The following is a 144179-nucleotide window of genomic DNA, read 5'->3' on the forward strand; positions in this document are numbered from 1 at the left end:
AAAATGAGTCACACTAACTTCCTTCCCTAAACATTATGACAGGAATGGATTAAATAAATGTAGAAGCAGAGTTTTCTCACTTCAGCACCTACTAAAAAATGTTTGAACCCCGGGGTTAGGACACTGGGAGGGTGAGGAAACGCATGGCATTTTGGAAAGAATTCCTTCTCTAGGCCCAAGAGGGAAAATGTGAGAGTGTGAGATGTTCCTGAGTGAATCCAGATGCAAAATATTGAAACCCGACTACAAACTGGCTGAAACCAGACACTGTACATACACGGAGGGTGCGTGAATGTCAACATCCTGCTCACTATCCTACCCACAATGTCTTCAACTGTTTCTGGGATGCCCAGAGCTGAGGAGCCGCGCAACTGCAGCACTCTAGACACTCACCACAGTGTGTGTGTGTGTGTGTGTGCATAAAATGAGTTGAAAAAGCAACTCATGACATATACAAGCAATGTTTTATTTTGAGAGAAACCAAATAAATCCCTGTGAAAATGCGACACTGAACACTTTCATACATAAAAATATAATCGACACTAAAATACAGGTTGATTTTACCTCCTATTTAAATCGATATACAAAACAGATTATACATACACAAGATGCATATATTTACACACTTGGCCATATGAGAGAGCGGCCTGTGAGAGCAGACTGCTCCTGTTAGGTTTGCTTGAAATGCAAAGTATCTCCTTGATGTTGAGTTTGTTGAATCGAAAAAGCACTCCATTTTCATTTTTGAATTATTCATTCCTCCTAAGTGGGTTATCATCCATTTAAGGAGCCCCCCCTGTGCATGTGTTTTGTATATGTTAAAGCAAAGGAAACTCAGAGGGGAGAACAACCTTCTGTTTAAGCTTTACTTAGAATAAGAAAGTCATGTGGTTCGACTGTAGGCTGACCAATCTCCTCCACATACCAGTTCATGAACAGGTGGGGTTGTGGTTTTCATTCTGCCAAACACAACTGAGTTTGAGGGCATGTGGTTTCACTGGTCCAGATGACAAAATTTGACAAACTTCCACCAACAGCCTCCACAGAAGTCTGGTCCGTGATTTTCAGTAATATCACTACATTTTTCTCTGGTGCTACGGTCAAATGGCATCACTCAAGTAATCAAAATGGCATTAAATTCATAAAGTGGTGTTGTATCATAAGTACACCCTTATCTACAGTATTTGTTACAGTATTTTTATGTTAGCTTGTGAATGAATATCATGTGCTAGGGTGTAAAGGTGATGTTGTTACTGACGAACATGCACATGTCAATAACTACTCCCTAGCTGATGAAAATAAACATGTATCAGAAAAATGTAACGACAGTATAGCCATGATTTGCTCTGCTGACAGTTTAGATATAACCAAATCCCAATAACCAACCCATCTTGAGCACATGCGCGAGGGAGAGAGCCTTTAAGAGTACTTGCAGCTGATGACTTGAGAAATGGGAACATTGGAAGCTGGAAGTGCAAACATGTCCACAAAGAAATGTCTGCACTCAATAAAAATGACAATGGTGTGGATCCAAGCGTGCAGATCATTTCCTTTGATCTACCAACCAGCTGTGATATAATCTCCACAGGTTGTTGAAAACTGTCATTATGTATCACACACCCACTTCTTCCAGTGCACACAAGCCTTTCTTCTGCCTCACAGCAGCCAGCTACAGGCCAAATAAAGTCTCAGTTTCAGTCTCTTCTTAAAATTATCTGCTTGACCATACAATGTACCTTTTAATATCACAAGGAAGATAACCTTCAAAGACAACTTTAATGTGCATTAGAAGACATGAACAGATGACACATCAAAGCATACAGAGTGAGTCGGCTCTAAAATAAAGACTTAAGAAAGAGTATGCAAACTATAGCAACAACCTATAGACATGTCTGTACCTAGAAACATACAGTATCTCTCAGACTAGTCATTCCCAACATCAAATCATTGGTTTTGAAAATTACAATGCTTTTGTGCAAACTGTACTTTTGTCTTCCTGAAAGGCATCAGAACTCAAATGAATTTCAAGAGAATGCGATGAAACAATACATTGCAAGATCAGATCACTGTTGTGATGAGGAGATTCATTGTCCTGGAGTAAAGAAGATATAGACCCCCAGTTTTCCCCGTTGAGCTACTGTAGTCTTGTGCAGAAGGAAAGTGGGTGTTTCCCTTAGTCTTGCAGCTGTAGAATCTATTGGTGTTTGCCACAAATGGCTCACGTCAGCTTTTGTTTCCACTGGCTCCAAATTGGGCTTGCAGGGTTTGCTGAAGGTTGTTTATCGGCTCTTCTTGGAAACTGAGAAGCTTTTCCCCCGTCTGTGTCCAAATTAAATTGTCTTTGTGTGAACTAGCTGCTCGCTTCCTTCCCCTTCATGTCCTTAAAATCGTAGGTTTATTTTTTCACCAGGTTTATTTGACAGTCTTCTCCTTTAAGATGCATGAGGGGGGGCATGGTGGAGAGAAGACCTGAGTGAGACAATACACTCCAGTCTGTAGATGGTCAAGTCCGAATGTAGTGAGAGGTGGAGGCTTATAAAAGAAAAACAAAACAAAAAAACCCTTGGTGCTGTTTTTAGACAGGAGCTCCCATTTTTATATAATAGCAGTGTAATTAGCCAATAATTACACTAATTACACTGAAATTACAGAAACTGGGGGGCAGTTATTTTAAACTGTTACTCAATTACTTTTTTTCTTTTTTAGAAGACAGAGATGAGTGCAAAGACCCCATATAGGAGAGCGCAGGGGTAAGCAACCAACATCTGCTGCCCATCCATAGCCAACGCAGAGATGAAGATCTTTGAGGCTGACAAACTGCACCAGCCAATGATTGCTGCCGTTAGTATAATTCCCATCATGCCCCTAAAAAGAACAAGAAAGACGCTGGAAGTTAGCGTTGATTATTATCATACAGTTACCTGTATGAAAGCAGCGTTTATGCAGTTTTATTGAATGTATAGCTGTTTGTGAAACTTCTTTGTGAAACAAACATTGCATAGTTCTACACATAATTATCACACTTTAGGTGAGCTTATTAAGCAACCAGTGATTTATACTAATACTAATACAAAACCCTTTCTGGGAAGTTTAAACTACTACAAAAGCCTTTGCTTGATCTACAGGTTATATTAACATTCATAATGTTTACTATTTTCCTGTGTACTCACTGTAAAGACAAGAGGACTCCAAAGCTGGAGAGGAGGATCATGGGGAGGAGGCAGTATCCCAGCACGCTGGCCACACAGCCGAAGGAGACGCCCGTCATACTCATTAGGTTGAGTAGGCAGTACATGCCGAGGCAGCCGATTGCACTGATACCGTATACATAGCCAAATTGGATCTTACCTGACTGTGAACGGAAAGGGAAGAAAAAAAGATGCATCCACACAGTTAGATATAGACATGCACACCCCTACGTGATGACAGTACAGATATGTATGTATATATATATATATATATATATATATATATATATATGTGTGTATGTGTATGTGTATGTGTGTGTGTTTGTACCATAAGGGGATAGAAGGATGTTCTTAAGAATTATTCTTCAACGTTAACCAAATGATTTACCAGGAGAAGCGTCGCTCCGAAGGCCAAACAGAAGACCATGGGGCCAGCCAGGTCTGTCTCATTCATGATGCTGCCGTCTGCGACCTTCATTGGATGGAGCACCGTCAGAGTCTTCTGCCAGATGTGGTCAAAGTTGATTCCTAATTCTGAGACAGAGAAAACACACAGACACGTTGGATAGTAGAACTAGGATCAAACAAGGTTGGTAGGAAAACATGACAAAATAAATCACACGAGTTGTTTTGGAACTTTAAAAAAGGATAGCGACGACAGAATAAAGCATGGAAGAGAAGCAATGGCATACAGTATACGTGACTGGTTTGCTACATAAACACTAAGCCTTTGCAGTTACAAACAAAGAAACGTCTCTCTTGAAGGAATACTCAAGTCTTTTCAGTCAGTGCTTTGCATGAGGATGTAGACAGGGACAAGGGCTCTTCCTGTGATTTCTTAGCAATAGCCTTGAAGGTGTATCTTCACCTTTCTAGTTTGCACTCATTTTAGTTTAAAGGGTGTGAATTAGGTTAGGTTTCACGGTCTCAGCGCATTTACCACGGCTCAGCTGTCAGTCTGACATGGAGACAGCTGTGTAGTGCCACACATCTATACACAAGCACAGGAATAGACCAAGTGAAGTGAAAGCAACAGAGATTGACGTCTAGGGCCAGAGTGGTCTCAGCTGGATCAAAGTGATTCAGTATCTAGTTTAATAAAAAAATCTGACATCACTTTCTCAAAGTGCCAGAGGCAGGAGGTTGAACTATTGTACATGGAACCCTAGATGGCTTGGTCCAAAGATTAAGGCCACAACACAATGTAATTAACAGCTCAGTTTATCTACAGCAGAATTTGAGTATCTCCAAAATATTACTGTCCATCACAGTGCAAAACTTCTCTAAGAAGAAAAAGCAATAACAGTTTCCATATTTAGAACACGTATCTCCATTGATTATTTCAACTAAACATTGCTTCTGCAGCAAAGAGTAGTGACCAGACAGAGAGGAGTGGCAGTTGGTTGGTGCTTGAGGAGCAGTCTGTTAGATGTGTGACGGCACCAACACACAGAAAATACACTGCAGGGTGCAGAGCTTAGGCAAGGGCAACAGCAATCACCAGTCTCTTTGTTTGACAGAAGTCAATATGATCATCGATCTGCACAAGCCTTGTGAGAATGATAAAGGGTTGTATATAAAATAACCAAGTGTATACAGGAATGCCAATCATTTTTTCATTATCATTTTCCTTATCAATTCATCTGTTGACTCGTTATGATTTGTTTTTTCAGACCAACAGTTTAACACACAAAAATATTCTGTTTATAATGATGTTTACAACAGAGAAACTTATCATACTACAAACATATGACAAGCTGGAAACACCTACAGTAATTCTTGGTATTTCTATTTGGAAAAAAGGCTTAATCAATCATTAAAATAGCTGATTAATTTTCTGTCAATCAACTTATAATTTCAGCACTAATCGTATGCAACTTGATCATGGAGTCCTATACATTCGAGAGGCTCAAAGTACCTTGGAAAGCTGTTGATAACCAGCAACGTTGCCCTCCACAAGTGGCTACTTAGATGTAATATCACAGTTACAGGTATTCACTCTTAGTATCACTCTCTCTATAAAAATCCCACTTGTAAGCACTTTCCTCTAAATGAGCATGTGGCAAAATCTTATAAGAGAGCAAAAAAATCTAAAAGTGACGGACCCCTCAACATCACTCACAGGTGAAGCTCCACTACTTTGGAACTGAGGGTTAAATAACTAAGAGGCAGACATACTTTAGCGTCACACAGCAGAAAACACTTTCACATAATACATCTTTTCGAGAATCCACCAAACACTGCAACGCACACTTCACATGTCAAGTCTCCATTGAAGCATCTACTCCATCTGCTCCATTATTTTTAAGGGTTTCAGGAATAAAACCACTCAGCGATTCTGAGCATCAGGTTTGTATTTAATAAGAGTGCAGAACATGGATACAGTGGCTCAAGATAGGATGAATAAAAGGCAATTTGTTGAATCCAAAGATAATCTGCAAAGTATGATTATAAACTCGGCTACAACCATAAAATTGTATGGTCAAAATAAGAACATAAGTATAGCCCAGACGATAAAAATTACTACCGCAATGCAATGATATGCTTGAGGAGCATTAGTGTGTCAAATTCTGGTGCAGTCACACAACAGATCCTTTTTAATTAACATAGCAGTGTCTTTTCATGAGCTCCCAACTTTAAGTATAATGTACTGTAAGCTGAAGTTTATTTATTCTATTGTAATGGTAAAATTGCCCTTATTGTTCAGCATTTTGTTTTTTGTTTTTACAGTAAAAGTGGAAAACAGCTTTATATAATTAAATTGCTGCCATCATCTCTTCAACTTCAAAAAAGTATAATTTCCTCAGTGCTGGTTTATGTGCAACTGCACGGCATGTATGCCAATTAAAAAAACTTTCTCATGTGTGTAAGTAGAGGGAAAATTGTGCTTAAGTTTGGAGAAGTCAGGTCTGCCACTGTCACTTTGTCAAGTAGCCTCTGATCCGTCAGTCCTTTCTATTCTATCAAAACTTTCTGGCAGCTATGAGATTCTCTGGCTCTGCTGTTGCGACTGCAACAGGCGAATGAAACTTTAATTTCACGCCCTAACAACAAACTAATAACTTTGCACAGCTAACAATACACATGGTGAAATGTGCCATGTGTATTGTTGACTGTGCTAAACTATGCTGTACTAGTCAGTTTCCTTGCAATATTCCTGCACTATTATAAGAGAAGTGAGAGGAGCTGTATAACAACAAAATAAGGACGTAGAAGAACAAGCCTCCACGTTGGGGTTCACATACCTTCTAGCAGTGGTGGCTCATCATCGAAGCTGCTACCATACATGGACTGTGACGGGGATGGGGTGTAGGTCTGCGTGGGCTGGAAGATTTGTCCTGTGTATGGCTGCTGGGGTTGCATCATCCCAGGGGAAGAGTAGTCCATGGGCTGGGAGTAGTCATACTGACCGTATGGCCTGGGAAACACATAATAATGTTCAACAGTTCTCTTTGACATTAAAGGACTTCTCAAACTGCCCATTTCTACTTAAAATTGCAAGTTGCTTCCCAATGGTGATGTTTCAATTAGGTAGTATTATGACTTTTAAAAGCATTACAAACTGTGCAAACTTGCCCTTCAACATATCCTGTTCTTGATTAAACAAAACAATCTCTCTTCCTCATTTTATATGCCAAATTGGATATCATTTAAAACTCACTTAAAACAAATACATTAAAAAAATGTCAAGTAAGGTGTTCAGTCAGGCAACAAACTGTTAGGTTGGTTAGTCTTAAGCAGCTGAAATGGCACATAAAACAATAATGGAGTTAATGGAGGGAGTATCAGGTAAGAAGGGCTTTGTGCACTTACTTGTTGTAGGGGTTTTCAGTATTGCTGTAGCCATAGCCGCCCTGGCTTTGGTCATCTACACTGTAGCTGGACTGGTAAAAGTCTGTGTTGAAATTGTCAAACCCTGACATCTCTCACTCTGTTAGAAACACAGGGGCAGAAACAGGACACAACTTTTCAGCTAGGGTGATTCTTTTGCTCTACAGTGGGAGATAACGTTACAGTGGGTGTCAATATGAAAATGATGTTCTTCAGTGCTGTTATATTGAACTACTATATGTAGTTCAATTGACCATCAACAAGTGAAACACGTCATACACAATGAGTCGCTCATAAACACATTACGTGGTTAGCTAACCTACATCTCGTAAACTTATGGGCCGTGGCAAAAATATTAGCTTAACTATCGTTAACTAGCTACGTGATAGAAGTCGTTGACTCTTAAACACCGTTTGAACATGTAACGCTACATATTTAAACAATAAATCAACGCTTAGAAGAGCGGTAACGTTAATGTTAGTATTGACTACACCGTTAACATGGTTAGGGCAACGTTAAAGGTAACGTTACCTCCGTATGATTTTACAACAACTATGAGCTAAGGTAGCTAGCTCGTAGTCAGCTTCATACACAAACGGAAGATACAAATGTATATTGTTGTTAGTCTATTATGAGTCTATTATAACCCGTATCAAATATCAAATGACTCAACAATCACAACCACCTAAAAGGATAAGGATAAGTTAACTAACCTTGTCAAAATACAACAAAAGCTACTTTGGGTGGCTAACGTACCGTTAATTCTGCTGCTAGTAGGTTCGCTAATGCTAGCTACCTCTAACAGTTGTGGAGACCTGGCTTGCACATCCTGCGCATAATGTCAGCGGTGGCTTTAATATTACATTTAACTTTTCTTACAAAATCATTATTCTTACGCTATAAAAGCATCGCAAAAGCTAATACGTACCTGTGATGTTTGACAAATCTACTCAGAGCCCTGCCAACCTGGTTTCAGTTGCTACGTGTCAGGAGAAAGGTAAATTTTCCGGGGTGATACGTAGCCGACGGGAAGCCGTTAGGGACAGAACCAACTTCTCCTTTGCAGAAAATGTGGCGCTGTCCACTGCCGACTGGTAGTATTACATAATTATCTTCTTCTTCTTCTTCTTCTTCTTCTTCTTCTTCTTCTTCCCTGATTTAATGGCTGATCGTAAATCAATGTGTATAGGTGCATATCGCCACCTACTGTACCGGAGTGTGTAGCATCAGGATTTTCCCTACTTTACGTCACATCAAAGAAATGAAGAGAAACGAAAAGACAACAAAAAACAAACAAACAGACAAACAAAAGGCTATATTTGTTTCCATCAATACATCATCTCTTAATGTTTCTTTTGAACTATTAAGAGCTGCAGTAGAGTCTGAACAAATGACAACTATCTCAGGCCTTACCTCCTCTATCCATTGTAATCCTAAAATTATAGCCGCTATTTCTGCTGTAAATACAGATAATCTATCATTAATTCTTTTGCACAAAACAACATCAAACTCAGGTATGTACACTCCTGTTCCAACATGTCCACTCCTTGGATCTTTAGATTCATCAGTAAATATTGGCATATAGTTATAATAATTCCTCTTCACATAATCTTGGACCAAATATCCAAAGTTATCTTTATTCCTTTATATCCTTTTAACTTAACCCAGTATACTAATGACTTACATGATTGTCACCAGCAGCATGAACTTACAAGCCGGGCTACTGTATGAATATATGTGTTGTAATACAGTTTCCTGGTTTAAATAATTGCATTGCTGAATGTTACAAGACTGTGCTAAAAAAAAGTCCTTATGCAGTCCTCTTGCCCGATTTGGAAATGTTTTTTTTTTTTAGAGTTTGGGGAGACATTATGAAAGCAAAAATGTCCTAATTCTAAAGGTCAGAAAAACTTGAAGTGATTGCACTTTCTAGTGTTATGGATTACCCTCATCAACAGCATTAGTGCATTTTACAAGATCATGGATGCTGTGCAAATACCACAGGAATTGGCTATGAAGTGATAGTACATACATACACAATGGAATTAAAGTACCAATAAAACACTAACAGGTCACTCGATACTGTGTACAGAAACATAATAAGTCCTTATTAGAAATATTCAGTTCTTCTTATGATAACTAAACAAATACAAGACTTGAAAAAAAGAATCACAAAGAGATACGGTTAGACAACTAAAACTACTGCCTGTTTCGCCCACCGCAGGTAGGCATGAGACCCTATTGGGTTTTGACCCATACTTTGAGAAAACCAGGGTCTAATGGTAACAAATAGAGACAGAGAGTAGAGGATGATTTAACAGGACAAGCGCTGGGCTCCCGGCAAGAACAAAGGTAGTCTCTTTCATTAGGAGGCAGAGGAGCAAATCAATCACTGCCTGTTCAGGAGAACTGCACCGCCGCAACCAAATACTGCAGGTGGATCCATCCTCTTTGATGATGACAGATAATGCAGAATAATAGGCTGATGACCTCTGACGAGAGGAAATAGGGAGGGAATGAGAGGCAGAGAGAGCATCACAAATGTGAGTTTGACCTGTAATGAATGGAAGAGAACAAATGAGGTAAAAGTAAGAAAAAAAAATATTGTTGATCTCATCTACGACATATGGAAAATATTGGACGATCAAATTGACTTTTTGTTCCTTCATATTCATTCATTCATGTCCCTCTGTCACATTCTGCCTCAGTGCTGAAACAAAAACACTGTTGGCTTCTGTAACAATGAAAGGTGCAGAGTGAAAGGGAGCTAAATTATAAAGACTTGGCTCTGCTCCTAGCCTGGAGTTACAGAATTCTTTATGGAATGAGGCATGGGGAAAATAACACAGTGGAAAAGGGCATGGAGGAAAACTTTGTCATTATTCAGAAGAGACATATTAAGTGTCTACCGTCTTTGACAGAAAAACTCTGATTGAGTTATGGCTCTCAGGGCAAAAATACAAAGAGAAACTGTTTGGTCAGTGATGCACATAGCAGTTGCCACAGCAAGGTTGCATGAGTTAGGAAGACATTTTCTTGCCAGGAAACTTTGTGACCATCTGTCACATTTTGTTTCCTCTTGAAGGCAATGCCGGCAGCTAAATTCCAGCCTTTATGTTAAATCACTTGTTCGTCATAGCTCCAAGACAGTTCTATTACAGGCGTCTTTATATGCTGAAGGACAGGCAAATGCAACTCATAACACATGAAAAGTTGGGTTGGGGTGAGAAAAAGGACAAAAAAACAAAACAAAAACCCAATAAACAAGAAATGTCATTAACAAATCTTTCAGCTGTGCAGGCCCGACATGGATCATTTCTCTGCCTCATGATGAACAAAATCAATTTGATGCACGAAACATGAATTCCTACAGCAAACACCCATGACTAATCATAAGCAGAAATGAGTCGCCTCCCCTCCATTGCCTCTCATCTTCCTTTAGACTTTTAATCATTTCTGAACTTGAAGAACATGGCTCTCTTCTTAATCCACTTAATGAAAGAAAATTGAAAAGTGCCAGAGAGGGTAATTGAATTTAGGGCAGTGTATTGCCATATGCTGTCATAATTGCCTTCTTTTATAAAGTCTCTGCTGTAATCCTGCTGTCACTGCCTGGGTGGATGAGTGGATTAAAAGGACTGAATTTCCTCTACTGCTCGTCTCCAACCACCTACTGTAGCCTCAATAAAGATCTCTCTCTCCACCTCTCAGGCTCAAGGAGAGGAGACAGCAATGGCTCAAGCCATCTAATTTCTTGTTCTTCTTGTCAACAAAATGTTGAGATATTTTTCTCCTTTTGCACATAACGTATTGTGTAAATGAACACAAAACACACGCACAGCTTTATTTATTTATTTATTTTTAGCAGAAATGGATGCGCACATTTCCCCAGAACATTTACAAGATTAAATAAATGCCTTTAATTCATCTAATTCAATCTCCTGCCACCCCATTGATATGACACGCTGCTCAGATCATAAATTAGTAGGCATCTGGTACTTGCAGGCTCCTTTCTCTGGAGCAGCTTTCTTCACTCTGAGAGGGAGCTACATGAGCACTAAAATAACAATCAGCAGCTGAAGAGTTTTTTGAAGTTTGTTTGTTCCAAAATGAGATTTCCACCCACTTGATATTTAACAAATTCTGACAAAAAATGATAGTCAACATGAAAATACATCTCATTCTGGAATATAGTGATGATACTGGTAATACCAGAGCATTTAAACAGGACAAAAAGTACAACATTAGCTTGCCATTGCTCTTACGTAAAACTATTTTGGACTGAAATCAGGTAACAGTTGTTCTTCAAAGTGAACATGTTTTTTTTTTTCAGGAGTCAAATTATTTTGAGCAATTTGTTCTGGAATAGAGGCATTTTTAAAAAAAATGTTTTTAATTAAATTTAATTGTGCATCTGAGTGTGGGAGTATTTTCTGTGTTCTCTTATCTCCCATTTCCACTTGATTTGAACTGTTCTACTTCAATTTGTATCTTTTGTATCACTTACTTATATTTTTGCACTTTTTAAATAGCAAATCTTTTATTTTTGCTGTTTCTTTTTTATTACCCTGTAAATCACATTTAATTGCCCTGGTGTATGAAATGTGCTATACAAATACAGTTGCCAAAACATGTATACAAATACACAATAAAGTGCATAATATAAAGGATAAAAACGTGTTTCACTGAGATCCCCGTGCTTAATTTCTTAGTCAAAATGAACACATGCACCATTAAATAAGTCATTTCATTTCAACCTTTGATTCTGAAGTGGTAGGTAAACAGGGCTGATGCTTTATGACGGAGTGTACTGTGGAGTTTTGCCATCCTTGTCTTATCTGCCTCTGGTTGGCATCAGGGACAGCACCAGTCAACCCACGAGTGTTCTACCTGTCAAAACAGATTTAGAGGCTTCTAAAATAAGTCTCATATTATAAACAGCAGCATGGCCTTGGCTCTCCTTCTTCTTCCACCCTACCCTAAGAGCCACCCTGCCAAGTTTCACTTCCCAGTCCCTTAACTTTTGTTACAGGGTTTGCTTGTATCCACTGCAAGATATGTCCTGCTGGACATAAATTAGTTTTGGCCCAGTGGGTTAATCAGTCAAACGAAGGAAAGTCAATATTTATTCCACATGGCAGCATCTTGGGGGATGCTGTTTGTAGCATTTCCAGAGTGCAGAATCAACATCTTACAAATAAAATCCCATATTATTCAAGTTCGTAAGTTCTTGATGCAAGGATCAATTGAGATTGATTTAAGCATCAAGGTTGATGCCAAGATCGATTTGTTTGGAAAGAGAACTGCTAATGAGCAATATTTTGTGCCAAATTCTATATATTTTTATGGTTTCAGTGTTTTATATACTGTATATATATACACATAAGGGAAGAAAACACAGCTGAAAAAATATATTTTGTCTTTAATTATGGAAAATCCACAAATACGTCAACAGTGCTTTTATTGTTTTTAATGATAATAGGAAGATCAATATCATATTTCATGCACACTCAGTTACATAAAGTCATATTCAATCAGTCTGAACAGGCTAATAAAAGGCCAAAATCATCAGTCTTATTGTAAAGCTCACCATCTGAAATGTTCCTCTCTTCTTCGAGTGTATCTTTCCATCTAACTGAAACTAATGTTGACAGAGAAAAGAGTGGGTCCAAGACTAAGAGGCAGAGATTTCTTTTGGGACTCCAGTGGATCTGCCAACCTACATGATCTGATCATCGGTCTGGCCACTCAGTGCCAGAAAATCCTCCCTCAGATGCTCTCGCATGGTTTTATATCATCAGTTTATGATGTTTAAAGCATTTCAGAAGTTTCAGAAGTTATGATGAAGTGTTGCAATTTCTTTTTGTGTTTTTGCAGGCCTACACACTTTCCCCCAAACTGCGTCCTTTATTTCTACCTTATCCTGTATTTCCCAGAATGCCTTGTGACAGTCCTTTGAGAGGATGCATGATCTTGTTGCCCTCAGCTGTTTTTTCTTCCCTCAACTGGGCGTCAGATGAGACAGCCATGTGCCTCTTTCACTGGATGAACAGCGTCTCCAAGCTCCATTGCCTTGTTGCATTATTGAAGCTGCTGTCAATAGATATCTGCGCTTTAATGATGGATTTCTCCCAGTATGAGATGTGTTTGGACTCAAGAAGACCTTGCTCTGACTCTGTGGGACCGACACAAAACCTAATGTCTATCAACGAGAATTAGATAATACAAGGAAATAAACCCACAAATAAAATAAAAAATAACTGGTTATCACAATATTAACAAGCACAGCAACTCCTGATGTGCACAGTGAGTGAGGTGTATTTCAAGCAAATGTAGCCAAGACCTTCTCGTTATTTGTTTGGGGTGACTCCCCACTGGACCTTCTGCTTTCCTGATGAGATTGCTGATGGCAGGAGTGAAGAGAGACCCCCCACGTGTTCAATTATACATCTCTTCTCACTATCTGTCGCCTTCACTTTGTCATACTGACAGAAATTATTCATTTCCACTGTGTGTGCAGAGAGCTTCATACGGTCCTTGATTGCTGACTTCATTCATCTTACTTCACACTGTATTGTATCTCAGTTTGACAATGCTGAAGTAGATAGAAGGGCGCTCTGGAAAGTTGTTAATATAAATTCTATGAAATAAAAATTAGAAAAAAAACTCAGCATTAATCATACAGTATACTGAACATCCTTTAAAGTATTTATGGTAAAATGCTGATGGTATTAGCTGAAGAGTAAAATTGGATCCTACACCTTTAAAGGAGTTTTACAGTTCTAAAGACTTTTGGAGATTTGGCCCCATCAAGAGATTTGTCACACATTGAGGACCTGTGGAAGCCACCCTTTAATCCCAAGAGCCAGGGAGCAAAACACAGAAAATACTAGATAGAGGGAGAGAGAGAGAGCGAGAGAGAGAGAGAGAGAGAGATGTTGTGCTGTGACACACATGCACTCTCCTCCACGCACACACACGACGCAGCAGAGCTGACTGTGGCAGTAAACTAGCACAGCTATCTACCCCTCCACAGTGGTCCCACATGGCCTTTATGCTGGCAGAGGGAGAGCGGGCGCTTAGCAACATCTCATCTGCATGGTTTGCCAAATCAACAGGGTCAAGATCCCTTTAGGCTTGGAGAACTCCACTGTGCTGTGCACCGCCAGCCGGGGTGGCCTCAGAGATGGAGAGAATGGAACAGATATGGGCTGACTCTCTCCTTGGCAAACATCCCTTCTTAAGTTGCTTATTCTCAGTCTTTAGCCTCCAGGATGTATTCTTCTTAAAACAGGAAACAGACTGCCAATGTGAAGTGATCTCTACATGTGTTCCAAGTGCAGTTTCAGGAAAAGACAATTGAAACAAATTGTATTCAAAGCAGGTTGACTTATTAACCTAAATTATAGAAATGTTTATTTGTTTTAAGAAAATAAGACTCAATAAGAATGACTGGCTAAGATGTTTTACTTTAAGTACATTTTCCGGATTATACCTACATACTTTTACTTACATTTTGAAGGACTTTTACTTGTAACAAAAAGATTTTTACGCTGTGGTTGTAGTACTTTTAGTTAATTAAAGGATCTGAATACGTATTTTAGAAATGGGTTCAAGTATAACACATTACAGTTTTTATGGACTGTCATCGTCACATTTGCTCAACACAAACTTCGTCATCCTCCATCAGCTGATATGGTGGTTAGCAAAACAGACATAACACAATTGGATAACAAGGGTTATTTTAAATGCAACTAACAGAGCAGCAAGTTCAATATTAATGTGTTTTCATAATATTAAATTAATGAAAAAGCATTCCATTTTAATTGGGTTATGTGACATGTTACAGAACCGGAAACCACAAAATGCTACAGATGTAATTTTGCCTTTTGGCCACAGTGTCATGTCCATTGAATGTATATAATTTGACATGGATCTAACAGTTACTTTGTAACGGCTCATCTGCGTCTGTTGCAATCCAGATAGAAAGATGAGTCAGTATACACTTACACACACTGACTCAATGGATGTTTTTCTTTTTTAAACAAAGAGAGAAGCTTTTTCCTCCGCCGTGGAGCTGTCAGATCCTCCGCCCCCTCTCATCCTTTCACTACACCCACAACTTGATCCTGGCCAACTGCTTTCTGAGTCCCACATGGTGCAAATTGAATCAAACGCCAGCTACTGTAAGATACACACAAAACACTGCGCACAAGTTTGATTATCTCTGTGAGTGTAAATGGGCTATTTCCCTTTTAACTAAGTAGAAAAGAACATTAGGAGAAAGGCCTGGCTGTTACTATCACTTCTCAGCAACATTACTGTTTGTCTCCATGTGGAAATAAAGACTTATTTTGCTGATTAATCTGTTCTGTTATTTCTAAAACCCACAGTTATCTTTTCACTTAAAACACAAGTTGCAGAGAGGAAGAGTAAATCTGTCAGATACTTTAATAGATATTGTAATATTTGGCTGATTGGTGACATTTTAAACCCTTGGAAGCCAAAGCTCTGGGCCTCAAAGGCAAAATCATAGTCAAGTCAATTGAGGTTACATTACAATCCATCGCCCATGGGCATTGCAATCATTTCACATAATGACATTCCTGTTTTATATACCCAGTCATTAAAAGTCCCAGATCGTTTTTAATCTTCAGCTTTAAATTTTAACTATGAATTCATAAACATACATGCGGTTTGTCATGAAATGATTTGTGAAGAAGATAATGATTTTACTTGTGTCTTCCTCATCATGACTCAAATCCCGTGTGCCCACACACAAGACTGATATCACAACTATGTGTCTGAAAAATAAAAAGCCTGTAGTAAGGGGAATTACAGTGGACCATTTCCTTTCCAGCCCCCTGCAACCTTTGACAGGATAAAAGGATTAGACAACTGATGGATGGACAGATTACGAGTAGCTTTTTGGGTAACCTGTAGTTTGTTTGTCTATGAGTAAACGAGTCTAACAAGTTATGTCATGCAAGTTCAGAATCAGAATCTGATGTTTGGATCAGCATTTTGGCATATCTTGACTTCTTCATGTTAAAAACCATATTAAATGAGACAGGTGATTTGGATCAATGATCTGAGTCCATAGAGAGGACTTTCATAGCCGAGAAAGGCCTCCAGCATAAAGTCAATATGTCCACACTACACGAGCAAATACAAAACTGAGAAGTTTAAAAAAAACATCTGGTTGCTTACATTCCTTTATATATAAACAGAAAAGACGAGTCTCCAAGAAAGCACATGAATACATTCTTGTCAAAAGAACATTTGCTACTACTGTCCTCCAAGCCCTTAAAATCATAGAGGATAAGTGATCCATTGGGTCTGAACCCACAAACAAACATTGTAGAAATGGTCTGAGCTTAATTTAGCATCATCCACAGCTCCACAAATTAGAAGTAATGCATAAACATGAGAGTAATGCCTGGCTCAGCTAGCTGCATCCAAAATATCTTTGGATCCACATTTCCCTGCTCTGTTTGGCTCCAAGGATACACCCTCTTTCTTGATGCCTTCACCAGTACACAGTACAACACACACACAGAGACACCTGCCGAGTCTGTGTTAGTGAGTGGGATGACAGCTCTGCTGCTGTGTTGCTGGCCAGAAGACAAGCTGAGGCGCAACTTCTCCAGCTCTCTGTGGTATCTTGCCGGCTTGTACTTATCCTGGCTCCAGGAGTCGCTTGTCTGTCCCTCACCACCCTGCTCTGCTCCGGCTGCCAAAGCCCTTAATGTTTAGTGGGCTTCCTGTTAAATGGCCTTGTCTCCGGGGAGAGCAGTGGACCTAGTTTAGCAGGGAAAGCTGCCTCGGCCTGTGCAGAGAGTGGATGAGGATGGGATTGAGGGGTAGAGTGGCAAAGCGGCACAAAGCAAGGCGGAACTCATTTTTTGACCTGCTGAAATAGGCAGAAATCCAGAGCTTTAGTAATTTTATTTCTCAGTACTCAAGAGAATATCACACTGTAACATTCATGAGAAATATGCCCCCAATTTGTCAGTTTGCTGGCATTTAGCCTGTGTTTTGAACCGAGGAGGACATCACTTTCAAGTAGAAACTGTTTGTAATCATGATATGGATGTCATCATTTGAGATGTGATTACAGTGAAGCAACTGAATCTACTTCCTCAATTCAACTGACTCCTGTAGCAGATCTGAGTGAAAGCGGTAAGAGAATCTACGTTTGCCGGAATCAGCTAAAAATATCTTGTTTTGATACCAAATCTGGGGCATTGGGACTTGTTGCTGATTCCCACAAGGACTTCACAGAGTTTATGTTTGAAGATCAATATTGCAGAGACCAGAAGCCTCTTAATGATTGTGAGTTCATCAGCAGACTTCTATAATAAGCTGAAAACCTTGCCGAGCGGTCTTTGAAGACGCATTTGAGACTGATGACTCATTGCATAACCAGCCGGAGGTGTTGGAGTGTACCTGCTCAGTAGGACAGGAGGAGTTTAGTCCGGTCACCAGCTAGCCAAGATGATCTCATGGGGACTGAGCATCAGCAGGCTATTTTTGTATTCACACAAAAACTGAACAAACAAATAAATAATAATAAATATTGAAAAATGTATGTATTTTTACAAGAGAGGTTCATTCACGGACTTCCTAAAAAATAACCCCTTAGAAGATTCCCTGACACAAGAACTGTCTGCTTTAAAATACAAAGCACTGACTTGTGTAGTAAGTAGCTGTGCACCATTAGGGATTATTTTATGTATTTATTCATATTGTTAATTCATATTGTTTATTCGTATTGCAGGAACCCCCTGATCACACTCTGTGTGCACTATATACTGTAAATGCATGCTGTTGTTTTCAAGTGTGTGATTTTCTCAGAATGGCCAATTGGCCCATTCTGAGAAAATCATAATTTCGATATGTAGGGGAAATAATAAAGAAGTATGATTGGCCGAGAGAAATTTACAGCAAAAACAGCATGATATAACTGATGACTGCTGTGAATGACGTCATGGTGCTCATTATAAGCCAGTACTCTCTTTCTCTGTTCTCCTCTCAAAACCTTTATGCAAACCACACACACACACACACACACACACACACACACACACACACACACACACACACCCACCCTTCCAGACCATCTAATCACACAGTGACTCACTATACTTGATGGCTCCCCATTGGCAGCACTGATGAGTTAAAAATAAATAGGCATAATGCCATCAGCAATGTCTTTTCCATGACATCTATAATCACTTTCCCCAAATGTCACATTCCACCTGACAAACACTTCCTTCTGCCTGAGTCCTCTCCTCCGACTGGTTTTGTGTTGCGTCTTTTGGTTTCTCTCATTTTCAACAGAATTTTCAAAATTCAAGGCTGCTGTTTTCAAAGTTGCTGCCTGTTGAAACTTTTCCACATTGAACAAGTTTGAGTTTGAAATAATAAACGTCCAAGTTTGAGGGATATCTGAGACTTACCTAGAAACTCATTCAGGTAAATACTCTCTGAGTCAACTGAATTTATGCATTGAATGTCTGCCCGCTGTACTAGATTTCCCATCTAAGGTCTGGCATCATTCAGTGTGGCTGTAATGAGGGATGGAAGTGGAGGTAGTATGCTGTTTATTTCAACCATCTGTGACTGGCCTGAAAATTCCCTTTAATAGTTTTCTCTGCACTCCACAGGAAGAAAATGACTGCTCTGCGAGTTGATCTGCGTCAAGGAAGTGAAGTGCTCATTATTTTACTTGGAGTGTACGAAGTGGATTTCTGTTGCGAGTGAAAAAATTAAAAATCTCTCTGATATCATGTCTCTCTTGGAAAAACGATAAATTATGAATATTGCTGCTGTGCTTGTGGGGTAAATATTTCATCATATATTTTGTATTGACTAATATGAAACTGAGATGAGTTTTCAAAGATATAAAACAGCAAAGAAACCAAGAAAATTGAATAGCTGTCGCAGCCTGTTTGATGTAAATATACTGTAACTGTCCTTTTTGATCTGGGACTGAATAAATTCTGAAAACTTGATCTCCAAAATGTCTTTCCCAGAATTGTTCTGTTAAATAACCATGAACTAAGATGTGCTTCAGTCTTAGTTGATATATTTTGAAATGCATGTAGAGAATAAAAACCATGGAGTAATGTATCTTCTGCTTTGACCGTGGTCCTACTGTTTGTTTTGCAAGCTTTTATGCCATTAAACCAAATGCTCTATGGGGACAGGGAAAGCTGAGTTGAAATGAATTGTGTCAGCCCAAGCAGGTTTAACTCCTTACAGGTGGTCAATCATTTGGTCTTTAAATAGCAGCGCAGCAGGGAGCGGTGTCACGGCTACATGTATTTATGATGAAGCTACCAGCGTGTCCTACTTCTGGGTGACTGCTCAGGTCCCAGCAAGGCACACCTCCTCGCTCTCTCTGTATCTTTTATTCACTTTGTTTTAAATCACTCATTCTCTTGCCCCATTTCTCTCCTGTAGTGTCAACTCTGTCGGACTGGATTGCAGGACTTACTGTGAATAGTCAGGGATTGATTTTGGAGACGTTAAGAGCTTAAGTGAATAATCTCAAATGTCCTTTATGTCTTTGAAATATGTCCAGTGTGACCATACACATGTTTAAAATATGATCCGAAATAATATTACAACGAGTACAGAGTTGGGACAGAGGGAAAGAGTTTAGGCTACATACAGGCAGTGCTGCTTCAGACACTACACCGGAGTTGAGGTCTTGGTTGTTGATTTCCCACTACAAGTGATGCCCAATATTGCTGAAGTGCCTCTGAGTAAGAACAACTAATTCCTGACGATTCCTTTATGTATATGACGCAAGTGACTGCCTCCATGGCTCTGTGTCTGTGAACTACAGATAATACTTGCAAAACAGACTAAAATCTAATTCTAAGTTGTAAAGAGAAAAGCAGTGGCCTCAAGTCCTCAGAGGTAGAACATTGTTTTGCTCGAGGCAAGGTTGGTTAAAAGTGCACGGATGAAGGCCAAAGGAAAATAAAAGCAGCATTCGGGCAGAAGGCTGTAGTAAGAGCACTATTTAGCATGAAGTAGACTTTTTGAGATACAGCAAACTTTGTATATTTTATACTTGTTTCCCCACAATATTTGTATTTAACATAAGCCCTGATTTGGCCCTGCAGCCGCAGTGTGTGTTTGTGAGCGCACACTATTTCTGCACTGTCTTGTTTTTGATTGATCACAAACTGAACTCTGTAGAAGTCTAATGCATATTGTCATGTACCTGATAAGTCAAGATCATCTGATCACTTCTGTCTCATGACCTCAATGAGTGTTTTCATTGTTTCTTTATTTCTCATGTGGAAGTGAAGTGTGACGTAGCAGGAAAAGGTCAATCTTAGTCAAATTTTCCTGGAAAATGAAATTGAATGTTTTAAAAGCTGTCGTACATGCATTCATACACACTGACTATATGAGAGGTAAAACAGCTCTCGAGCACTAATTCGTTTCTGTGAGGATCTGTCCGTGGTGCTGAAAGAAGAAGTCTGGGCATGTTGAGATACAAACAGAGGGAGGCGCCGTTGCTCATCTAACAAAGCCCAACACAAAAATCTCACATAATGTTCCAACTCCCTGGCAGTCACTGCCATTTATCTGGGTCTTGAAGATAGCATTTTCGTTTAAGAGATTTTAATTAGTAAAAGGGTCCCAGAATAAAAACTACAAACATGTTAGAGTTGGAATGTAAAACTGGGAATAAAACACACAGTTTGTACGATGGAAACCAGAAACATGTCTTGTATTCATGTATTCAAACTAAATGTCATGCAAATTGATTCAAGCTGGGGGTCAAATTGCAGCAATGTGAGCGTTTAGATTATTATAATAATGGCACAAAGATGGATGCAACAATCGCTGTGAAAGCCTTAAACTTAGTTATTTAACCTTTGACAATGCCACATTTGCATGTAGTGTGGGGCAATATTTTATCATCATATACACTGATATACCAAACTGATATGTGGTGTTTATGAATAAAGGGATTTTCTGACAGTAGGACAGATTTCTGTTCAATGATTCCTGAGACTTTTGTTTTTTCCCACTCAGCACCGCTTGCAGCCTGGAATCGCCCCAGAAGCCTTTAGCAGCCTGAGTGTGTGTGTGTGTGTGTGTGTGTGTGTGTAAGAGAGGGGGGAGCAGCCATGAAGACACCACCCAGCTCTGTAGGGGAGGGGGAGGCTGTGCGAGTGTGTGGAAGGGAGGGTGAGGAGAGGAGGAGGGGGGTGGGTGAGATGCTCGTTTCAGCACCGCGGACAGCTCCCGGTAAAAGCAGCCAGCAGCAGCGGGTCGGTCCTCTCCGCTGCTCTGAAAAAAAGAGAAAAATCTAAACAGAGATTTTTTTTTTCTTTTTCACACCTCTCGAAGACCGCAATTAAGATCCGTTTTTTTTCGAGGAGGGGATTTAGTTTCGTTCAGTCCGGAGCAGGCGACATATTTGTAGTGACAGGCTACAGACAAAACCATTACAGGACTCCCGAGGTTTGCGTGTGCAATCTCTGCGAAGTTTCTCGCCACTGAAAGGCATTGTGCCTCCACCTCCAGCTGGTCTGCACCGCCCGGAAAACCCGCTGGCATTCAAGGGAAGTTGAGGAGAAAACAAAAGTGACAACACCACATCAGCACCTTCTTCTGTTTGGACTATATCCTAAAAGAAGTTGTTGGACTTTTTTTTTCACTTGCCCAGTTCTACTGCATAATTTCCTGGTTGTGTGTGTGCAGAAGGATTTCTATTTGTTGGATATTACTCCTAGCAGCAAAGGGACAAGCAAGACAAGTTTTCTTTTTCTATTCGGTGCAATAGGCTTCTCTCAGCCTCCATCGGTCCCCCTACAGATGCAAGCCTTTGATGCGCCCGGATCCGTCTCTCCTCTCCCGCAGCACTGATTCTTTCCTCCTCATCAAGTCACCCATCTCATCTGTAATTTAACATTCACAGAGGAGCGCCCCGGACTGCCACCCCCACCCACCCCCACCTCCCCCCATCTTTGACAGCTGCTTAAGACTGGTAGGTGATAATGGCCATGGATCGGTGAACAATGCTTTTTCAGATTGTAGCGAGGTGAAGTTGGAGGCCCTGCGTCTACACAGAATAGTGGAGAGCACAGCTTAGCAACTTTTGACACTGATCCATCGTTTTTTCTTTCCTTTTTAGAGACTTGCTGTAGAAATCGGTGTGTGGCCCGTTTGTAGCTGTTCATGACGGAAACGATGGCGCTGAGTGGAAACTGTAGGACTAACCCCAAAGAGCAAGCATCAGTTCAGAACAGTTTCCCAGATGTTGTTGAATTAAACGTAGGGGGGCAGGTTTATTACACGCGTCACTCAACTTTGGTGGGCACCCCGAATTCATTACTCGGTAAGCTGTTCTCTTCCAAAAAAGACGCGTCTAATGACTTTGCGAGAGATCCCAAAGGCCGTTTTTTCATCGACAGAGACGGGTTTTTATTTCGGTATGTGTTGGACTACCTCCGAGACAAGCAAGTCGTCCTCCCGGACCACTTCCCGGAGAAAGGGAGGCTCAGGAAAGAGGCGGAGTACTTTCAGCTGCCCGACTTAGTGAAGCTCCTGACCCCCGAGGACATCAAGCACAGCCCGGACGACTACTTCCACAGCGACTATGAAGACGGGTCCCAGGGCAGCGACCACCGGCAGTGTCCGCCGCCCTCTCTCGTCCCCGCGGACAGAAAGAGCGGCTTCATCACGGTGGGGTACCGGGGCTCGTGCACCATGGGCCGAGAGAGTCAGACCGACGCCAAGTTCAGGAGGGTACCTCGGATACTGATATGCGGGCGGGTGGCCCTCGCCAAAGAAGTTTTCGGGGAGACCCTGAACGAGAGCCGGGACCCGGACAGGACCCCGGATCGGTACACCTCCCGGTTTTACCTCAAGTTCAAGCACCTGGAGAGGGCTTTTGACATGCTGTCGGAGTGTGGTTTCCAAATGGTGGCCTGCAACTCGTCAGTCACCGCCTCGTTTGTCAACCAGCACACAGAGGACAAGGTCTGGTCCAGCTACACGGAATACGTTTTCTACCGTAAGTGACACCTTTGCTTTTGTTACAGCAGATCAACACACACACACACACACACACACACACACACACACACACACACACACAAAGTTGGAGTCACCGCTAGAAGGCGCACTTGGTTTACTCGTCCTGTGTGTGAGAGAGGCGTCTGTGGATGGGTCCTCCTGGCAAAGGACCACCCCTCTGTTGAGTGATGTGAGTGTACTGAACATTACAGACAGTGTGATCAGAGCTGCCTCCACCTGTTTGACCTTTAGTTCCTGACATTTTGTCACTGTTTTTTTTTCACTTGGACAGGGTCAAAAAGGCTTTTAAAAACTGCATTAACTTTTCCATAGCGAGATTATAAAACTGCCTTGCACAAGTGTTCCACTTGTCTATGACCTGTGGGCTGTCTGCATTGCCTTGGTTAGAATGCAAAACGCAGAGTCAAACTTTCACGCTCCGTGAGTGTCTGAAGTTTTGTCTGAGCTCTGTGGAACAAAACCAATTAGAGATCACTCCTGGTAATTGGGGTTGAGCTAAGGTGTTGTTATCTCTCCCTGGAAGCGACGAAAACCTTAGCAGCAAACACATAACTGAAAGGCTAGTTCGTGTTTTGATCTTAGTGTGTTCAAACCTATTACAGCATGTTGCAGCATTCAGTACGCCCTTGCAGACTAGTTTATATTTCATAAGATTTAACCAGATTCTAATAATTTCACTCCCATCTGAGCCATAGCAATCGTCAGAGCAATGATTTGTCAATGCTTGCCATTTCTCATCTTGGTGCAATTTTCTACTCCACCTCCTCTCCGCTTTCATCCACTCCATCCTTTCAACTTCATGCATTTGCTATTGCTTTCTCCACCTTTGCTGCTCACTGGTTGGTGGGAATCTGGCAAGCGCGGAAGTGAAGAAGAGATCATCACGACTTTTATACCAGCTTCTGTGAGACATCATAAGGCAAGGAAATAATCCATATTCTCTGATCTGACAGTGTAGAATTTATCCCAAACTATTTGATAGCTGCATACAATGAAGCTGCCATAAAAGAGACAGAGTGTAAGTGATACTGCGAATGTGCTTAAGTTCTTAGTACCTGTAGAAACTACTTGGGTGTTATAAGACAAAGCTTTCACCTGGAATAACCCGTGAATCAGTAGCAATGGCCACATTTGAGCTGCCATGAAAGATTCTGAAAAAAAACAAAGGTCAAGGTAAACTTTACTATCCCAGATTGGGAAATTCGGTTGGTCAAGGGGCAGAAGTACACAAAACAGTAAAACAGCCCCCCCTTCTATCCCCCTAACACACACACACACACACACACACACACACACACACACACACACACGTATGCACACACTCACATACACTGACACACACACACTAACATAGAAACAAATAAATACTTCAATATGCAGTGGGCTACAACATTATAATTACATTATAATCAACTAATAAATATGTTGCACCATACAAGTATAGCATAAGGATTACCATTGTACATAGACCTGACCAAAATACCATCAAATCCTCTGCTTTTGTCCCTCTCATTTAACAGTCTAATTGCTGAAGAACAAAATACTTGCTAAACCTGACACATATTATTCTGGATTGTGAATCACAAAGAGATGAATTTATCTGGCACTTACTAAACTGTGCAGATGTACTGTAATAGACCATCCCCCTTTGGCTCTCCAAGATAGTTTCAGCTGTCTTTAAATATGTCCTTTTGCCCACACAACTCCTTTGAAATGTATTTATTGCAGCAAGTACGCCATGGATTTATGAATATTTGAAAATATTACTGGACCCTTGCTTAGTCATAAACATAGTTCCCATAACTACCACAGAGAAAGCATTTGAATACATATGTGGAAATCTGTCAGTGGTTTTATGTGTTAAAATTCCCAAAAGATTAAATCAAGTCTTGTTACATAAGTGAGATGCAGTACAACAATGCACAATGTGCTGACTATTGCTGCAAATAATACTGGAGAAGCTGCCAACAGTACTGAGACGAATGTGTTGAGGCAGCTATCATGATATCCACTAATAACACACAGAAAGAGTTTCTACTCCCATAGGAACAGTGGTTTTAAAAATATGGTTTATTTTCCCTTAAAAAGCTTACAATTCAAGAAAGAGTTTTGACAGTGACTAATCTCTCTGGTAACACTTGTATTACTGAAATCTTTACAAGTGTTCAGTACTGAGTAGGTGTGGGTTTCATTGATACTGTATGTAGACTTTATATATAACATCCCTTGTGGTCCCAAAACCTCTTATCAAACACAGCAGCAGTCATGTTAGTTCTAAAATCCTCTTCCATCCTCATTTCGAAGTAATTTGTGATTACAGAACAGACAATTTTGGTACTTTTGGCAATTGTAATGAAGCAGTGGACTGTTTCATATTCATAGGATACATTTTTCAGTTCAAGAAGAGGGACATCTAACCCAGTTCTTTTCACTACTGGCTTTGCTGTCTTGTTTCAGTGCCCAGGCGTCCAGATGTTTGGCAAGCAAAAACAGTTATGGGCCGATATGAAAACATCCTTAAAAGGCAAATTTTTGGTTTGTCATGTGACACAAAGAAGGCTCAAGTTGTTTTTTAAGACATTCTAACATTACCTGTACAATTCTTCACATCCCAAAAATATCTCTTATTCATCTTGTTCCAAAGATTTCCTTGTAATGACTGGGATGGAGACTAGGACTGCTGGTTAGAAACCACTGAGATGTGCTTTCACCACCGCCTAAGGGAATACAACTACCAGCCCCATAAATCACATGAGTCAAATGGCCACATGGTCACAGAGCTAACAGGAGTAGTAAAAAAAAAAAACCACACACACAAGAGCGATTCGCTGGGCTGGTTCCAGGCTAAATGAGCTCTGCATTAATGGCCTGCATGAAGCAGCTACAATGACTGGATGGCTCTTGGCTCTTATAACCCCCAGAAGTAGCGCTAACAAGCCAAATCAAGTGGTGGTGGGGGCTGCTGACACACACACACACACACACACACACACCTTGCTTATGCCATATCTGGCAGTGTGTCTGTGGGCTGCCTCTGCAGGCCTCTTCTTGCTTACTGACAAACAACAACTGCTTCCTGGCTTTGTTGACACTCAAAGGCCAGGGCACAGACGGTGGCAGATGTGTCGGGCCTATACGGCAACACACACAGTCGCACTAAATGCCTACATGTAGCCGAGCAAACAAATAGACACTCGTGCAGGGGCAAATCCTGGTAACCATGCATAATCACAGAGACAGACACACATGCACACAGGTAAGCATGCATACACACACACAATCAAGCAGGGAGTTTGTTAAATGCTGCAGTCATCCAGTGGATTAAATGTGGTCACTGACAGTCTCTTGTTTATCTGCCTGTGACATTTTTGGCACGCTCGTCTTTCCCCTCTCCCTCCCCATGCTCCTTCTTGCTCGCCTTCCTTGTCTTTTCTCTCTCCCTCTTCTCCTTTCATGTCTTCTCATTTTGCTCTAGTCAATCATACTCGGCTTTTCTCTCTTGTCTCGGTTCCCGCCCTCCCTCTTTCCAGCTTCATTTTGCTCTGCGCGCCGCAGGGCCAAGGAGCAGCGCGGCGGCACCAGTTGCCTTTACATGCCTCACTGCACCGTCACGCCTCCTGTCTCACTCCTTATTCATATCTCTGTCTGTCTGCCTGTCCATCTCCATGATTGTTTATTTACCTTCATCTTCGGCTGTCTCATTCAAAGTTTTATCCATTTTGTCTGTCTCTTTCTGTTTGTCCCTGTCCTTATTATACATATGCCAGTGAGTCTGTCTTTCTTATTTGTTGGCCCCCTATTGAAGGTCTTAAGGTCTTGGGCGACAGTAGCAACTGATTGTGCCTTTCACATTGTGCCTGGATCTTGTCAACATCTTGACAAGCTAAATGCAGTATATAGCTAAAAATATGTCCACATACGTTTGTGTACTTTTGGTCTGCATCTGTTTTCATGTTCTGAGCATGTTTAGACTTTTAACATTGCGCTGACAGTTTAGGGAATGTTCCTGTTCCAACTTGATAATGCCCTTGTGTAAAAAGAAAGAGGTCCATAAAGAAATTATTTTCCCAGCTTGCTGTGCAAAAACGTGACTGGCCTGCATAGAGCCCGGACCTTAACCTCACGGAACATCTTTAGGATTAATTGGAATAGAGCTGCGAGCCAGGCCTTATCCCAACATCAATGGCCAACTTCACTAATGCTCTTGTGGCTGAATGGGAGCAAATCTCTGCTGCCAGATTCAAAAATCCTGTGGAAAGAAGAGTGGAGGCTGTTTCGGCTTCATATTAACGCCAATTGTTTTGTAATGAGACGTGAAACAACCACATATGGGTGTACTGTCCATCTGTCCATCTGTCCACATGTTTTTGGCCACGTTGTGAATCTGCCTTTTTGGACACATTGGATTAGTTGTTAATGGCAAACATTATCTACAAGAAGCTTAGAAGAACATCAGCATTAGGGGTGGCAAGTCATCTGCTATTAACGCTAACACTGGTTGCTTTGCTAAAGTAGCCTCCAGGACAGTTACCTAGCTAATATGACCAGAAATTAATTAATTTATTTAGGTCAACTGAGCATCTTTTAAGAGTCCAAGCTAAACGTTACAGATAAAAGAGAGGTCACTGTATCACAGAAAGCTAAATTTGGGGACAAATTGACCTGATAGGATTATTAATGCCATGTTTTAAGACAATCCTCTGCCTCCCCACCACATCAATATTTTTTCAGGTATCTCATTCTTATATATTTAGCACACATCCATTTCTCCATGCGGCCTCCATAATGGAGCCATATAGTGCTTTGCTTAAGGGCACAAGTTCACTTTCCATTCCCAATTTGACTGATACAACTTTGCCGACTTCCACTTACAAGCTTCATGTTTTTCTTGCCAGAAGCCTAAACCTCCTTCATCTCTTTCTATCCTCTTTTTTGCTTGTTATCTATTGCCCTGGATTCTACACTCGTCTGATTGCACCTATCAATCTCCTTTCTGTTTGTGGCTATTCAAATTCGAGATGGCCTCTGAAACCCCAGAAGGCAAATGTATTTACCAATTTGTTGCATGGCTGGAGTGACTGATAATTAATCATCACTGTTGACAGTTGGTTCTGTGGTATTCACCGCAGGGCCTGACTGAGCCTACTGCAACAGAACCACCGAACAACATAACATCCTCTGTGTGGCAAAAAAGTCTGCTGAGAGGATGGGAACATCATATTTTTTGGCTCAGGATGTACTTCCCCAGGCTTTATTTTTACCTCAGCTGAACATGTCAGAGTGAAATGTGTGTCATTACAAATGGCCATTTTCATTTGACCATGCGTGCTGGTGTGTGACACACGGTGCCATTAGCTTGTTACACACGGATGAGTAACTCCTTGCAACAAATGCGTTTTGGCAGGTGGGAAGAAAGGGGTTATGGTAATGGTTATGGTGTTTGTGTGTGTGTGTGTTTGTGTGTTAATGCGTGACCCATGTTGCACTACCTGAGGCATTTGCACACCCGTTGAGCCACTGGCTAAACACACCTGCACTCCACCAGCCCCACACACACAGACACCGACACCCACTTGCAGACACACACTCACTCATGACCATATGAAACATCACACTCGTCTCGGCCCAGCCGGTGACGACATTAGCAGCGGCGGTCTCATGCTGCAGGCCTGTAGGAAGTGATTAGCCGAGGAGCAGACAGGCCGTGACAGCTCTGAGGAGAGTCTTGATAGGGACAGCTGCTACCCTGGCCTCAGCTCCACAGGGGAGTTCACCACCACACACCTCAACTCTGCATTATTCAAACTGAGACAAAAAGGAGGGAGAGAGGAAGCAGGTGGAAAACACTGTTTGATGTGTGTAAGAGGAGAAAACTGCTGCTATTCTTCTTACTCATGCTTTTACTTACTGTTACTATAACTACTGGTGACGCTACTGCTTTGACCACTACTATTGTGATGTGTCACTATAATTGCTGATTGCAACTACAACCAGGAGAACTTTGTCAATCCAAGTACTGCTATATTTAATACTAACTTAGATTGCCACTGTTATAGCACCATTAACATTACTACTGGTATTACAACTACTTATCTTTTTTAAAGGGTTCAAAAAACAAAAAGCCACATGAAATCAACAGCAAATGTAACAACTTCAAGGTTAAGAGTATAAAGGCCAGCACCATAAAAGCGACACCATTTAGAATTCACTTCAAGTTGTTTACATTGTAGGAAGGCTTCACAAAAATGAGAATTTGACAAGATGACACATATTTAACCATTTAGTGTATGCTGACCCTGAAAGCAACCTGGATGATGATTTGCTATTAAAGGTTCCAGTTTCAGTTATGTAGTCTATGTAGTAGTCTCAAGGAAAAACATTCAGGATCTGCATACAGTATACTGTATTTATATATACTTTTGCTTCTTGTTGCTGCCTTACATAGTGATATGTTGCCTTGAAGAGTCAATATAGCTAAATAAAACTGCCATGAGCTTGCCTTTTTTCTTGGAGCTGCTGCATTGTGTACAAGCTGTGGGCGAGGAAGAGACTTTTGACTGAGTCAAGAATACAGAGACTTGTAAAGAAATGAAAGCAGACATGACCCTTTCCCATAGTCACTGAAACAATAAAAAAACTGCTTTACACTCGGTATATTCTTCAGTTGGAAGAAGCAAAATTTCAAAAAGTAACGTTAAATTCTGTTTGTCAAAAAAGGAGCATAGAGTGGAAAGAGATATGATCTGTGGGTGAGAGCGATGGGAGGAGTGAGTGATTGAAAGTGAAACCCTCAATCCAGTTGAGGGTAAACAGAAAATTAAGTTTCACTTTTGAAATAGGGTTTACTCACCTTTTCAAGATGATAGAAAATAAGTTACAGCAAGTGAATTAGATGATGATGAGTCTTTTCGAGGAAGTAAATATAGAGTGACCCTATCCTGAAACAACATATTTGTTTGCATTTATATTGCTATTGATTTTGCGTAAGAGCTCACAGTGGGAGCTGCAGGTGGGGTTGTATGAAAGTAAGGGGAGGACGGTATAGAAGAGAGAATGGATAAAGGGCAAGTGGGTCGTATGGAAAGAAGATAGACTTTCTTGTTTGTCTAGCCTCCCCTTGACCTTCTCCCCTGGAAGCTTAGTGTAGCTACGTAGTGTAGATTCCCATAATCCCCGGTCTCTGGAGGATATGGGGAACTACAGAGCTCTAGAGAGGGAAAGAGAGAGAGAGAGAGGGGGAGAAAGAACAGAGAGTGAACACCGGAGCGTCAACAACAAGCTCCCCTAAGCCCTCTGCGACTCCCTCCTCTCCTCGCCGTCTATCAACCATTTTTCTCCTCCTCTGTGACTCTTGACACTCTATTCTCTCTGCGGCGGTAGGCACGGTTGATATAATGCTGATGCTCTTCCCCTGTTGTGTTGGAGTAAGTGCTCTGCGGTGCGACGAGGTGTGGAGCGTTGCCATAATGACAGAAACTGCAGCTGGAGAGCCTCTTCACTCGCTCAACCCACCGGCTGGCTGCTGCAATGCATCAATGCTTTAATAGTCCCGCTGTGTGCAAGTCCAGATTGGCTGGAAACACAATGCAAAGGATGCACAGATTTCCTATCACATCAGTAATTGCGCCGCCTAATCATACCAACGGCTGTTTCCACTGTGGGAGTGCATGCCACAGTTCAGATTGATGCCTGCTGCCATTTGTTGAAGTTTCCTACATCATATTTGAGAAATTCAGAGAATTATAGAGTTCCAGTACCTAATGTGATTTTCTGAAATATTGTGTGCTGTCTGTCTGATTCAAACATACTCACGATTATTCATAAGAGCAGGCCACCTACAATTTGTTGTAGTTTTGCCTAATTTCCAAATGAAGTAAGAGCATGTTTCTAAACATTTTAAGTCAGTTTGGCCCAAATTACTACTTCTCTTGCGCCAATATTACTCATTTGTCATTTTAGCACATACTAGAAGGGCTACATGTGGCCTGGGTTCTATTGCAGAAAGTAGCCTGCTGCTGTTACATTGCATTTTCGATACATGAATATCTTTTGGATTTTGTCCCTTTTCTCACAGGGTTCAAAGAGCAGGCTCACATCTGCTGTTTGCAGGGCACACTTTTACAGGCTTAAACCCAGGTTTCCCGGTTGCGCCGTTGTGTCTGTTCTTGCAACGCCAAACCACCGCTAAGTCTCTTGACGGCAGAGACAACAGAGTTTGTAAAACTATCATGACAGACCAACAAAGATGCAAAATACACATCTACACAAGTGTTTTGGGAGTGAATTTTTATGCGTGTGCTTTGGGCAAGTCTCTGCTTTTCTGGTGTGTGTTTTTGTCTTGCTCTCTCCTCAGTTAGCTCAGCTCCTCATTTACCTCTACCATCCCCTCCATTCAATTTCTTCAGTCTGAAGTTGGTCAGTATTCAGACTAATAGTACTTAAACCTCATGATGAAACTTCACAGTTTGATCGTGTTTTGTATCATTCCTTATTCCTCTGTGCCTCGTTAGAATCACACGTTGTCGCTCAGGCAGCAGTGGTCCGCAGCTTGATCGAGCATATGGTCATACCGCTGTAATTTCATTCCACGATGCTTTATAGCTTCCTAGGGCAGAATGTCAGTGGCATTTCATTTGTAAGTGGCAATGAAGTCTTTATGTCCATTAAGAAAGCTAGAGGCACTAATGTAGCAACTCCAGAGGAAATTAACTCCAGAGGAAATTACTGAAACCACCAATGGTAACTTGTGATAAAAGCTTAATGTGTCTTGATGTTTCATAAAAATATAATGTCACAGTTCTTTTTTCTCGCTTGTAGTCAAGGAAAGAGGGCAAGTTTGCTTCAAATTTATTTGCTTTCATTATTGACAAAGACATAAAACTCTGGCAGGATTTGATGTTTTACTTATTCTTAACATTTCTGCCCGTATTTAATAGACACGGAGGAAAGATAATGGATGCATAGGAGGCAGAGTTGGGATGGATTTGTCAAATAATTGATCTCTGTTACAGTCACATTGCATGCATCTTAACCAACTGAGACTTGAGATTGATTATCAGTCATTATAGAGTCTAAGCATTTTATAACAAATTTTGAAAATCACAAAAGACCATATAATGTGTTAAAATAGTTTAATAGTCTTTAGCATGATATGAAACAGTACCTGAAGTTATGCCACTGCAGAGGATTATTGCAAACTCCAATACTGTGTCTCATTAGTAATCCCTTGGTGTCATTTCAGAATACTCAGCTGCTTGCTAGAGCATACTGTCATCACCATTTCATTCCTAAGTGGCTGTGAAGCTCCCTGTCCATTAAAACACATATATACTGTAGGTTTAAGCATGCAATGGCACACACATGCCCCCCTGCTCACACACACTTGGAGGTGAACTTAAACAAACAGCTAACCGATGAAAAATGATTCTCATTAGAAGGAAGATGATATATCAGAACGCTCACACTAACTGTGTCTATAGATTTCTGCAAAATCTCTCACTGTTGTGTTGAATCCCTTCTACCTCTTAAAGCAGGAAGAGGAGGGAGAGAGTGACAGCTTTAACCCCTACCACCCATTTTACCGTGATGGATAAGACGGATTTTGTTTAAATCTGCAGGTTTCATGGCAAAGTGATACAAACCAAGCACACAAAATATTAGGAACACCGTGCTTTTACTGAGCTGCACCTCAAGCCACCTCATGGCCTAAAATTTCTACTTTAATCTGTTTCCTTTGCTTTCATCTGTAGCTCCCTTTAAGACTGAAGGGGATTTACCGGGCAAATATATCAGAGCGAAATCAGAGTTCAGCCCCCCCCCATTCCCTAGAAAGTGCAGCTACTGTTGTACTTTATAACGTACTACCTAAGAGATGCTTTACTGATCGGTCATGGGTGACACTTAGAAACAGCCTTATGGCGTTTTTCGAAAACCCAGCTTGAGTACCCAGAGTACTCAGCTGATTTTGCGCTGCACTTCTATAACATCGTCAGACTCATGACAGACTATTTTAGAAGAAAAGTCGCACAGCAGTTTCAAACTATTCCATGCGTTCTTCTCACTTGTCAAAACCTTGTGATACATTTCATTGCCCAAATGCAACTGGGGATTCAGGGGTGTTATGCTAGTAGCGGTTAATGTAGCCTTGAGCCACTAGCCTCAGGCAGAGATGAAGCGAGGGCTACAGAGGTCTGGTAAACTCATAAGACTGATGTAGGCTGTAGCCTGGTTGCCCCATGTGTGCAGGAGACTGTTTTGGTCGGATTCATTATTTAAATTTGGTAGGTGGATTTGGGGAAATTGGGAGCGTCCTGTATCTGATCATGCTGACTGTAGGAATACTTACAGTCAGTAAAAAACTAGTTAGAACAAATGAAAACCAACATGTAATTTGTTAAACTCAATTTGAATGCAACCCACATCTGCTGGATTTTTTACTCGACGCAAGGATTTTTCCATCCACGCATGACTTCCCAGATGGTTTGGTGGCGCAGGATTTTCCATTCAGCACGGCTCACCAGTTTACTTCATTTGGCGTTAGCAAAGAAAACAATAGCCTAGTTTACTGATGGGCAACAGGCCATGCAGTGATTCAGACAAACTGCACTTCGGGAATCCCCCCTGCTGGAGTACAAGGCATAGCCTGTTGTTCTTGCACACCACGAATTAGAACAGATAATAACGGATTTGATATTTATTATTCTCTTCACATCCGAACAGCAGTTAGAATTTCACGTCTTCCAAATGTGAGGAACTTAGAAGAGATGCTTTGCAATGACATGCAAGCTATGCCAGCACTCAAGGGGAGTTGGCTGGACTAAAACTTGAATAGTTTTGGAAATTAATTAAATCATTATCATTCAGACCTGGAGACATTGCATAACAGCCTACACCATGACAATATAAAATAAAGGAATTTAACGCGCTCTGAATACAATTCAGATAAACAGAAGAACAACTCTGATTACGACATGAGTTGGGATTGTGACGAATAAAGAAGGAAACATCAGTATCAGATCGGTTGGTGTCCTCTGGCTGTGCTTCACCAAACATCCAGTGGATTTGAAGAGTTTGTGGATAATGATGTTTTCTGTCTCATAGAGATAGAAAATGAGAGTGTCCACTATCATCCCATCAAGCCTGCACTCCTGTTTACTATTCACGGTGTTATGAATTATTGAGTGCCGTTCACAGAGGACTGCACAGTCTGTGGCAACCACACAGAGGGCCCGGCTGTTTGTTTGCAAAAGTAATGGGTTGCTACCTGGGGTCCTATGTACACATGCTACCTGTATAATGGTCTCCTAACCAGACAAGCCTGTATTAGCTGTGTGTAGATGATCATTTTGCTGGCTGTTAACCTGTATGATTATGGTCTGCAGACAGGAGGTCTGTTGGTAAATTGGTTTTGCAGGACAACAGCACACGCATCAGGGCATAAGCACTCCACAGTAAACACACACACACACACACACACACACACGTACACATTCACACACATTATGCAGATAAAATCAGACAGCACAATCTAGCCAAGACACACATTGTTTACTGAAAGATTAACCTGGCTAAAGCTTTAGAGGGATTAGTAAGCAGGATGTGTCTCTCTACGGCAACACAAACCATCAGTTTTCCAATTTTTAGACCTATGTTTGTGTCTGCATGCACGCCCCGGCCATACCACACACTGAAGATCTAGATCACATCTCTGGAGCGCGGCAGGCCTCATTTGCAGACGTATGCGCTCGCGTGTTGGGATGAGAAACAAGCAAATGGAGCAAGACAATTATCAACATCCATCACCTCAGAAACTCATTTAGCCAATTAAAGCCGTTACAGGCTGACATTTAGGTGCAACGATCCTCTTTAATCATGGAGGTTCTCACTTTCATACACATACATACAAGCACACACATACACACACACTACACACACGCTGTTAAAATGGTCGGATCAGAGCAATAATGTAGTTGTCTCATAATATAATGACATGTCCTTGTTGAAGAGCAAATCTCATTCATCTTGATTAGGACTTTGTGTGTGTTGCATGTATGTTCTTGAGTGTGTGTGTGTGTGTGAGGTGGAATAGAGGACACAGGCCTTTTCAGATCTCACTCTCCTGTTTTCATGCAACACCCGATAACAAATGTCACTTTGCCTTTCACCCCTCAGACATCACTCACCCTTTGGAGAAGCCCTTCTCCTCTCTCCTTCTCTACTTCACCAAACTTAACTTCTCTTTCACGCATGTCCCTCCAGTTTAAATTCCCCTCATGAATACACTATTAGCTACGCTTTGCTTTGTTCCAGAGCAAAAGATTGAACGGTCGGAGAGATGTGCCAGATTGTGCAGGCAAACAAACCAAAAATCGGCTGAAAAACAGACAAAGTCAAAGAAAAATATGCATATTGAGTAAGTCAACTAATGAGCCAAAACTGAAGATTCAGAATAAGTAATCAGGGTGTGTTTGTCATAGAGAGTTTGCTTTGGAACTCAAAGTTATTTCAAAGATCTGTTAATACCTAAACTCCTCAAGGGCATTGGAGGGCTTTGCCTTGTTTGGGTTTTGATTCCTGGCTTGTTTTACTGATCAGCTGATTTGTGTTCTTGCTGTAACACTTCTGTGTTGTGCTGTTAGATACACCACATGGGCCCTCTGGGTATTCTTTAATAAAGTGTCCAGCATACAGCATGCAATATATTAAATGACACCAAATGGCACATTACGTGCGATCAGAAAGAAAATATTTAAAAGAGCAGAGAGAGAGGTAAAGAACATTTCACACACACACCAGTTACACACAGGATATCCAGTATAGGCACAGCTTAATCCCTAGTGATGGTATCAGTGTATCTCCGTGCCTGTTGGCGTTGGAAAGTTATCAGTTCTTACCATTTTAAAGGCTATGGGCAGCGGAGACAGACAGAGTGTGAACAACTCCTTCATGGAAAACAGGTTTGCACGCAGAAATACAAATAGATGCTTAGATTTGGCTCACTGGCAACAGAGAAATATGTTTTGGATTGAAATCTACAAGTGGGCGTCAAGTATGTATGCCACGAGCATGTTTTATTCTGATTTTTTTTGTTTTTCTTCTTGGGTCTCACCTTCCTGTTCTAAATCTGATGCAGCTTTCAGCACTTGATTCTCTGCCAGTTGCGCAGATCAGATATTTTTCCGGTTTTCTCTGGAGCATTTAAAGCATCAAGGTGTTGTGCCGAGAGCTCAGCCTTCTGTCTTCCGTAAACAATCTCTGGCTGGTGTTTTGCTGATTTCAAACATCTCTCCTGGAGTGCACGGAGTAGTATAGCTGCCAGTGCTGAAGCTGCCGGCAGCTGCTGTTGCTTTTGCTGCTCTTACTGCTCTGAGCTTCTGTTTCACTCTATAGTCCTTCTCTTATTAACCCTCTTCTATGCCTTTCTTTCTTTCCCTGTATGTCCCCCTCTGACAGCTGGAGTAGAGTGTTTGGTTAGTGCTGTTTTCACTGCTCCAGGCCTTTGTGTCTTTCTGCCTGTCCTTCTTTCTGTGTCTGTTTTTGATTTTGCTCTCATTTTCTGTAACGGTTGTTACCATTGCTTTCAATGTTCTGTCTTTATCTTCCTGTTTCTCTTTATTTGGTTGGTGTCTCTATCTCTTTCTCTCTCTAAGCGCCTGAGGAGTAAATTCAACAGCAGCCAAAACAACAGCGCTACTGGTCCTTTTCATTCTGTTGCATTTTGTTTTCTGCTCCTCTCTCACTTTACACTATTGGCTCATTTTTTTCTGTTGTTTCAAGACTAAATCCTCATATCTTCTCCTTTTTAGTACCAAGGAGAAATAAGGAGAGACTCACAGCAAGTAAGAGCAATGGAAATTGAGTTACCCTCAGCACAGTGGATGGCCACTTCTTGGCCGTTTGCTGCTCTTATATTAAACCTATATAAAATAAATACTCGGCCTAACCGACCGTACATTTCGGTTGTCCACAAGACCGTAAAATAAACCTCTAAAGGTCAGCACAAGAAGGATGAGTGGGACTGGGAGTCATTTGTATGTGAGCCTGGGTGCCTTGTTAGGTGTATTCTATACTCAATTAGGAGGCACCATTGCCCATGTGTGAAAAGAGAAAAGTTGTGGGAAAAAAGGTCACATTTTGAACAATTTCTCAGGTCCCTTTGGCGACTATTGAAGTTTATCTTATTGTATTTAAGCTTATTTGCACCCTAGGGCGCCTTACACTGCAAAACGACTTCATCAGCTTTGCTTTCTGCTACATGAATCTATTGTTTTGGTTGAGTTGGTATTATCCAATAGCTGGTGTTCACACAGGAAAAGAATAACTAAAAGAATCATCATCTCCCAGTGGGGTTCATGCTACAGAAAGCAATACTTTACAGGCCATCTGACCCTGTAGGAAAGTGACCCCTGCCTGCCTTTTGACCTTCAGACTTTGACACGGCAGAGGTAATGGTGACCTAAGGGACGCTGCGTCCCTGGTGGCCTTGGTGTTTGCAGTGTTTCCTTCCACATACAAGCATAGATGCACATCTATACTCTGTCACATATACACACACACAGCTGGCAAAATTGATAAAGGACAAGAAGACCTAGCATGCATCTCAATATATCCATCCATCCAGTGCAGCTGAAGCAAACTATGCATGTAGGCCATAAGCCCTTTTCCCCACACACGTCCTCCAGCCCTTCCTGGGGGATCATGAGGTCTTTCCAGGCCAGATGGGTTATGTAATCCCTCCAGCATATTCTGGTTCTGCCCCGGGGTCTCCTATCAGTTGGATGTGCCCAGAATTTCTCCACATGGAGGCGTCGTACTGGCATCCCAATCAGATGCTCAGCCACTTTAACTGGTTCCTTTTAATGCGAAGGTGCAGAGGCTATACTCTGAGCTCCTTTCAGATATCTGAGCTCTTGTTCTGAAGGGTAACCCCCGACATCCTGTGATGTAAAATAAATTACGGTGTACGGCGGTCCAACCATATGTACCTCCGGTGTAGCTGAACGAGTTTGTGGCCTTGCTAGAAAACAAAATATGTCTGGTGTTACTGAAAAGGTGACCAATCACAGTTCTTGCCGTCTACACATGGTATCTCTGTAGACACATTTTTGAGGAGGTACACTTTACCTATGGAGTAGTCCTAGCTATCGTATCCACAGGTCTTGGAGAGTACTACTGCAAATATAAAAAACAAAAGACTTGAAGCAAGTTACTTGCATACAACTTTGAAAATGGATCTTCATCTCATTCTATTGGTCAATACCCAAAGCTTGTGATCATTAATGCGGCCGGGAACGTGAATTGATTGATCAAGACCTTTGCCTGTTCTGACTGCTTTACACCTCCACAGCCTTGGTGGACCCCATTACCTGTTGAGAATGCTGAATATCCTGCCATCTCTTTCTCCTGGTGAACATATAGATTTATTTTAGTTTGCTTTGTGGATTTTGTTCTTTTGTTGCTCCTAAGATTTCTGAATGCAAGTCTAGGATTTTGCATTATTTCACTTTGTGTGTCTGTTTCTGTTTCCACTCTGTCTCTGTGGCTGTGATATATTCCTGTCTTCCCGCTAACACAGATAGAAATGCCTCCTACTGTAACCCTCAATCTTAGGATGAAATTGTCAGCCTGTGTATTTGCGTGCGTCCGTCTGTAGCATACACTAAATAACTGACCGGAGATTGTGTCAGTCATGTTTCAGGCCTGTCTGTTTGTATTTGCTATACCTCTAGTTTAAATTTGTGTTTGCATCTGAGCTTGCATGTAGTGATGTGTGTGTTCATGTGAGTCAGGCACTGAATGACCACAGGAGGAGTCATACTGGCATCCAGATATTGAATTCAAAACACTTTACACTGCCATCCAAACATCCAGGAAATGAGGTAGGACATTTGGCAACACATTGCTTTACTGGGCACACACACACACACACACACTCTAATGCTTACGGTAAGACAGAAATCCATTATCAATATGGAGTAGCCCAGAGAGAGTGTGAGTGATGTGGTATGAGTGGGTGGGATGCTAATGTGAATGGATGCCTCTCATATACTGCACGCAGCTACCAGCCAACTGAAGTGATGACTTTGTGCATTCACGCTGAGCGCAGGACTTCCTGTGATCAACTTGGTTACGGTGTGATGAATGCGAGTCAGTACATCTTCATTTTGGGGAGGCGATGTGCTGGAAGCCTCTGTGGCAGGATACGTTGACTTTGTTTTTGAATTTAGTGGAGAACAACTTTGAAACTGGCAGACTGGCTGCAGGTTCTCATTTTGTTTCACCTGTGTGGATATATACTTTATTATGTCATGGCTGGAATATTAAAGAGACACTTTATCTATTAATATCTTTCATCAGTACAATGGTTCAGGTAAAAGCTTAGACACAGCTCAGATGCTGCATGTCTCTGGTGCCTGTTCATTTGTGTCAGATTATTTTTTGTGTCACATTATTTCAAGTTTTTAGTATTTCAAGTTAATTTTATCAGGGCAAAGATGCTGTCCTGCAGTATTGTCCACAGCGCCTTTTACTCACTTACTCACCCACTAATCAGTTACTGTAAGGCCTTCACACACCAGGAAATCAATTAATTCCAATGGAATCGCTGCAATAAGAGGATCCGCTCAAGTAGATGAAATTAATCTGTGCAAATGTTCCATGTAGAGTTCTTTGGTGAACTTTGACACACAAATTTGTACCGCTGACCATCTTAACAGTGCTGATCTTTTAGGGGACGGAGAGTCCAAAACAGAGCTAAAGTTATTGTAGTTTATTAGCTGTGTTGCACCACTCATGTTTATATAACCTCCACTGTCGGAGTAAAAACTGACCACTAACTAACACAAAACAGCAAAGCTTTGCAGACAGTTATGAGACAGGAGTCGATTGTACAAACACGTCGTTTGAATAAACCTGAATGTGAACTTTTTGTCCAATTTAATCTAATGTTGTAGTTTTATAACTGACCATTAGCAAGCTTGTTCAATAATGTTTTATTTTAAATAGTGTCCAAAGCTGAACTAAAATAGCTTAATGCAGCTAACAAGTAAGTCTACAGTTGACAAAATGCTAATCTTTTTGAGAAATCACATCAGGTAGTTTTAAGTGACAGTTATTGTCCAAATTAAATTTCAGTCATATCAGGTTTCTGAAATGGATATTTTACATTTTGCAAGTGGTTGTAATTGCTTAGTTAGTCCTTTTGACCTGTCCTTTGTCTTTCTGTGAATCAAGTGACCACCGGACGCACTGTCAGCCTCTTGGCCAATAACGTGCTGCTCAAAATGCATGATGGGATGTTGCTGTACAGCTAGAGGTGCTTGGGACTTTTGAATGATTAAGTCTCAAGAACAAGATGTTCTGTGTGTGTTGCTTTTAGCACATTTACCAAAAAAACGTTTTAGCCTTATGTACTGAGAAAAACTATTTCTGCTGCTGCTGGGTGCGAAGACACTCCACTCGGGCAGTTATAAGTTACAAGCATTTCTCAAAGGCACCTCAGCAGTGGGGGAGAGAATTACTCATTCACTTCCACCCCTTTGATTCTTTTTTTTTTCCAGTTCACACAAACATCTGTGCAAGCCAACCTATATCATTTTTGTCTCACCTGGAAGTTTCCCCCATGCATCGCCAGCATTATATAAACCATAAATTGCAAGGTCATGTGTTATGAAAGAGGGGATCTGATCTGGTATTATCAAGTGATATTTCCACTCCATGGACCGACTTTCACTGCTGCCTCATGTGCTCATGGATCATCAGATAAGGCAGCACTCTGACAAGGAAGCTATTGGCTGGCAGTGCCTCTGGAGATTCCGCCACTCCGCAGCTCACACTGGCAGCAGAAATGGCACACGTACTTTATGCACGCACACACACACACACACACACACACACACACACACACACACAGATGCATAATACACATGGACAATGCAGAGAAGCAGACATAAATGCAGAGACACGAACACACACAATGTTATGGAATAATCATATTACAACACTCTAGACTATTTTTGAAATTGTCAATATAGTGTACATTGAAGTGGGGCAGCTGAGGCTCAGGAGGTAGAGCGGGTCGCACATTAATCACATGTTTTGTGGATCGATCCCCGGCTCCTTTCCACATGTCGAAGTGTCCTTGAGCCAGACACTGAACCTCAAATTGCTTCCAATGGTTTTGGCCAGGACCTTGCACGGTAGCTCGCTGCCATCAGTGTGTGTGTGTGTGTGTGTGTGTGGATTAATGAATATTTAACAGGATGTACACAAAATACTGCTACTTTCCCAAATATTACACTCATATTTCATTTATTAATATGTTTTAGTTACTGAGTCATACCTTAGAAATGTGACCGTCGAAACATAGGTGTCTCTAAATCTTTTTATACACTACATTTCACAGCAAGAAGAACAGCAAGAAATTGTATGTAACCCAGAGAGTTGTTGGCAAATGGCAACTGTCAGGTAGCCAGAGACATGACCTTTACACCTGTGACATCTCATCTGAAACTCTTAGATTCACAGTTGAGAGAGTCACCAAGTTTGAAACAGACAACTTCATCATTGCACAGCCCTCAAAGGCTGCTGCAGACTTCTTATTGTCAGCGTGTATACCACGTGACCAGGGATCCAGCAGGACATTGTGAAGAGAAGAGAAGATGAAAAGAGCAAATGATGACTCTTGTTTTCACCAGTGTTCATTTTAAGGCAGGCTGAAAGAATCCAAAAGAAACTCTTCAGCATAGAGAGACATGACCTTGAGGTTTGCCTGAAAAATGATTTTTCACAGTTGCTTTCAGGGTGGGGGCCTTTGAAGTCATGATTGTTCTGGCTGAAACGTACTGGGTGTCTTTTGAACATTATGATGCCAGTGCTGATGGCTCCAGGAAATGTCTGGTCCCAAATGGAATTCTCTATTGAATTCAATTTATGTGTGTCTCAGTGTGCTCTGGGGACCTCCAGCTCCATAGCATACACTGAAAGAGATATATGGTACGGATGTTTCATCCTGATTTTGAAGCACCCAGCTTGGGGCCCAGAATTGAAAAAGGAAAATAAAGGAGATCGCCTGGTGCGCAAGTAGGCACACTATTGCTGAAAGAGAATTTCAGTTTTTGCATATTTTTGTGTTTTTAATCCCCTAAATGTTAATTGGGATGATTTTTACATGAATGCGTCATGATTAATGATATACATCAGTTTTGTGTTCACTCTGTCGTTACACAATTACAGCTTAAAATTGTCCCCCCTTGATATGAGCAGAGCCTCATAATATTTAGCTTGAGTATATTAAAAACTGAATTAAAATAGACAACGTCTGATAATGTCACAAAAGCACTAGAAAGTAAAGGAATGCAGGAAATGAGCTCCAGAAACACACATTCCTGAGCCCAATGTGAACATCTGCTACAGGAGGAATTCTTGCTGAGAGTTGATAAATCAAGTGTCAGGAAAGCTACAGATGCCTCTGAAACACCGAAACAACTGAAACAACTGCCTTTATTGTGTTGAAACACTCTAAATACCAGTAAAGCACGTTCACGTTCATCTTAGCAGTCATATTTCAAACCTCGAGCTGATTCACTCAGCTCACACTTAATCTAACAAAAAAGTCAAGAGCTTTTAAAAGTTTTTATTTCATAATAAAGACTTTTGAAAACGCAAATGTAGTATATCTGCCATCCTAATAGTGAGAGGTCCTTCATTATTTATTTGAATAGGAAAGGCTGTTCGGCTCTCATTAATTCAGTGTACCGTTTTGACCTGCGGTTTTTGTGTAATCGATTGCAAGGTGCTCTGTAAGGAAAGAGAGATTCAGGGAAAGAGAGTGATATTGGATTGAGAGTGGATATTTGATTGGATAGTCCTGCCGAAATAGCTCAATACTTCATCCTAAAACATACAGCTGTAATCAGTAAATTGTTATGGTAAAATGAAAAGCTATTATGCACTCTGACTGCTCTCATATATTTCAGTTTTTCTACACATTTTTTCACATGGAATTTGCAACTGATTAAGTAGGCCATTAAATTCACTGCTTGTCTCATGAATTAAAGAGTTGGTCCCACAGTGAACCTAATGTACTGTATGCTGTTAGCCTATTGCCTCTGTCATTCTATGCCATCAAGAAAAAATGTAATTACTGCACGTGTCCTCACCTCTGTATTTGGTGATTGTCTGATGTCTGCTGAACTAAGAGGTTGGTTCAACTTATGAATTTCGTGTGAACTTGATTTGCATAAAAGCACACAATTACAGAAGCCAAACAAATTTGCATGTAAGTACATGATTGGATATGCACTGACACAGTCGATGAAAGTTGTACAGTGTAAGTCTATGGTGCTAGGAAAAAACGATTGAGACGCTTTCTGCCATTAGCTGACCATCTTGTCCAGAGTGCTCTCTTAAGAGAGAGTCTACCTTTTAGCAACACTTGATGAAGGGAAGTTAGACAGAACGTGAGGCTCTTCTTCTCTTAAAGTGCAGTCACCCTCTCAGCAGCATCACAAAGCAGCTCAAGCTCAGTCAAAGCTGCATTCTGTCAGACTTTGCATGGAATTTGCAGGTTTGTGTTTCATGTCTTCTGCATTTTACTTTGTTGTATGATGTTTATTGCAGCTCAATGTAAATACATACTGTACCTAACTGAGGAATGCACTTTATGCTCTTTTCTGTCGTCTTCCTTTCCTTTCTGTGGCTTTTAATAAATCATGGGAAGTGTTACCAGATTGTCATGCATCGTCAGTTTGAAAAAAGACAGTGGCCCCTTGAGGCTGTCAGTCCTGTTACATAAATCAATGATCATATAAATATTGATCAGGCTTTATTCAATTTAAAAAGATGTGCTTAAAGATGTGCATTAAACTGCAAACCAGCAGTCATTTAAGCAACAGCAATTAGTAGTACATCAGACCATACTATAAAATATGTATGTATATGTATTTCTTAGTATGACACCATTCAATGTGATACCATAATTTCTTTATTATCCCCTGACATAACCACCCACACATGAAAGACAATCATTGCCTAAGAAGGTAAGAAACACCAGTACCAGATTTGGCTACAACTAACTTAACCTGCTAACATCAAATATTTATCAGCACAAGATATCATCGATTAGAAAATGGAGTCTGGTGCCCTTATAGCTATGCATTTCCACCAGACCATCACAAAGGACATATACAATTGCAGTGTCATTAAGATGAAACAGTCACTATGATATTGTACCACAGAGATTTCTAAGAGAAGCCCCAGCTGTTTTTACAGATGTTCCAGCGAAATACTTTTTACACAGTAAGTGTTTAGTATTTAATTAAAACAATGTCAAATTACTGTGTCATTTGAAGGTGTCTCTCAAAGTGAAGAACCCAGGAAAAAATCATCTGACTCTGCAGTTCCCCTCAGATATAAAGAGCCTTTAAGTGTCTTCTGCTCATTAATTTTGTTTTACGACACCCAACTTTAGTGTTTTGATTCACTCTCATGGCTCTCATCAGTCAGCAAGAAAAAGCTGTGATTAACGCACTGTAAGTTAGCGACTAGCTGGTAAACGAAGTAGAACATTTTTCAGCTGACAAGCTGATGTTCACCATATCAACTTCATAGTGTAATAATAAGTCAATGATATGTTGCTTGATGCATTGACCCCACATGGCCAAAAATCTATTATTGGAGGTTTAAATGTACCTTCACTACACAAACTCACATTCACATATACACATGCACACATACACACACACACACACACACACACACACACACACACACACACACACACACACAGGCATTTAGCATAATACACAATATGAAAGCTCTGAAGATGAATTAGAATTCACAGAGAGTAGTTAATGTAATAACTATGTAGCTAATGCTCAATCATTTCTCTGACAATACCACAGAAAATATAATTGCTGCAGAGACTTGGCATTACACACAATAGAGAACTCTGGGTGGAAGCAATTCTACAGTTGCATGCTATTAATTAATTAGAGACTGCTCTCAACAAGAAGTAGAGAAAGACACACACAGAGAGAGAGTGTGTATTAAAATTTATTTCAAGCAAAATGCCACTGATAGCCTTTGTGACTGGAGGGTGAATCCTCTCTCTAGAACAGTGAAGAGTGAGCGAAGCTGTTGTCCCTTTATAATCAGCAACCTTCATTTATCCAGGAAATTAATCTTAATTTTCCTCCCCAAGCATGCTATTTACAGCAACACACTTTATATTCATATCATCACCTCAGGGAGTTTTCCAGAACAACAACTCGTTACTGAGCAGCTTCACTGGAGCAATAGGATGCTATGTGCCTTGCTCAAGGGCACCTTGAGTGTAACCACCCATCTAATGTACCTAAGGCTACACCTCCAGGTAAAACAAACTATAAGTGCCAACTGGGTGGGTGTTATTCCATCAAGGAAAAGGTTAAATAGAACATGGAACTTAAGGACCACAGTGCAAATCTGAAATTTCATATAAAATGTGTTCCTTATGCTTTTCATTGACCCCACATGCTTACGATTATGTCCTGCAGTCCAAGACCAGTCACCTCCACTTTTACTTAGACTACTGTAAAGCTGTTTTGTTTCAATTCCTATTTGTAAAACTTCAAAGACTTGGACTTGAAAGACAGTTTGAGGCTTTGAGGCTTAATTTGATATATAGCATGTCTTAATGCACAGAGGGAACTTTTGAAAGCGTTTGCTTTATTAGAATGTCGATGAATGAGCTTATATATCCTTTCCTTGCTGTGCTTTGCGAGAATTTGCTTGAGTCAACAGACCTGTGGTGACAACACATTTGCTAATGAGCCATGTCTTAAAAAAGTGCACATATATAAAACAATCAGACAGACTGGCTGATGTCCCTCTTATCTTGCCGTGTTGACCAACAGTATCTGTTTCAATCAGTGGTGGAAGAAATACTGGAAATATTATCTACAAGCAGCATTACCACAGTTACCACAGTATATTTTTACTGAAACAAAGGAACACATAGAGATTTTCTGTTATGCTGTTAATGTAATGTTTATGGATCTCAGGTCACTGTGATGCCCGTGGACTTCAATCCTTTTTAGGCCACAGTTCGTTTCTAGGGTAAGTTGGCATGGTGAGTTGCCAAGGTGAGTTACCAGGGGTGTGTTGCAAGGGCCCAAAGTCCCATTTGATCGACAGGGATGCAGATTATGCAGAGCATTCTTCAGCGACAGTTCAGTGCTCCCTGGGATGCTGCCTCCAAGCATATATCCAGGAAGGCAAAGGGGACAGGATGATGACATAGAAAACACTAAGCTGACTCAAACAGGAAGAGAGTGCACTCACTCCCCAGAGGGACAAGCACCTTAACTTGTTCCCTGCGCAGGATGATGGCGTAATGAACTTAGACATATGCGACCTGGCAAAAGATGAAAGTTGAAGTTACCACTGGCTCATGTGTAAATTCACTGCAAAGAAAAGAAATTGACAACCAGCCAAGTAGAGAGGACACATCCAGAGAGAGAGTGACCCTTACTATCTTCCTTGTTTATTTATTTCTGAGTCATAAAACATGAGGCACAAGCTTTCATAAAGACCACAATGCTACATTGCTTCATTAGATGAATGAATAACATTTTATTGGTTTATATTGTTTTGATAGACTTTTACATTTAGATATGGCCATTGTTAATAATAATAACACACTTCTGAGAGTACAGACGTTTCTAATGCTGTGTTTTTTGTCAATGACATTTCATGAAAGACTATGTTCTTGTTTGGATAGTGACACATTTTTATTTGTGTCGGCTTTGTACTCCAGACCAGTTGATTTGAAACGAGACAATGATAAAGGAGTATAAGAATAATATCCTCTTTTTATACGTGTCACAGTCCAAATACTAACGGACGACACTGGATGTAAGAACAGGAGCGCTAGTTTACATGAACACTGAGATTTCAGTTGCTTTTTTTGGAGGTTCTGATGCCTAATGGCTACTAGCCTTTTAGCGAGCTTGATATTATTCTACTGTGTAATTATTTTTTTTCCATCTTTTTGTTTATTTTTCCACTTTTCTAGCATGCTGCTATTTTCACAGTTATTGAGGACATGAGTGATATGACTTTTGGTAGCAATTTGTCGTTGTTGTGTGGAAACTTGTCCCCACGTAGGTACAGTAATGGGATGCAAGTAATGCTAAAACCCACTCCTTTTTTTGAAATCTACAACTTTGTAATACTATAAGCTAGAAACAATTAAAACTCATAACCTCTGTTTGAACTTTCTGTGAAATCAGTTGAGGTTTTATGCTACTTTCAGACCTTTCCAGACGTTATAATGGGACTTATTGGAGTCTGCTGGGGAGTGGGTTATGTCATCAGTGACATCACTGACATCTCATCATCATTGTTTACGAGTGTGTGCACTACACACTCTAAACCCCACTTGAAATTACTTTGTAGTTTGGAATTGGGGGCATTATATCAATATAATACAATACAATTGTGTCATGGATTTCACCCGCATTGATATTACAGAATAAAAATCATTTCGCTTTTAAAGCCAGGATCTGTGCTTTCCACTCACCCACACACCATTAGGCAAGTTTGCCTTCTCTCTTCAAACGTTTCTTCCCCTGTTTGGGGCCTTTGGAAGGAGCTGCAGTTTTTTTCCTCACGCACATCAAAGTTGTCAGGTTACACACAGATAGAAGAAGAAGAAGAAGAGAGAGAGGGAGAGGAAGAGAGAGAATGTGCTGCGGATCTCATCAGTTGGAAGTATTTCTGTTTCCACATTCACTCGCACGCTGAGGAATGGCACACCGCCTCTTCTTTCCACACCATCCACTCCTCCACTGTTACGCACACACACACATACACCCACACAAGAACAATATATACCAAAATTTGGCGGCTTGGTAGCATAAAAGAATGTCACTCCATCAGTAGTAGTGTGAAAAGAAAGAAGAGTACAGCTGAGAGAAAAACTCTCCAACAGTCTTTAGTGATTTAGGACTAACAGCAAACTCACTTGTGGTTATTTGTCATTTTTCTTTTGTGCTTCCCATCTATCCATCTCCCTATCCTCCTCTCTCCTCTGTCCTTATCTACCCCCCAGTTGGGCCACGCCTTTTTTTCCAGCTCTCTATTACCCCATCATCCTCTCTGTCTATCTCTCTTTTCCCGTCTTCCCCACTGCGTCTGTCTCCTCATTATCCTCTCTCCTTCTCCATCACCCATGATGCTCAAGTTCAGCCCACTGCACCAATTTGCCCTGACAGTGAATTGTGTCGAAGATAATTCCCATTGCTGAGCGGCCTGTCCTGGGCTGGGGTTCAGACAGATAGGACATGATGGGAAGAGCCGTCAGTCTAGAAATTGTGCGGCCGGGGAAAACACAGAGCAAGTACAGGACAAAGCAAAACACTTACACCGCCGACTACTGGTACAGTAGTTTACTTTATTTATCAACTGTGTATAGCAAGCTTTAAAGCAACATATCTGCTTACTGAAAATAACTACAAAATGCATAATGAATTGAATATGCTTTGAATTCACTGCTATTGCTTTCATTGAGTCTTTTACAAAAACACATACTGTACAGCACGTAATATTAAAAACACTGAGCAATGAATAAATTGAATTCCATGTTACTGTAGCTATTTCCTGCACATTTAAGAACAATGTACTCCGCAACCGGCATCTTATCTCTTTTTCAACACAAGCATTACAAATACGCTAAACTAATTTATATAATCCGTTAATCTCGCCAGCAGCGTTCTCATCTCACAACATACACACAAATACAGAAACACAAAGGCTCACAGGCATGTGCACACACACACACACACACACACACACACACACACACACACAGAAACGGCATAGATTCACCTGACAGCCCCACATGTATTCCCCCAAATTCACGTACTTGCACACACACACACAAGACTGGGTTCTGGGGTTTCCTTAGCCACTGTGTTGTCTGGCTGACACAGATCCAACTGTACTTGGGTGTTGGATGCTGAGTGTGTCTGGTCGTACTGTAGCCAAGACGGCTTCAGGGCCAAAGTCTAATTCCTCCACATTCAATAGCAATCTGATTAGAGCTCTAAATGGCTTTTCCGCTCAACCTCTTAGCGATTTCACATTTTCTCTCTCCCCCCAACACCATATCTCAGTTCCTTTCACCGACTCGCTTTTTCTCTGTTTCCCTCACCCGCCTTCTATCTTTATAATTACTGTTCGCCTTCCTATCTCTCTATTTTTTCTTCCCTTATCCCTCTCACCCTCTTATTACTGCTACTATACTGTCTCTAATACTGCTGCGCATCTCACTTTCTTTTTACTTTTGAATCTCTCAATTTCTTGCCCATGTCACTTAATCTCGATCACATTGTCTTCCTCTCTCACTCCATTTTGTTCCTTCTCCACTTTTCTCAACCTCACTTTCATCTTTTTTTCTCTCACCACCACCACCTCCGTTTCTCTGGGTTTCTCTTAATCTGCACCAGTCAGAGTGGAGGCTGTTCTCCATTCTTTTTCGCACTCACCCCATTAGCCCATTAGAGGCTGCAGCAAGATGTACATTACACTGGTCTCAGGGGACAGCCTATCACTTTCACTACAGCCAGAGAGCCATAGTGAATGGCGTGTACTCAAGGCGAGGGGCCCGGCACGCCTTGTTAGGTGTGTCTCAAGCTTGAACGATTAGCAATTACACTGTCTGGCTAAACTTCTTTGGAGTTGATGGAGTCAGCACCCTTGTCCAATCAGATATCAGAATGAAGCTGCTTCCCCCCATGGTGACTAAGCAGTTGTTGGTGGGCGTTACTGTGTTTTAAAGTTAAAGTGTAAGCCTACATTTAAGATTGGATAATACAGGTTGTTTTCTGTTTTAAACATGATAAAATGCATCGTTGTTTGTATGAAGAAATGTAGAACTTGGCCTTGCCACCCTTAGTACAATTCTCAAATGTATTAGTGCAAAACCACAGCGTGCAAAGGTGAGGTACGAAACATAATCATCATGTTTTTATGTGCCTGTCTGACAGCATCTCTATTATATTCCTTTATGTGCCTCCTGTATAAGCTGTACAACACCCCTATCTTCAATTTGTCGCTAACACACATTTCATAATTATAATTTGTAAAGCATTTCTGCTTCATCTAGCAATATGCAGTGGTTAACGAGAGGTGGTAGAATGGTCAAAGAGATGTAAATTGAATGAGTCATATTCTTTTAACTATGATCGCCCTACGGCAAGGTCAGGGCTACACCAAGGTATTCTACAGTACACAAGCTGTAGAGATGCAGCTTGTAGTACGTTGTTGATCCGCATGTAGAAAATGCAGAAACGGCCTGAATTGTAAGAGTTTAGTATCATGCTCAAGAACATCCCAACAGTCCTGTTCGACACATAATCACTAGAAGAATCGCTTTGCTCTGGCTTCAGCCATCGTTTTTTATGGCAATTGCGATGTCGCCAAATCTCTTGGCAGCGTTATATAGTGTGTCGTAAACCTCTTGGTTCAAGAGACAGACCCTAGCTGTGCAATGTGCCTTAAAAAAGACCCTGGGCTGAGACACTGTGCATTCATGCGTAAAAGCAATGTTTGTGTTAATGTGTGTGTGTTGATGTATTTTTCTGCAATGTGTGATGTGTGTTTGAATAGTGATGCGGAGTCTTTCTGGTAATGTTTTTTTCTTCTTATCCCAGATTGTGGATCATAGATTACTCTGATCACAGGCAGAGAAGTTTGGCCTGGCTGTGATATTCTCCCTCCCTCTTCATCCCCGACTTTAAACATCCTCCGCCTGCTGCTGCTTTCTCCGGCCAGCTCAGCCTTGCTTAGCATCATCCCACCACACACAAACACAAGCACACACACAACTTCCTTTCATCCCTGTCCATCCCTCCCTCTGCCTCCGTAACCTAAAGCTTTTCAGCACCCCTGTAGCCCTTCAGCTCTCTGGCCTGTTACCCAGGCAGCAAAGTGATGGATTTGTTTTCATCAGACCTTGTGACCTCCCTTCTGGCCATGTGCTGGCTACACTGCCCTGACTGTGAATGACATTTAGCCCTCAGCCCCCCACCCCCACCTCGACACTGCAAGGACTGTAGATGACCTTTAAACTCTCAATCACCACCGGCATATTTACTCTGCTGATACAACATATACAGGCAGAGAGGGAGGGAGGGTAGAAATGAAGGGAAGGAAGGGTGGTAACTTTAGAGGCAAGGGTTTATAAGCTAGGGCAAGTTCATGTCGTACCCATTGATCACTGTCAGCAGTTTGCTGAGATGAGAGAATCGGACAGCTAAGCATCGACTGAAATAAAAACAAGTTAAAGGGCATCAACATAAATTTTGCATTCATGGGGAGCTCATTATTGGCTTTATATTTTGTTAGCTTGTTGTCAGCTGATGTATCTTAAGAGCCCCATTGTGTTTTCATGACTCTTGCTTCAGAGGCAATTATACATTTATTCAATTTGGACTGTAAGCTGAAACCTTTGAGGACTGTGGTCATACAACATAAGCCACACAGTCCTGGTGTTCTCCCAGCTTTTGTTGTCCAGCTGATGAATGTTCAAAAGTGTTGTTTGAGCGTCTCCTCTCTAATCAGCTTACTGTAGATGCAGCAGCACATACTATTACTGGTTACTGAGGACACAACAAACCTTTCTGCTGCAATGAAACAAGGAGACCATGGTTGGAATCGGCTACAGTTTATCTGGTAAACAACCTGTCTGGTTTCTAAAGGAAGAACTACTGATTTTGCAGATCAAATTTTGTTTACTCACTACCTAGCCTTTTTTTGTGGCTCTGGAGGGAGATTTACCAAGTCTGAGAGAATATCACCAAGGTTGTCTGGGGTTGGGCCTGGAGTCTACAAATGAATAACATAAAGTTTAGTTTGAAAGATGTGGCCTTTAACCATCTAAAGCAAAAAGATGCTTTTGAGTTGCATTACGGGAAGCGTATGAACCAGTGTTTTTTGGAGCTTGACTCACAATGTTTCAGCTTCTGTTGTTCCTTGAAGTGCAATACTGCTTGCTGTAATACTATTTGATAGGTATTTGAAACAATCATCAGTCAATTGTCAGTATGTTACTAACACAGATAATCTCAATTTAAATTAGATAGATGGAAAAAGCAGTGGGTGCCAATTTGTATTAAGTGTAGTTAGATTTTCTCAACAACATCTCAAGATGGCTTCCAAATCAAAGGAATCAAAGACCAAAGAACACATTACTGAACGGATAGAGACACAGTGCTGTGAAACTGCAGTGGTCTCACAGCAGATATTAAAAGACAGAACCACTCACTCTTACATAAAAGCATTGTGTTCCACTGTTGGACATGTTGTAGAAACACAAGTACTTCTCATGTTTTTCCCCTACACCATGTAGCGTTTACCAATAGCAGGGATGCAAATTTTACAGCCCTGGCGCTGCCCCCTGCAGTGACACAAGATGTGCACTTCATCATGACAAGCCCCTTAGACCCTTGCAATTGTTCTGGCATCACTTGAGCTGTCTCTTTGTCTTATTCCGTCTCTCACTCTCTCCTCTCTGTCTCGCTCTGTTTCTCTGTCTCGCTTACTTGCTCCGTGTTTCTGAGCCACTGTATGACAAGCCCCCCCCCCCCCGTACTTTATTGGTCCAGGCAAGTCATTGCGAAGATGCCCCAAACAAATGTTAAAGAGGGAGGTGTGGGTGCACGGAGGAGGAATGGAGGCTTCTTCTATTCCATTCCCTCTAGGTCTCCTCATATAGCAAAACACCAGCGCTAGAAATGTCAGACACACTCCCTGCTCTCTCTCTCTCTCTCTGTTTCTCTGTGTATCTGTGTGGCTCTCTCTGCAGAGGCACATTCCCCACTCCTGTTTTTTTCCAGCTCCTGGTCTCCCGCTGTCCACGTTTTTTGACATGCGCCAAGCTTGTTTAGGCCATTGATAAGGAGGCTTGTCATTGATGTGTGGTCAAAGTGTTTCTCTGTGGAAGTTAGAGGTGGCTGTTTTGACAGCAGATAAGGTGGAAGGTGGGTGTCTGAATGCTAATGCATGCCAAAGGAGTCAGTAGCTCCTTTCATCTAAGGAGAGCAGGGATGAAGCACAGGAGGTGAGCCGAGACGCCTGGTACAACACAGGGCAAGAACTTCTGGTGGTGTTTATTTATACACATCTTTCCACTGCTCTTTGACCCATTTATGTCTGCTTGTACACTGTAAGTAATATCTAAGCTTTTCAAACACTTATTATTGCATGCTTGTATGCTATGAGCACCCACATACATATAGGACTGTTGTGTTACATGCAGACACATCTGAATGCATCTCTTTGTGTGCCACTGTACATTACGTACAAAGATAATTACTATGAACAGTCCTATTACTTTCTCTTTGTATTTTAGTCAGTTTTCCCGTTTCCCTGTAATATTCTGAGAAAGGGAAGCCAATTACAAAGGAGCCCTGTTCCAATTACATAAACACCGATATCTAGCTTTGCTGTGGCAGCTGGTTGAATGGTGTTCTTGTTATGCTTAGCTGTTGTTTCATTCCTCTCCTCACTAATTGCATCCCCAGAAAACAGGAAATTAAGAAGGTCAAGTGCCTCCTAAAATAACCCGTGACGTTCTGTCTCTCTCATTGGAAAGGAGTAATAAGCATCAAGGCCATGAGAAAAGGAAGGTTCAAAGGGATAGTGAAAGAAACCGATGAATGAATATGAGGGGAGGAAGCTGGGAAGGAAAGACAGGAAGACAAATAGTGTGAAAGAGGGGAGACACAAATGGAAAAAAAAAGACCTGCATGGCTCATCAAGTCGCCCCCAGCAAACCTGCAGGTGTGACATCTAAACACTTACCATTATCACTGCAACCCTCGTTTCCCCAGGTCCACTGATAGCTTCTTGAGGGCAGCATATTGGGGTCAAGGAGGATGTTGTACCAGCAGTGGAGGCTGTGTCTGTGGCCGCACCCCAGGTGTGCCGGGCTAGAGATGAGCTCAGGGTCTGGCTCTCGGCAGGGCTGTGGAGAGGTAAGCAGGAAGATGACTCAGGGGAGACAGGATCACAGTGGCAGGTTTACTCAGTCTTATGCAGCCAGTCGATGGCCTGGCTCACACTGATCTATCCAGACACACACCCCACGTGTACTTCTTTACTGCAGTGAAAACATCATTATAACCAGCAGTAGTCGCTTCACAAGAATCAATTTTCACGTTGAAGCCCGGAGAAGGAATAGCTCATTCCATTTCCTAAATGTTCTCATCATTGATCTGGGTCTTGACTACTTTCTGATAAATGGCCTAAGCCAGTAAGGTGCACACACACACACACATACACAGATGGAGGTCCTTTTTGCCATGTATTAAGCATGGCAAGGTATTGAAAGTAAATCTATTTTAATAAAGAAACAACATTTTTTTCTTTGTATTTTTTCAAAATATATATTTGGTCGCAATTTTAAAGTCAGAATCATATTTCTTACAAAAAATATAAATAACATAAATAACTGATAACAAAACAGATGAAGATGTACAGTTTAATTTATTAATTTGTTTTTCCTCATATGATTATAATATATAATGATGAATATAATGATTATACTTTTCTATTCTTGAATGGGAGCACCTGTAACTTGTCTAATTTCCCTCCGGGGATCAATAAAGTATTTCTGATTCCGATTATTTGATCCAATATCGTCGACTAACGATTTACATAAGATGAGTTCTTTAATGTGAAGATGAAACAGTCTTTAAAGGGTGAAATGTGAAGCGTTTGTTTTTACATATGATTGTGAGATTAACAGTGATGCCATGAAATAGTTGACTGATGGTGCAACAGTATTTTGTGGAATTAAGACAATTTCCCAATAAACCTCCTGCCCAGAGGATTTGTGGTTGGAAGGTTTTCTGTTTTGCTATCAAAGGTAAACATGCTGGAAGTGAAATGTGTGTGTATGTGTGTGTGTGTGTGTGTGTGTGCCCTGAAAGAACAGGGTCGTGTTCTTCAAATCAATCCAGTATATTTCCTGTGAAATCCAGTTTCACTGTAAAAATTAAGCGTAGAGGTTGACAAAGACTGGCAATCTTTTTATAATTAAAAGATTCTACTGTCAAAATGATTGAATGATGCTAGAATGCCACACACAGCTGGTATGCGATAGCGACTGCACTTCAGTCAGAAAATACTCTGCTGCAATGTACTGCTTTGCTGCCAGTGACAGCAAAGAGACGTAAGATATTAAGTAGATTAAATACTATTTAACTAGATTGGTTAGTCAAATGCAGAAGACTCACTGCACATTACCCGTTGCGTTTACCAGATAGTAATTGAGAGGTAGAGAGCAGTGTGATGAGAAAATTAGAGTGGTAATTCCCTTCCTGCTTGAACTTACATTAAAAGCTTCATTCCCACAATTACTGCTGGTACATCCGATTTCCAGAATTTTAGGACCTACCATGCCCTCACCTGTGGCAGATGAACAGCAGTGAAAATGTCATATATATTTAGCCCAGCGCCTGTTTGAAGAATAGCTTTCACTGTGCTTTCTAATCAGCAGTTGAAACATATCTACATGTGGATCCGTCAAATACAACTCAATTGTGATTAAACTGAACCTGATCCTGACAAATACAAAAATCATAATTCAAGGTCAACTTACTTGACATTTCCAGCACTTTCAACTCCCACGGATAACAACATACTGTATGCATGGATACATTCAGTATGTTGTCATTTAGTTAAAAAATCCTCCTACTCATATTGATGAGATAATTTGCCAACATTTCTGTTTGTTAAAGGCCACATGCAGTTAGAGTCTTGATTCCCACTGGTTTGACCTTTAGTTTTATGCATACTGCAACTGGAGTTTTGCATATAAACATCCCTGTTTTCCCACTAGACTTCTCAAAAAGTTGACTTATAGTTGAGTAGTGTCCAATTATAGTGGCAGGCAATCACTGGGAATATCAGACATCAAGGTTTTGAGTCACATGTATTCATTATCATAAAATGGTGACCTATTCAGGGTCTAATCTCCCTGTTTATCCAAAACCGGACTATAGCTCACTGCAACCCTGAAGTGGATAAGGTGGTATAGAAAATGAATGGATGAATGTTGATTATTACAACATGCCAAGAGTGACAGGAGTTATCATTCTATAAGAGACTGAGGCCAGTTGAAAATGATTAAATATTTCTTAGAAACTGCAATTCATTGGAAATCAATTTCTGCAGAAGGTGTTTATATATATATATATAAAATCATACCTATAATCATACCTGTGGCCCTCAAATTGCAGTGCTGTTGCCATGGTCAGCTAGATCTGGTCGAGTGGCTGATGTGGTGAGATGACATGGCCCTGAAAAATGGGATGACCATTAACCAACATCAGCTAATGCTTCTGTGGGTGAAGATGTGTGGAAGTCATTTCCTGAGGACATTAATAAACACTATAATCATCTTAAAAGTGTGCGTGTCCCTGTACTATATAGTGAAAATACTGCACCACAGAGTAAAGTAAACTGTGGCTTGAATCACAGAACTGACAACTGGGCGAAGCACATGAGTACACAGTACATCTAAATGAAAAAAAAAAAACCTTGAGCAATTTAAACTAGTGCCACTGTGTCTCCGCAAACATAATATCTGTGCTCTGCCCCTGAGCCACTTCCTCTGCAAATGAACAATTCCAATGGTGTGTTAAAGTCTGTGAGGGAATGTCTGCCCCACTCTTTCTTTTTCATTTTACCCCATTTCCCCCTTTTTTATTTTTTCCCTCCCATTTGCTGGTTCCTTTTTTCTGTTTTGAATGAATATGAAAACCTTTTTTCCTCTCTCTCCCTCTTGCTCTCAGGCTTCTGTGTAGCTGCGGAAGTAAACCTAACATTATTTGCATTCTCAATGAGTGCTCTTTAAAAGGTATTCTGCTGTAACAGCACAGGCTGGTGCAATAAAAATACATTGCAAACAAAAACTTCCATAGCCTGCTCTTTTTTGAGTCCTCTGTAATGAGTCACTGGGGGAAGGGGCAGTGCTGAGATGCTCTTTTCCAATTAATAATTTCAAATTTTAAAATTAGGGCATAGAGTATAGTCTTGGTCTATCTTGATGCCTGACTTGCCTGAATTACAGCCTCCAAACTCCTTATTTACATCAAAATACCCAAACAAACAGAGTAGCAGAGGCCTGAAGAATGATACGACTAGCTTACAAGAAGCAAGATGCTAAATGTTGACATTGTCCCGGGGGAATTCTCCATTTTCAAGCCCAGCAAAGAACACAGTGTGAGTCACACGCAACAGTAGACAACATACACCATGCTGAGTGGAAAACAACATTCTAAGATTTCAGTTTAGTAATGCCATCACCCCACTAAGCTTATTTTACAGGATTATTCCAGACATGGTGAATGTTAAGCCCTGTCTCCTTCATGAAATTCCTGTATATTTTCAGCAGATCTGGTTAGAATGATTATATAGATGTCCTATATTATATTTAAATTATTTTAAAAAATGAAATGGGTATTGTTGCAGTTAAAGGTAAGCTTAACTGCTACAACATCCTATTATAATTAAATCCAACTGATGTTTGCAACTACTGTACGTCAAAGCATACAACCTGCTAACTTAGCACCATATTCTAACACATTTTACTGGAACTTAACTAAGTGACAATGTGGTGTATTATCGATTAGTTTGACCTTTTGACCTTAAAAGGCTCTTTTCTTTCCCTGTAAAGGCCCTGAGATATGATTATGATAGTGAGCTACATAGGATTTATAAATATTATCTTGTTATCTTGGCAGAAATGACTTGAGAATCCAATTGCCACTTGTTCTTTGACTGAAAATAAAAACATCTGGAACAAGTTCAGTGTAGGGGGTAAGGATTAGATTTAGCCAACCAAAACATCATGAAGATTAGTTTAATACAAAACCTTTTGATCAAAATTTAAAAAATGTTCTAATCAATACTTTCATTCAATCAGTGATTAGCACTGTCGCATGGGAGGTAGAGCAGGGTAGAGCAGGTTGGGGGTTCAATCTCAGGCTCCTCCCGGTATGTCGAAGTGTCCTTGAGCAAGACACTGAATCCTAAGTTTCTCCCGATGGAGACCAGCACCTCGCACGGCAGCTCGGTCGCCATCGGTGTGTGAATGTGTGAGTGAATGGGTGAACGAGACCTTAACTGCGAAGCACTTTGGGAACCGTGAAGGTTGAAAAGAGCTATGTAAGTGAGACCATTTACCATTATCAGAATCAGAAATACTTTATTGATCCCCAGGGGGAAATTGTAGAGTACCGGTGCTCCCATTCAAGAGTAGAAAGCAGCAAAAATTTTGAACTAAAAGTATGTACAAAATATAAAAATAAGAAATAGAAAATAAAAAAATACACATTTACAATATTTAAGTAAAAAATATACATATATACATACATATATATATATATATGTATTGCACTGTTGTGCATGAATATATATGTATTGCACTGAAAATGTAATGAATAAATAATAATGAGGTAGTATATGTAGAGGCAGGTCCAGATTTCCACTCTGTTTCCGCTGAGTGTCTGACACTCAGAGGGAGGAGTTGAACAGTTTGATGGCCACAGGCAGGAATGATTTCCTGTAGTGCTCCGTTGTACATTTTACATTACCATTTACTTTTATACTTACAATGGTTCAAATGACTCTGTGTATATGAAAGGTGTCCCTGATAGTCGTGGAGATGAACACACTGAGACTTATAACCCAACTCAGTTCCACTCAACTGTGCAGAGCTTTATTACATCTTTCAGTCATTGTTTTGGTTTACGGCATGCAGGTTTACTGTTCTGGTTCACTCTAAACGTTCTTATCAGTGTTGTTTCAAGACCCAGCAGGCAGCTGTTGCAGTGAAAAGGTTCTAAGGGCCCACCATACACTACGTGGCCAATTGACAAAGTTGGCAACTTGCTGGCGAAACCAGAGCTAAAACGAGATTGAATACTGGACTTGAGTCGTGTTTCTGGCTACTGGATGAATTTAAATGAATGCTTATGTTGCTCTGTATCTGCTGGATGTGTAAGTAAGCTACTGTTTGCTCACACGTTTGCCACAGTAATTTTATGAAGGTCCAGTATGTCAATGTTATGTGTACAACGTTCGTTTCCACTGCCCCCAAGTGGTCAAAGAATCTGTTAATGCAGGCTTGAGTCATGGTAGGAAATGTCTTTTCAAAATCCAATATTGTTCTGATGGCACAGCTATCTTTATTTACCCTGTGCTGAGGGCTTTCTGAATGTGTGCATTCAGGGGAACTACACTGGAATTCCTTTCACATAACCTAGGATAGGTTACCTATGATATTACACTTAGATTTACAGAATATGATGTGATTTAGACAAACAAATGACAACAAATTACATGTAGAGATATAATCTTCAGTGGTAATGACACTGTGTTCAGTAGGAAAAACAAAATCATCAAACAAGTAAATAGTACCGGCAAGATGGGGTATATCAAACACTTTTAGCATATCCTTTGGACAAATTGAATCACTCCTCTGCCCAAATTCATTTTTCACTCCATTTCCCAGAGCCCATCCAACCAGGAAGGAAGCCTTGACCTCCTCTACCTGTAATAAATCAAGAGTAGATACTGTAGAGAGCATCCACTCAAACATTTTATGCATTCTAATGAGGGTCTTATAGTGGCCCAAAATGTGAAATGAAAAGTAAAATATAAAATTGTAGTCCCTGAGAAAAAGGCAGTTCCTTTTAATTATTTTCTAACTTTGTAAAGCAGCAATATGCCAGTGAGAGGGAAGGGAAATGTCCTGCTGCAATTTGTCTATTTCTATCACCATGCATAATTTAAAACACGGGGCTATTTTAGGGGCATTGTGCAGGCTGGCAAGAGTGCGGGCACAGTATGAGCCAAGTGAATCTGAGTACAAGACTAATGATGATAATGGCTGCAATTATGTACAGTATATGGCCGTGTTCTCATTTGGCACACAAAGTCACTCCCTTTCTCATCTCCCTTCCTGCCTATCTCCTTTTATCTTTAACTCACTTTGAAAGACAGCCACCAGATCTGCCTCTACCCTCTTTTTCCACTTCCTCTACAGCTCTCTGTCTCAGTAGTAGTCTCTTAGTCTGTTTTACCATCTGTGTCTGTGCAGACAGGTGAGGAGAGAGGACTCTAAGCCATCTCAGTTCTGCTAACCTATCTGTAGCCACAGTGACACTGCCGCTGCGACGACAAAAAATCCCAGAGTGCGTGACGCCGATCAGACGGAGCTGCACTGTCATCAGCCGTCACCGGGATCACTCTTTGACACCTTTTAGGGCGCTTGTTCCAAAGTTTGTAAAAGCACTCTCCGGAGACATAAACATTTTCAAATTGTCACAGCCATTTCGAGAGAAGTTTTAGAGCCTTTTATAGGAGTTGGCCTTTAAAACTACGCTTGACAGGGTTCGTGTGGAAATACATAGACATACATGTTATGCACCTCAATCAGGAAGTGGAGCTGAAAAAACAAAACTTTGCCATCTATCCTAAGTGAAAAGCCATACATTCGCTTTATCGGCCTGAACAGAATTAAGTTGTTGGGTATAATAATCTTTGCTCAAAATAAGAAAGATAGTTTAAGTTAAAAGTGCAACAAATGCTCACCTTTTCCTTTTCCCTTCTTCTTCTCCTACCCTTTTCCAGCTTCCTCTTCATTACCGTAATTATTCATATATAATCTAAATATTTAAAACTGCTATATACGTCCCAGTGCACATCTGCACTCATCACCGTGTTATAATACTGCATGTGCTCTGTACATCAGTTTTTTTTAGTACGCTGTGCAAGCTATGAAACTTTCATGTTTGGCCTTCTCACGCCTTTCACCATTCCGGTTTTCCTCTAGAGGAAGACATTAGCTCAACGCTAAATCTAACAGCCTGACTGTCACAATGTTCTAGAGGGAGCAAATTCTCTCTGCACACACACGTGTTCATATTTCTCTCTCTGTCTCTCTCTCTCGCTCCTTCAGTGAGCATCACATGCTGGTCAGGTTGACATGATTTATAGAGTTCTCTCTGAATAAATAATCCATTGCAGTACTGGGGAATCAGTAATAGGTGATGCATAGGCTTACTAGAGTGATGGAGAGGAGTGGGAATGGAACTGTATAGAAGATGGGGTGAAAAGGAAGTGTAGAGAGAGGGATGAAGGTTAAGATAAGGAGAGAAGAGGGAGGCTCAACGAGGTTGTTTGTTCACTTTTTAAAATCAGTTTGTCAGTCTGTTTCTTATGCATTAAATTCTAGTGAATGAACAATACGATCCTACACGTTATTGGACTGCTTTCAGTGGCTTTCGGACTGGTTTTCCTTCACAACCCATAACATATTAAGTTTAAACTAACAATTGTTGTGGAATAGCTGTTCAAGTAGGTTTTCAATGTCACTAAACAAGCTTCTATCCAAATATATTTAATGGCAAGCTGCTGGGAAATTGTTTTAACTTCTACACAAAATGATTTAATAATAGGAAAAGGAAATAAGAGGAACAGTATCAGTACTGTTACTGATGTTTGTAAAAGTCTTCACTTTTTAAAAAATGTCCAAACGGGTATACAATTCTGTAAACATAGTTCTAATAAAAAGGGAATGTATAATTTACCCCTGGGGATCAATAAAGTATTTCTGATTGTGATTGTGATTCTGATCAGGAAGTCTGATCTCCTCTGGAAATGTTTGCATAATCTGCAACAGTCACTGCATGCCCTTCATGACTGTAGCCTGAGAAGATGAAATGTGAAGGTGACAGGAAGAAAGCTGCTGCGCTTCATTCGCAAGATTGTGAATGAAGTGGAGTGAAACAGTGGTGAAAGATGGTGTGAGGAATGGGAGGACTGTACAGAGAAGTGAGGGTAACAATGTACAGAGAAAGTGTTGAAAGCAATATGACAAGCAGAAGGAAAACGTGGGATAAATAGAGTGATATCAGGTGCCAACTCGAGAGATATCTATTTATAGAAAACATTGTTATTCATATGTCTGGAGGCTGGGTTCTGGTTCGAGTCCGGCCAGAGCCCTTTGCTGCATGTCATCCTCTCTCTATTCTCTGCCTTTCCTGTCTCTCTCTACTGTCTTGTCAAATAAAATGAAATGCCAAAAACAATAATAATAAAAGTTGTATTCTGAAAAATAAGTAACTTTATGAAGCTGAATGTTTCATAAAACTAATACATAGCCTTAGAAAATGTGCTGCAGTAGAAAAACAGGATGAGTGAAGGTAGTACACTCAACAAAAAAACAAGGTGTTTAATATTATATACTATACATATATTAGAATTGTTACTGGTGTTTGCATGTACTTCTATTCAATTCCTTTGGGAAGCTGCAACTGTTTGGGCTCTGTGCATCAATTATGCATGTTAGGAGGGTATTTGCAAAGCATTTATGCAAATGAGACTCATGTGAGCATCTGGCTAGTTCAAAGGTAGCTAAGGTGTAGGTGATGGTAGTAGATGCTACAGTGGTGAATAGAGGGTGACACGACTTAGGGAGATGAAGGCCACTTTCTTTTGTTGATGTATCTAATGAAAAGGTAGTGATTATGAGAGAGAAAAAATGGAAAGCTGCCACATGTACCTTCATCTTTCTCTGAAGTGAGCACTTTGGACATGTCTTTGATGTCAAATTGGGCCCTTGAACTCTACAGTAATCTGCATTGCAAATAAACCCACCATGCTACATAGGGTGCATGCAACATATAATCATGACCAAACAAGGCACAGAAAAATATGCAGAGTTTTCTATACAGGTTCATGCACTACCTCAGTGATGGAATCATTTCTTCGGTCTTCAGTCGATAATACTGTACGCATGAGAACCGAATAGAACAATTTTTTGAGGGCACAGATTATGTTAGTGCCAATCCTCTCCAAGTGTTGATCCGGGTCTCTTTTTCATAGATAAAAAGTAACAACCCCCAAATTCAAGTAATGTAATAGATTAAATATTCATTGCTCAGTTTAAAAGTGATGCTATTGCTTTACTTATTATGTCCTAGAATGCGTTATTCATTAATCTAACTTTAAAAATCAGGAAAACTCAAAAAGCTCGACTGTACACTTGTGTGTGAATGATCAAGGTAGCGAGATAGCTCCAATACACAGTTACTGTAGTTGTTCTGCTCGGTTAGAGTATACAAAAGTGTTGTTTTTTTCATCCAGGCGTGCTGGGTGTGTGTGGGAAGGCAACAGTTTCATGCAAAAGGAAATAAAATGTTGTATTTTTTGATAGGTAACAAATAATGTATCAATATAGTATACATGACAGCTTTGTTATACTACTGTTCCAAGCCTTTTCTTTCAACAACTTCCTGGAATCTCCCCTGGATTCCCAGCCTAGAAAACGTTTGGCACACCCCTCATAAAGTTTACACTTCAGTTTACACTTCAGTTTTGGATTAAACCAAAAAGATATAACATGTTGATTAGTAAGCTTTAGAGGTGCTAGCTGTCTCCCCTTGTTTCCAGTCTTAAGCTAAAATAACAGGCTGCTGGCTGAAGCTTCTTATTAACCACACAGACATTGGTGGCGTGGTATCGATCTTCTCATCTAACTCTAATGTTAAACTATTCCTTTAACCAACCAATTGTCTCTGGGATGCCTAACCAAACATGATGTCATGGCATTTAATGTTTGTATATTCTGTATATTTATGGCAATATACAGAACAGTGGTTACAAAAATACCAAGAAAGGTTCTGAGTTACTCAAATCATCTCCAGCTTGTCTTATCCACCATTTGCTTGTCAAGTTGCATAAACACAAGGACATTTACATTTGTATTCAGCGTGCAGAAGGAAGTTTATTGCCAAATCAGTTGACGAATCTTGTGATCAGATGAAGTTCATTGTTTTGCAATCACTAAATTTGCCAATTATCATCAGCAATTCTGCACATCTATGTCTATATATGGTCACCACAGGATAACATTTGTGGTTAGAGCCTGGATCCCCGTGGATCCAGCTGTTTGAACTCTATCCCTTGCCTCATCAACAACTGTGTGAACCTTTCTCATAGAATATGCAGAAATTATGTAAGGGCTTGTCGTTTAATGTGGCAGGCCCTCCGTTTCCCATCTCTGCTGGGAACTTAAAACTCTCTGTTATAGTCAGTAGGAGAAATTGTACAACATTGGCTGCTGCCAGTTCTTCAGGGATACCAATCAGAGTGTTTGGGGTGTCTTATAGTCTCTCATTACAGTGATGGAAGACTGAATCAATCTCTCTGTCCCTGAGATCATTATCCAGTCATTCTGATTCTGGTGCTGCTTCCAGACACACTATTGCTAACAGACACGTGTAACTCATCTCACCTCTGAAACTTCGGTTGCATCATCACGCTTCAAAAAGTCATTTGGTCAGATCAGTGGATTTCAAACGAGTCTGGTCGTGTAGATATCTAAGCATAGCCTTTGAAGAAAGTCTTGTGTAATGTCCGAATTAATATGCAGCCTTGTTAACTGGATACTGGCAACAGTTGCAGAGTTGTGAGAGGCAGATATGGCTTGTGAAATTTTTATTCAGAAAGCATTCTGAAGGGTACATCAGTCATTCATGCATTTATGCTAAAAATATAAACACACAGCACACTATAACAGCTCACAATCGTTGCCCACCAATACTGGATGTGATTTCAGTTCCCAAATGGTTTACCTGACCTGTGTTCCACATTCGAGCTGTTATTGGAGTGGGGCAGTAATGCATCATTGGGAACCAATGATATGTCAACAGAGAGCACTAGAGCGTGTTAACGTCGAACCGAAACCACCCAAACTGACTGAGTCAGGGAAAGAAACTATGGTCCAACAGGGACATAATGTGTTCTTGTTGTTCTTTTATCTCCCCGTCGGGAGAATCCAGTGCTCTCTTTGATATTCGTCCCACATGTTCTTCAGATGAGCACAAGAGTGGACTCGAGTGTGTTTGAGAGCCCTCTGTGATTGTCTGTTCTGCTTTGTCTGACCCACGATCCCCCATGTGTATACACAGACATACACACACACACACACACACACACACACGCTATCTCCTTTTTCTCTCTCTCTATCTATCGCTCTCGATTGATTGCTGTAATCAAACAGCGGGCTGTAGCCAGGTCGTATGAGAGTGCCGTGCTATTTTCCACTTCTCCGACCCATGCTGGGTGGAATACTCCCAGGAAAGAAAAGGTAAACTGTGAAAATGATTAGGCCTTGCTGTGTCTTTATGTATTTTATTGCATAATGCAGTGTTCTTTTTTTCTTTGAAAGAAACAAGGTATTCCTTCCTGGCACGAGGAGATACAAGTGACAGTAAGTGCAGGCAGGTTAATCGGCTGGCAGAGAGACGAGCTGGCAGACAGGCAACAGATAGGAAGTCAGAGCAGACGAGGTGCTTCACAGCAGACCCAGACAAAGGCTGCATTCAACCTGCAGAACTTCAGGCTCAGGTTTGACTTAAGCTTATGGATGATGCTTTTGGAAGACTGTTTGTGCATGGTCTATGACGCAACACATATCTAATTCGAAGAGCCAAGTAAACAAGACTTGAGTCAAAAGAACAAAACTTCACACATCAGTTGTTGTACTCTTCTCACGTGATGGTGTGTGCCATGAGTGAGTTTCCTACCCACCTGTTTTTGCCCATAAAACATCAACACTGTGTTGGTGTATCAGTAAAGGGAAACCTGAAGTAAAAATAATAGTAGCCGATGGCAACCCCATGTTACATGCTGTACAGACAGCAGAAAAAAGCTGCAGTAATTAATAAAGTTAACAGAACAGGAAGCAACAATGACATGCCTGATCTACTGTATATAGAGTAACAAAGGAATTACATGTGGCGTTTTTTTTGTTTTGTAATCTTGTGGCTACATCTTGTGGTGCCCTCTTTTGAACGCTGAAGCAAACCCACACTGACTTGCATAGTCTTTTGGTAACTTTTGTAAAAAGTATTTTCTTTTGAATAAACCGCAAGACAAAGAATTTCTTTTAAGGACTATATTTGCTGAAAGCTTTTTTATGGTTTGTCTTTGTTTTTGCCAACGGGGCTGCAAACAAGCTGAATGCACAATATCTGACGTATTATATCACCTTATAAAGTTGTTATGGCAAACTTGTTAGCAAACAGTTGCCTACCGACACATCCAGCAGATACAGAAATAACGTCAGTGTTTGTGTACGTTTGGAGTCATGTGTCTGGGCATCTGATAAATAAGTCCAACAGTTGCTTCCCTTTAGCTCTGTTTTGTTTTTCCACCAACTCCTGAGAGAAATATCTGGCTCTTTAGCTTCTAAATGCTCCGTTATGTTCACCAGCTAATCACTATGGTTGTCAGTCTGTCCTTTGGTGCTGGGCAGGTAGCGTACAGTGGGTTTATCAGAGCTTATTTTCCCTGAAAACAACTTCCAGGAAACAAGGTCGAGGACAAAAAGAAGCAGGATGAAAATGATGGGGGAAAGGAGGTTATAACTCTCTCTGGGTTTGACACAATAAGCAACACTTTTCACTTTAGATGTAACCATCTGACCCAAATTATTACCAAAGGGTTAAATGTATATTGGTGCAGCTTTAGTGTCTTACAGAACTGCAGTATCTCTGTATGATATTATATACCACATACTGGATTTGAAACGCAACAACTTAAAAAATGAATATACATTGGAGCACTTTCAGTTGCACTGTGAGTGTAGCCAAACAGACAGGCTAATAGATAAACAAATGGAAATGGAGACAGCCAGCCAAGACAAAAGACAGACACACAGACAGACAGACAGACAGACAGGATTCTTTTTAGTATAGTCAGACAACTGCATAGACTTAAGTCATATAATATACCACCAAAGGAGAAATATGCAGCTTTTTAAATGTGTATGTGTGTGTTTGTGTGAATATTTTTAGATTTTTAGTTTGCTGGCTAACATATTTCCCCTGTGTCCTTCTCACAAAGTGGTGGTTGTTTGATCTTGTGAAATGATTATAGGAATCTGCGTGTTTGTCAGCATGTTGGTGTGTGCAAACAAGGACAGAGAGAGCTGCAGCAGCAGTTGAAGGGAGAGGCAGAGCAAGAAGAGTGCGATTGAGGCGCCGAACAGTCAGAAAACAAAGAAATGAGACAACAGAAGACCCCATAAGGACATGACGAGAGATGAGCTAGTGAGAGATAATAAAGGAAGAAAAGAGGGATGAGAGAGAGCAGAGACAAAAAGTATGAGTCAGAGCAGAACTGAGAAAACAAGAAAGAAAGAGGGAGATGGAGGAGTGAGAGAAATGTGTGTGCGTGTGTGTGTGTGTGTGTGTGTGAGACTGAGTGGAGGCAAGATTAGGGAGGCAATATCAGGCTGTCCATCAATGTCACAGCGCTTGTGTCCTCTGTAAGCCATTTCATCCATCAGCCTGGAAGGCCTAGCTGTGTGTAGACGCCAGTCCCCGCCTGTTTACCTATTCTACATCGTGACACTCAAATCCCTTTCTCTAATACCTGATCTAGATTAGGGCTTTTTGAATCACACTACTGATGCTATTACTGATAAAGTATTGAAAACACTCCCCAAATCCAAAATTAGAATACTTTGGAATATGAGAAACGAAATGTGTAGAATGTTGTAGGACGACAACAGCTTGGAGCTATTTCCTTACAAACAACAGTTTATTCATCCACATCCGCATCTCAAGCTCTCACGCAGGTTCAGCTTGGGTTGGTGAGGTTTTGGGTTTGGTCTCTGCATATGCACAATGGTACCAAACCTGGCAACCTCACTTTTAATGACAAGTCACTGCACCTGTCTGCCAAGAAATACCTCCAACGCATAACTCCCCCTAAAACCATATATTGTATGTTTTCTTTCTGTAGGAGCTGGACAAAAAAGATACATCATTAATTAATGAGTTTTTTTGAGACCCCTATAGGGTCAGCCCTATAAACGCTGAAAATGAAGACCAGGATGTAAAAGGTAACCTTCTTTATTCCTCTATTTCATGATACACACATTTGGATGTATCACCTCATTTTTGTGACCATCCCACAAAGTAGAATGAAGATCATAGAAAATACAATACAATATTTAAAGCAGAAAGAGCAGTGTACATGCCACCCAGCTGAACATTTATCCTCTGTTAAGTTTTGACAAGGTGATTAGAGCTCAATTAACACAAGCTTTTAATGACTGAACATCACATTCGGTCAGCATGTTCTTAACACTGATGCTAATAAAAAAATCTGAAGTGCTTCTGCTGCAGAAATCCCCCTGTGCACCGCTGTCTAAAAGTGACATTGCTTTGAAAGTGGAGTAAGGGCTTTTGTAGGTTACAAGTGCTACAGAGTGAGTCTGTGCTGATCCAGCTGCTGTGATTAACCCCACCCTCCAGCCCCCTTACATACAGAAGCACTGGCTCAGTATCAGTATAATGATATCTGTTTCCATGCTCAATATGTAAATATCTTCTCTCCGCAAGTTTTGACAGAGAGCCTGTCGAGCACAAGGCGAGACTAAGGGGCCCTTCGAGGCCGTTTTGTATGCTGTATTTTAATTGGTCTGGAGAACAGTAAGAGCTTTTCAGGAAAATTCACAGATTACCAGGCTGAAACTCAGAAAATGTCCTAATTAAAAGACAACATGCAAGCAGGAGTTTCAGCAGCCTGTTCCAAATAAAGGAGCTACTATTCTTAGCTCCCAGAGATATTATGTAAGGTTCAAATGTAATTCTGGTAGTAAGAAAAAAGGCAATACCTTAACATTGCATAAATCTGTTCATTTTACAGTCCTCGTAGTGCTCTATCAAGATCTCTCTGTCTGTTTAACTTGCTGTTATGAAAGCGTAGAGCCATGTACATTTGTTCACCTCTGGCAGTTTGTTTTCTCAGCATATGGAGTACAATCTGTAATGATGGATTGGTGCTGTTTCTTGCCGGGAGATTGATTGACAAAAATCTCATGTTAAGTAAATGGGGAGCGGAAAAACTAAATTGTGTTTCTCATTCAGAGGTCGGAGCAGCTCTAGTTTGTCCACCTCTATATATTTTCATGTTATATCAGGATTTTAAACGACAGGTTTTGGGATTTAATTTAAACAAAGGTAACCCAAGTGTATATTATGTTCGTCTATCATGTTTTCTCTCAACAGTTACAGACCACAAACTGTTGTCACAAAATGTCGAATCTGTTGACATTGACCATAGAATAGAAGTATTTTTATAAACTTTATAAATTTCCCCCTCACTCTCATCCATCATCTATTGCTTTTTTTTTGTTTACTGGTATTTGGCCGACCATGACAGAGCTTTATGAAGTTCTGCCCTGTGCTAGAAATCACTGATTGTCACCATTTTCTGGCTCCGCTTAGCAGAATAATCTGGTGGGACCGCTCCCTGCAGGCTTCAAATAAGATTTTCAACCCTACATAATTCTCCCCGGGGAATTTATTCATTTTGCTCTGCTCTGTATGCACGCACATATTCGAGAAGCTCAGACGTGACAATGGTCCAAGAAGTGTGGTCTATTCGCACAGCTTGGAATGAAGGTGCCTTTATTCAAATGGTGTAAATCGCTGCATTGCAAAGAAAGACAGACAAATGTTTACCCACTGCGAAATGCTACTCCGAGAGCGGTTTTATTTTCCTCTAAATGAATGGCTGATGATGGCGATGATGTTGATGATGATGATGTTACTCGTTTGCTTATTATAGACTGAAAAGAGGGATGAGCAGAAAGTGGAAATGGAGAGCAACTCTGAAACCAGCACATTTTCTTTTTGTTCCTCTCGCTCTCTCTCTCTCTCTCTCTCTGTCAGTTTCTCTCTCTCTCTCTCTCTCTCTCTCTCTCGCTCTCTCTCTCTCTGTCAGTTTCTCTCTCTCTCTCTCGCTCTCTCTCTCTCTGTCAGTTTCTCTCTCTCTCTCTCGCTCTCTCTCTCTCTGTCAGTTTCTCTCTCTCTCTCTCGCTCTCTCTCTCTGTCTCTCTCTCTCTCTCTCTCTCTCTCTCTCTCTCTCTCTCTCTCTCTGTCAGTTTCTCTCTCTCTCTCCATCTCTGGTGGCTAAAACATTGATAGAAACCTCCTCGTTTTGGTCAATATGCATGTGCTATTTGACCCCTCTCCCTCTTTTCCAGTCGCCTCTTCTCTCCATTTCTCAAGAATGATGTTCCCTCCATTTACATCTGTCATCAAAGTTCATTAAAGGACTCTTCGTCAAACTGGCCGCACTATGTCATGCAGTGACACACAGTGAATAATGCATCATTTTAGACCGGTGGGGGCTGGTGGGGGTAAATTAGTGGCATTGATTGAGAACCAGGTTTCTATTGATTACGTCTCAGCTGATGGAGCATGGAGAGACATTTTGCAAACCTTGCTCGCTGTTTCACAGAGTGTGTATGAAATACGAAAAGAAGATGAAGAATAGAACAACGGGGCAGTAATAAAGACAAATTAAAGAGGTGTTCATTTCACCACCGTGTTGAGATTGAAAGGCTGTTGCCTTGGATACCGTGAATTTAAACAGAAGGGGTGATCGAGAGAGCAAAATGGGCCGAGACTGAGAAATAGGCAGAGAGAAATAGAGAAAGAGAGAGAAACAGCAGGACACATCGTTTAGCATCATGCCTCTTATCGATTCCACCCTGTCATTGCTCAGGTAATGGCCGAGACTACCTACCAATTAGAAGATTAGGGATGTGGTATATCTCACACGGACAGCTGGACGGCTGGAGAGTGGAGAGGCAGAGGGAGAGTTGTTTGGAATCGAGGCCAGTAAGAGTCCTCAAAATCCAATCCAACATGAAAAGCAACATATGGTTAACAGAGCATAACAGTAAAAGAGAAAGATGGGAGTGATTCAGAGAGATTTCATTCCCTGTATTGTCCCGCTGAGTCACAAGTACTGCTGAAGGGAGCTGACATCTGGCCCATGAAATCCTTCAAGCGCACATGCAAACACAGCACAACACCGGCCTCCTGCAGTTAACATTCACGCTGCAATTTGTTGATGATCCCTAGCAAGCTTCAAATTTCTCTCCTCCACATAAAGAAAGCTTATAAACACATAGAAATGGCTGCACGGATAGTTTTTCATCAATGAATACAGAACAGGGTTAAAACAGAAACAATAATCCAGAATGCATTTACAATGATGTTATGACTGGCACAATACATTAGTGATGGGAAGTTCGGCTCTTTTCAGAGAGCCGGCTCTTTTGGCTCAGCTCCCAAAGAAGAGCCGGCTCTTTCAACTCCTGAACGGCTCTTAATTTAGGATTTTTTGTAGGCCTTTTACCATAACTTTGCAAAAATTAATGGTTTGTGTGTTGAAAGCCCTTTAATGTTCAGTGTTTTTATGAGAAGCCTTATAATTGCCTAATTTTGTGCATTTATTCTGTTACAAAACCATTCTTTTGTTTAATATTTTAATCAAACATTTTATTGCACAAATTAACAACAAAACTGCAAATAAATCCACAGAACAGAACCAAACTCAACCAAACAGTATTATAACAGCCTTATAAGACAGTGTCTAACTTGCAGTGGAGCGCCCCCCTCTCTGTTTTCACATAATGGTATGATCCTATATCCTCACATCTGATTGGCCGCGATGCTGACCAATCAAAACAAAGTTCTGCCTTGAGCAGAGCTCAGGTTGAGCACTGAGGTAAGCAGCGAAAGGAAAAAAACTGGGAGGCTCTTCTGATTCACTACAAAGCATCGGCTCGCAGAGCCGCATCTTTTGCGCATGACACATCACTACAATACATAGACATTTTGAATTTGTTTGTGTTGATCCAAAAAAGTTACTCTAAATGTGTTGCAAATTACACAAACACAACCCCTAAATAAGACATGTTGGATGGCTATAGAGATACAGCCTTACAGGTAATGTGAAGGTTGACTTGCATAATAAGTTAGGGAATGCTATCATTAGCAGTAATAGGCCTGTTTCACCGCAGACATTTTGAATTGTTACAGTTGGAAAATCACAGGTATTACTAATAACATTAATGATGGCTCTGTTCTATTCAAGTGTCCCAATAAGCTATGACTGTAGCAGTCAAGCTTTCATTCGAATGTAATGCAAATTTTTACCAAATTTACAGAAAATGGGCAAAAGAAAATGCATTGAGACATATTTGACATATTGTTGTACAAATATTAGGAGCTGGGAGCATCGAGATAAACAGTGGTGCCATTAAACCATAGCAAAGAAGAGAGCCAGTCAAACCTCACATGAGCAAAAACGATATGGAAATGTGATGGAAATGAACATTTATGTTTTATTTCATGTAACAATCTGAGGAACGTTACATTCTCCTTGTCGTCCCACACAGTGCGCTTCAGTGGATGTTTAAGTCACATGCTTCACGTCATGATTTATTTATTTATTTATTTGTTTCCGTTACACACTTTGTTGCTTCTATTGATACACCAACTTTTCCTGTCAAGTTTTTTTATGGGCTAATTGAAAATAACACATAAAAACAGGTGGATGGAAAAGCACCTGTAGTGTGACAGTGAGCCAGCGTGCACAAAGCAGGACCCTGAAACTGAGGCAGCTAAATGGAATTTTGTCTTCGTTAATTTCATTATTTACACCTGTGTTTTTCCTGCTGTGACATGTCAAAATGTCCTCTGCGAAAAAGGCCTGTATTTCAGCCAATGTCACTGTTCAGCTGTTTTGCTCGTCTGCCGCCCCGAGAGCATGTTGCTGCTGCCAGGGGTCGTATGATATACTGTGAATGCTTTATCTCCTGGTGGCGAGGAGAGGAATACAAACCCTCCTACTGTGCTGTGGGCTCATCATGGGACAATTTCTGTATGTTATTGAACAGTAAGCGTTAACAAACTGGCAAAAAAAAGCCTAACTGTGTGTATACTGTATCTGCATGCCAGAAATAACTGGTTTTATCTATACATTTATATGCATTAGCATATACATTACATGTGTGTCGTTTCACACTGCAGATCTGGTTGGATGACACATGACTGGAAGCTGCATGAGTAGCTCTGAGGCATAAAATACCTCTGTGCAGCTTTTTTCTCAGTCGCAGATGTTTAGACAGTTCTGTTTTTCAATTATTTTGCTTGAAACCTGTTTCAATATAAAAAAAATATTATTCCAATTAAAATTTGAGAAGCACCGGTGACTTACATAACTAACAACAATTGGGTATTTGATAGTATGTTAAATTATGTTTTAGTGAGTCTTCTTGCTCAACATATCGACTCAAGTATGACATATATTCCATGTAACCATGTTAAAACAAATCAATAATTGACATTCAAATCCCTAAAATAAATAGAAGTAAAACATCTTAAAACATATTTCAACTATGGTGAGTGTTTCCTTTTGCAGTACATTAAATAGAATTGCACATGACATTTCTACAGTATCTTTTAGCTAATACATCTGAAAGTGAATGACAGAGATTATATGTGAGGGAGAGCAGATGATGATGTGGGTTGGATTTAATCTTTGACATAGTGAGCAAGTGGTCCTGTACACTCATGCGCCAGCTTGACGAGCCAAAATAACTCCATGTCATAAATTAGAAATGTGATTACTTTTTTTCCCTCAGTATGAAGGAAAGCAGGTATTTGCTTACTTAGTTGACTTCCTCGCCAGCTGTGACAGTCTTGGATGTATGTGTGGTCATTTGTCTCTTTTTTCAGTCACCAATGCCACTTTGGGGGGGGGGGGGGGTTAGTTTTTTTTACTGCATCATTCATAAGTTGTGTGTCCTGTGTGTGTGTGTGTGTGTAAGGGTTCCTGCCTATTAAAAAAGCATTAATCACACATTGTGATGGGTGTATGGGGTAGAAACTGAGACACACCATATGGAGCTCTGTCAGTGAGCTGTAGAAGAGCTAAATGTAGGGTGTCGGAAAGCAGCCTGCTCCCAGTATATGCACACACACACACATACGTACACATCGAGTATGTACACACTCATGCTCACCAGCTGTGTGAAAAGACAAGTGGCTTAATGACACTTCGCCTGAGATCAACTCTGGAGACGCTCTAAAAGTTACAATGAGCCAAAGCTGTTGTAGGTAATGACCCAACTCGCACGCGCACACACACACACACACACACACACACACACACACACACACACACACAGACATACAGATGTATACGTATGCACACCCATGAACACACATAAAAACACATGAAATTAATTACCTAAACTGACAAAATAACAACATTGCCACAAACACTGGGATTTCAATTAGCTCATTTGGCTTTTGCAGTAAAGAAAAGTTGTGACACTATCAAATGCTTTTTTTTCATCTGTCTAAACTTATTTCTTCCATGACGCTCGGTCCTGACACATCACTTTACTGCCAATTACCTTTGCACTCTGTCATGCTCTAAGGCTCTCTCTCGCCCCCTGCTATGGGTCAGCATGTATGAATGTGCGTAGGCAAGAGAGAGCGAAACAGCGTGTGTGTGTGTTCACGTGCATACTTGTACGAGAACATTAGTGATTTTGTGTCTGTGTGCTTGGTAGCTGTGCCCCACTTCCTCCATCTACCCATCATGCACAGTCCCTAATGAGGCCCCTGGGAAGCTGTCCAGAGCTTGTGGTTCTCCAAAACTGCTCCTGTTCCAAATCTATTTCAAAGCTGTTGTCTTCAAGGCTGCGCAGCCTTTGAACTGTCATGGTTGGTAACCAGCAGTCCAGCTTTGTCATTGTCCTTGCTGACATTATCACCATCAGATTTGGCCTATATACCCGGATGGTCTTTGAAATAATGTTGTACGCCCATTTGTTCACAATTTGCACAAACTGACAGACTGCCCAGACAGCTGACACTCACACACAAAACTGCTCACAGCCACTTGCATGATGTGGATTTTGCTTGCCGACGCTGTTTCTCTTTCATTTTTCCCTCATTTCTCTCCTGTTTGTCTGTCATCATGAGCGGCACTAGAGGAGAATCAGTGGTGACAAAACAGAGCGACCACACAGAGAGAAAAATAATGTCTAACAAAATGTCTGCAAACGGGCAACACAATGGATGACTGGCAGGGAAGCGGAAAGAAATGAGAAATGAGAAAATGAAAGAGAAAGAGGCTGAAAATGTGGACAGAATGAGAACCAGAGAGCATCAACATGTACAGATTTACAGTAGGCTATGTTAAAGAATGTCACTTCCCCTCAGGGAATATCCTTTTCCTTTTGGTTCACCAACCACGCTTTTTCTTGCACATCCTGTCCTGTGCTGTTGTCTTTGAATCCTCCCTGCTGGGAGTACTCCAGGTAAAATGGGACAACTGCGCTGAGCCATTTAGAGATGATGCTCCAGACTGAGGCACTTAACATGGAGTAGATGCTTAGAGTGGAGTGTAAAGAGGGAAAAGCAGTTCTCAAGTTCACGTAGTGTTTTGTTTTCGCAGAGTTCATGCGGATGAGATGTTAAACTCTCATAAGCATGCACTCTCACAGCCACCTGCATGGAGAGAAAGCATTAGAGAGAGAGAGAGATTCACAATACCAAAAGATGGTGTAATGGTAAAGCCCTGCCTAAACGCCTAAATTGAAAATTATCCTTGCTGGCCTCAGACCAAATCTCTCCGGAGCTCATCGCATCTGTTTCCTCTCTCGGCTCTTCCTCTCAATAAAGAAAAACAATTCTGGACCATGTGGCCGCCCCGCTTAATAAGAGTAAAACAGATCGAGTAAAAAAGAAAGCGTGATGGAATCAGAGATAAGGAGGCCAAGTACAGAGAGTCCTGCCAGGACGTGAGAGGATTTAACACCATGATAAGGTTGTATTGATCAGACGCCTTTCAGTCTGTATACCTTTCAGAGCCAACAACAGCCTTTCTTAATCTTTTGATTCCTCTACTTTTCAGTCAATCCTTTCATCACTGCAACCATCCACCCTGGACATCCGCATTGATTCTGTCTGAATCCAGAATTGCTCGTGTTTGTTGTAAACTCACATTTGGTCCTTGAATTTTGTGACACACACTTACAAGTGTGGTACAAGTGTCTTTGCAATTCGTTTTCTGAACGGATTATTTTCTGTTATATTTCAGATGCCTAGATCGTTCCTGACAGTCCACCACTCCTCACAGTCGCCTCAGTCATGCACACGCAGGCCTCCAGGTCACAAAATGGACAACACATTCGCTGCCCAAGCACTTCAGACGTCTGGCTGCAGACTCTTCAGGGTGAAATCAGTGCCAGTCCCATGATTTGTTAAATTCAAGTGGTCACATGGGGCTGTGGTTGAATGTCCATGAACCTCTGTAGAGCTGTATCGAACGAAACTCTACAATAGCACTTATATAACAATAGTACATATAAATATGCCAGGTTTTCAGAGAGGTATTTAATATTTTGCATCATTCTTACAAGTCAAAACACATGTTTGACCAGTTAGATTGCCTGTCTGAAACTATCCTTATCATTATCCATTACTTCAATATGTAAATACACACTTTTCAGGTCTGTAACTGATGACAGTGAGTCATAAGTTGTAGTGAAAATGCTTTTCAGCACACGGGGGGAAAAAATAAAAAATTCTGCATGTGTTAATACTCCAAATGACCACTTTATTCCACCTCCTTGTAGCTACAAACAGCTCAGCCATGCAGTGTTGAGAGTTTCACGGACAAGATGTGTGACTTAATTAACTGAACATGGTATTATCATTACCGCTCAGAAACAGCCAGCCTCCTGGGATTTTCCTGCGCCACAGTGTCTTTAGCCTCCTGAGAATGACAGTAAACAAACACATCAGCAGTCGGTGGCAGTCTTGTGGATGAAAACGTCTCCAGAATGAGAAATGTGAGAAGTGGATTCTTGTTGAACATGCACACTTGAATCTAAGCCTTAAAAAATTCTGGAGCGCTTGCAGGCAAAAGAGGGTCTTATCTGCTACTGAGTAGGTGTAACTGATACATGGGCCATACAGAGCACAGAATGAATGTTTTATAAGTTGAGGTGGCTTAGTGCTGTTTGTCGCTGAAGTCTTGCATCACATGCACAGACTATACCAATACTATACCACCCAAAAAGGCTGTCACATCCCTTACTGCTGCATCACAAGCGCCATCATCAGTTTTCATCGAGGATAAAGCGAGAAAGGACAGTTAGGCTTACTTATATCTGATCAAAGAAAGAGAACGAGTGACTTGGACAGATGTCGAGAAAAAGAACTAAAAAGTGAGACTGAGACTTAAGAAAGAAAATGAGACAGACAGAGAAAAGTCTGTAAAGGCACTCCATTATGTTGGCAGAAAGGGGTGAGAGGGGTCAGAAGACAGATTGGGGAGACAAAGAGTGGAGATTGATTGAGAACGGATGAAACAAGAGGATGGAAACTGAGCAAAAATGAGACTGATAGTGACCAGAGGGGAAAGAGAAAGGAAGAGAAAATGAGAGGGCTCGATGTCGCTAATGATGAAAATAATTAATAAAGTCATCTTTTAAAGGATGAGAAATGGATGGCCGTTATTGCAAATGATGATAATGGTGGATTTAACATGAAATGAAGTGCCATTTAACCTCGGATTCCAGGGTCGTCCAGATATAAGTGCAACCATCACAGAGTCGGCATAGTGTCAGGATTACTACCGTCATGAGGAAACATTCAGTAATCTGTAAGCAATTACATTTTGAATGTAACCTTCCAAACCTTGTGTGTGTGTGTGTGTGTGTGTGTGTGTGTGTGTGTGCGCAACAGATGGATAATGAGTGAACGTGTGTGACAGAGGGACAGAGATAGTGGCTGGTGAGCGCTCTGCTGGGCAGCGATAATGCTCGTGCAATTGTTTGCCGATTACAGCCTGTTTGTTGGTGCTGACTTCATAGATAATTCATCACTGGACACTGTGCCAGAGCATCTCCGTTTGTCAGGAGCGATATGCATGTATGTAACTGTATACATAACTGTTGTGTGTACACATGTCTTCACGCAAAAACACAGCATGTAAGCTCCTAAACTTCATTGTTTTGTCTTTACATTTTTAACACCCAACTACAGAATGGGGGCATTGGTCTGATTTTTTTTTGCCGATGAAACATACTTACACCAAAGTGTTGTAAATTTGGATAAAAAGGCCTTTCAGAAGTTGCCATTTTTTCCTCTCATTAACCTGTACACCATCTGCCCCTCGACTTTTTGTTTTATTTATTGTAAACGCAGCACTCTGCTGTATGTGTGGTCTGTTTTTCCTTCTACCGCTGGCTGCATGGTGCCAACATTTTCTGCTGCTTCAGGCTGCCCGCTCGGTTGCTTTCAGATTAAAAAACACTCTATTTATCTCACTGTAAAGAATCACCTGGTCATAGGCTCCCATTAACCAACAGGGGGCACAGTTACATTCACATGTGAATATTTGAAATCAGTACAAATGGAACTGGCCAAACCAAATTGTATAAATTAAATCTTCATCTGCAGGTAAAGTGCTGCTATCACTGCTATTTATAGATTTTTTTTTTACTATTTTACACATAAGTAACATTGATTGTTTGCTGTCCCAGTTTATGAACATACAAATGCACTGTATATATAGAGCAATCAATATGAAAGAAGAGATGGGTAGAAGGATGATTAATCAATGGATGAGTCAAAGGTAAAGTAGTAATGGAGAAATAATAGATGTGGATCTGTGGATTGATGGATGGCTGTGAATGTGATCTGGAGATAATACAATAGACCCCCAAAACTAACAATGAAGGAGTAATACTGTTGACAGTCAACGTATGGTTGGTTCATGTAATAAGCATATATTATCAATAGCAATAATAACATGTACGTTAAAGAGTTACTGGCTGTGACATCACTCCGTGTGACCTTTATGGGTTGTGAATGACCAAAAAATTGATAAGCATGAAGCTGAAGAAAGAAATTGCACAGTTTCTACTTTGATTTTCTTCTTCTCTAACATTTATTATATAAGCAGGCTAATTAAAAGAAAATGTTAACAGTAACAGTGTGAGCACTGATGGCCTGGCGTTCAGCATGAGCAGTGCGAGACAGACCAGAGTTGATGGTTTTTCTCAGAGAATGATCATTAATTTGCATCATGATGAATGTTTAAGGGAGCAGTCTGGATATGGTGGTTTGGAAGTGATAATTCGCACAAGTATTTTTAATGAATGCTAACAGCGGCTGTTGCCTTTGGAAAAAAAATGGAAACTTTTTGAACATTTGGAGAGGAGGCTTGATTAGTAATCAGTAGGATTGGTCTTCAAGAGGAAAGTTTCATTGTGCCTGCATCAGCACAGCTACTCTGTAGTGTTTCAAACATAGCAACTCCCTTTTGTTACAATTAGTTTTAGTGCATCTGAGGACAGGGCACTGCTGGTCTATGGCAGACATTAATTGGTCAATTTCCTTCATCAACTATCTAGAACTTCCCACCATATACTAGAAAATGACCAACTCTCTTTCAATATCTCTTTTTTCTTGCTGCGTCTTTGCATCATTCTGTTCTCCACCTCCTCTACTACTACTTATAGTTCCTTGTACACATTCAACTTGAAATGAGAATAAAAGTGAGTGCCAGTGGTATCACATTTGTTCTCGGAAGTTGTGCCAATTTGCCAAAGTGCCGCGGGTAATCTCCGAGGAAAAAGCCTGCCAGAGAGCTTCTGTAACATATGGTGAGTCATACATGCATTGGCATGTGTTATATACATTTTTAGACATACTGTTTTAGATTACTGTGGCTTTATAATAGACACAGTAAGCTTTACAGTACAGACTCTTGGGGAGGAAGAGTGCAGGAAATCAATAGAACGAAACGATAGAAAGAGGGTAAAAATGGAAACCCCTGTCACCGCGTAGTGTCACTCTCTGAAGCAAAATGTAACACCTGCTTTTTGGGAAGAGCGGCATTTTCTCTCAGCAGACTCACAAAACAAAACAAGCGTGAATGCAGAAACACACTCACCGCAAGGCATACGGTCCTTAAATACAGGGGGTGAGAAAATGCAGGCATAAAAGAAGTGGCTGGTTTCAAGAAGCTGAACAGTCAAGCACATCATTTCACGCTGCCTTGCCAGGGACTAATTATGCTGCATCAAGAGAAAGACAGGGAGAAGAAGAGAGAGGGAAGGGGGGAGGGATAAGAAATACTTAATTCTTGTTATCTGTTATGCCAACCTTGCAAATATAGCTCGAACCAACAATCTGCTTAGGAATACACGCCTCTTGCATTCTGAATATGCTGAATTTTCATTTGACAGCTGACATCTTTGTCCAGAACTCATTCCTAGGGCCAGGGACAGTTTAATCAATATCTGATCAACCGAGCTTCCTCCCACAGCTGAAAGCCAGACAGCTGAGATGTATAAATGCGAGCTTCTGCAGGTTCAGACTTCTGACTTGACCAGCATCTGTCATGATGAAGTGTCCTTGGGCAAGGCGCTGAATCACTGCCAACTTTAGTTGTTGCTCTTTCGACCTCTAAATGGAGGAGGGCATCTGAAAGGAAAAAACACAACACATTATCACATTTTATTACGTTTATCCTGTGATGACATCAGGTTGTGCCTCAGGGCTGGGAGCTGCTCCGCTAACAATGAAAAGAAGCCTGACTTTATGGACCCAAAGAGCATTTGTCTGAGCTTTTGAACTAAAATAAAACCCATTTTATTGCAGTGATATCAGCCCTGAACCAGAAAATAGACTCATATGCCCAGAAAATCACACAGGGTACAGCCAGCGTCTCATTCTCCCTCTTTTCTGATTGATTCTCTATGGTGCTACACATCGGTCTGATGCTCAAGGGAGGAAAAAACTCTTTCTTTCTGTCTATCACTTTGTTTTCGTTAGGGTAGACTGAACAGTCAGTCATATAATCTCAACTTTCTTTGGGATTATAGTAATAGTAGATGAGGCTTGAACTCCAATAGTAATTCACTTTTAAATTGTAGTATGGTAATCAATCAAAGCTGCTAGTCTTCAGCTTGTGAAATACAGTATAAACTGTGTGTATGATTTAAGGCTTATGTAGTATAGATGCTGAGGCTTATTCAGAAAGGCTTGTAGCTTATATTTTATCCTTGAGTATTAAGTTGTTATGGCACCCTGTTATGAAGACCTTATGTACTACAGTCACATCCATTCTCATCCAGTAAACAGTGTCTCTGAAATGAGAAAAAAATATACAGCATTATTGATATGAAGCATCCAAACCAGGTCTTAAAACTTGGGTAAACTTGGGTATTGAAAACATTTAGATACATGTTGTATATTGATATAATAGCTCTGGACAGGTTGCTATTTGTACAGACTATAAACATTTATGTACAAACATAGACATTTGGGCCAGCTGACAGTTAGGCACGGACATTAAGGCTGGCATTTTGTCTTATGGTCCAGTGCCTGATAAAGGTTAATGTTAGGCCAGAGTCATAGATGTTGAAAGGGAAATAACTGATACATTTATTTACAAAATCCTCAAAAGCTAACATTTGGTTTGTGCACATAACTGGGTAATGTTGAGTGACATCACATTGCAATTTTTCCAGCTACAGATGGCATTAATTGTAGACATATTGGTTGCAAAGTTTACAATCATCTCAAACACGACCAGGTTACGGAGTCCTTCCCTGAGACTCACAAGGGCCTTTGTCATTCTTTGATGCTTCTTCCATTTTGCACCAGTGTTCAACTTTTATACCGACATATACAGACATCCGCCACAACAGAGTAGCGGATGTAGCCAGAGTTTGACTCACTCAAGTGAAATGTACTTTTATGAAACAAGTCTCTGGGCGTTTCAGAAGGTTTTATTCAAAATGCTATTGAATAGACGTAGATGAGAAGGGACAGGTTGAGGGGAGGTGGACATGGACATGAAAAAAAGTAAATTGCAGCACTTTATAAGCTTTGATGGTATGTAACAAGTGTCTGAGTGCATATAATTCCTTCATTATTTTGCTTAAATCAGATGATAATCACTGTCAAAACAAATGCTTTTTCATTTACAGCTGTTCCTGGTGTTTTCCGTCCATATTGTCAGATCTCCAAGCTAATTTGCATTATTTCCTGAAATTATTAATGATCTTGTGTGTTTTCTGTTCAGTCCAAATTCAACTGTACCACTGCATTAGAAAGGCTGGGGAGTAGTGCTGCAAATATGAATAACAGAAAACTAGAGAGAGTGGAGAGTGACTAAACAGAAACCTCAATCTGAGCAAGAAAGACAGAAGAAGACTGGAGAGACAGGAAGACGCGAAGAGAAGGGGTGGGGAGCGAGACACAGTGGCAGAGAGATGCAGATGCGGAGTTGAGGTGGGACTCAGACAAAAACTGACAGAGAGGGAGCGATAGATAGAAGAGGTTTATTTGCTTTTGTTGTGCCAACATCATTTATCTCCGGTGAACAGCCTCCCAGTGCTGAGAGGCTGCATGACAGAAATCAATCAGAGGGCAATCGTCCATGCTCTTCCACTGATGCGCTAACCCATCGATACGGGCATTAGGAGAGGGATGGTATAAGGGAGAGATGCATGGGCAGAGACAGAGAAAAGGGTGAAAAGTGCAGACAGAGAGTATAGATGGTATAAGAGAAGAAAGTAAATAATAAAAGAGGAGAAGAGAAAGGAACTCTTGTCCCCAAAATGAATGTTGTGCATGTGTTTATCTATTCATTCAAGTGTCAGTCAAAAGTCCTTTCATGTTTGTATGACCACAAAATACTCAGAAGATAATTATTCATTTTTCCCAGAATGACCGAACATATTGTGATGTCTGCTTGGACTCACCATGCAATATATTGGGAACAAAAGAGTTGAATCATGCTGCATGAGTTATTTGAAGACTTTTCAAAGTAATTTTATGTGCCTTTCGGATCTCTGCTCTCTTTGATTTTTACAAACTTCTGTGGAGTTTCATCTCAAATGGGGATGGCAGAATATAATAGCATGAAAGACGCACTGAGTCATTGACTTGCTAATGTTCTCAGTCAGTGCTTACCACCAGAATGTATACTGATGTTGACAAGATTTCCAAATGAAATTGTGATGTTTAGGTTGATAGATAGTATGTTTAGAGTTAGGTCAGTTCTGCCAATCCTAGAAAAGGATGCACAATTTGTATTCTTAGTCTGATAGTCTGAAATCAGGGTGATAGCACCACTTAGCAAATTTCACAGGTATACTGAGTGTGATGTCAGCCAACATGGTAACAGCCGACAAAATAACATGAAATGTATTCATTTTGAGGCATATAGTGTCAGTGTTTTGTTTTGGAATACATAAGTCTGCATTATAAATATTGACACAGAATGAAACTGTCTACATGAATATATTAGATAACATGTTATTCACGTTAGCTGCTCCTTCAAGGAAATGAAAGAAGCTTTGAATAATAGCTGAAATGATAGATGAAAGATGGATGATAGATATGGATAGAAAATTAGGCTTGCACTGAATGTGTGTGTGTGTGATTTTTTCTGTGTGCATTGTATGTTTGTGTGTGTGTGTGTGTGTGTGTCTGTGTGTGAGTGTGTTTATTCTATTTCATTGTGAGTTCAGTGTGAGTCAGCCAGGTCTTTTTACTGGCCAGTGCTAACACAAGTTGTGGAGGTCCCTGCTGAGATCAATACATCAGAGCCTGGAGCACCTGTCAGGAAGCATTGTGTGTGAGTGTGTGTGCGTGTGTGTTTGTGTGTACGTAATAGCATGTGACAGTCATTAGACATCAGTCAGACCTCCTGCCCACCTCCCTGGAAGAGAAACAACATGAGATCACATGAATCAACTGCTGCACATACAGTGTAACGCAACACACACAAGACACACACAAAGGGCGGGTGTGTGTGTGCTGAGTGATGCTGGCCAGAGGCACGGCCGACAGTCTGACACCTCTGATGACATGAATGGGAACCCCACCTGACATCAGCCTCCCTTTCTCTGCCCAACGGCATACAGATAATAGTTCCAAGGCCAATGTCACTTGCACACTGAGGGATGACCACAGGCGTGCACACACACACTGCACACCTCACACACTCACACACACACACGCTGCACACTTCACACACTCACACACACACACACACACACACACACACACACACGCTGCACACTTCACACACTCACACACTCACACACACACACACACACACACACAGGCACCACACTAGAACATGTATGGTGTATGTGGAGGGAAGGGGGCTAGTGAAGTGCGCCTACATCAGGCTCTCACACATGTTACATGCATGTGCAATTACACACACACACACACACACACTCAGCCCTGGAGGAAAGCATGACCTTACTCTCACATGAGAGCACAGGATGCCACATACAGTAGGCCTACATATACAATAGATAACATTTACACACACACTGATATATGTGCAGAAAGACTAAAGAGCACAGAAACACACACAATAAATTCTTTCAAAACTTTTCATGTACATAGTGGCTTTTTTTTTTTCTTAATATGCGATGTGAGCATACAGTAGAAGAAACACAAGTCACAAGCACATTGTAAATGTAGTCTACATGCTCTAACAAAGTCCTGGAGAAAAATATTTTATGACCGTATGTGAGACTGAATCACTTGTTAAGACTGAGTCCTTGTTTATAGGGTGCTAGGGTACTATAGGTTTGCTGGTTTTTGCCTGCCTCAAATTTGCACAGATAAAAACAATCTCACCCTGGAGCATCTCAGTAAAACCAAAGTCGTTTCTGTTGGTCCCTGGGTAAGTGCCTTGCTCAAGACTCAAGGGAAGCACTCCTGATTCACTTTCTTGCCCAATTTTATCCTGAGGGTCCGAGTTTGAACCCTGCCTTCTTACCATAAGCCCACTTCTCTACCTCTAGGCTGCTGTTTTTGCATTAAACAGTGCTGGAGATCTACTGGCTCCAACGCACAGTAGTTAGCTGTACAGTCTAGTTTGAATAGATCACTCGTAGTTACTAGTCTCTGAAGTTGTTTGATGTCATCACAAGACATGTTTAGCTGTTTAGCAGTACTCTTGTTACTGTGGTTTATCAGCACACATGTTGTTTTCCGGCTTGTTGGTATTTTAATTCATTTGATAAATTAACTAATATATTATTAATTGAGGTTATATTAGCAAGAGAAAGCTGGGCCATTTAGTGGTTGAAAGAAGTTGTAAAAACTCTGCCTTAAGAAGTGCACAGTACCATGAATCTGGCCTGGAAGCATCTGTGCTGTTCAAAAAAACGCAGCGATACAAGAGTGAGAGTGAGAATTGTGAAAAATCATTCAATGAAGTGTGTTAAGTGTTTTTCTGTCCTGTCAGTGGATCCTTTCTATCATTTACTAAATAATTTGTTAATTTCCCCTTACAAATCATTTTGTCCCAACATGTACGAATGTGACAAAGATAACAGGTTTTCAGAGAGATATCTAATATTTTGCATCATTCTTACAAGTAAAAACACATGTTTGACCAGTTAGATTGCTTGGATGAAACTATCATTATAATTATCACATTATCATTACTTCAACACGTCAATACACAGTGGCATCTTTTTCACAGATAGTTGAATTAGAAATGAAATTAAACTATTAGTTTCTAAGTTACTAAAACTAGTAATTTTACAATAAATAAATTCTAGAAAATCGTACATCTCTCATTTTATTATATTTTAGCTTTGTGTTGACTGAACAAAATTTCATCATTTAAATGTTAAAAGCTGCCATAAGTCACAAGAAATAACATTAGAATTCAGTTTCTTGCCACAGTAACTGCACCTCCTCCATACCCCCTGTAATTTATTCTACAATCTTTCCCAAAATACTGACATGCACGTGGGCGTGATTGACAGGAAGTGGGGACGCCCTCTCCCCAAGACATCTCCTGACTGGTATGAACAATGAACCTCGGGTTATTTTTTGAGTGAGTGGATCATTCAGAAGAGTCGCCTACCTGTCACAGAGAGACACTGTCAAAATTCTTGGCATTTAGAGTGCTAAAATACCTCATCTATGACAATGACTAGACAGGAAATTGGTTTTTAATAATCATGTATGCTCTTTTCATAAAAGGAAATTCGGCTTTGTTTGAGTCAGAACACGTGCAAGGTCTGTACATACATGCTACCTGTTATGGCATGGCCACCAACATATTGTGTCAAACCACAGACTTAGAACTACAATATATGGACAACATATATGCCCCAGTAAGTGGATTTCTCAGGCTTGATGCAGTGATATTCATCATAGTTCCTGCAGTTTTAATGACCTCAGGTGCAGAAGAACAAGCAAACTTTCAATTAAAAATGTCCGCCTAGACTGATGGATGTGGGCGTCCTTTGGGCCGCTCAGTAACAAGATGCATCATTCCTCCCCACTATAATTAGAATCAAACAGTTTGTGTGGCAACAATAGCCTTTAGATTGACACCTTGACCTTTAATTATGGCTCCTCCATCAGTGTAAATCTGGAAGCTCCAGAGCACACTGCCAAAATGCATCACTCATCTATGGTTAGGCAAAATTGGACTCGTGGTGTCTGAGATATCAAGTTTGAAGCAAATATTTAGAGCCTTAATTGTTGATCGGACGTACAGGAGAAAATAGTGCAGAGTTTTTTGCAAAATCAAATTAGTGGTGTTATGGACACAGCCTGAACTTTAGGGCCCTTGCATTGGACCGGGATCGATTTATTGGACAGTTTCCTTTGTGGTTTCTTATAACGGAGAGGAGTCACTATGTGATGCAGAAAGAAATGTACATTACCTTAAGTAACTTCAGTGATTTTGCTGGCAGGAGCAATAACGAAAGATAGAAATTAGTTAAAGCAGACAGAAAATGAAAGAAAAAAAAAACCTAAGTAAACATAATATAAACAGTGGTTTAATTTTCACCTCAGTTAGGAAGACATTATAACCATACAGTGTAAATACCAATGAGAAAATGCAGGTCTACACACTTACACTTTTTTTTCACTTCAATTAGCAGAGGAAATTGGTTTTACTACCAACATGCCTCGATGTGCTACGAAGCATCAACACTACACTCTGATATATCCTTTTGGGAATGTAATTACAGTATCACTGTGTAGATGAGGGTAGAAACACCACTCAATGACTTATTTTACAAATATCAGTTATCAGGGCTTGGATTTTAAAGTCCCTGTAAGTGGTGTCCTCAATTGAATTATTTACCAGCCAATTTGTCATGAAGCTAAAGATTTGACAGGAAATCCAACTGGACAAAAATGATAAATCAGATCCCCCCCCTGGTTGTCTTTAGTTTTAGTGAGGCTAATAGCCATTCCCAGTACCTGTAAATTAAAGCAGCACGTCACTGCCAAGGCTTACAGTATGAAGAGCTGTATGGAGGTGGATATAATTACTAAAGTTTAATCAGACTGTCATATATCAAATGTACAGATGACAGGCCGCACACACACACACACATAACAAGGCCCTTGAAGACATTTGTCACAGCAGCTTTACTTGTCTCATCGTGTTAATTTTATTTGGACAGGCAGATTGGTTACCGGCAGATTTAACAATTCACCACAGTCTGGGGCCATTTTTCAAAACACCAATTACGAGTCTGCGTCTCATCGATCAGAGGGCTACCTATTCACTCAGTGACACAAATTAACTCATGTGTTCCTAAACAAAGGTTGGGAAGAGACGCACGCGCCTATCATGGGGTTACGTTCTGTAGCTTGAAACAGTACAACGAATACATCTTTCTAACTGAGGCTGATACATTTCTAATCTAGTGTGCGTGCCTTCAGATTTCACTGCTATAGCATGATAGTGTATTGTCTGAAGCCAGTATATGTGTGCATAGAAGTGTGTTTGTGCATGTGAAAGCTGTAAATGCCAGTGGTAATTAAAGAGATCCTGCTGCTTTGGTTGACATTGCTGTCACTGCCTCTGATGGGTGATTTATTTCACATACAGTAGGCAGCCGTGTATGCATATGTGTGTGTGAGCATGTATTACTCATATTGTGGGGACATGAATTTGTTTACACAGTCACATTGTGGGGACTTGCCTTCCTTTTGGGGACAAATGCTAAATCCCCATCAGGTAAATCATTACATTTTAGGGTGAAGAATTAGTTTAAGGTTAAGGTAAGGTTAGGATAAGGGTTAGGTTTAGGCTAGTAGTGGTTATGGTTAGGGTGTAAGTCAATGTAATGTCCTCTGAAGTGATGGAAACACAACTGTGTGTGTGTTTAGTACTGTACTGAATGTTAGTTATTCTGCAGTTTATACTAACAGTGGGAGTCAGTGTCAAAGCAGTCCAAGAAATATTTCTTCTATTTATACTCATTTACTCACATAAATGTAGTTAAGATATGTGGTAGCTGTTGAGTGGTACTCGGAGAAATGAATATTGTTTGGATGAATTGATTTCTGTTCTGCTGTCTCGCTATAAACAAGCCGAACATATTACTGAGGACAAAGGGAAGTAAAAGCAGGGGGGCATTTATTTTAAGCAGCCTTATTTATAGTCTTGTACTATCTCGTTTGAAGCAAAATGCTCAGCAGCACATGAAAAGAAACGATGGTGCTATTGAACTTGGTGCGGAAGCCTGTTCTTGTGTGTGTGTGTGTGTGCGCGGTACTGTCGATGGTGAGGGGCGGGGCTCGAAATCAAATCAAAGAGGGAGGGGGGGTGTTGCATGTGTGTGCTTGCCTCAAGGGTTTTGATCTTTCTCCTCACTAAACAGAGGAGTCCATCAGCAACAGATACCCCTTCAATTATTCAGGAGGTTAGCATGAAAAATAAATGGCTGCTTCCTGCAGTGAAAGGTGTGGTGCTGCTCTGGTTCCTCTGAGTCTTTCAGCCTACTGTACACTCACACAGAGGTTAGGCTGGGCAATTGATTCCTTTCAGCCATGATTGCGGATCACTGCTTTTGTCTCGTTATTGGTCGAGACCACAGCTACTGGGCAGCTGCCTCAACCTCATCAATACTGAGATACTCTGCTACTTTTCTGACACAAATTCCTCCTCTGTGTAAGCTCCAGGTCAGGTGAAAACAGCTGTCGCAAATCTACTGATTGTGTGTTTGAGAGAAAAGCAGTTCAATAGAAACTCTCCTCTGACCTGTACCACTTCAATTCCAAGCGTAGCATAGAATTTGAAAACATTTTAGAGGGGGATGGAAAACACTCAAAGAAAGAAAAGGTTGCAAAGTCTGTTTTTCTAAATACTGCTTACCGAATTCAGCTTGTAAGCACTGATTTTCAAGAGACATCTAAAGGTCTAAACATTTTTAGATGTCTAGATTACTTAAGACTACTTCAACTGAAACTATGACATTTAAATTATGAAATGTAGTTAGGACCTACAATACATTGAAATATAGTAATTTGAATGCTGCTGAAACAATATGTCTCTTGACCTGCAAATCACAACATCAATGCTTACTGCATAGTTTTCATTTAAGTTTAAGTTTCAGTTGAATCACAACATCGATTATTGGTCAAACACAATTTCTCCAATCATTTTGATTTGAAAGTGGTTTTCAGTGCTTGATCTTACCATGGATGTATTGTTCCTGGGTTTTTATTGCCCTTGCTAAGAACTGCAGTTAGAGACTAATAAGTTGGCTGGTGAACAGGAATACGAGCAGCCTTCAGAGAATTCAAGCTGCACATACAGTATTTGTACAGTTTGCTGCATTGTGTGTCTGTATCAATATTGCTACTGTTTCTTCTTGCGGAATTAAAGATCTTTGCAAAGTTGAGAATTCTTCTACTTGTACTGCAGTCGTTCCTCTTTCATTAAGCTCAAATACTATTGCCTTCAGTGTTTTACTGTAAATTCATTTACAGCTTGTAAATCTGTTGTGTTTACAAGTGGTTTAAGCTCTTCCCACTGTTTCATGTGACAGCATGGATCTACGAGCGTAGTTCTCTGAACAATACAAGCTTGTCACACAGTCAGCCAGCTCACTTCCTGGAAGCAAGCCAGTTGTCCCTGATGCCATGTCACTTTGTTCTAGGTGATAGCCATTGGGCATTAGCTTACTTTTCTTCTTTGTCTGTCTTCAGTGCTTCTTACTTTGCCTTTCTTCTCCTGTCTGACTAATTTGTGGCTCTCTTTGTGTCATTGTCTCGTTTTTCTCTTCATGATGATCAGCCCTGAAAGAAAGAAAGAAAAAAATAGCTCTGCATTGACTCTAATGTCAGCTCCCTCTCTGGTTCTATCTCTTTCCAGGCGGTCCATCACGCTGGTCCTCCCCTCCATGTGACTGCTGCTGCAAGAACCACAAGGGCGATGGCGAGGGCGAGAGCGGCACCTCCTTCAACGAGCTCTCCACCTCCAGCTCTGAGAGTCAGTCAGAAGCAAGCTCTCCCCAGGGAACAGTCATCTGCGGCCCGGTCAGCCGCCAGTCACACCCCCACGCCAACGTCCAAACCCTGGACAGGCCGCCGAAAAAGGGCCCCATCGCCATGCTCCAGCAGTCCGAACAGCGGCGAAAGAGTGACTTGCTGCGCACGCTTACGGCTAGCTCCCGCGATACCAGCACCTGCAAGAAAAGGCCGGCGAAGGAGAAGCCGACGGTCGAGGAGGAGCTGGAAAAGTGCATTCAAGACTTCCGCAAGATCAAGATCCCAGAGAGGTTCCCCGAGAGGAAGTACATGTGGCAGGCCGACCTGCTGAGAAAGTACCGCCTCTGAGCCAGGAAACAGGACAGAGGGAGCAGACACACGAGGCCAAGGATCAGTTTACATGTTTTTTGATCTTGACTTTTGCAACAAAAGGGAGATAACACTAAACTCATTTGAATCCAGTTTCCGGGGTAAACTGCACCTTCATGCCAGTTGGTTGAAAGTCTTCACAGAAGCTAGCAAGAAGCATTAAAACCAGACTGTTCCCTTATTGACATATGTAGTACGTATGTGTGTGTATGTAGTTTAGGCCTACTGTATGTACTGTAAGTATGTGCCGTACCTTGCTGAATGCTTCAGAGCTTTTAATCATTTATCCCTGAGGACCAATCCAAGTGGGCGAAAGACATCCTCTATGAACCCATCAACCAACCGAAGGCTGCCTAATGGCTACACTGGGGGTTACTGAGGGTTACTGGACTGCACACACTGTCATCCGTCATCATTTCACTGAAAAACCACAAAGACAAACACTGATTTAGTATGTGAATGTGTGTGTTTGTGTGTGTGTGTGTGTGTTCGCACCCAGGTGGCCTAGAGGTCACAGATAAATCTGCATCAGGACCCATTAATAATTCATGCTGTCCCGACAGTGCTCTCACTATAAATACGCTCAGAGCTCTGTGCTGCCAGGGTGGCGTAAACAGTTAGGTTGATTACTTTACTTTTAGGCAGGAGGAGGTACAATTTCATTAGCACCACCATTCATTTTCTCCTTGTATTATCAGTTATATTGCCAACGTACCCCAAGTGAATCAAACTGCCCTGCATTGCATTGATTTTTGCCATGTTGGCTAGATACCCAGGTTACTGTGTGAAGGATAAGTGAAAGAGTGAAGGAAGAAAAGTCCTGATTTAACACACCTATACACACACACACTTTTCCATTTACTGTACATAAGAGGCGTTTTGACCAGAACACTCATAAACATTCATTTTATCACACGTGACGTCATTTAAACCAAGCTCAATATGACACCTACAATACATACATACAGAATGGGACAGGATTGCTACACAGACTAACCCCGTCAACACAGATGGATGCTTTCAACCCTGACTGTTGACACGGTGATCAATAGTTATTGATGATACAGTTCGGTGATAGAGCTGATAGATGTGGTTCTTGTTTACAGTTATTAATGAAGCCCTTGGGTTACTGACAAAGACAAGCTGTTCATGTATTTAGTGAAAATTAGCCATTATTCATGTATTAATTTATGTACTGTTGGCTCTGTCAGAGTGGATGGGATATATTGTGATGTAGTTACAGAAACCAAGATGGCAGACAGCTGTTTTAAAAGAGCACAATTCAAGAGCACAATTTAAGTTCCCTAGTAGGATGATTGTTATTTATTTGCGGCTCTTGCTGGATGACATTTTACTGACAGATTTAATTAGAAATGATTTCAGGGTGCAAATTAAATTATTGACCGGCGTAAATGGCAAAAGCACACAAACAGTCAGTGGTGTTGTAAACATAAAACATTTCTTTTTAGATTTATGATGGTAAAGATTATAAATGCCATTCAACGCAGTCATTGTCAGATTAGTTCATTGTTTATTTGAACAGGTGGTATTATTGACATCACAATCTCTGTTTTAGGAGATGTAAAAGAGAGAACATACATAAAAAAAGATTGAACATATTGTACAGTGGATTGTACAACAGTTAAAACAAGAATGGAAACAAATATATGATGCAGTGAAAATTATAGATAAAATCCTTTATTGGTATTGGTAACATCTTTTTTGGAATACGTATCTGTGAGGGGCAAATAAAAGCTGTCCAAAGTATCGTAGAAGGAAGCTTCCAAACCGTCATTATGTCCAATGTAGGAGGCAGAATTGATCAGATGTAGTTTAATTTTCCATACGAGGAAGTTGCTGATAGGATTGGTAAACGGCTGCTTGCAGAAAATGTGTGTGTTGATAACAGCTTCAGGTAAAAAAAACAAAAAAAAGGTATTTATGAATAGTATGATAGACAAGCTGTGATGAAAGATGTAGTTTGGGTCAGGAAGTTTGATCAACTGATTTATGAAAGTTTAAAATGACCTTCTTGGTCATGCAAAGACAATAAAAAAACAGAAGAAAGCAGAAAGCATTTTCACAGCAGAACTTGATTAAAACGTCTCATTATTTGTTATTGCAGGTTATGAAAATGCAGAGGAGGCGGCTTTATGAACAATCATAGTTTTACACAGCACAAAGTATAAAGTTAAAAGCACACACACAAATGAGAATCAAAATAATATAACTTATTCAAAGAACGGTTTATTTAAAAATATCCCTGATTAAAGAATATGTTCTATTATACTTATTTTTCTATCTAAAAGCCTTTAAATTAATACATTATCAAATGCCCTTAAGTTGCCCATAAAATGTATTTACTGTGAGAGAAGAGGTTCATGGGTAGTAAGAAATTTAGTTATATTCAGTGGTGCCCATATGTCTGTTGCGGGTTTATTATAGTATAAAGTAATACAGTTGCAATAGGTGCTAGATACAAAACCAACCATTTTCCTCATGTCAATACTATGAATATGACTTATTTTTCTACATTGTTGGAATATTACATTTTCATTTTAAAGTCATTTATCTTTTCAGTTGAAGTTATGTTAATCCAGACTACGTATAATATGTAAATAAACACCATAAATCATACCTAACCAGAACAATGTATTATACTCTCTGTATATAACATGCAAATCCACAAGGTGTGGCTGCTACGCTGTTCTTAGTGATGCAGTAGACTGACGCTAATGTAATACAGCCATTCTTGTTTTATTATTTAGAGTGTTGGGCCATCTGGGATGAGGGAAAATATAATACACACCTATTACATATATATTTACCACTATAACAAATGATAAGCTACTCGCTTTTCAACAGTGTCGTAAACAGACTGTCAGAACATTTGTCTGAAAGCACCACAGAGGCAGTCACTGGTGACTAAGACATTTCAGCAATGCTGAATTGCAATCAATAGATTTTAAAATGTATGTTCAGGCCTTGAAAAAAATCAACCAAAAAACAAAAAGAAAAGTTTGCTTAAAACTCAAAAAAGGCACAAACTGTTCAACTGTAACCCTGAAGCTTTTTGTTACCTTACTGTGCAGTCAGAAAGTGTTAGCACAGTGATGTGTTTTCTCTTGTTTTGGCTCTGTGATCCAGAACATTGGATTTGAAATGAAACAAAGACTATGAGGTGAAAGTGCTGACTTTCAGCTTCTAACAGTGTTTGAGGGCATTTACATCCATATTAGGTGAATAGTGTACAATTCATAGCCATTTCCCCCAAATTATAGCATAATGCAGCAGGACAATGATTCTAAACACAAAGGCAAGGCATAGGAGTTTTTTATGGCCAGTCACTTCACCTCAATCCAACTGTTCATGTGTTTAATGCTGAATACCAGACTGAATGCAAAAAGCCCATAAAACCTGCAAGAAGTGACAGCTGCAGCATAGGCCTGGCAGAGTGGGCGGCACTGACTACAAAAGGATTTGCAACCAAATATTGAATAAGACAGCTTAATTTGGGGACCACAGAACTGCATTTCCCAAGTTATTTCCTGTTATCACCCTCAATTTAAAGCTGAGAATCACAACTTTAACATCACAGTCTGTTTAATTTCCAATCGCATGTGCTGGAGTGAAGAGCCAACCCTACAAAACAGACTGCACTATATATACACATATTTGTACAGGTATTGTATTCCCTGTTAGTTTTCCTGGTCTAAACCTGGTCCAAAAGGGAACATGTTCACCTTTTCACACATTTTTGTTGTTGGACTACATTACAGTACAGTAAGGTTCACACTGACCAGTTACAAACAATGACGGCTTATGATTAAAAGTCACATGTATGCTGGTCTTCCTACAGCTTATAAATACAGGAGGAAATAGCTGAATTTGAACGTTAGGCCAGACAATAGTGGGCCTCATATTGATTTTTGCTTTAAGCTTCCTAAGAACAGCATGCTGACTTAAGATACTGTATCAAGATGTTTCACCTTTATCTGGCCAAATGATCCAAACACAGTAATAAGTTTGAATAAACTGGTGCAAACATTATTCATGTGAAAGGTGAAGGTCTCTGGTTGTTGCAAAGCTTTTGCATAGTTATTTTTGACATCCGCTGTAGTTAGTCTTGTGCTGTCACATTTAGCCCCGTTTAAGCGAGAAAGCAAGTTGATGTTAGGGATCGTGTTTGCTTGACTTTGCCTGCCATTTTAAAAATGTGTTGGGTTTGTTTACTTTGAGACAATTCAACAACAAGGTCGATCAGTCACGGAAATCTATCTGAGAGCATTTTCAAACACAGGTTTGTCATGAGAGATGATTAGGAATGCTGTTGAACAGGAAAATGAATACCAAGACACCCGGTGGCCTTCTAGAGTAGACTACAGCTGTTTTTTGCACAATGTATAAAGTTAATAAAGAAACACAAGCAAGAAAGTATTGGAAAAAAGAGATAAACATGTTAATAATCACCTTACATGCACAACACAGCCGCAAATAATGTGTCTGTCATGAGAGGGAAAGATTGTAGATCGAGTGGACCAGTTTTCACCTTCAGAGCACATGATGATGATGTTCAGTTATTTGAGCCTGAAAAGAACAACAGCTGATGTAAATCTTGATTAAATGACTGCAATTTTGTTTTAAGTCAAATGTGATGTATGAAAAGGAAGAGAGACTGTGAACTGATGTTAAGTTTGTCAATTAATGTCGTTTTGGAGTGCCCGACTACAGTCTGTGATTTTTTCTCCTGAACTTATAGTCATGCCCTGTAAGTGAAGCCTGTGTACATGACTGCAGGCCCTGTTATGTTCCTCCTGCCTTTGATGAGCCTGCGGACCACGAAGAAAATCACATTATTCTGAAACCACCATGGTAGACCTGGCACATACTGTTCGAAACAAAAAAGGGCATCTGTTTTGATTATTGTTGTTCTGACACTAAAAAGAAAAAGAAAAAATGGTTCAGAAACATTGTGAGCATGTTGGTATACAAAACTTATAAACAGATTTAACTTAGTCTGTTCTTGTGAAAAAGATTATGTCGAAAACAGATATTTAACAGAAAAAAAGAAAACTAAAAAAAAAAAAAAAAGATAAGCACAAATGTGTTGATAGTGTCTGCTGTTCCTCCACAGGTGTATAACATTATCAAATAAAAACTCTGCAGTGTGACCGAGCTCCTGCAAAACAGAGTGATTCTCACCCGGGGCATAAGAACTCTAATATTAATTGAAAACTATTTTGGTAATTGTGGAATTATGAAAACCCGGTCAAAGTTTTTTTCTGATATGAAAATGATATATAGATTTACTTCCAGAAATTTAATGTTATTTGTCAGTGGCAAAACATCCGTGGTGAGAGTCGCCCTGTGTTCCAGGTGTTGCTCCGTCTGCCTGTAGAGACATTACAATTCATCTGAGAGTCTTTAGATACAAAGCATATAGTAATTTTGAAAATGTATGACAAAAACCAATAAACAAGACATTCTGTACAGCGACTAAGACTTGTACTTATTCTCAGTTCTCATCAGCTGTTGCTGTGGCGGTTACTAATCCTCTGGGGCCAACACATTATCAAGGAAGACAGTAACATTATAAACATTGATTACTCTTTTGAGATTAATCCTTCAAAGATGAATGGATGACCGATCAGCTCCACCGCAGTTGCATAATGGTGTCACGCTCATAGCAAACCTTTGTTTGGTACTGCATTGATCTGTATATTGTTTATGTTTATAGGGCGGTCATATTATTGGGCACTGAACACCAGCCTTTGTGGTTAGATCCCAGTCTAATAACATGGAATTCCTGCAACTGCATCTATTAAGGGTTTACTCAAATCAGACCAAAAGCCTTAAAATGTTGCTTTTTATGAGTTCAGTGTGTGCTCATTTCATGAAATAAAATAACATTGATATTGATGATGACTTGTGGTACAGCAATCTACAGGCATATTCTTCATATTTTTGTTATCCAGGTGCAGGACGGAAAGGTGAGTTCTGGCCTGTGGATACAATGTAGTACTATGTTTATATACTACTCTAGTACTATATTATTTTCAATAGTTTATGCTCAATATCCCACAAGGCAATGCTTCCTATTTTATACATGACTCTACACAGTGGTGACACAAATGATGATTCAAAATGTCTAAAATATCAATTTACGGCTCACTATAGAGCTCTATAGAGAAAAGTAAATGAATGAACAAGACATTGCCAGGTCCCATATTTAATAAAGCCCAGTATAATGTGTTCTTTACACATCATGGATTGAGTTGGTGTTTTTCTGTCACAGGTTACAACAGAACTTGGACCCACATGCAGACTATCTAGATGAAACAGGTACAGTTAAAACCCTTCACTCAAAGGTCAGGCAGGCTTACAGTTGGCAACATGCTGACAGCAAGAACAACCAAACAAACAAAAGGCTGTCAGGCAACATAAAAGCTACAAGGTAAGGAAAGAACAGGTAATCAGGCAGAAACCAACAGCTTAAATGTTGAGTCAAGTTGAACAAACAACTGCCCACTGTGGGGAAACTGCCCACTACTCAGAGGCTAATGAGGAAATGAGAGGCAGCTGTGCAGGCAAGTGATTGAATCAGGTGATCTGCAGGAACTGAAAAGCTTGATGATGCTGTCTGCTGGGCAGGCTGTGTCTTACATCCACACTATATATTAACACATCATATTATAGTGTTTTCAAGTAGTATACATAAGATACAGTGCTGTATCATGTTGTACTAACAGGAAATGAAGCAAGACATCAGCCAAAGGATGTCAATGAAGTTGCAACATTGGGACAGTACTGTCAGTGTAAAAACAGGGAACATACGATGAGAAAGCAAACAAATGGTGCAAGCACATTTAGCCCACATACTGACATCTTTTTTGAATAATCTTAATTAAATCATTTTCCAGTGTGAACACACTACATACACAGTGAGAGTTAGTAAATACAGTACAGTACAGTATGTAATATGGGATAAGCACACAGGGGCCCAGTCCTACTGTTGATAAGTCCTTGAAGGCTCAGGGTTTTCCCACTCTGAAATCAACAGTGCTTGAGGACTTTTTGAGCCCTTTTTTGATCTGTAAGTTCGCAATGCTGCAGAAATTCAAAGCATTCCAATGTTAATGAAACATCAGAAACATTAAATATAGAAAGAGAAAAAGATGGCAAGAACAAAATACATAGAAGAAGGTATGTGTGCAGCAGTAGGAACTGTGTCTAGTCCTTTATAAAATGAAGGCCTGATTATGTTGACTTAAAGGGAATTCTTTTATTCAGAAACAGACCAACAGACATTATGAAATATGAGTTTTGCACTTTCCTGGCCAGGGTAAGGCCTCTGCCCCAGATAATTATTTCAAACTCTGCGGTCCCAGCCTTCATACACCAACTTTTTCCACTTTAGGCACTTTCACTAATCATGCAGATGATGTCTATTCTATGTCCTAAGACTAATCAGACATAGGAGGTGGAAATGGAGCAGCAATCATGATGGCATTTTTCTTCTCAGTGAATGACGCAGACACACACTGTTAAAATAAAATCCACATTAACCATGAAAAACTTGTCTTCTACCTACTCCAAGTCCTTTGACAAAACTTCAAGACAATTAAATCATCTATTTAGCAACGGCATATGGAGAGAAATCTGCTATTTCTGTCAGACTGGCTCGTCCCCTGACAATGCAGTTAATTATACTGATTTCAAAGTCACAATCGGGAAGAGAAAGTCTGGTTGTGAGGGAAGAATGCTGGTTTCATGTCCCTCTTTGTGTCTGCCAGCTCTCCGTGGAAGGGAAGAGGAGGGAGAGTATGCATGGCAGGCTTAAAATAGCATCAGTGGGATCAGCTATCTTCTCAAGATAAGGCGATGGGGTCTACATGTGGCTGGCCTGAGCCAGCGATGAAGAGACCGATAAAACAAGAAATGGGTGGATGACGGGTGTGGATGGAAGTGTAGGGGAGAAGTGATGAAGAGTGTTGAAAGGGAAAGGTTAATTAAATTAGGATGAAAGGTGAAAAAATGAGGGAAATGACGCAGAGGCAGGCAGGGAAAGGCTAGAGGATGGAAAAGATAGACGGAAAGTAGGCTGTGTAGAACAATGTATATACATGTGTGATAGAACAAAGATTGAAGGGAGGAAAGGTAAAGGGAAGAAAGAAAAGATAAGTCACAGAAATTATGGATAGGAAAAGTCACTTTGTAGGCAGAGAAGGAGCATAAAGACAACAAGAAGCAGTTGTAGAGACAGGTGGAGGAGTAAGGGAGGAAAGTAAGGAGCAAAAGAGCAATGGCAATAGCAGAGAGGTGCAGAAGAGGAAATAAAAGGAGGAAGCGCACAGAGCCTGTGTTGGCTGTCAGCATCCATCTCCAAGATAAGAGCTCCGGCTACATGATCTGTTTTCCAGCATTACAGATGAAAGCGAGCGCTCCTGCACTGCAATCAGATCAGCCATGTGTATCGCCATTGTTGCCACGAGCCGGGATGATTTTCTCAGCAACACAGCTGAACGATGCACACTGCCAGGCATTGTGGAGCAAACAATGGTACAAGCCTTTGTGCACAATGGCTGATCCAGCTTCAGCTGTGTCCTGGAGCCACTATTGCATTGCCAAGATTAGTAAAAGGACATTTAATATGTTATCTCTTTTTCTCTGTGAACTGAACCAGGCCAAACATTACTTGAGGTCCTGCTGCGCAATGAAAGTCACACAATAGATACAGCAAGCTTGTTAATATACAGTACAGCAGGCATGTCACTGAAGGGCTAACGACGGCAATAATAACACACGAAGCTTTGCGAGATTTGAGAGCTACTGAGCAACCAGTGTTGGACAGAAACAATGACATAACATTTTCCTGTCCTCTTCAGTCTGTCTGTATTTTTTGGTGTCCCTTCATAAGGTCAAAGTCCAACTGAAATGAAACTAAATGTTATTTTCCTGCTACAGCGTACATATCTGCTCAGTACCAGAAAGGGACAAATCTATGTTAGAAATGAGATGATACATCTCATGGGGTTTATCCTTATATCATCAATTTGACAATACTTTAGATTTTTCACTTTCATAATAGCACTCCATATCTTTGCATTAACCCGTCACAATGCTGTTAGCTTTCCATTTACGTAGATGGAGTACTTGTTTCCACAAAGCCAATCAAACTGTTTCATTTTAAACTGTTTATGCATAAAGCAGTAACGTCGTGGCACTTCCGTAAGCTAATACTTACACTGACTAAAAGCCAGACAGCAGCCTGAGACACAACATAAAAGCCACAGACTCACATAGCTTTTGTGCTAATATGGGTCTCCTTATCTCAGAGTGAAGTGGATGTAGCCACCTTGATGTCACCCATTGGGTTGTGGACTACAATTTTGAAGCCTCCAGTTTTGTGTGTTTTTTTTAGAACCAGAAGTGACCATATTTGGATGAGAGGGTGGGGCTGGGGATCTGAGAACCAGAGGACAATATGCATGCCCACCTATACCGGCAACCTGACTGCACAATCATGCTGTATTGGAGAAGACTTGAAACTAGACCACTGAGACCATAAACTCATCAGGAAAATGTTTACTGTGGTAGAAAATCAAGTGAGAAGTTATCTTCTCAGACAAGATAAGCAAGACTTGCGTTGCTTATACACCAGAGAAAAGTGTACTGCTAACGTTAGCTTGCAGGCTAGATAGCTAATTAGCTAATGAGCAGCGGCACATTACAACTGTAAAAAAAATGTACCTGTAAATGCAATGGCATGGTCATTACCCGTCAATACCACTGCTAACAAAACACTGTCTTCCCATGACTTGTAAGCTAGAGGCTCCAGCACAAGGTTGCTTACTTTGTCTCTCCATGCCGAGGCTCAGCCTGCTGGATCCATTGCCAATCAAACAAAGACACCAACATGTCCAATCAGAGGCCCAGAGAAACAAAGGAACATTTCTGATATTTTCCCGGACCAATTTTCTTTCTTTAAATAATAAAAACTATTAACAATTCATTTAAAAATCCCTTTGCCATTACGTTTGACTGCAAAAAGGGATGACTAATTGTGATTTCTGTTGGACTTATTGACCACTAGTTATGTTTTCATGAGGGAGCCCCCGTTTTATTTGTATCTCTTGTTTTATTAACGAGCACAAAATGACACACGTATACAAACATACGCAGGCTGGTGATGGCATACACATTCCAGCCGTGCAAATGATCAGTTTCACGCTACTCCTAGTTGGTGGTGGCAACACTACACCAGCAAAAGACAGGGATGTAAACAAAACAGGTTTCCAAATATTTAATAAGTCAGCATGGCAAATGTTTAATGAGGAAGGAAATGCATTCAACATATTTGTAAGGCATTAATGATTTACACAATGCATTTTGGTTGGAAACTCTGAATGTAAATAATACAGTGTTTGTTACAAGAAAACTCCACGGGGAACCTTTAATATGCCTTTTATGTCTTCTGCGGGATTTAGGTTAATTATTGTATGTTTCATTATCTCTGGTATTTGGCATTGCCCTAACATTGGGGACATTGTTATTGATTTTAGACATTTGATAAACAAATACAAGCAGAGAACAATTAATTTTGTGAATATTCATAAATTATATTTTTAGTTCTGATTAACTACAGGCTGCAAAATGTAGTCTCATGTTTCGTTCATAGCTGAAGACAGGGATAATTTCATATAGCATTTTGTAAATTGGGTGTGTTCTTTTATCTGCTCATTTCCTCTCCTCTCTTACTACCACTTGTATCCTATAAAGACGTATCTCAAAGAACCACATGGGAACACAAAGAGGAAACAGAAGTGAATAGAACAGACAGATAACAGCAACACACAGTTTGCAAGTAGAGCTCCTGTTGCTGCTCTGTAGGTTGGAGATTTCATTTTTAGTTGACACACAGCTTACACATCTTTAAATTACAGAGAGCTGTCTGTACATTAAAGCACTGATGAAATGGAAACTGTAAATGGCAAATTAATTGTAAGACTGAATATGATGGGCAAGGCAAGCACATTGCATACACAAAGGCAATTCAAATTGCTCTATATAACACATTAAAAATATTGAAAAAATAAATCAAAACAGCATAAAAACATTGAAAATGCAAATTAAAAGAATAGAAAACTTTTTAAACCAAATTCAAACTTAAAATAATAAAAAATATTTTAACTGTCCACTTTAGTTACTTTAGTTATGATAATTTATAATTTAAAAACAGAATATGAAATGATTTATGAAATTATTACTTTTCTTAGAGTTTTTAATGCATAATTTAAATGCAAATTGAATTAGTTATTATAATTTAACACTGAAAAAGTCTGTAATTATTTCAGTGGCACACTCCAGACTGCATAATGTAACAGTAGGATAATGGGCAACTTTTAAAAATATTTCTAAAAAAAAATGTCTAAAAGCCTTCATTTATAGCATTAATTTAGTCATGAGATTAACACTGACATCATACTCTCTGATGAGGCTGATCTAAATGATTTACCTGTAAACTGCCGATATTTTCTAACATTTCTCATAACTGATTTTCAAGCCATCAGGATCATTTATCACTTTTAGTGTCTGTTTGTACAGTGTGTTGTTGCAAATGAAGGGAATGCCATTTCCAGTTAAAGGAGTCACAACCTCTCTCCATTAGCCCGCTGTTGTTCAGACTGAATGTGCAAATTATAGGGTGAGATGTGTAAGTGTTAAATGTATCTGCAGTGTTAGTGTTGTGTAAATGGAAGATTAATTTTCGTCTTTAGCGTGTTGAGTGTGGGTAGAAAGAGATGGAGGTTTTCTGGGGATACTGGTTGTATCTCTCTGTACTCTTCATCTTCATCCCTCCTCACTGTTTATCTATTGATCTTGAAACAGACAAAATCAATAGATACTCCAACTCACTTTAGTTTGACTAAAATTACGAACGCAGTTGCTTCGTTTCCTGCTGTAAAATTATTTTAGTGTCAACATTCAAAAAAACAAATCTTTAAGGTTTTACAGCTTTGCAAACCTACATCAGAGATGTTTATGGAAAGGTGGTTGCATAACCCTAACTTTGTACGAAGATAAGATACTCTAAACCTCTGTTGCTATGAGTGACTGAAGAATTTCATAATGCTTAGTCAGCTGTGTAACATTGGCATTCAGGTATTTGGGGTTTATTTATTGTTTGAATGTTTTCTTGAAAGTTGAGAAGATGTAGACCAAGAACTAACAGTTTATCAGTTTATGGCTTAAAATTGGGATCTGAAGAGTTTTAGCCCGTAAATCTGGGTTAGGCAGGATTTAGGTGAAAAAATAAGCCACTGTGAGTAAGTACACAGTCATGTCTCCAGTTACACTCCGAACTACTGTCTATTTTTATCTCATTGTTGACCTAGTATATTTTTAGATATGTTGACTCATAATATTTGGCTGCCTCTGCTGTCAACAGCTTGTGCATCTTTGCTTCTGATGCCGGATCAACAAAGCCAATCAGCTCATGACAGCTCATTCAGGAAAACGTGTCATTAGTGCTATTTGAAGGCCTTGGATATTGGACCCTGTCGTTATTCCACAGAATGTGTTCCAGACGCATCTATTATTCCATCCCAATACAGAACATCAAATTTCACAAGAGCCAAGACAAAATTAAGAAAACAAAAATCTGCCGCCATTTCTGCAGTGCTTTTAGTAGTGCTTCTAGTAACTGCAGGAGACACATTTCCAACACCTCATTAGTTCAAACAATAAAAGAAATCCTCAAAAGCAGTTTAAATACTGACACAAAAACATGTTGTGCATGCATATAAACACACACATAGCCAGCCTTTATGCATACACTGTAAAGGGGGGAGAGGGGGGAAGCACTATGTGTGAAACATTAATATTACACCATGTTGTAATATTTAATGTGTTAATTAAAGTGCCCAGTGGGAATAGAATCTAACATGCTTCATCGGCTTGGTGCAAAATCACCTTTAAATCTCTTAAGTCAGCAAGGTATGTGCGTACTTGTGTTTACGTTGATGTAACTATTACTGTGTATGTGCATTATTATATGATACATTTAGTGTTAGTTTTACACATTGTGATCAGGCCCTGTTAGCTGCGCTACAAGGCTGTGACTATTTATGTAACATTCTGTCAGATTAATAGAGGATGCTCATTAATACAAGCACTGTAATTAACTGTGCTATGCATGGCATGGCTGGAAACAAATACAGTGTCACACAAATAAGTTTGGTATAGTCTCTCATAATAAATCATGTTAGAGCTGTACTGTCGAAGCGCCATGCTTTCTTAATTTTACTTTCAGTGTGTGCTGTATGTTTCCTTCAAAATGCCTTTGCCTTTACCAAAATATTCTACTGTATATGGCTCTCCAGGGACTCTTCTGTGTATAAGTTTAAAAAAAAGCGAACAAAAACATATCACAAACCAATAACCAGCTACTAGTTTAGATCTTAGTCATCTTCACACCTACATATATAAAGAACCTGCTCATATTGTATTGAACCCACAGCTGATAGTTATGTAGTTTCCAGAGTATCAAAGTTTTTGAGAAAGCCCAAATGGCATAGATTTAGATTTCAGAGGATTTAGGGAAAGCTTGTTAACTCTAAACCATAAGTCAGCTCTTCCACATCCTCCGTTGGAGCCTGCTGACACAACTCTGTCATTCTCACTGAATAGTAAAGAACTGTGTCATCTGCATATATATGGATTATGCACAGCTGTGTTCAAAGGTCATTCGTATATGTACAATAAAGGCCCACATACATTTACTGGTGGCATGCCCTGTCAACATGGTGAAAAGTTGAACAGGTCATTTTGGAAATTAACACACTGACTCCTTTCTTGTAAATGAGCTTTCCATGTCTAAAATGTCCTAATTTCCCAATCACTGGGATCACATCACCATTGTTCTACTTCACTTTTCTCATCTTATCTACTTTGTTTCTGAATTTAAACCAGAATTACTAACTTTACTGAGGGGCTCATAATGCCAGGTGAAAAACAACAGGACCACATACATAAACCTGAATATGGAGAGTGACCCGTACGCACTACAGTAGAAAACTGTTTTGAGTTTGGGCACTGCATAGAGAAATGTATTGAAAATAGAGGCTGGTCAAAAAACTACATTACATGGGGAAGAAATCAGGATATTTTGTTGACACTTGAGAGGAAAAGTAGCAAATGCAAAGGTAAAAACAAGCAAAACAAGCAGCTCATTAAAGGCTCATTACTCCCCAAAAAAAGAGTTGCATGAAATTGACATTTGTGTTATTTGCAGTACCTCCGCTATAGCATGGGGACATGGAGATGCTCAGTAAATTTCACAGAAGATTGCACATAAAATTGTGATATTTCTTGTGCACAACAGATGATAACCAAATCATCTGATCATTAGAAATAATTTTTCGGGGGCAAAATTCCATGTTAACCTGGTCTGTAGTTGTACCCTAACTGGTTCTGCACCAGGATGTTGGACAGACCAGCTGGCTGACCAAACGACAAAGAGCAAATTTGCATCTGTAGTCTACAAATGTCCATGTCAACATTTTGTTAAAAATGTTATTCCAAAGTTGCAGTGTCAAAAAACACTTAAATTAATTACCATCAGCAATTGCCCGATTGATTATTTACAATGCCTGATCCATTAATGGACTTGCACAGTCACTTTGTACAGCTTTAAAACACTGTACAAGCAGACTATTTTTCGCTTCCTGGGCAGAGTGACAGCAACATCAAATTTAAGTCTGGCCAACGATTACAAAGTGTGAAGCCTGAAAGACATGTTATAGCAGTAGCAAGAGAGGCAGTTGAGAGAGTCCGACTACAGAGATCTGGAAACAGCGTGTTTTTTATGTGGATACCTGTTAACCACTGCCAGGGTGGCCACTAGTGATTTTAATGGTGGAGAACACTGGAGCCTGCCAACATGGCATTATTACCTTGTATGAAGCCTGAAAGCTGAGTGTGGCTCTGTGGAGAGCAAGAGGGGCCTGTGTTAGGTTGGCAAGGTGAGTGCTGTTGAGATTAAGAGACGCTCAACTCCCCGAGCATCAAACCAGGGTCAGCAGCTCAGGGCAGACAGGTGCAGGTAGACAAATGAGTTACTTCTTCATGCGTGGAGCTCATTAGTCAATTTGGTTCCCTAACCTCTAATACAGCAGTGTGAAATCCAAAATTAATGTTAGCTCCAATCCTAACAACTTGTGTTCACAGCATGAGTGCACGTTTTTTTTCTACGTTATGATTTAAACACAAGCATTAAGATTTTTAGGGACATGAGGGAAGTATGACATTGGAAGCATGGTCTGGATTCTGCATTGGTGCTGTCATGGTGAATACAGAGGAAGCAACTTTTATACTATGTGTACTATGTAGCATCCAAGAGCTATACTTTTGCACCTCTGTACTATTCAGCACACATAATATATAATATATATATATATATATATATATATATATATATTAACACACATAATATATATGTGTGTGTGTGTGTGTGTGTGCTGGATAGCTGCTTAAGTCGTGTAAAAGTACAAAATTCTCTTGTTGCATTGTGTGTGCACTGTCAGCTCATTTAGCTGACAGCCCTTTGTTGCATTTGTCAGTCACCAGGTATTATGACATTTCAGCTAGCCACCACTTTACACTTAAGCACGAATGAGGAATGAATTTACCTGATCATTGAATCAGATATCTGAAAAGCAGAAAGCAGAATCTGAAGGCAAGGGAGAAGAGTTTGGTATCGGAAGCGTTCTGGTTTCTGTTTGTAGTCAGAGTAGTATTGACCAATCACGTTTGAGGAATGTTTGAAAAACAGCAGATGCATTTCAGGGTGAATAATATTATGTATGCATCTTTATTTCTCTTGGCCTTAGTCAACTTTAATGGTTCTGTTTCTAAAAAAATATGGTATCTGTCTTTAAAAACCCGTCTATATGCAACTTTAAATTGTAAAAACGTAAACGGCAATTCATGCCAAAAATACTAAAAAATAAATACAAAGGACATTACCACTGTGTCCTCAACAGCAGCTACAGCCCCGCCATCTGTCCATCAATTCAAACATCACTGAATCCTGTCAATACATCTGCAAACTGCCAGTGGATCTGCTGCATCTCCTCGGAAGCAATAACAGAATAGGAATGGGAATTGCTTTTGATTCAGTGCTGATTATGATTTAATTGAAAGTCAACATTAACCGAGTTGATGGAGGCAGGCCGTCATAATAAGCTTGTATGTGCTGGAAGAAGTATGACCCTAATTGTTGTGACGAAGCAGATGTTTGTTATTTTTAATTTTAAATGCAAGTCTGCCTTTAGTATTCTGTACTGTTATTTTATCCTGGCAGAAATCCTTAGAACATGTGTGTAAGCTTGCATATAGTATTTGAGTTCAACACAAGAGAGACAAATAGTCAAAAAACTTAAAACTTAAAAGTCAGTTTGTTCAACTGCACTCAACTATCTGCACTATACATAATTCTGCAGCCCTATTAAAACAAACACTGGGAAATATTTGAAATGGTTGACCCTGCTGCGTTTTCTGATATGAACAGGAGATCAAGGACAGCTGAGGCAGGATTACTTGGAGATGGCAGTCAAATCCTTTCAGCACCAAGACGATATTACCAGGCAACAACGAAATAGCAGAGCAGCGAAAAGGCATTTTCCACGTAATATTCTGACTGTGAAATGCCCCATAAAATCACTGGGACACCCACACACAGAATACCTGGAACTGAATATGGAAAAAGTTTGATTTGGTTTGAAAGAAAAGTTGTTGAGTTGTTGTTTTAAAATTTCACCTTTTTGAGTTGTTTAAGTTTTGCTGTGTTTGACATAAATGAAATACAAAAGACAAATTGCCTTTTGGTAATTCCAGACCAAGACTGAACCTCAGTCCTTTTGACATTCAAAATGGCATTGTTTTTAGATTTGAAAATAGATAACACTGGACTGCCACAGTGCCGTACACTTACATTTATTCCTCTCAGTGATTACACAGAGGAAGCTGGCAGAAAAAAAGGGAAGCTTTTTATTCTAGTAAAGGAACCCCAGGCGCCTCCATCGTGTGATGCTTTCTTGCAGCCACTGGGTGACAAATCAGATGTAATAACTCCAACTATTAGGATACTGTGGCAGAGCTCTCGCTTTCATCCATCCAATTAAATTGGCTAAGTCATTACAGGAATGAGTTGTACTCGAGGTTAGATGCATCTGCACAAAATCCAGCCAATCACATTTAATGTATTCACTGATTAAGTCTGTACCCTAAAGAGACAGGAATGAATGGGACAGGCATTTCTGTTGACAGGGCTTCATTTTTACAGGAGAAATATTCTAACAAGGCCCAACCCTATGATCTCCTTCTGAATGCCTGGGTCGCAGCTCTGACGCCATTTCAAGCCATCACAGAGGAAGTTCCAATCTTTCTGCTCCAGCAAATCTACTCCTTTTAACTATTGTTAGAAACTAATGCACCATGCCACACAGTGAATAGCCCACTCTTACTCAGGACTATAAATAGCCTTCTACTTAACCGATCCAAGATTTCACAGATTTATTTCAAATAGATCTGCTTCCAAACAGCTGAATTACGGCATATACACTCGAAGTGACTGTATGCAATTCATGCTGAGTCCTCTCACCAGTCAAATCTAGCCTAAACCTGCTTGAAGTTTAGGTATATATGATTTCAATATGTAAAATCATTTCTTAAAAGAACAATTTGGTCTTATTTTCTTAGTTTTGGCCATTGTCTTGTTCTGTTAGGATAACATTATACTCACCAAAGTAATTGCTGATATATTGCACACTGTGGCATTGGTACAACAAAGTCCAAGAAAGCAAGAAAAGCGGGCAGTCAGACGATTAGCCAACAGCTAAATCACTGTATTTGTAGGTAAAACCAAAAGTGAGCACTCCGAAAATGTCCTCTGTAACACCTAGTTGCGCAGGAAAACTGTGTGCTCACAAGTACGGTAAGTATGGTAGGTTGAAGCAGAAAGCCAGTCTTTAAACTGTAATGGATATTTAAAAGAAGTCTGCAGGAACAGCCTTGGGCTGTGAGGCCATTTTGGTGAAGTGGCAGCAGACAGAACTACAGGTGACACCCACATGCCCAGAAATACTTATTTTTTTCACAAAAGAAAGACCTGTAAAATAATAAATAAAGTAACACTCTGAAAGGACTCTTGGTATTATCACAATTTGAGCTATTAGGCACAATAAAAATTAAACAGTCGAGAGCCAAAACAAAAAGTTATTTTTGTGCCTGAAAAATGTTTTCAGTGTATTTGTCGTGTGAGCAACTTTGTGCCATCACGCAGTATCCAGTTCTCTTTATACATCCTTGGTTTATAACTGATAGTTTGCGTAATAACTTGACTGTTTGGCTTTGTTTTCTCTTCCAAATATCTTTGGCTAACCTGGGGTTCGATCTGTCTGTCTGTCTACTAATTAACTTAGTGAGCACAATGTTATTACAGTATTACATAAGGGAATCACAACCAAAACTATGAAATTAGGAACCAAGTTGTTATCAACCGAAATTATCCTTTTTTCATGGTGAATTCTCAACATATATAACAGCAGTTTACTTGAGCAGGAGGTACATTTCACTGTAGCTCATGTAATATTGAAACTTTAATATGCTTCTTGCCTCTGATGTGACATTTGTTTGGTACATCTTATTTTCATTGCAGACCATTCCAATTGCTTCTGTAATGATGGCTTGCACTTTTACCGAAGATTTCTGATTTCAGATCCCCATATATTTCCGTACCTGCCATTGGAAAGTAGGACATATTTTTGCTTTGTTGTACAGAAAATGGAACACAAAAAGATGAACGGTGGAGTGTATGGCATTTGGCAGTGGGTGACAAATACATTATTGCTTTGCGCACAGCAGCAAACAATCCAAGTGCTGCTTTGGAGAGTGAGCTGTCACAGTCTCCGCACTCAGACAGCATCACACCATAAATATCAATAAAAGAGAGAAAGAGAGATGTCCTCGGGGAGACTGCAGCGAGGTACATCAATTAGAAATGTCACCAATAAGTTTTGGAAAAACGGAGCAGGTCTACAGTATGATAATCAATTCATTCCTGCTCGAAAAACAAATTTCCCCTTGATGGAGATAATATCAAATGATAGCAGGCTGTGGACTCCTGTCAGCTGTAATGAAGGCAACTGGATAAAAATCTATCTAGAGCCGATACAAAAAATAAATGAATTAAAATCAATAATGTTTGCCTTTATTGCTTGATAATGATTAATCAATTAGTATAAAATATTGAAGACTGTGGTACAATTGAAAGCTCTGCAAAAAGCTAGTAAGTGGACTTTGAATTAGGATTGTTTTTTCAAATATATATACAATCCATGATAATATATACATCCAAAATATGAGGGGATTTGTGCAAAATGGCAAGCTTGAATTACAGCAAAGTAGAAATTTCACAACAGCACATTTTCTAAAGCTTTTATTTATATTAAGTAAATAGATAAAATATTAATGCTTAAATAATGAGGAGAAAAAGAAGAAGAAGTGTTGCATTGTTTTTATTTATTTACAAATGTATGTACCACCCTGGTATAAGGAAGTGATGGATGACAGAGCACTGGTAAAATTAATGTAATATATTATATAATATTATATTATAATAATAAAACTTATAGCTGCGCTCACAGTGAGTATTCATACACAACTCCAATTCACATGCTGTGCAAAGTACAATTATCAGTTTGCCTCTTTGGAAAATTACTAATCAAAATGCAACCTCTAACTCCACAGTCTGTGGTCAGGCATATGCAGTAATATATCATCCTTACATTCATTGACTCAGGCTTTAGTTAATAGGATGTTCACAGTTTTTCACACTATTCTAATGGGTAAAAACACATCTGTGCTCATACCAAAGCCCACTGAGAAGAAGCTTTTGAACTCGAAGGCCTTATCAATTAGCTGTGTTATTTCCTCTGAGGCACAAAATAAAGACGCATTATGAGCCACACCTGGCAAGACAGATGTCTGGATGAGGTCTATCCAGAAGCCTTTCGTCCCCTTCTGGTGACTTCACCTCTGAGACGCACTCATAACCGCCGGAGCAGTGGGTCGACTGGTGATTTGTCACATGCTGCATCACTGAGAGGCTGGAAAACGAAACTTTAACCTGTTGTGCTGTTGAGCTGAAGACTGAAGCGCTCTCTCTGTGGCTTGTCCTGGTGTGGAGCTTCATGTGCTATTGTTGAAAAGAATTGGTAATAAAAAAAAGATAAGACTATCAAGCTGGTTGGTTGTTTCTTTGGAAATTCATTTTTGGTGTGGGAGAGATGTAAAAGCACTCTTGGCTCATTCTTGATAAATCTTCTTGAATATTTATATTTTGCATGTGCAGAAGCTTTGTTTCATTGTCCTACTCTGGTGTTCAGCATCTATACTAGCCTAGCCTGCAGCATAGTGTTATTGTAAAATATGCTACAGCAGGCTTATGTATATATGATATTCTGTCCTCTGACGGATTTCTCTAGAAGCTGCTCATTTATTAAGTTAGCCACAGACTTCCTGATCTTTGCACATCACTGTGGTGAACTCCCAGGCTTTTTCCTCGCTCTGTTCCTTTTCATGAGATTCCTCCTCTAGTTAACTAGTCATTTATTAAGCTCCGTATTGTCACCCACTGGGAAGGTACACCACACACCTTCTGACCTGCAGCTCATTTTGGCTCCATGGGCTCCACTTAAAAAAATAGCCTGGACTGCATAGAGTCATAACAAAGATGGTGTGCTTAGCTAGACGGCCATTTATTAGGTTCTATTGTTTCCCTTCTTGGGAGACACCTTTCTGACCTGCAGCTAGATTTTGCTTTGCAGTGCCTATGATTGCTAATAGTGCTGCAGTTGAACGAATGAACAATGCTTAATATGAAAAATAGCTTAAGCCCTTTGTTGAAGGAAGAAAAAACAGGTGGGACCAGTGTTTTCCTCATGCTTTTCATTTGAAGATTACTCCTGCAGTGGTGTAATGTGCTGTCTGACAGCTCAATCCTTTTTGCTTCAGCCTTAGGCAATGCATTGTAAATGTTTCCCCCCTATGTTTCTTTTGATGTTATTGTAGGTAGTTTTGGACCACTGCTGCTCTACATATTGAGAAATAACATAAGAGAGTGTGTATGTTTGGTTGTTGAGTCAATGTTGGATTTTAACCTTGAAATATTAGTCACCTAATTTGAGGTTATTTATATCTTGCACATGTTGTATTGGTAAACATATTAAATGCCTGAATATTTTTATGTATTCTTGTATTTATTTTTGTATTTTGAGGCCCTTTGAGATTTGTGAATACTTTGAAATACACAGATTCAAATGTTTGTTCTTAATTATCATGAACCCAGTTTTAGACACACAGACACATAGATTAAATGTTTACTTCAAAACACTTTGCTACGTGTTGCTAACCACATTCATCTACATATCTCATTTAGTTTTCTACCGATGTGTAGCAGTCACTCTCACCCACTTCAACTGATGTGTAGCAGCCAGTCTCTGGCACCAAGGTGTGTAATTATCTATTTTAGCTGCCCCGGATAGACAAATCAAGACAGCACCAGCTCCAGCCATCTGGCTGTGTGAGAACTCAAGTCTCTGTTGGCAGAAACACAAATGTGTTTTCACCCTCCCTGTTCAAACACCCACCATAAAAACCTCCGCTGTTCTTGTTTTACAGATTGAGTATTTGTCACGGTCACTTGGATGCTGTCTCAGTGATTCTGTGTGCTCCTTTATTCCAGCTGCCAGTCAAAAGGCCGGCCTGGCTTGTTTCACTCCTCCTGGCCTGACAAGAATTTATAGAGCATCAATGTAATTTTCAGATAAAAGGTGACTTCTTTCAAGTCTTCGTAATGCTCAAAGTGGCTCTTTGTTAAACAGGGAATTTAAATGCAGGAGCAATATGGTACATGTGTAGTTGTCCTCTGTCTAGAATACGTCTTTGCATTTAAGCTACTCTATGTCTCCTTGCAATCAGGTTTTAGATAAGGGGCATGTAGAATTTAGGGTTTAAAACGAAAAAACGACCTTTCTTTCAGAGTAATGAACTTGGTTCAAAAACGATATACAGTGGAGCAAGTCATAGCCCTGCTTGCTGAGGATACATTCTGTGGTGATAACAACGGAGACAGTTTCTGAAACAAGTCAGAGGAGGATTTTGAGGACGGCAAGGGTTCCCCTTTTTTTCCCCAATATTGGTAACACTTTCAATCTTTTCCCAGACTTCTAGCCATGATTGTGCTGTTTCCACAGAGGTGCAGGACTTATATATTGCAGTAAAAACAAGCCCACAGTGAAATGTGACAGGAGCAAAAAAACTCCCAGAAACTGCTTGGGGCTCAGAGGGTTAATGTATGTTGCTGCTTTCTGTTGAGAATAGCTATGGGAGCAAGCCAATTACCCGAGACAAGAGCCACACTGACCTTAAGTGACCTTGTAATAAAGGGCACTGCGTAGCATTTGCACATGTAAGCAATACATCACCAAATAAAGCAATTTTGTTGTGTGTGATGGAAAAAAAGACTTGATCTTAGGGACATAATATACATAGGTCATAGCTATCTTTAGTTGAGACTGAAGGCCTATTGCAGTTGTTATCTGTGTGAAACAGGGCCAGATGGGGCCTAACCTTGGCTCATTCCCCACTGGGCATTCATCTTAGCTCTAATTAGCTGCTTTTAGAAGCTTGCTATATCGCTCTGGACACAGACACCTCTGCCTCTCACACCTTGGCTCACAGCGGAGCCCAGATCGTGATCAGAATAAGGAATCTCAGCCGTTTTGGAACTAATGACATTCACTGATCAAACAGAATGTTAATGGATGTGATTGGCATTCATTACACTGCTTAAATGGAACGTAAATGCGTGATTTATTATTTAAGTCAATTAAACCCAAGAGTATGTTTTATACTGTACAGTGGTTAGACAAAGTTGAGCAAAAACACTGAGTTACCAGTTTACAGTGTAATTTCTATACAGCGTACTGCAACCCAATGCACAACCCCATCGATGGAGAAGAACATTGATATGGCATTCAATTACGTTTTTATAATTCTTGCTTTCTACAATATCTGCGCTTGGCAACTGGGGTGTGGTAGGAGAAAGATTGTAAATAAACTATGGTTGAGGTTAAGAAAGAAGAAGAAAGTGGCTATGGTTTATAAAAAATCTGTAATTCCAGGTCTGTGATGGGATGCAATCTCTGTTCTCCTGCACAAAAGTCTGACACAATACATGCTCATCTTTGCTATATAAAGGGCACACCACTTCCTTCAGTGGCACTTGATTCCACATCGTGAGGTGTGGAATCATCCAATATTAATGTAATTCCTAGGGACACTGGGCTACAATACAATAGGCCTGCAATAAATCCTCTAAAGCTTATATTGTTCAGTTTTTGCTGACTTCATGTCAGTGAGGTGTTGATTCAATGTTTTGGTAGTGTCTTTTGTCAGTGGACAGCGGCCAGTAGGGACAGATGCACTGATTCAATAATGTCCTGAATGCAGGAATCTCCTTTTTTACAAGATATTGAGCTCCTCTCTGGCACACCTGCACAAGAAACACTATTTCTTACTGTAGCAAAAAAGGCACCATTCAGCATAATACAGTCCAATTTAACAACATCACAATGTGCAGCCTCAAAAACTGCAATAGAGTTGACCTCTCTGACACAGTGTCGACAAAAATTGAACTATACAAAGGATTTATGGCAGGGAAGCTGTATTGGAAGCAGTAGATTGTCAATTGGATGTTTTATTGGAAGGTTAAGGTTGGTCAGGTGCACATAATAAAGTTACTTTGAGTTACCTGAAATAGCCTTTTAAGACTAAAGAGGTACAGAGGGCTTTACAATTATTCCATAGTGACATTCTGACATACATACAGTTCCTAAGAAGGTATGAAAGAAACTGAATTGGAAATTTAAAAAAACTCACTGACTGACTCACTTGAGATGACTGTCACACAGGAGCACTGTTTTGTTTTATTTACAGTGAAACATCACTCTCCTACAGACTGGGTTGATATGATGACTCACTCAGAGATGTTGAACACTGGAAAAGCAGCTTCTGAATTTTCATGTCATCTGGGTGAAGATGTTTGTGGGAGTAAATATTCAACCACGTAGTGCAAAAAAGAGACTCATTCACATTTTGTCAGCGTCATTTCTTAGACTCAGTGTGGCCTTTTCACTTAATTTACCTCACAAAAGCACAAACTGTTTTAATTAGGCCACCAGCTGCAGTGGTATTGATCGTCATTTCTGCAGCTGATGATGAATTATAGATCTGATAGATTTTAGCCCTCAGACAGGCAAGACATGACAAGGTATTCTGTTCACACGGAGTAATCCATACTAACATTCAATTGAACACCTCCCTCCCTCTTTATCTCACTCCTTCCATCATCCCTCCTTTCTTTCTGTCGCTTGCTCTCCTTCTCCATCCCTCCTCTTTCCCACCCCTCTTTTCTTCTTTTCCAAATCTATTCTTTTCCTTTCTCCTTTCCTCACTGCATGAAACCTCAAATCTGAATTTAGCTACAGTGATATTTACAATGCGGCTCTTTGTTTTCTAGTTTAGATGTATACAGAATGTGCATGTTCGTAGAAATAATTTCCTTTCCTTGGTAAGGAAAGCATAACGCAGAAAATGTCCTGAAGATAGAAATATGCAGAACAACATGTGTGCAGGAAGGAAAAAAAAAGCTGGTAGTCATTTCATCTCTCCAGGATTCAGATGAGAACAACACAATGGCCGGCTCATAGCTGTGCTGCAAGGAGGAGAAACCAGTAATTTTCTGTCATTTTGAGCGAGGCTGGATTGGTCATTGATCCATAACCTAATGCATCACATCAAGAGTATAGACTTCATCGGGGTCAATGCTACAGTGCTGGGGATTTGTGATTGCTGTACAAATATAGAATGTGTGTGTGTGTACTGTACAAAGGGGTTTGCTTCAAAATTAGATCCACAATAGAAAATAAAAAAGACATCACTGTCATGGTGACTGAAAGGGAGGCTAAATATCAATTATTACTCACATTATGAGTCAAAAATACTTTTATTTCTTTTTATACTGTTTTTTGGTCAAATATCACATGACGCCTTTTGGTAAATTCAGACTGTACATTTTATAATGAAACCTTTTATTTGTAAAGTTATGCAGACAATATAGTTTAGATGGCTTAAGATGTTGCTTTGCAGTGTATGCAACAGGCTTCTACAATATCTGCCACTGTATGACTTTTAGACTTAGACTTTTATTAATCCCTCAGTGGGGAAATTTACACGTCACAGCAGCAAAGACAGAAAGGTGCAGAAACACACAGCAGACAGCACTGTGTCAATAAGAATTAGAAGTATTTTTTTTAAAAAGAAAAAACAATATACAAATAATAAATACAGATATAAAAATATGGGAGACAAAAATAAATATATACACGGAAAAATATAAAGTATGTACAAATTGTGCAGATTTATGTACAGTTAAACAGTCTGAAACAGTCGTTCATTCCTACGGAATGAACGACCTGCGGTAGCACTCCTTCTTACACCGTGGGTGTAACAGTCTGCTGCTGAAGGAGCTGCTCAGAGCCCCCACGGTCTCGTGCAGGGGGTGAGAGGTGTTGTCCATGATGGATGTCAGCTTGGCTAACATCCTCCTCTCCCCCACCTCCTCAATGGAGTCCAGCGGGCAGTCCAGAACAGAGCCGGCTCGCCTTTACAGCAAAATGAAAATGGTACTCCAACAGCATCACTAAGACAAATGTTCCCTGTTTTTCATTTTCATCTAATTTAATTGTAAAATGAAATGCTTAGTTAAAATACACATGAATAATTGTCTACACATTGTCTCCTGACAGGAGAACATGTTTCTTTAACAACCAGTGCTGAGCAAATTCCAACATACGTTAAATATAGATCCCATATATTCTACATTCAGACATTTAGACAGGGGCTTTCCTACAGCATTATTACAGGTCGGTCCAAAGGTGAGCAAGTCCCAAACCACTGCAATGTTTGTATTCTACTCTTTAATGAGGCTGTGGATGGCTTAAACCAGAGCCGCTGTGCTTAAGTCCACTTTTTTTTTCTCAAGTCATGGGTCGGTCAAATAAAACCACGAGTTTTGCGATTTCTGTACTTTAACAACGGAGGTTAGAGAAATGGGATGGAGTATTTTTTGGAGGTCCTCACACGAATGTTATCTTCATTATCATCAGTTCCTTTTGATGCTGTGGGATATTTGAACAGTGGGAGACTGTCCAAATGTCAGTAAGCTGAAGCAACAAGCCTATATTCAGACCTGCGAAACAGATGGAGGGAGGTTCCAACAGCCCTATCCGCTTCAGTGGAAGAGCTAGACCAGATATGACAAGGTCGCTGACAACACTTTCAGTGCCTTTTGCTGGAAACGCCACAACAGGACCCTTTGTGCAAGAGAGATAAAGACAAGTAATTATTTGGATATGAGCAGATAATGCTACTGCTAATCTTTTTTCATAATCATCATATGCAGACTTTTTCTTTGGTATCAATAGTAATCCAGTTGATTGTTGTCTGTACAAGAACTGTTAGTAGCCAGGAAGAAAACAACAGCTTGGAAACAATAAACTATAGCCTTAAAAAAGAGTTTTAAGTTTGATATTCACACAGTCAGCAGGTTTTCTTCTCGATAGCTTTATCAATCCTTTTCACCAGGTTTTTTGTGCAGTGCAGGTCAGGATGAAGCTTGACTGGTGTTCCACAGGTGTATATTCACCTCATGATCCAATATTGAAGCCTGACACCTTAAGCGGCTTGACAGTAGACAGGAAAATGACTAGCTTAATCTAGGAACCGTCATAAAAGTGCTTTTCAGATTTTTGTCTGTGACTTATTGATTATATGAATGGCAGTAAAAAACATTTTTGTAGAAATTTTGGCAGGTTAAACAATTTCCAACAACTTCCATCCACATCATATTTAAATCTAAATATAGATATTTTTGTGACATAAAAGATACAGGTAGTAGCTTTATGTAAGTCCATTAGTATACAGCTGCTATTTCTGTTCTTATAGCAGTTCTTAATATAGGCTTGCTGCAACCCACCTCCTCACTTGTTGTAAGAGTGAAAATTGCATGTTAGATAGATGTATAAGCTGTGAAAAAAGTCTGTGTCAAACTCTGCAATGAATGATGATGATTAATTCGAGAAACGTTGTGTGTTGCACAGTACTTTGCACTACTGCACCACTCACAGGAACATAATGGGGTGTGATGATTTTCACACTAAGTCACACACACACACATGTGCTGACCTGCATATTCAAAACGTTGGCATTGACAGTACCTTGAACTGCAGCAGTACCCGTGATCCCTCTCTCCAACCTCCGACCAGCTTGAACTCCCAGTCCACGAAACCATGGTGATTTACATAATTACAGGAACTCATCTGACCTGCTGAAAACAGTGTGTCATCACGCTGTCAGGAAATGATTTCCATCTGAAAGAGCAGTAACAGGGGAAGGCAAGAGGAATAATAGCAAATTATTCAAACTCCTTGTAACTAATTGGATAGAAGTAACACTAAAACAACCATCTGTACTGATTTATGGAGGATGAAAATAAAGAGATTTCTGGGAAATGAAGGGCAGGAATGGCATCATGATTACTTACCATAAAGATGGTAATTGATTGCCACTTTTTAGAGAAATGTGTAATTAAAATCAAGACTGCTCTCACCAGAAAAAGTAAACAGTGGTTGTTCAAACACCTCTACAACCTCTAACCAATTTTCGGAAGGTTCACATGAGTTATTTTGGGAGTTACTGATAATGACAACAACAATGACAAATCTGGCCATGATACGTCTTACGTTAAAGTGAAGACATCTGAGAGCCAAGAAGGAAGTATTGTGATGTTGTTAAGGGTTAAGAAGTACTGATAAAAGTCTGAATTACATTATTTTGGATTAACATCGCCATGATCAGTTTTGCTCAATGTAGCTGGCACTATGGTGTCTTTTTTGTTGAATTTTCTGCTGATAAAATTGTTATTTCTGTTGGTGGCTCTACTTTCCCTCTTCACCTAAAAGAGTGGTTACATTTCTTAAAGCAGCTATGCATAATACAGTACAGTAGGTACAAAGGTCAGAGCTTTAGTGGCCAAGAGAACAAATAGCTTGGAGATGTATGGTACAGATAGTAGAGTAGATGGGATATCATTTAATAGTAATAACCAGGTAAAAGAGAGGGAGAGCAAAGAGCTTGAAAGTTTGATACGACAGGGCTATGACACATACAGTAAATCCTTTTCTAGCCTCATATGCTTGTACAAGTGTGAAACTGATGTCAACATCCAGTGGATAAGGTGTAGGGGATGAGTGACATGGCGAGAATTAGTTGAAGTTGAAAACAGGCTGCACTGAAACATTTTGAGTTAAAAATAAAAAGAAGCTGAGGTAGGCCCAAATGGGAGATGAGTGAGATTAGAACAACAAACGCAGGTGTGGAAGATTCTGGACACATGTTGAGGAGATCAAATCTGCATGATCATGACAGCTGGTTTAGCTCTGCTAGTTTTACAAAAAGCCCCCTGACAGCTGCAGCTCGTTCAGAATGATGCCGCTTGAAACCTAACAAGGACTAAGACAGTTGATTTGACTCAGAGAATTATTTAAAAACCACACCACCCTAATGTTCATAAATCACTGTAAAATACTTCTCTGATCAGCTATTAGAAAAAAAACTATCCAGATATTTGAGGTTGACTAATACTGGTCTGCTGACTGCTCCTGTCACTTGTTCTTGTTCTTGTTTTGTTTAAACTTTTTCTTTATTATTCTTTTAATCTGCCATTTCATTAATTTCACATCGTCTTCTATGTCACTTTAGGCTTAATGTCTTGAATTACCTGCAGTTGCCTTCTTTCGATTCCTATGCTAATACTTCAGGCAGCCTGAGCAGTGGTCACCACAGTCTTGTCAGTATAGATGGAGGGAGAGGCGGCAGGAGCCACACAGAGCTGTGCGCCGAAACTTGAGTGTAAAACTTCACACAAATGTCAGACTTGTGGGGATCCTGGTTAAATCTAGTTAAATCTTGCTGTTATCCCTGTGATTAAGCAGAGCACTGTTTGCAATGGCACTGAGTCCCTGAGGTTGCTGCTGCTAATGACTCTGGTTCAAAAGGAGCGACACTTTCATGTCTCTTTTGATTAGTCAGGTTAGCTGTGACTCAGAGCTAGAAAATGCTTTGGAAACTGAGTGAAAGTGTAATGGCGCTGTGACCTGGATTGTAAAGTCGTTTTGGTTTGGCCTGAAAAAAACTGTCTGCAAAGATTCTTCAAAGTCACACCGGATTGCTGGAGAGATATGTGGCCATCCCGGCATGAATAAGCATTTTGTCTCTTGTGTAGATACTGATCACATCTATTTTCTCATCCTTTCACCCGGAATTATTTTTGAAACTTCGGACCCCAAGGATCACATTTTGAAGTGTGAATCTTAATAAGCTTCCAGCATGAATTACTAGATTATTATATTTTTTGGGCCAATCTCTCTCACCCTCTCTCTCTCTCTCTGCCTCATCTTCCCTGCGCTTACTCTCTCTTACGCCTTCCAGTATTCTGCAATATCAATTACAATATTACACTTTGGTGGCAACAAAAAAAAGTTTGTATTCACTGTTTATTTCTTTCTCTTCAAATAAATCCATAATTTCTCTTCTAGAGAAAGTGATCTGCCAAAGTCAATGCTCGCACCCTTGGGAGAGAGGCACAGATGAACAGAATACTAAAAATGTCCAGGTTTGTTTCGCCTTGTGTAGAACAAAGCCAGCACTCACAGTGCCATCACAGTACACAGTAGGTGTTGTTTGAGTAGTTGTTGTGCGAGTAGTTTTGCAGTTTAGCTGGATGCATTTGTGTTCAAAAAGTTAAAGTTTGGAAAAAGGGCTTAAAATCTGAGTAGGTAGGGAGTTTATTGCTCCAAAACACAGAGATCAGGCTGAAAAAGTGAGGTTTTAGAAATCCTCTGAAGTACTCACTGAGTCGACAACACCACTGGAGATATAACTTGGTTATGGCACTGAAAAACCTTACTGATTTCCCTCATTAGTGCCCTGCTCAAGGGCGTCATGACTGTATTTGAGGGAGAAATACATTATCCATTCTACTTTTGGTTAAGACCTCTACTGCCACAGGTAGAGGTCTGTGTCTGCCTGTTAGTCTGACTGTATTCCCGTCAGGGTGAAAGGTCCATACTGTACACTGAGGACATGCTCAAAATATGAGCATCAGCCTTGTGCTATATGTGAGTTGCATTCTATTGTGGCCTACAGAACAGTTAGAGAGCACCATTAGCATTCATCAGTGAGAGAAAAGTCAAATCTCTTCAGCATCAGCAAAGCAACACAAAGCAAGCTGACAAGAAAACTTGCAGCAGTTTGAAAACAAGATTAAGAGTCCCCAGCCATGCTAGCTGCTCTCTGAGGCTTTACTGATCTAAATGCTAAGCCGGCATGCTAACATGTTCACGATGAGACCGTGACAATGACAATGCTAACATGCTGATGTCTTCACCATCTTAGTTTAGCATGTTAGCATGCTAACATTTGCTAATTAGAAATAAACACAAAGTATAGCTGAGGTTGATGGGAATGTCATTAGTTTTGGAGGTATGTAGTCATAAACTAAAGAATGGGAAAATTTTGACCCGATGATGGTGTTATGAAAAGTCAGGATCACCAAAGTGATTGCAATTCCTCCTGAAGGGAAATTTTATGGCAATCCATCAAAACCACATGCCAACCTCACGGTGGCACAAGACGAAAGGTCCGGGGATGACCAAAGTCATTAGGATTCATCATCTGGGAACCATGCAACCCTGAATATGACAAAAAAAAAAGCTGTATAGTCATTTGAGATGAACGAGGCATTATGTATAGTACACAATATAGCTTGTCCATGTTACATTTTAGACTACATTACAGGAGGCTGATTTCTGCTAAACCCGTACAGAACTATAGCCATGATTGTGTAAGTGTTTTCTTTTCTGTCAAACTTCCCTTATATGCAGAAATAATTGCTCATTTGGCCTTTTAAATTGTCTTAGGACTGGAAGACGGGAAATTCATGAATTATTTTTACACAAGATTACTCCGTTTTAGAATTAGTGCCACCTTGATAAGGACACAGTAGGTACTATAATAACTGAAGGCCTTACATAGTCTTTAATTTTCTTATATGGACGTGACGCCGTGTTCATTCAATACTACTGGAGAATGAAATTTCATGGACAGAATGAATGGAGATTGAATTATTCGTTATTACATTTTATCCTGAGATTACGTGAACTAGCAGAACAAATACAATATTTAATAGTGTCCGCTTCATTCTCCTCTGGGCGCTGACATTGCACTGATATTAGAGACTACATAATATGATAAATTCAGACCACAGCACCGTAATTGGTTCTTTTTGAGGTGAAAACACCAAAGGACCAAAAAGGTAACATCTAAAAGAAACACGCAAGAGTTTATTTTTAGCGTTAATGTATTTGTGCTGTTGTTGTTGTGGCCATTTGGAGATGTATGAAGCCCAAATACTGTTTAATTGACTTCTTGACTGAAGATGCATTTGTCTCGCAGCCCTTTTTGGCCTTTAAATTGACCACTGGAGTGCTGTCCATGACCTCTAACTTTGTTTGAAATCACCAGTGTTGATCCCTTTCCTCGGCCAGATGTCTCATTATTTTTTCCTACTTAATTTTCTGTCTCCTTTGTGTGTATATTTTCATCTAGCGCCCTCTTTAAGGACTTGTGCACATGTCCAGAGTCCAGATGCCACAGTTAATCACAGAGCAGACCATCTTGTTACATTCTCTCTCTTGTCTCATTTCCCCTTATTTTGGTAAATTTGCAGTGATGTACAGCAGTTGAGTGTGGCACCTGAATGTTGACTTATGTCAGAAGTGAGATAAGGTACTCGTACACTGAATTACCTCTCCTGAAGATGGCAAATACTCTCTGTGATATCCCAACTGTATACAAATAGAGAAATCTCTCACATTTAAATGCAGGCAGCCCAAGAGGGTATTCTGGATGCATCAATAATTGAGTTCCTCCAAAAACGGATGAACGAAAGACTGGTTTAAGTGTTTGAAGATAACCAGAGAGGTTGTTAGAAAACATCTGTTACATCTAGAAATGAAAAAAGGAGAGTGAGCTGTTCGCACAAAGCCACAGAGATTCAGGCTCAGGCAGATGTTCTCTTCTTCTTTCCTCCAGTTGCTTCTTATTGCATTGATCACTAAAGTGTTTTTTAATTTTGGGGGGGGGTCATGGGCTGCATCCCATTATTGTGCCAACATTGCCAACAGCGTAAGGGATGTTTGTGGCAGTTTCGCCAGAAGAAAGTATAACTTTTGGATTTTTCACAAGCCATATTGTAGAAAAATTAAAAGTAATTATGTAAAAGTTGCAGATAGACTGTAGACATAGGGACAGAATATAATCTTTACCATAGTGCAATAAAGTGGCTACAGGACTGGACTTTGTAACAGGACCACTTCCTCAGTAAATAGCAGAGAGAGATGTTTACGACTGCGCACTTCTCTTCCTTCCCTAATGCATTTCCATGACTTCCTTTCCACGTCTTCTTGAGGTGGATTTATACTTGACGGTAAGGCTTAATGGGAGTCCTGCCATAGATAGAGTAGGTTTTGATTTATAGTTCGGCAGTGCATTTCACCCATTGATAGCACCACTGCAACACTAAACAGATGTATCACATGTGATCAGGATAGACTGTGCTTTAATTATATTTATATCTGTCTTGTTTCATGACTGAGACTGATGTTCCATGCGTTCACCGTACATTTTACATTGCATCATTCTTTGTTTTGCTAGGTGTGTGTTAATGAAAGGGAGAAGATAACTGAGCCTGAGCTTGTTAAATATGTTTCATGTTTTTTTTCACTGATCAATATCTATGGGCATCAGAAACCTGTAGGAGAGGATTTAGAGAGCCAATCACAATCCATACGGTCCCCAAATCGTATCCCAGTAGCCGCCAACTTTCAAGATTTTTCCTTGCTGGAGAGGAATAGTAGTGATGATGAACCAGAAAACAAGCCACAAGACAAACAGGACACACACATGGCTCACTGCATTTAAATGTGGCTATCCGAGTATGGGGATGTCAACAGAAATGGATGAACCAACAGACGTAGATAGAGAGAGAGAGAAAGAGAGAGAGAGAGAGAGAGAGAGAGAGAGAAAGAGAGAGAGGGCGAGAGATATGATGGATATCAGACAGCTCTGTTAATTGTGCTGTATATATAGAGAGATAGAAATTATAGATAATGTTTATAGATTTGTGTAGATTTCTGTAGTACAAAACATGGAGCGAGATAGCCAGCAGCTTTTACTGTCAACCCTGAAGCCAAAATTAGTGTCTCCTCAGAGAAAGAACAGGCAGTTTGAAAATCATCTTGTAGAGACTTGAAACTTAATTCCCTTAGGTATGCATCACAGTGAGCATCATGTAGTTTTGCTTGTTTGTTTGTTGTTATTTTGTAAAGTTGCATTACCGCTGAGTACAGTAATGTAAAGTATGACTTGCCATGTGTGGAGTGATAACCATGGAAGACCCACTCACTTCTTTTATCTGGGGATCCATGAACTTTGCAAACTATTAATTATATAAGTTTTGTATTTTTGAAATTGCTGATTGTATTTTTTCCACATCTATAACTTTCTTTCTTTTCATTTGTATACAGGGTGCACTATGGTTAGGGAAACGTTTCAGCATATGTGGCCCCCTGGTCACTGTTAACAGTCATTATGAACACAGAATATGAGATCAAAGTGTGTTTTCATAGTGTCACAAAGCTGAGTCTGAAAAAGAGGTTCTACAGCAAGAAAAACAGAGAGTGTCTGTGTGTTTCTGTTGTGTGTGTGTGTGTGTGTGTGTGTGTGTGCAACAAGAAAGTCCAACTGTAACCCGCAAAGTGTATGCGCTATAATGTTTCAAACACTGGCGTTTAATTGGTAGGAAAACAGCTGGGTACAATCTAAAGAAAATCTACAAAGGGAAGCATTCTTCTACTGAAGACTGGTCCTTTTTAGGTATTTTAAAGTTTTCACACGTGTTTCTTGAACATGTGGGTCTGGAAACTCACCTTTTCTTTCTCCCATTCTTCCTTTACCCCCCAAATATCCCTCTTTCCCTCTCTCTCCCCAGTTCTCTTACCCTTTTCCTCCCTTTATCTTTACTAAACTCCATCAAATCCTTCAAAAGCTTTGATCAAAGACCTCAGCTGATGTATTTGACAGCTTGCATACATAGTGAATTACCATCAGCTGGCAAAAGCGGTCATTTCCCTAACTTATTACCAAGCTATACTCTCCAGAGGGCAATGGAATGGAGATTGATGCCTTAGTAATGGTCATTCAGGTATCAGTCTGCATTCCAGTTTGTTTGACAGAATATCTTAATATGTCAGGTTATAAAACCAGTCAAATAAAAGCAATAGCTAACAGCAGTAGCCATGCATACCTTAATAACCCAACCAGGGAAATCATAGTTATGTATCCTAAAAACACTTATCCCAGCGGTCCGAGTGACTGCAGCTTTTGTGGTTGCAGAAGCAAAAACCTGTGTGCGGGAGGATTTTGGAGAGGTCATGGAGAAAGATTTTCAGTTCTCAAAACCGTCAGATGACTCAGGAAGGGGAGGCAGGGTGTTGGCCTGGTCTGTTTTCATAAATGGTGGGTAATCAAACTTTGAGGATCTCCTGATCATGACTTGCCACGGTCTGTGTGGAGATACATATCAAGTGAGGAATTTCAAGCATCTCTAGGTCTTGTTCTTGCTCAGTATAGAGCTGGAGGTCAGCAGGCAAATTGATGCAGTTTCCACAGTTATTGTACATGACTGTGGTGGTGAAGAGAGAGTTGGGCCTAAGGGTAAACCTCTTTGTTTACTAGTAACAAACTTACATTCTAATCCTCATCTACAGTCATGAACTTTAAGTCGTGACTGAAAGAATTAGATTGCAGATACATGCAGTCAAAATGTTTCCTTGGCAGAGTGGCTGTGCCGGGCAGGGTGAGGAACTCAGAGCCTGTAGAGCTGCTGCTCCTTTGCATTGAAAGGAGGTCGTTCAGGCTTCTGATCAGGATGCCTCCTGAACTCCTCCCTGTGGGGGCATTCTGGGCACATACAACTGGGAGGAGACCTGGGGAAGACCCGCTGGAGGAGCACAGTGCATATCAGTCTAGACTGACAAATGCATCAGGAGGATACATTTTCAGGATGTGGGCTGCCATCAGTCTGGACTCAGATAAGGCATTGAAATTGGATGGGTGGATTAAAGGGTAGATGGTGGGATAACTGAAAAAAATAATTCTTCATTCATGATCAAATGCCAACAAAATACTGAAATTACTTTCTTTAGTTCTCACTTTGTCTCGATTGCTCTTTAGCTGTCACATGGAAATACTGTATGTCATGCTCTATCCTAAAAATGACTCAACAGAGCTTTGCTTCAAACCAAAAAATGAACACTGGAATTTTTCTTTTCATGTGCATTTTTCAGTATTCGCCACATCAACATTGGGTCCATACTTCCTTGTGCATTGGTAATTTTGTTGAAGGTGCAAAAACATTTTGAAATCATTCAGCGAAGTATATTGCCATCCAAGGCTTTTCTTGAAAACGGGGAATGAAACACTCCTCTGAAGAGCCAAGAGGATGAAATGATGGATGTGACTAGAACAGGACCAGAAGTCCTGAACAATGCTCAATTAAAAAACATACTTTACAGCATACTATTTGGTTTTACGGGTCATATTTGTGAGTAACAAAGCACTGATCTACGCTTTGTGAAAGGAAATCGAAACATGTTCATTGAATAACAGAGAAAGGTACGTACTGTAACTTTTTCTTTTTTACCATATCGGATTTTCCTGTCAGTTGTTGATTTAATTTCAGTGAGGGGCTTATAAACCTTTATTTAGTATAACCCATTAACTCTCTAGTAACTATCATATTTCAAATGGATTACCAAAGACAAATTTCAAACCATTGACTGAATTCAGCTTATGACTCAATATCTGTCAATGCCGGTCAGTGTCCTAGTTTTCTCCATTTGACAATGGCATTTTTGTAGGCAAAATATCTACACTATGTGCACGTGCACCAGAGGAAACCAAAGCTGACTGCATACACACATTGACACTTCAGCACATCACTACTCGAGACACTTAAAAGAGATTAATCTGTGTGACTCAACAATGGCAGCTAGCTCTCTGAATTTTTAAAGGAAGCGACTGGTTCATCAGCAAGTGAAAGAGGCACAGTAGTTCAATCATGGCTGTGGTCACAAAACACTTGGGTTATTGGAGAGAGCTTAAAGCTGAAAAGACCGATTATCTGCAAGAGAACACTTGACTGCCTCTGCCGAGTTATTCTCATGGGCGAAAAAGTCAGAGCCGTGCCAAGATTTGCACAAAAGCTGTACTCCTTTCTAAGACGCTACATGGTTTACCTCAAATTATCCTCAAATGTAATATACCCTTTTCTAATTGACCTTCACAATTAATATAACTAAGAAAATGTCAAAAATAGTTCAGAAATAGGAACATTTATTGCAAAAGTATTTGAGATAATGTTTAATTGAAAATACCAAAAATCTGTTCGACAAATTTAACAAATTGATTAAACAAGCCCAGCCACCATGGCAACAGGACTACAAATATTCTTGTGAAAGAGCTGAATACACACATTCACTAAGACAAACAGACACATACACGCCAGTGCGTAGGATGGAGTGTGAGGTTGTGGGGGGATACACATGGAGTGAGGTGGGGGTGCTATGATAATGGAGAGAAATAATAGAAATAATAGAGAAAGAGGACTATGCGAGGACAGGAGGAAAAGGATGAGGAGAGAACAAGATGGAGAGCAGAGGAAGGGCATCAAATAAAATGGTCTGATATAATGCTGCTGTCTGTCTTTCACTTACTCCAGAAACTATTTGAAAGTGAATATGTTTTTTTGGTGGAACGAGGGACAAATTTTGGTAAATGGAGACAGCAGCAGCAGTCCAGCCAGTCAGCGAGGTGCACCCACACCTTATTAACCTCTGCCTTTACGAGTGTGATTTGAGAGACGCTGTGGGAGGAACCTTGTTGATCTTTGTGCCAGAGAAGTGGGATGTGTGTCAGCACAGAAAAGCTCTCTCTGTAGACTCTGAAGCAAACTGTTGCACTTCTCAGAGGGAACTATTGATTTCTGTTGGATGTATTCCCATAAGGGGAGCCACGAGTGCAGCTGCTTTATTTATATTGTGTGCATGACTTTATTGGTGAACAGGAAAACAGATTGATCCTTTTATTTCTTGTTAGAGGCTGAATGTTGTTACGAAGTCTCAAGGGTCTGTAGGGATATTACTGTTGGGATGGGTGAGTTTAGCATCTCATTTTTTTGCACCAGGACAAATTTGACAGTTCACGTCCAAAGTGATAATTCAGACAGTGAATAAATAAGTGTATTATATACAAAATACAAAAATGGCTGCCTCATATTTAAGTAACATTTAAATCCTCGATTTGACATCCATTAGAGAAAATGTGAACTGAGTTTTAGTATGTGGGCTGCGCTTGGAGCTTTTCATGACAGCCATCAAGTCTATTTAAGTAAACCAATTCTAATTTCATTTGGCACATTTTTTACAACTTAGTCTGCCTCTCACACATCCAGTAGCTTAATGTTAGATGCCGTTTACTTGTGCTGGTTATGCTTCGTATTAGTTATTACTTAGTGTTCAATAACATTCTTGTCCCCTCTGCGATGCTTTTAGGAAAATGTGTCATTGACTAAAAATGTTTTCAAAACAAATGCAAAGATGGAGAACAAATAGAGATCTCATATCTAATAGGATCAGAGGGACAGTCAGCTGTCAAGTGAAGTGTGAAGTGAACACATTGTCTGAATGGAATGGAAGATAAATGTCACTCTTTTGCATGTTTAAATAGAGATGACTTGACAACAAAAATATGTACATGTATATATATATAATTTTGAGCACAAAAAAAAGATGCTTTGTCATGCTTCTGTTCCCCTTCCCCCATGATGAGGAATGCTCTTATCTTAGGGGAGTGTTGACTTGGCACTCTCGGACTCCATAATTACCTCAGGTTAAATTCCAACCAAATGTTACACCAGCTGATTTCACTAATTACTTTCCTTGAGGAGGTTTGGTGGTTGGTGAATGCCTGCATGGTTGACAACGTGCAGGACTTTGACACTGAAGACCAGTGTTCACTGCCTGTCAATTTTAGAAACCAACATTGGAAAGTGAACACTGAAAAGCTCTAATAAAGAAACGCCCTGAAGCATCTTAAATTGTTGGGTTTCAACATTAATGTTAGAAAATTGTGGATTCAAGTCTCAGTGACATACGATGCCAGCAGGGCTCTGTGGCACAGTGAGTCCAGCACATGTCTCTGAAGTCTACAGGGTTTTAGGTTCGGTCCCTGGTCTGACTCTCGAGTGTCATTCACGACCTGTAATTGTCGTCAGTGATGTCGTGTTCTGGTTCGGTCTTTGTCCTTTGCCAGTACCGTGCCCCCCAGGTCTTCCGGAGAGAGAGAGAGCAGGGGTTATGGAACACAAAACAACAGATGGCCACCTTTCATCTAAACAGGGAACATGAATCAAGTTTTAGAGGTAGTAAAAAGTGTAGCGAGGCTGCTCCACCACTGGAGATTCACTGTGGCCCTGATGGTGAACAGCAGCCCTCAGGGCCGGGGAGCAACTGAGGGAAAAGCACTCTCAAAAAGAAGATTCTGAGTGCAAATTTTGAAGTCATCAGCTTCTTGATGAAATGAGTACTTTCTTATTCACATTATGGTAACACTTAACAATGCAGTACACTGAAATGTGAGTCGTTACTAAGCCATGAGTGAGCAACAGCCTGATAATTAATTAGTTAATGAGTAGTTCCTGAATAACTCATTAGTAGATAATGATGAGTTACTAGAGAACAGACCAGGAGATACTATATTAACGAATTATTAGGTAATGATACTTCTTGAATGTCTGTGAATCTGGTTATTCTTAATCACAGATACTTGAATCCGAGTTACTCAGGCCCGTGATTGACCTGTCCAGGGTGAATCCCGCCTCTCGCCCAGTGTCAGCTGGGATCAGCTCCAGTTATACATAATGGATGGATGCCTTTTAACTAGTCTTAAGAATCTGCTGTTATGGTGGAACAAACTTGTTTGTATGCAAGATGTTTTATATTAATTTGTATTAAAATTGTATGTATGTTTATTACACAGATTTAATTAACATTACTGGATGCGTATATGCCTGCAGCAAATAGAGAACTATGGGAATTTCTTTTGCTTTTTTGGCTTCATAAAAAGAACAAAAAAAATCAACAGTATGCCTGAAAATGTGGGCTGAAAATATTCAAACATTTGCATTTTCCCAAGCCTTAATAGTCTTACACAGTTTTCTTACAGAGGAGGTGTGACACTGGCTGTTAAATGTGCTCATGCTTTATGCACAGCAGGTGTTAGCAAGGCAGCCTTTTACCATCTGTATAACACATTAGAAATCATGGTGCTGTGCATTAGCTGGACAGCACCAGCCCTGATATCCCGTTGGCTTTAGCCCTAGCCATGTTCATGCTATTCTCAGTTAATTGCTTGAGCATTAAAGACTTAGAAGCCCGACGATTTAAGAGCTTTATTTCTGACTTTCCACATGGTAATTGGAATTGGGTTTTCTGCATATCTCTCCTGGATCCACATGCATTGATTTTGTACGGATGTTCATTGAGTCAATAGAGCAATTTGGTGTGTACACTAATTTGCTCGGGGACAAGAAAAGCAATGTTCACTAATTAAACAAAAAATGTAAATAAATCAAGCAAATATCTTACATTATTTCAGCTTGATTTGAGAAAAAAAATGTAATCATTTGTAAATGATGTAAATGTTTTCACAACAGTGTATTGACTTATTGTCTGCTGCACTGCGTTTGTTTATATTTGTGTGTGGTTGTTCGATTACATGTGCCTTTCGCTACTGCATATTCTGTACCAGGGGGAGCAATGGGGAGTCACAATGCAGAGGGAATAACAAGTATTCACTGTTGTCTTTTCCATGTTGATGAATGAAATTAATGAGAAATAAGTTTGGAAAAAAAGAAGATAAGCCATGAGTACTAGCCAGAAGGAGAAAATATCTAAAACATAAAATATAACTGTATGCTTGAATATATATATATATATGTGGGTAATCACAGTATTTGTGAAAGGGGTGTTTGTGTTTGGGCAGAGGGCATCGCAGAGGAGAGGCAGAAAGAAATGAGACATGTGCAGCTTACATTTAGTAGTTCAGTCTTCAAAGAATTGATTCCCCAAGGAGAACTTGCAGGGAGCTAATAACTGTGAGCTTCTCTGGAAATTAGGATACTGCCAGTGTTTTGATGACATACACAACAGCCCAGTGTGAGAGAAGAAGTGGGAAATTACACAACTAGTAAAGGTACTATTGTCATAAATATGTTAAATTATAGGATTTACAGCTCCTTGTGTAGATGTGCAGTGTATGTATACGTACTGCAAGTGCATCCATGACCGAGGTATAATCATACAGACCTGTGCAGTAAACCAATGCTTGTTTATAAATCAGTGCTGGAACCGTTTTAGTAATCCAAATATTTTTTAAAGGACTCGAAGACATCTAGAAGACAGAAAGGTGCAAGGTAGTAAAAAAGACGGGTCAATCACACCTCCTTTTTAGTGCAAGTTTGGTTGAAGAAAACACAGCAAATGTTCCCCTTCCATTAATTAAGCTTTTGAGCAGTCTTTGTCTATTAATATAATAACAAGTACGCCTCCGCTAAGTGAGAGATCTGTCAAGATACAGTAACAGACAATATTGGTGGTGAGTGCATTTTCTGCCAAGTAAATTAGACTAATTTCCAAGCATATTAAATCAATTAGGAATGGCAAATCTCTCTCATGATGATGTTTATCAACAGTGAAGCTCCATCTAAGGCTGCAAGGTGACTGGGTAACCATTATGCTTATGCTCTCATGTTGAGAAGCCATGTAAATATGAAATGGATTTGCAATAAAACGTTAAATAATGGTTTCAAATAATCAAATTTGGCCTTGTGAGAAAAAGGTTATGGGTGCTTTCATACAAACTTTTCTGTTTATTACAGAAAAAGCTACTTTTAACAACTTAAATGGATTATTTCAATGGTTTGTTATATTTGCCAATGTTCTCTGTATGTCACTGAGGGTTTCTGATGTCAGTGGGTGGAGAAGACGACAGGGAGACATTGGCAGAGATCAGGTTTGTTTTCTTCTCTCTGCCTGAGGGCCTCGCTTTAGTAGTCTGATGCTGCAGTTGACAACTGTATTTGGAAGAACTTCAGTTTTCATGACATGTTGTGTGAGTCAAAATGTAGGCTACTTGTACGAGCCACTGTCCATCACTGAGGAAATCCCACATGAGAGCCAACAGGTGGAGCAGACTGGTTGTAGTTGTGGTTCGGTTTGCCCTACGCTAACTGTGTATGAGTCAATGTTTCTCACTGCGTTTCACTTGCAATCAACAACTGAGGAGGTGGTTTTTGAAACTAATATTTATTTTGTATACAATCACCAATGAAATAATTTATTGCTAATTTTATGGCCGCTAATGTGGTGAGCAGCATGTATGTTCTTTTTTTTCCCCTCATCAAACAAAAGCAGTCATCATTCCAGTGTTTGCTTTCAGTAGGTGGGTATAATGAAAACCTATAGCAGCCACACAATACTGTACACACCCACTGAAGTCAGTCTGAGGGTTTGACACACAATGCATGCTGGTTGACCAGTGTGGGACGAGCTCTCTGTCAGTTTGAAGGTTGAATTTTAATGGACTAAATGTCAAAATGTGCCCCTAAAAAAAAACTTTTTAACTTAAAAAAAGGATATAAAGGTGTGGTAATAAACATGGTGATGACCATGCTGCACTTATCTCCTTCTTTCTGAAAGATCTTTTCTTTGCCTGAAACCTGACCAAGAAGCCCAACATTTAGTCAATAATGACGCAGCTCAGGACCCTCAAGTGCAAATTATGTTTCTTGTGAACTTAACTTCACTCTGCCTTCTATGTGTTCGCTGAACTATTTACGTTCGGTCCGTAGGCTGATCAAAGGCCTCAAACTTGAGATGGTTTTAATGAGAGCTTCCGGCAGCCAATTATTCGGAATGACCTAATTGCATGGTATACTTCTGCCACACACACACACACACACACACACACACACACACACACACACACACACACCTCCTCTATTCCTTTTCCCTCTTGTTGTTTTTTCTTTGCTTGCCTCAATGTTTCTCTGTCTGTCCCGCTCCTCTCTCCTTCTTGCTCGGTCACTGTCACATTTCTTGCTGACTCTGTATGTGTGTGTGCAAGAGAGAGAGAAACAATTATGTATTGATCTGGTCGAAAAAGTACAAATCCATGTCAAAGAATAACAAGCATGCAGCCTATTGATTCAAAGCCAATTTACCTGCTCCTTACAAAAAACACTGTAGCTGTTAAAGTAGTTTTGCTGCATTTGACTAAACTAGAGGTTAAGAAAAATATATTGGAGCAACATGGCGATAATGAAAATGACTTACACAGTCGCTTATGTTTTCAGCATTTTGAGTTAAAGATGCATGGAAGCAGTATTTTGATGATATGTCGTTTTCTTAGTTAAATACATGAACGAACACTGAATGATACAGGATGTTACGGCATTACGTGGAGGTAGTATTAGACTCACCGAGACTTTGTGAAAAATACAGAGCTGAACATCTGAATTGAAGTGAAAAAGTTAATCAAGTCCCTGAAACTGCCAACAACAATTTTCAACTAGATAATAATTTCTCCATTTGTTTCATTTTAACATCACAGTCCCTTGGTTTCTTTATCTCAAACAAATTAACTTTTCTTGCGCTGTGTTTTCCACAAAAACTTAATGGGGTCAGGTAGTCTGTATTTATGTCCAGAACGTATTTTCTGGCTGAAAGGTGTAGAAATTGTAGAGGTTTATGGACAATACATACAAAAGATATCTGACACTCCCTGCACTTTTTTTGTTCACTGAAACCAGACTTCACACTTCAGTTGAGCTGTAGTACTATAGTTTACTTCAAATCAAATTCAACATCCTAAACAATGGTACCTTTGCACTACTGTGAGAGGACATTGCAATTATGATTATTAAGATCTTTGAAGTGCTTTTTCAAATAAAGCCAATAAAACCATGTGAAGCAGCTTTGTTTTCCAAACCTTCTTATAAACTTTCCCTAACATTTAAGTTTTAGTGCACTTGATGAAGGAGTCATTGAGCTCACAGTGGTTTTTCCTGTGAAGTCACACGTCATTGTCTTTTACCACAGATAATTACTCCCATTGCTGCCCTTTATTCTGGTCTCAGAGTGATGGATGCCTCTCTCCTTCAACAGATAACAGCTCTGTTTGGTTTCTTATTCTGAAGCATCGCCACTATAATGCTTAAATCATGTGAGTGCAGCTCTGAAATAAAGGAAGATGCATGTTTAATAGTGGCACGGGAAATGGCTTTGTGCGCAGCAGGATGAAAAACAGGGAATGCATCAAAAACAGAGAGAAGACGGTATCTCTCTCTCTCTCTCTCTCTCTCTCTCGCTCTCTCTCTCTCCACTTCACTGTATAAATATACATGTTAGATATGTAAATGATCTCTATATGTATGCAAATCTCAGTCCAACCATTTGTTTTCACTGCTTGCGCTGTCAGGATAGCAGCAAAAAGACAAGTGATCCCCTCCCCAACTTACCGTCTACATCTGTGCTAGCTGATGCTGCAGAGTCAGGGTATGTGCGTGACAAGGTGTGTGTGTGTGTGTGTGTGTGTGTGTGTGTGTGTTTGCGAGTGAGTATATGCATGTGCAAGAAGTATGTGTGTCTCTGTGTGGGCATGTGAGAATATGTGTGTGTGTGAAAGAAAAGTGTCTGGCAGCTGTGTGTATGGAGGATCGGGGTTTTGTGTGGAATGGTGTGATATGCTGTGAGCACAAATCTCTCAAGTTTGACTCATTTTTCAAGCTTCAAACGTTAGGCCACCTGTCCCATATCCTTTTTGTTTTGCAAAACACTTGGCATAAAGTGCAGTATGGAATTTGATGGAAATTCCCAAGAGTTTCTGCGTGTGTTTTTACCATAAACAGGCTTTTTGTGCTGTTAGGGCAGGGGAGAGATATCAACTCACTTGACAGTGTATGGGGGTGTATGTGCATACATATAGACATGCATCTTCATTTTAAATCATGTTTGAAATCCTTGTTCTCCTGGAATTGTACTGATGTTTTGGTTGCTTTGTTGTAGTGTGCAGCCAGCAGTGAGGCCAGTGGCCAGAGAGGAAAGTTATAGCAACAGCAACAAGTGCAGAAAGCAGTAAATAACATAAACAGTAAAGCTAGATGTGCAGTGCATGAGACCCATTCAATAAAACTGAACATTAGCATTGCTTTTTTGTTCATCAGCAGATTTTAATATGTTCATCGTCTGCTGCTTCAGCATCTGTTTGGGCTTTGGCAGATGCAAGACAACTCTGCCTCGGGCTAGATAGAGTTTCAACACAGACAGCCCATCCACATGATGTACACTGTGTGTTGAGGGGACCCTCTGAGTTAGAAGAAGAACAAGCACTTCTTTTCCTGAGTTGCACAGTTAGACAAAAACTAATGAAATGTCGATGTGGAGGACTTTTTTTGCATAGAGAACCTTTCATCTTGTATGATATAATCTCAATTGTGTCCTGGCCAGGCTCTCTGCATTGCATAATAATTATTCAATCTACCCAGAATTGCCTCAGCCTCAGCCACTCCCTGATTACTCTCCAGATGCTTTCCACAGTATTATTTAAGGCGTCGCCTCCAGCCACTCTTCGTAAAGTTGTTCTCATGGTCTGACCAAAGGTCTTGCCCTGAAAGTCATACTGACTCCCAGCCTGTGTAGTACGTTGCCACATGTAAGCTTCCTCAGCCCTGTCGGTAGACTAACTTAGTCTTTCAGTTCATCCATCCTACACTCTGCAGTCACGTGCCAGCCTTCAACTGAGCCCTACCTCTTGTTTACCATTCTCCAGTGAGCACCTGCAGTCTGTCTGCTGTTGCAACTCTGCAGTCCATCTTACCCTAATGGTGAACTTCTATTACGCACGAGCCACTCAACTTTTCAGACTCCTCAAAGTTCCTCAAAGAATTCTAGTCCAGTGGCTCTCTATAAATACTAAAATAACTATGGAAATGATTTATTCTGATGTACAGAAGTATAGTTGAGCCTGTGTAATTCATTATGTCTAACACCATATATGTATTTCCAGAGTCCTTGTGTCTGCATGTGTCTGAGAAGCAAGATCTGAGTTCCAGTCCATGAGATTTAAGGTCTTTGTGGATAGTCTGTTCAACCAAAAGATTAATTATAGTGGAGAAAGAAGGCAGTGTTTCTACCCTTCTGCTAATTATATGATCCATTATTGGACTCAAATGAGCAGCCTACATGACAATCCCATTCATTATTATTCTCTTCAAATGGACTAATTACACGATGGCCTTTCCACTTTTCCCCTCACTGAGGTCCTGCAGAGCAGAACTCTTCACATACTGCCACTGCAATGTTACTTTACTTGATTGGCAGAATGATTTGTTGCATTCTGCATTAGATGCTTGATCTGTGTGATATCTCATCGCAGATACTGAAAGTCTTTCTGCAGTCAATAACCAAGAATTAGAATAAAATCTATTTCTTATTATACATCCTACGCATGTGCTCTATCTACTGTATATGTATATATATATATATATATATATATATATATATATGTGTGTGTATGTGTAAATAGATAACAGTTAAACAGACTAGCTATGACATAATACTACTTTTAATATTATTATATACAATAAACTTTGCATTCAGAGGCGGGAATCAAACTAGTTTCAGATGATGAAAGGCTCCATAGCTACAATATAGTGCTTGTGGGCTACATTTTACATGACACACAATCAATTAAAGCCATTCTGCAGGAAGCGCAGATTTTACAGTTTAAAGCGATCCTCTTTTTCAACACACTCTGCTTTTACAAACAAAAGCATGCTGCATGCTTTATCATTCCTGCTCTATAATTCAGTTCCGTGTCCAATCTGTAACCTGCTATCAATCACGATGGAAATGACTTGCTAATTTTCTCTCAGTGCAGCAACCAGAGGAATTCAACATCTTCCTGTGACAGACAGGCCCCATTCTCTCCTTCTGCCTCATCTCATTTTCATATTCTCATATATTTATATTCTCCAATGAATTGTCTGCCAGGCCTGTTATGAAGCAGGAAATATGTATGAATTTGACTTGATAGCTAATAAACATCCTCAAAACAGTATGCACACAAACACAAATAAAGAGAGAAAGGGAGAGGAAGAGGAGAAGAGAAAAAAGAAAAAAGTGTGACCGAGAAACAGAAAGAGATCAGTGAGGAAGAGAAATTCCATTATCCACTATGCTGGCAGAAAACAACATCACATCATTTTTGTAGAGAGAGGAGGAGCACTTGCTAGCGCTGTGCTGTTCATTAGCATTTTCTTCCCAAAGCCAAAGAGCATCGAAATGGACCGGTGAGTCCCACACCTTCAAGACATACGGTGCAACACTACAGTTGCTGGAAAACACTGGATCATTTACTTTCCAAATGTGAAAATCTACAATACATCCACAGGAGACAAAAATAGTGTGTGTGCCACATGCATTGAAATGCACATTAACTTACTATCATTTCACATACTGACATTAATACTGGAGATTCATATGCGTGGCCTAAATTGACTGATTAGTGTGCATTATATATCAACCATGACTATTATCATCTTCTTTTTGTATCACCTTTATTAGGCCACTCTTTTGTTGGTCAATTCATCTCTCAGTTTTGGCATCATTTTCAAATGTCGTTTTTAAAAGTCATGAAATTGGTGGTGGCAGCAGTCTCCAAACCTTGGCACGTAAAATATCTGCATTGCTAGATACTGCAATGGCAAATTTGGAAAGTTTGGTGATTGTGATTTGGGTGAACTGACCCTTTAATGTATGCTGCCCATCATGTCTGCCATTCTCTTCATGTGTAACAGAAATCTAAAATCCTGCAGTTGACTCGTGCAGAATGCTGTAACACTGAAAATGTATATAAATATGTCCAAATGTTTGAAAAAAAGAATCTAGGTGATACAAGTACTTTTTGAGCTATGACAGCATTTCTTGCGTTTAGAACTAAACTGAAGTCACCAAATGTGACTCAGCAGTTTTAATTAGGTACTCAGACAGACACTCAGCTGGAGCCCTAAATATACCGGCGGATCTCTCTCCCCCTCTGTGACCACTTCCACTGCTACTTATACTAATTAAGTGATTCTTCAGTTATTTCTATACTCATTCTGTTTGCTCAGCAGCAACGTTCAAACAGTGTCTCTCTCTCGCTGTCAAATTGCATACACTTTATTGCCATGAATGTTGATGTCACTGAATACTATGAAAATGCAAATAAATAAATGTATTTCTTTATTAATAATAAAACAATTGGCTGTTTCTCTGAAACATTCAAACACAGGAGTCCAAATATCTGAGACCTCCCCTCACTAGCAGAATTGGCTGTCCAAGGCTCATGAAGACTTACAGAGGGTCCACTTCGGGTGAAGACTGCGAGACTTGGCTTTGGGTGTTACCCAAAATTAATAGTTCTGTGGATGTGATGATATAATATAGAGGATTTTTATAATGATAATGAACATAATTATGAACAATAATGGTAAAGCACTGGACATCCTCAGCGGCCTACAAGTGTTATGCACAATCCATATATCCTAAACATATCTACATGAAGACATTCACCCTTTTTCATTTGAGTTAAATAAAATAAAAAAGGATCTTGATGTTGAAATTGCAGTAATATATTATGTTGGGTTTCATCCAACTAAGAAATAAAATGACCACATCAAAGTGTGAGGATCCTCAGCTTTGATGAGTTTGTAATACAATTGTCAGCTAATCAAAGTAAGCAAGTTATCTTGCTAGCAGCCTAGCTATGTTGTTTTATCACAGAACATTTAAGAAAATGGAAGTTTCCACTTTACTTTTTCACTGGCTACTCCCTCACGCCATTTTGGTGCTGCACCCACAACACTATGTAGAGACGCCATAGCAAGCTACCTGAACACAGGTCAAGTATATATTAACATCCTAGCAGTCATGTAGCAACTACCTACCTTCATTTACAAGCATTTAGCCACACTCCAGCAAAAATATAGTACAATCCTGTTCTGCTTATACAGAAAATGCACTCAAATCTTCTTCAGAATACTTTGCCTTTCTAGTTTAATAATAGAGGTTGATATTTGTTGGTACCATATTGCCACATTTGCCACGTAACTTGGTGTTTGCTTGGAACATTTGAATGAAAGTGGATTGAATCAAAGCGAAAAGGCAGAAAAACGCAGAGATGGATGTAAAGTATGTTTGAGAAAGACATAGTAACAAAGACAGAGTGAGGAACACAGGGAAAGGATGAGGTGGAGTGGGAGATACAGAGGAACCCAAAAAGAACCCAAAAGAGAGGAAGAGGAAAAATAAAGAAAGAACGACTCAAAGGCCAGCATCTTCAGGGTAGTGGAGCAGCAGGTTGAGACAGAGGCAGCCTTCTGAGACTAAATGTGTTCCCCCAGTTCGGGAGCCCTCACTGCCTGCTGTGTCAGCCCACACAATGTCTGCCTGGTCAACCATAACATTCCTCTCTGAACACACACATAAACACACAAGGTGCACACACTCGCACAGAAAGACTGCTCCTCTGACTTGCTTCGTGTTACCTCCAGCTTCCACCATGATGAAAACGAGCGTAGGCTTTTGTTCGGACCCAGGGGAATCGGCGTTCCTCTCCTTCACCCTTCTTTCTTCTCCCATTTCTTTTTTTCTCTCTTTCCCTTGTTAAATAAATCCACAGTAAGTGGTTGCAGTCAGGATCTGTTCTGATTCTTTCTCAGCGATTTCTCGCAAGGTCTCTCTCTGCCATCGCCTGTTTCTTCTTCTTTCTCATTGCCAATCACTACTTCCTTAATTGAATCTCACGGACACAACGCGCAACCACGATTGTACATTTTTGACCTGAATACTGAATGAACCGACGTCAACATATAATTACACTCAGCTAAACTTGGCCCCCAAGGTGTGATTTTGGGCGCACAATGCACGAACAAACAGGAGCAAACTAACATGAACGCCAGAAAGCTGATTGAACCCAAGACCCTCTTGATGTGTGCCGACGCTGCTAGCCACCAGGACAGCACAAATATGACCAAAATACATGTTTGTTCTTTGTGGGTATTATATATTGATCTTTGCACTCCGTTAAATCAGCTTTTTAAATAACCAGGGACATGTACTATAGAACTTTGGCAAGGTTTTAATGGAATTTAATTTCAATCACCACCTTCCTAAGCATCAGTTTATATGAATGTGCATGTGTTTTAAAGTGAGTGCCAGGTAGAGCGTGTGTTGCTCAGAGTGAGTGCTTTTTTTTAAATGAAATCATTTTGGAAAATGTGCTGTGTGAGTGTGTGTTTGAAGTTGTGACCATATTCATCACCTCAGGACAGATTATTCAGTCTCTTGTCCCTACAGACCCGGCCTGCCACATGAAACACTTGTATATTCAGGTTTGAGAACCATGGCCACAATTTCAAAGAGATCAACAAAAAACTTTGCAGCCAGGTTTATACCTGATACTTTGTGTTTGTAGCTGCATGAAAATGTGTGTACCGTACTGTACGTGTGATGCTGGCTGCGGCTGCGTCTTTTGGAGGTGAGATTATGCAGTCTGCTTCCCCATATGGGTCTGCCCTGGCCCAGAAAAACAATGTGAAAAGGCCAGTGCATATCAGCAGTTTGGTAAACAACCCCCTAATTAGACTCATTGATTACACACACCTGGCTCCGTCAGCCATAAGATAACTGTGTCTGAGGAGCCAGCCAACATCCTGTCAATCCAAGAGCTTTCATACTGTAGCCCCTGGTGTAATGCAATGCCTGAAAGAGAGAAGGACAGACAACAGAGAGAGAGGAACTGGTGTAACATCTGCATCGTGTTGTTGTGGGGGATAAATATGTTACCCAAATCTCTCTCTGATCACAAAAACATTTATTCTCTGAAGATAACCAAAAGGGAATTGCATCTGTTATTAGCTGTCCAGCTGCATCCTCCCATTCTACGTCCCACTGGAGATTAAAAATGAACATGAAAATGAATTCCTCTTGGGTGCGCTCATCGTCACCATTAGGTGTTAGGTTGATTTTCTGATCTAGACCACAGTGAAGTCATGCACCACACGAGTGACGAAGAGCATGAAATGGTTAGGTAAATGCCTATTAGTGCATGTCCAACTCTTTCATGAGCATGAAACACTCTCCATTGAACCATCAGCACAAATTAAAAACAGCTCCATTGAAAAAAATGTATTAAAAGGAACTATATGTAAGAATTGGCCACCTGTCGAATTCATACTCCACAATGCACAGAAATGCACAGCCCCTCTCATTGGTCTTTGGCATCATGCTTTCTTTCACTTCAAGATTTTGTAGTCAAATATCCCTGTTAAACTATATAGGCTATAAAATTCTAATATGTTGAGGCCTAGAAATGTGTGTAAGTAAATGTGTGTGCATTTATGTGTGCGAGTTTACAATACGTTTGTTTACACAGTGTGCATGTGTGTCTGTCTCAGATATGTCTCAGGTATTTGGGTCGTTGTTGTTATGTAGATAGGTAGCGAGCCTGCTGCCCTGAAGCCAGTAGCAGCGTAGAGTGTCAAAGCAGGTAGGAATTACCCACATGAAACAAGTCACTGTTATATTCAGATTGATGAGTGCCATCGGGAACAACAAGACTTTGTTTCTCCGTCTCTCGTAGAGACGACAGTCCTCATTTTGGCAGAGAGAAAATGTGGCTGCTCTCCAACTCTTCTCTGACATTCAGAGGAGGTTTGCAGTGCCTGCAGAAAGTCCACTGGCCTATCCTTCCTGATTCTGGTCAGTTCTCGTATTATGGGTACTTAGTCTACTCGTAGCTGCAAGGTAAAGTACAGATATTCAGTAATATATGTAAATTTTGCTCGGAATATTGCATTAATGTATTGCTTCAAATGTGTCCTTTTTCCAAATATATTCAGCTAACCATTAGGTTTGGTATTGAAGGACTTTGGGAGGACAGTACCTCAGAAAACATTCCTCTAATTAAAACTTTGTCCATTTGCAAATTTGCAGGATATTATCATTTTTTAAACAAAAGAATGGGCAAAGAGAGATTAAGATGTAAAAGTACAATGTAGCTGGCTTCCCCTCCTGCTTTCTGCTTTAGAAACCAATGTCAGCCAGCAACATGCACCTAATTATCAGAGTCGGAATGGTTTATTGCAATCAATATTGCCACTTTAGAGGTTGTGTGTGTATCCATGTATGTGTGTGTGTATTTTACAAAGTCCATAGGGACTAATCTGTTCCTCCCTCTTCCAATAGAGGGGCGTAAAACAACGAGTCGCAGCACTAGCAGACTTTTCTTCTCATCTATCTAACGTGACCTCACCCTCCCCTCTTCTTTCCTCCCTCTTATTTTCTAAGTCTTTGCGATTACATTTCCCCTCCTCAAACATTTTTAATCCTACAAACAGGGTTACTTTTACATGTAGTACACTGTATAGGCTGCAAATCAAAGTGTTTCCTCTGTCTTACTTCATTGTCCGCATTCTGCAACATTACAGTGCTTCATCCCTCTATACTGCACTGCCCCCACAGTCTCCTCCTCCTCCTCCTCTCGGCCATCTCATTATGAAAGCTAAATTAACCATGGCGCGTACCTTCAGAGCATGCAGCGGTTTTACAGCGCCATCGGTCTCGCCTCACAAATACTCCACCATGTAATTGAATATCAAATCTACCGGGGCCCTTCATAACTGGCTGACCCTCCGCACGCTCATAATTGCACACACAGATGCATCTGTGCAAACAGACACATACAGATGCATTTTAGTCGGCTGTCTGATGCTCTTATCTACGGTAGCTTACAGTGAGCATGCAGAGTCTTGCTTAATGGCATCGCATAAGGCTGCTCATGGGTCTGACGCCAAATCAGGACGGTGATGACGATGTTTCTCGCTGCAAGGCTACACTGCTGCCAGTACACACTGCATGTAGACCAGCGCACTGGCAGTAGGTGAGACAAAAAGAGTCTTTCAGTTGAGTTTATTTTATTTTATTGAACTTACTTCCATTGTGGTCTTTGATGTAAAGATAGCAAAGACGTAGGAGTCCAGGTGACTGGGCGACATCATACTGCCAACAAAACCAACACAATTAATACCTATATCATCATCATCGATAAGATAAAAGTCATGATCAGACAGCCTTTGGTCTGTCTCTTCATGTGTGTCTGTGTCTCCTTACTTGTGAATACACGTGTCTCTACCTTTATGTCTCCGGGTCCACCTGTGTGTCTGTTGCCGTGCATAACCACGCTGTTTTCATCAATTCTCGACAAGAAACAAAGTGCCCTTCCATTCATTTCACGTCAGATTTGAATGGACATGGAAGACATAGAAAACCTGAAATGTCAAGCTCACAGCTGGATCCGCCTGGGTAATGATGTCTCAGTATGCAGAAGTATTGGCATTTTGTATTAGCTTTGCAGACATATTTGCAATCCCAGAATGTGCATACATATTAAATGTCAGACATGCACATCTATATGCATTACTGCACTTTAGCCCAGCTGTAATGACGAAGAGGCAGCTAGTAGTCTGTGGGAGCCTCCCAGCATATAAAATCCTGTTTTAACTTTCAATGTTTACTTTGTCTTCTTTACATATTCCTGTTTCCTGAGGTTTATCTTTGATTTCACACTGTCTTCTATGAGGCTTTATAATATCCCAAACTGCAATCTATTTTGCCATTAGCTGTTGATTCTTTTCCATGGTTACTGAATTTGGTCCATCTTGTCTGCCCCAAAACCCCAAACGCCTCCAAGCCTTTCTGATGTGCATGCTGCCCCCTATGTTCAGCCTCCAGAAATACAGTCTGCACAGCCAGCTGTGGTGTAATTAATTTCTCATTAGTGTAGGCAATAATGACTATCTCGCAATCTTGCTTGCCCTTTCTCTCTCTCTCTCTCTCTCTCTCTCTCTCTCTCTCTCTACCTCTGTCTAGCTGCTTGTGTATCTTTTTTTGGCCTCCCCTCCCTCCCCAATCTCACCATCACCACCGCT

General features: G+C 40.2%; 2 protein-coding genes across 3 annotated transcripts; one reads left to right on the forward strand and one right to left on the reverse strand.

Moving 5' to 3' along the window:
• Positions 1 to 452: 452 nt before the first annotated feature.
• yipf5 (Yip1 domain family, member 5) lies at positions 453 to 8020 on the reverse strand. The gene is made up of 6 exons (XM_070917181.1): positions 7948 to 8020; positions 7002 to 7119; positions 6434 to 6606; positions 3577 to 3722; positions 3171 to 3352; positions 453 to 2865 (listed from the first exon to the last, which is right to left on the reverse strand). The coding sequence occupies exons 2-6, from the start codon at positions 7109 to 7111 to the stop codon at positions 2703 to 2705; spliced, it is 774 nt and encodes a 257-aa protein (XP_070773282.1). The 5' UTR covers positions 7112 to 7119; positions 7948 to 8020; the 3' UTR covers positions 453 to 2702.
• A 6989-nt stretch (positions 8021 to 15009) lies between these two features.
• kctd16b (potassium channel tetramerization domain containing 16b) lies at positions 15010 to 90703 on the forward strand. 2 transcript variants are annotated; one of them, XM_070917633.1, is made up of 3 exons: positions 15010 to 15017; positions 21307 to 21322; positions 22299 to 23078. In XM_070917633.1, exons 1-3 carry the CDS (start codon positions 15010 to 15012, stop codon positions 23076 to 23078), a joined length of 804 nt encoding a protein of 267 aa, XP_070773734.1. The 2 variants fall into 2 exon arrangements, with proteins under 2 accessions (XP_070773734.1, XP_070773733.1); XM_070917632.1 differs by lacking the exons at positions 15010 to 15017; positions 21307 to 21322 and adding an exon at positions 90240 to 90703 and having other exon boundaries at positions 22233 to 23070.
• The last annotated feature ends 53476 nt before the right edge of the window (positions 90704 to 144179 follow it).

This window comes from Enoplosus armatus, chromosome 13 (assembly GCF_043641665.1).
Source record: "Enoplosus armatus isolate fEnoArm2 chromosome 13, fEnoArm2.hap1, whole genome shotgun sequence".
In the NCBI taxonomy this organism is placed as follows: domain Eukaryota; kingdom Metazoa; phylum Chordata; class Actinopteri; order Centrarchiformes; family Enoplosidae; genus Enoplosus; species Enoplosus armatus.

Bases quoted from the DNA above. Each gene is read 5' to 3' on its own strand.
- yipf5 (XM_070917181.1), bottom strand. From the start codon at position 7,111: ATGTCAGGGTTTGACAATTTCAACACAGACTTTTACCAGTCCAGCTAC. The intron at 3,353-3,576 runs GTAAATCATTTG...TTCCGTTCACAG, and splicing joins TCGGAGCGACGCTTCTCCTG to TCAGGTAAGATCCAATTTGG. The intron at 2,866-3,170 runs GTGAGTACACAG...TGTTCTTTTTAG, and splicing joins GGAGTCCTCTTGTCTTTACA to GGGCATGATGGGAATTATAC.
- kctd16b (XM_070917632.1), top strand. From the start codon at position 22,233: ATGACGGAAACGATGGCGCTGAGTGGAAACTGTAGGACTAACCCCAAA. The intron at 23,071-90,239 runs GTAAGTGACACC...ATCTCTTTCCAG, and splicing joins CACGGAATACGTTTTCTACC to GCGGTCCATCACGCTGGTCC.